We start from the raw sequence: 136,195 nt of genomic DNA, 5'->3' as shown, positions 1-136,195 counted from the left end.
CGGGCTCTCTGCTCAGCAGGGAGCCTGCTCCCCCCCCCCCCTCTCTGTCTGCCTCTCTGCCTGCTTGTGATCTCTGTCTCTCAAATAAATAAATAAAATCTTTAAAAAAATAAATAAAAAGAATGGAACTGATAGAACACGTTGGAAAATGCAGGATTCAGGCTTTCCCTTATCTTTGAGCTTCACAAGGATACGCGCTGTAGGGAGGCTCCAGCACCCTGGGACACGGGGCTCTCGGTGGTCTTCCCACCCGAGAGCGAGCCCAGGCCAAGTGGCCTCGGGGTGTTCTACTGAGAGCCTTGGCTGTGTTGCAGACTGTCACACGTTGATGCTTCCTGGAGGGGATCCTGCAGATGATCACTTACTTACCAGCAAAGACCCAGGACTCCAGTGAGGCAGATGCGGTGCTGGGTGCTGGCTGGAGCCGGAGCCGCAGTGCCAGGGTTCTGGAACTTCTAGAACTGGAGCTCGAGCAAGGAGAGAAGGAAGGCTTACAAGACAGATGCGGGAACGTGTTGATGGCCTGGCCCTGAAGAGTCAGGACAGGCTTACACGTTGGGTGTTGATGTAGGAAAATACAGCTGTGGCTTCTGCAGCCCCCAGCAGTGGTTCCCAGAGTGTGGTCACAAAACAGCAGCATCGGGGTTGCAGTCACCTGGGTCGCAGTCACCTGGGAAGCTTGTTAGAAATGTATGGTTTGGGTCCTGTCTCATGCTTGACCAGCTCAGGGTCCAGCAGTCGGTGTTTTAATTGGGCGACTCGATGCTGGGTGAAATCCTCCGAGAGCTCGTCAGAACACAGTGTGTTGGGGTGGTGCCCAGGAATCTGCATTTCTGATGAGCTCTAGGTATGTGCAGTTTGTGAGCCGCTGCTCAAGACTGGTGATCAGCCAGCTTTGAAGTTCCATTTTGTGGAAGCACTCCATCAAGTCATCGTGTATACCCTTACACCTTTCCTGAAGGTGATGCTTAAAATGTTTTATTTTAAATTTAAAAAGGTACAAAAGATACAAATTCTGTATTATTGTCAACATTAAGAATTTAAATTAAGACGCCTGGCTGGCTCAGTTGGTTAAGCGGCTGCCTTCGGCTCAGGTCATGATCCCAGCGTCCTGGGATCGAGTCCCACATCAGGCTCTTTGCTCAGCAGGGAGCCTGCTTCTCCCTCTGCCTCTGCCTGCCACTCTATCTGCCTGTGCTCACTCTTGCTCTCTCTCTGACAAATAAATAAATAAAATTAAAAAAAAAAGAATTTAAATTAAAACCTCATGCTCTTAAACATATCCAGCAGAATCAATCAGTGATTTAATATCTTTCACCATTCATTTTAAGAAAAATACTTGAATAAGATCTTCAGCAGAAATTTTACATTTTTTCCCCCTCCTTGTGTTGGGTTTTCAGTTCTACAGCTCCCTCAGAATTTTATTCTAAAAAGTTTTTTTTTCCCGTGTTTTAGGAACACAGACTTGAGTGTTGTGCATCAGAATTTGACTTTGTTAGAATAGAGATTGTGCGGCTCACCCTAGAGCCTGACTCATCGGGTCTGCGGGGTCCTAGAACTGACACTTCTAGTGAGTTAGCAGGTGGTACTGATGCTCTTGGTTCAGGGACCACACTTGGGGAGTCATGGGTGGTACTTGATGCTCGAAAGCCCTTTTCAAAGAAAATTTCATCGGACTTGTCTGCGACAGAAATTGCTTACATATTTCTAATGCACTGACTTACCGTTACAGTTATTAATACGTGCACAGTTGAACACACTACATACATTCTATACATTTAAAATATAATAAAGTGTGAAACTTGTTGGAAATGCAGGTACATTACATATTGGAAATGCAGATACAATTGGATTTCCCTCCCAATTAAGTCGTAACCTCTGTGTGAGTAATATTTACTTGTAGAAAAAGGTAAGTTTTGGGTTTTTTAAAAAAAAATTATTTATTTGAGAGAGAGAGCACAAGTGGGAGTAGAGGGGGTCAGAGGGAGAGGGAGAGAGAGACCCAAGCAGACTCCCTGCTGAGTGCAGAGCCCAACACAGGGCTCGATCCCAGGACCCTGGGATCATGATCTCAGCCAAAGGCAGATGCCTAACAGACTGAGCCCCCCAGGTGCCTCCAGTTTTTTTTTTTTTTTTTTTTAAATAAAGATGAGTGCTGAGAACCCTTAGTCTTATAAATAAGTATATGGAAATAGAAGGTTTATTTTATTTTATTTAAGATTTTATTTATTTATTTGAGAGAGAATGAGCATGAACAGGGCAAGGGCAGAGGGGAAGGGAGAAGCAGGCTCCCCGCTGAGCAGGGAGCCTGATATGGGGCTCCATCCCAGGACCCTGAGATCATGACCTGAGCCGAAGGCAGACAGTTCTTCACTGGCTGAGCCCCCCAAGCACCCTAGAAGGTTTATTTTATGTGATGATTTTTCCATTCTCTTACGGTCTCTCTGAATTACATGTTAAGTCACATAGTCCTCAGCTTCGAAAGTACTTCTCGTCTGTCGGCCAGCAGCCCGCTCAGGCTTCCTCCGGTGTTATTGGAAGTGGACTTCGCAGTCGCCTGACCTGATGCAGGCCTGTTACCCAGTCGTTAGCTGTGCGCTTTTCCATCGCTAGTCCTGATGCTTCACATTGTCCCTCTGGTTGGACACGGGAGAGGAGGTTATTCATGGGGCGGTGACCCACAGTGCGGGGCGGGCAGAAGGCCGTGTCTCGTTACATGGGAGAGCGCTGTTGAGGGAAGGGAGGTGGGCAGGGGACTCTGCCCTCATACTCCGCAGGGGTCTGTGTGCTCCACTGAGGACCCTGCCCTGCGAGCTCCCTGCAGGCTATAGGTGGCCGCGCTTGGAGGGGTCAGGAAAGATTGTAAGTGGTCGTGCGCAGCAGGTGTCGAGAGCACAGTGGGACGCAGTGGCGCAGGACACCTGGTAAGGCTCAGCTGAGCAGAGTCACAGGGACGGACCGGTTTGCGTCAGTGACACAGCCATGTGTGTGCGTGGAGGTGAGATAGAAAATGCATCTTTTGCTGTGAACTGTGTTCAGACAAGCTTGAGAGCTGTGTAGGCCTCACGGAGTGCATCCAGCACAGCACAGGCTTGCTGCCTGTTGTGGGGTGCGGCTGCCTCCCCTCTCGATCTAGTTCCTTCGAGGCCCACAGGGAGGGAACGCTGGCGCTCCTGTCTTAGCACGGCACACGGTGCAAGTCACTGCGGAGGCTGGGGTGATTGAGTTACGGTTTTATCTCCAAACAAGTATGGTCTTCAGGAGCAGATCGTGTGTTTGCAGAGTCATCGTTTGAACGTATGTTGAACGTCATGAGAAGTTCTGTCTGGTTCTTCCATGTGTCTCTGTGACTTCGTTAACGCTCCCTGAGAAAGCTTGTTCCAGCCTCGAACTGAGGAGGCACCACTTTGAACGGTGCAGTGGTGTGTCCTTGTTGGGGGACCTGTGGTACCTTTCATGTCCGTGCGCGGTGGCACACGGCTCGCCTCTGGTGACCGGTGAACGCGCCGCCGCCTTAGCTGGGGCGTCCCGTCCCTCCTCCGCGGTCTCCAGCAGCCCTTCCTGCGCTCGCTCTTTCAGTCTGGCTTACTCCGTAAACTCAAGTTAGTCTTGCCCCAAGTTTGTTCATTTTGTTTTCTCGTTTCCTCTGTCCCCAAATAAAGCTGTTAGGGTTTCCTTTGTTTTCTTATTTTTTGTTTTTAAATTATAAGATGGACTTTCCTGTAAGGTTCTTCAGAACGGAAAATAATCAAGTACCTCTCATTTCTGAAATACGTGATCCTTTGCGGTTTTCAGTCTCTGACCCAGACAGCTTGAACTGTGGGTTCGTTCAGAAAACAGTGTGGGTATGTCAAGTTACTGTGAGGACACCGAGACCTAGTAAGCGATCTGTGAGCGCGTTCGTGTCTGCATTGTCTGGAGTTCCTGGCGAACTTCAGCCGGCTGTGGAGGGGACGTCACTTTTCACAAAAGTTCGGAAGAAATAATGTGACCCCTTTTAAGAGTTTTTGGTGTCATTTCTAAAGAAAATGCATAGTCTGTAAAAGGTAAATGTTGATTCAGTTTCAGTCCTGGCCGTTTCCCTATGTCATAATGAAAATAAAGACGTACGGCTGTCCCCTAAAGCGGCAGCTTCTGGTACAGCGTCTGCTGCAAATGTGAACCTGGTCTTCGTGGTCACAGATGGCGGCAGCGTAAGTCATGGGTTTGACGTATTCAGCATGTCTTCAGCATCCAGCAGACCAGGTCAAGGTGACTCTGGAAGTCCAGACATCTGTATTTGTCCCAATAGCTGCAGCGTTTGCTTTGGTGTGGTAATAGCTGCGCTCTCGTGTTTGGAGAAGGGCCAGCGGAGAAGTACGGACAGTATGAGGAAGGCTGCGGAAAGAGGTTAGGACTTCGGACTCCTCTCAGCTGCCCCTTCCGACCTTGGTACCTGCTCTTTTCTCAGCTGCCTTCAACTGGGTATGTTCGTGTTTCTGAAAGCTCTGTTGCTTTTCCACTGAACTTGAAGAAAACGCATTCAGCTTTGAAAAGAAGTGTGTGGTTTGGCTTTCTGGATTCGCCAACCTCAGTATACAGCTTGGCACTATGCCAGGGTTTGGTTTTGGAAATCCTCAGTCTTGGGCAGTAGGAGAAGCTCTGTTATGTGAAGCAGCAAACAGAAGGCGAGAGAGTTTGGAGTTTGAAGGAAAATAGTAGAGCTATAACACGCATTCATCACCAGAAGACAGATTTTCTAGGGCTGTTGGGAAGGACTTTATCTGTGGGCCTAGTTTCTGTAAAGCCCAGGCACTGACCAATCAGAGTTTCAGTAGTTCTGTGCCAGGTTAAGGAAGATGTTTGTGGTTCAGGCGCTGTGACCTTACACTGAGATATGGAAATAAATCTAGGTATATTAAATAAAATTGAAAGCCATTAGAAATCTTAGAAACAACAAATAAATGGAAATAAGGTAAATAGATGGTTTAAACTGTAGATAAGGCACAGAGATTTCAGTGAATAAGAAAATGGTATTTGGGAGCTCCCCTTCTCAGTGAGACAGAGCGAGAAGGATCAAAGGGCAGCAGACATAGAGGCTCCAATGAGTCTCGAACATGTTTCTGAAAAGAGTTGTGGGGCGCCTGGGGGCTCAGTCATTAAGGGTCTGCCTTCTGCTGTGGTCATGATCCCAGGGTCCTGGGATGGAGCCCCACATCAGACTCCCTGCTCGGTGGGAAGCCTGCTTCTCCCTCTCCCACTCTCCCTGCCTGTGCTCCTTCTCTGTGTCTCTCTCTGTCAAATGAATAAAATCTGAAAAAATAGTAATAATAAAATAAAAAGAGTTGCAGGAGGGGCACCTGGGTGGCTCAGTGGGTTAAGCCTCCACCTTCGGCCCAGGTCATGATCTTGGGGTCCTGGGATCGAGCCCCGCATCGGGCTCTCTGCTCAGCCAGCGGTGAGCCTGCTTCCTCCTCTCTCTGCCTGCCTCTCTGCCTACTTGTGATCTCTCTCTCTGTCAAATAAATAAATAAAATCTTAAAAAAAAAAAAAGTTGCAGGAGAAGACAGAGGAGGGTTAAAATATTTGAGGAGATGCTAACTGAGGTTTTTCAGGGATTAAGAAAAAAAGTGAGTCCTTAACATAAATACTGAGTACCAAGTAGATATGTAATAGTAAATTCTTATTTTGATGTATCATAAACTGTAGAACAGTAAAGCTGTAGAATAGTAAATTCTACTATAAGTAGATAAGTAAAGTAAATAAGTAAATAAAGTAGATAAGTAAATAAGCTGTAGAATAGTAAATTCTTATTTTGACGTATCATAAGCTGTAGAACACCAAGAATGAAAAGAAAATATGGAAGGCTAACAGAAGAAACAGGTTATTGGGAGATGCCACATAAACAAAATCTATTACAGGAGACAAATACCTTCAAGGTGCAGAGAAAAGTAAGTCTCAACCTCAAATTTTATATGTAGCTGAGTTATTCAAGAATGAGAGCACCGGGGCGCCTGGGGGGCTCAGTGGGTTAAGCCTCTGCCTTCGGCTCAGGTCATGATCTCAGCGTCCTGGGATGGAGTCCCGCGTCCAGATCTCTGCTTGGCAGGGAGCCTGCTTCCCCCCTTCTCTGCCTGCTTTTGATTCTCTGTCAAATAAATAAATAAAATCTTAAAAAAAAAAAAAAAGAACGAGAGCACAATAGGTATTTTAGGTATATGGAATCTAAGAGCACTTAGCCACACGAATCACCGGAAGAACCAGTAGAGACGGCATTTGCAAGAAGAGTAAATGGAGGGAGAATATAGGGTAGAAGAAACAATATCAGCCTAGAAACAGTAAGTCTGACTGTAAAAACCAGAACCAAAAAACTTCATAACTCATGTTAGGTTTTAAAAGAAGAAAGTGAAACAAATGAAACAGTAAGAACAAGATTGGGGCCTACTCAACACACGTTGAAGGAATGTAGAAGGCTATCTCATAATGAGACAATCTACCGAGAAGATACAGCCATCACTGGGGCGCCTGGGGGGCTCAGTCGGTTAAGCGTCTGCCTTCAGCTCAGGTCACAATCCCGGGGTCTGGGGATCCTGGGATTGAGCTGTGCATTGGGCTCCTTGCTCCACAGGAAGTCTGCTTCTTCCTCTGTTTTTCCCCCTGGCTTGTGCTCTCTCTCTCTCTCGTTCATTCTCTCTCTCTCAAATAAATTAAAGTCCTAAAAAAAAAAAAAAAATACAATCATGAACTTGTATGTACTCAACGAAATCCCCATGACATGCCATGTAAAACAGAAGGTTGATAGAATTAAAGGAAGACATCAACAGACGCACAGGAAGGAGTTATTTAATACTGTATTGATTGCTAGATCAAGTAATAGGTAAGATGTAATAGCTTTGAGCAACAGAATTTTAAAAAGCTTGATCTAGGAATTCTGTACCCAAGGAATCAAAAAATGTTCATTCCTTTTATATTCATGTTATTCTATTTTATATTTTATTTTATTTATTTATTTATTTATTATTATTATTTTTAAAGATTTTATTTATTTATTTGACAGAGAGAGATCACAAGTAGACAGAGAGGCAGGCAGAGAGAGAGAGAGAGAGGGAAGCAGGCTCCCCGCTGAGCAGAGAGCCTGATGCGGGACTCGATCCCAGGACCCTGAGATCATGACCTGAGCCGAAGGCAGCAGCTTAACCCACTGAGCCACCCAGGTGCCCTCTATTTTATATTTTATATATAAAATATATTTATATATTTTTATAATATATAAAATATATATTTATATATATTATATATATATTTTATATATATTTATAAATTATATATACTATAAAATAACATAATATATAAATATGTATTTATAAATATATAAATATATATTTATAAATATATATAACATATATTTAATATATAAACATAATATATATTTTATATATATTATAAAAATATATAATATATAAATATATATATTTATATATTATATATTTTTATAATATACATAAAATATAATATATATTTTTTATATATTATAAAAATATATATATTTATATATTATATATTTTTATAATATATATAAAATATATATTATATTTTATATTCCTTTTATATTCATAAGGAACACAAAAAAATGGCCTGTGTACATATATCTCAAGAACTCAACGTAGTAAAAAAAATAAGACTACTTATGTTTTCTTACCTAATTCTGTTAAAGATTTTAAACAGTAACGTAAGTGTTTTGTAAAAGTTTGGGAACTAAGAATGCATTCCTGTTGGTCTTAAGTTAAAGAGGAAATCACAATGGAGGTCACAATATCTGAGAATATGGTGAAGATACTTGTGGAAAGCAGCTAAAACAATACTTAGAGAATAAGCTTTTAAGTTTAAAAGCATTTATTAAAATTAAATAATTAAAAGACAGTGAGAGATTGAAAGATAAATGATCTGGGGCCCCTGGGTGGCTCAGTCGGTTAAGCATCTGCCTCTAGCTCAGGTCATGATCCCAGGGTGCTGGGATCGAGCCTTACGTTGGTCTCCTTGCTCAGTGGGGAGCCTGCTTCTCCCTCTCCCTCTGCTGCTCCCCCTGCTTGTGCTTGCTCTCTCTGTCAAATAAATAAAATCTTTAAAAAGAAAAAGAAATGATTTAAGTGTTTAGCTCTGGAAGCTAGAAAAAGAGTGAACATAAAGAAAGAAGAAAAAAAATTAGAAAATGATGAAATGGAAAGCAAAGTTAATAGTTAAGAAGCTCAATAAAATCGAAAGCTCATCTTTTGGAAAAAACAAGACAATTACTGATGGAGTAGAACTGTAAAAGCATAAGAACACTGTGTATGTCTGTGCCAAAAGTCTTGGCTATTGAGTTGAATAGTATCCCAGGATATATGAATTACCAAAATCACCTCAAATAGAAAACTTGAATAAAGCATAACCGTAAGAAAAACTGAGTCAATAAACAATTCTTATTTATAAAAGATGCCACAGGCACAGGGAAGTTTTGTTAAATACACAAGGAAAATTTGTTTCTTTTATATGCTATGTCAAAAACAAAAAGAGAGCCATCCATTTCATCTCGTGGAATTAGGCTAATCCCAATACCTAACCAAGAAGCACAGATACTAGCATACAAATAAACCAATCTCATTTATGACTACAGAGTTTAAAACCCTAAATAAAATTGACTTCGGGGAAGAAGGAGCTGGAGGGGAACCTATGGATTGAGAGAGAGAGCACATGTTGAAGCATTTATGTACCTTATTGGAATTTGACTCAAAGCGCTGAACTGTTAAGAATTCAGACAACAGAACTTCGCGGCACTGACAGCGTGTTTGATGGCATTCAGACGTCACGTTTTTCAGCCGTGAAGATGATCCTTCCAAAGTGAAACTAGCCAGAAAGAGACAAGTAATGTATGATTCCACTTACGTGAGGAGGACGGACGGGAATCCACTGGAAGCCTGTTTGAGCAGTAATGGGAGTTCAGCAGGGTTGCAGGGTACGCGATAAGTACACAGAATGCAGTTGTATTTCTTCTTCTGCAGTTTTGAGTTCAGTTCCAGTTAGCGAACGTGCAGTGTAATGCTAGTTGTGCGTGTGCAGTGTGGTGACTCAGCACTGTGCTACGCTGCCAGGCGCCCATCGCAAGTGTACGCCCGAATCCCCACCACCTGCTTCACCCGTCCCCCAGCAGCCTCCCCCCGTAACCTGCTCTCTAGTTAAGAGTCTGTTCCGTGGTTTGCCTCTCTTTTTTTCCTTTTTTTTTTTTTTTTTAAAGTGGAGCCCAACATGGACTTGAACTTACCACCCCAAGGTCAAGACCTTAGTCGAGACTGAGTCACACGCTTAACCAGCTGAGCCACCCCGACGCCTCATTTGTTTTGTTTCTTAAATTCTACATACGAATGAAGTTGGATGGTATTTGTCTTTCTCTGACGGACTTGCTTTGCCTTATAGTCTGTAACTGAGCCATGTCTTTGCAAATGGCAAGATTTCTTTCCTTTTTATGGCCAAGTAATATTCCATCTCTCTCTCTCTCTCTCTCTCTCTCACACTCCCCCCCCCCCCCCCACACACACACCCCGCATCTTCTTTACCCATTCATCATCTGATGGACACGTGGGCTGTTTCCATAATTTGGCTGTTGTAGAGAATGCTAATGTACACATGGGGTGCATGTATCCCTCGGAATCAGTATTTTGCATCTTTGGGTAAACCCCTAGTAGTGCAGTTGCTGGGTCGTCGGGTTGCTCTGCTTTTAACTTGCCCAGAGCGGCTGCACCAGTTTGCTTTCCCAGCAGCAGTGCAGGAGGGTCCCCCTCTTCTCCCCATCCTCGCCGGCATCCATGGTTTCTTGTGGTGTTGATCTTTGACGTTCTGATGGGAGGGAGGTGGTACCTCCTTGTAGTTTTGTTTGCGTGTCCCTGCTGACCAGTGATGTTGAGCATCTTTTCGCGTGTGTGATGGCCATCTGGACGTGTTCCTCGGAGAAATCACTATTCATGTCTTCTGCCTATGTATTAACTGGATTATTCATGTTTTGGGTGTTGAGTTATACAAATTCTATACAGATTTGGGCCACTGACCCTTTATTAGATACATCATTTGCAAACATATTCTCCCATTCTGTAGGTTGCCTTTTAAGTTTTATTGATTGTTTCCTTTGCTGTGCAGAAGCTTCCTATTTTGCTACAGCCCCAATAGTTTATTTTTGCTTTTGTTCTCCCTTGCATCAGGAGACTTATCTAGAAAGAATCTGCTACAGCAACGTCAAAGAAGTTACTGCCTATGTCCTTCTCTATGATTTTTATGGTTTCAGGTCTCACATTTAGGTCTTTGGTCTATTTTTTAATTTATTTTTGTGTATGGTGTAAGGAAGTGGTCCAGTTTCATTCTTCTGCACGTGCCTGTCCAATTTTTCCAACACTCTTGGTTGAAGAGATCTTCTTTTCCCCATTAGACGTTCTTTCCTGCTTTGTCAAAGATTAATACACCTGTGGGTTCAAATTGATTATATTTCTATACACTTGCAATGAGTAATCTGAAAATGGAACTAAGGAAATAATTCTGTTTATAGTAGCATCAAAATTTGTGATATATTTAGGAAGAAATATAACAAAATAATTGTAAAACTTGTACTTTGAAAACTTTCAAAATGGTGTTGAAAAAACTGAAAGCGATCTAAATAACTGGAAAAACTTTCTATGTTCATATATCAGAAGACTTAGTATTGATGGGACCCCCCGATGGGTGTACAGATTTAATGCAGTGTCTTCCATCATCTCAGTTCTTTTTGATAGATGTGGACAAGCTGATCCTCCAAATGATTCAACCGTGTTAGGGATCCAGAATAGCCAAAACGTTCTTGGAAAACAAGAACAAAGTTGGAGGACTCACTTAGCCCGGTTTCAGAACTGGCTACGAAGCGGTAGTGGTCAAGACAGTGTGGTGCTGGCACAGGTGTAAGTAGTAGCTCCGCGAGGTAGAGCTGGGATCCAGACACTGACCTCCTCCCGCGCGTGGTCAGCCCGCTGTGTGCAAGACGACCGAACGGCCCAAGTGAGGAAGGACCATCTTTCCAACAGACCGTACCGAGACATCTCGGTATCCCCGTGTATACAGATCCACTTGGAGTGTGTCAAGGACCAGGGTTTAAAAGACAGACTGTAAAACTCTTACAGGAAAACCTAGGGATCAATCCGTGCAACCTTGGAATTGAGCAGCGCCGTCTCCTGTAGGACGCTGCGAGCCCAGGCAACCAGTCAGGAAGCAGACAGAGCGCGCTTCATCAGAGTTAAATGCTTTTATGTTTTCAAGGACACTGTCAGGGAAGTGAAAAGACAGCCCACTGGATGGGAGACATTTTTGCAAATACCGTATCGGATGAGGGACTTTTATCTCTATATATCAGGAGCCCTTACAGCTAAGTAATACAAAGACAGCCCAGCGGAAAATGGTCAACAGACACTGGTCTGTTGACAGACATTGACATTTGACAGACAGTGGTCGGTAGACCTTTCTCCAGAGAGGTCGCCCAGGTGGCCGACACACACACATGATTAAGATACTCAGTGTCCTTAGGATCGGAGAAGCGCACGTCAGAGTGACGGTGAGATGCCGCTTCACGCCCCAGGATGCCCGTGTCAAGAAGTCCGGTAATAATAGGTGCGGACGAGGATGCGGAGAACCGAGTGTCCTCACACACTACCAACAGGATTGTTAAATGGCCCAGAGGTACGGGAGATAGTCTTCCAGTTCTTAACGTGGTGACATAGTTACCACGTGACCCAGAATTTCACCCCTAGCTTTATACACAGGAGAGGAAACGCGCAGCAGCATTATTCAGAAGAGCCAAATGGGGGGAACAGCCCAGATGGCACCTGATGAACAGACATATTATTTTTATTATTCCTGCATAAAAAGGAATGAAGTCCTGACGCTACCGCAGGGTTGAGCTTTGAAAGCGTCATGCCGAGTGACGAGCGAGTCACAGGATCATGTATGATGACATTTCTGTGAAATGGCCAGGGTGTGTAGATGGTTGACAGGGGTGGAAAGTCCATTAGTGGTTCCTTGATACTGGGGGGTAGAGAGTTGGGAGGTCATAAAGAGCCCTGAGTTTCCCTCTGGGAGGATTGAAATGTTCCCAGATAGGTTGTGGTGATGGTTTCTGAGTTGGAATGTAGTAAGGCAATGAGGTACCACCACACACGTGTTGTGATGGCCCGAGAAACACTGGCCCTCCAGCAATGCTGCTGCTGAGGAGCAGCCGTTGGAACGTCCTTCCGTTGCTGGTGGGAGTACACAGTGGTATGGTCGCTTTGGGAGGTAGCTGGGCAGTTTCTTACAAAAACTAAACCTACTCTTACCTGATATGATTCAACAGTTTTCCTCCTCAGTATATGCCTGAGGGAATTGAAAACTGTCCATGCAGTTATGGACTAATAATTACCCAGACTTGAAAGCAATCAAGATGCCCTCTAGTAGGTGAACGGATAAGCTGGTACATCCAGACAGTGGAATATTTAGCCTCAAAAAGGATGCTGTTGGATTGTAACTGTGGGACACCCCAGAAAAGGCAAGACTGTGGAGATAGTGAAATGATGAGTGATTGCCAGGGCCTGGGAGGGAAGGAGGAATGAATGGGGCAGAGAGGACTTGTAGGGCGGGGAACTCTTGTGTGTGATCCACGGGGGCGGAGACATGTCATTGTGAGTTAGTCTCATGTAGACCGTGGGGTGTGTCATGTAATATGTGTTTGTAGGGTGTGCACAGGAGGGGAGCTTGTGCGGGGTGGGGCAGGGAGGGTATGGGAGCTCTGTACTTTCTGCTCCATCTTGCCGTGAGCAGAAATGGCTCTAAAAAATAAAGTTCATCAGTTTAAAATGCCCGAGGCTAGTCTCATAGTAGCGTGTTGCGGAGGGCACGTGGGTGCGAGGGGCAAGACGGCCCGCCGGTCTGTGCTTGCGGGAGCTGCGTAGCGGGTGCACAAGGTTTGTAACGGTCACTTCCGAATCTGGTAGGGGAGGACTCCCCACGTCATCAGAACGATGTGTCTCTATGAAACTGCACAAAAGTAGACAGAATAGGACAAGAACTGCTGTGTCAGGCCGCGCTGTGCAGCTCTGGTGGGAGAGAGCCCCCCTGCAGGCGAGAACGTCCGTAACCAGGCCCTCGCGTGAGCACAAGGTTTTACTACAGCTTGGACGCTGGTACATCCGGTGTGTTACTCGTGACAGCAGCACTGTGTGTGTGCAAGGACATAGTCACATTTTAGAGATGCATGTTGTGGTATGTTAGGTGATGTTCTGTTGTTTCTGGGGCTTATTTTCAAGATACATGGTAGAAAAGCGATGGCTGAAATCAGTGTGTTTGGATCTTGGTGCATCTTGGTGATGGGTACGTGACAGATTGTTGTACTAGATTCTGAGTTTCGGAGTACGTTTGAAAATCTTTATCACTACATATACAAAACCAAAATGGATAAATTACTGTTCTTTAGTTGGTTTTTTTTTTTTTTTAAAGCAAGGGGTTGCAATTTTTTTTTTTTTTTTAAGATTTTATCTATTTATTTGACGGAGAGAGACACAGTGAGAGAGGGAACACGAGCAGGGGGAGTGGGAGAGGGAGAAGCAGGCTTCCCGCTGAGCAGGGACCTGGATGGGGGACTCAATCCCAGCACCCTGGGATCATGACCTGAGCCAAAGGCAGGAGCTTAACCGACTGAGCCACCAGGCGCCCCAGATAACTGTTCTTTAATAATAACTTGTACCATTGCAAACATTTGAAATGTTTGGTACAGAAAATGTAGGTTTTTCTAAGTTTTAACTTCTTTTTGTTTCTTCATTAAATATATATATTTAAGGAATATGTAGCATATAATATAGATCTTATCTCAATATACATAAGTCAGGAACTAAATTTGACCTAGTCTTCCTCTAGGCCCTCTGTGCTGCTTTTACCCTGTGGAAACATGCCACAAATTAGCATTTAAGTTTGGTATTTGTTGTTTTTCTGTTCATAGTGACCACATGTTAGTCTGGGTAATTTCCAGTAAATAAAAAGGAGCAGGGGTAATCAGCATGAGCAGGTGTGAGTGTATAGACTTGAGCCTTAACAAAATTGTAGCTCTCAGAAAAGACCAACGTATTCCAAAGATAATGCTTTTTCTTTTATTTCACATTTCACTCAGAACACGGAGGTTATGCACACAGCTTTCCTTCTGTGGCTTCACGTGTGTGGTCCTGGGGTCCTTCCCACGCACCCATCGCTGTTTCCTACATACCCGTCTTTCCTCCCAGACAGGTCATTACTTTCTGCAGTTAACGTTCTTATCACTTTCTCTGGCTAGTGTTTCAAAATGGTTTTTTTAAGATTTCTTTATTTATTGGAGGGTGTGTGAGGCCGTCGGGCAGACTCCCCACTGAGCATGGAGCCTGTGGGGCTCTATTCCTCCGCCCTGAGATCATGACCTGAACCAAAACCAAGACTCAGATGCTTTGCCAGCTGAGCCACCCAGGCACCCCCAGGATGTTTTGATACTGACGTCGACGCAGGTGTTGTGGAAGTAAAGTCTCTGCGCGACTTACGATGAGCGTGACTAGTGCTTCCCCCGTTGCCCGGCCGGCCTGTGCGGGGTGGTGATTGATGTCCTCATAACGTTGAAAAGTCCTTTACTGTTATCGAGTTGATTTTTTTTAAAGATTTTATTTATATGTCAGAGAGAGAGAGAGGTTGAGCACAAACAACAGGAGCAGCAGAGAGAGAGAAGCAGGCTTCCCGCTGAGCCGGGAGCCAGTGCGGGGCTTGACTCCAGGACCCCAGCATTGTGATCTGAGGGAAGGCAGACAGTTAATGAGCGAGCCACCCAGGGGTCCCTCGATTAGCTTTTTCTAGTACTTAGAAATTCATGCCAAGAAGCGTTGCCGCCACCTCGGCTTGAGCGTGGTGTGATTCCTTCATGTTGTGCGGCAGCCGGTGACAGAGTTAGGTCCTCAGACTGCTGTCCTGGCCCGTCCGCTTCATTACTGCGGTCTGTAAAGGAAATCGGCGACTTCGCGTAGAGACGCACGGTTCTCCTGCATGAGTGTCTCATACCTTTGATGGTGGAAGCCATGGAAAAGTCAAGAGACAAGCAGCTGGGAGAGTGTTCTCAGAAAGCAGGGTCAGTCAGTACCGGGATGTGTCAAATACTCTTCTCCATCAGAGGAAAGGTGGTTCGTTAGAGACCCAGGCAGGGGCCGTTACTGAAGAAGAAACGCAGGCATTAACTGTCTAAAAGATACTCAGCCTCACTGCCGATGGGGGCTAGAGATTACAGCTCTCGCCGGCTTCTCCCCGAGACGTGGGCAAGGAGTGTAAGCAGTGGCGAGTAGTGACCGTTGGTAAGTGTACGGGGAGCAGGTGCGCCCCCACGTACTGTTGGCAGGTGCGCCCTGTGCAGAGTCAGTTGGCCAAACACACGCCCTAGCTGGGCTTGCACGTCAGATAACTTAACACTTAAGAGGCAGTCAAGAGATGTGGGAAAATTCATCCTGACTTTAAGAAATCCTTGATCTTGTATGGCTACCGTATACTCTGGCTATTTTCCTCCTCTGTTAACTGTTTCTGGAATGTTTACTTTGTGCAAGTGTTGGACTACTAGGTATTTTCAGTAGATTGTCTTATCATTAAAGCAGCCTTCTGAGATGGGTGTTTCTAATCCCGGTTTTGTAGATGTGGAAACTGAGGCCAGAGAGGTTAAATCCGTTCATTAGCCAGTGGTGAAAGAGGTTCAGCTTAGCGTTAGAACTACGGCCTTAATCACTGTCTGGTCGGATAATTAAGTAAGTAATGGCTTTATGATACCCTGTATACCTTAACTTTTATGTTTATTAAAATAATTCCATTTTGGGGACCCCTGGGAGGCTCAGTCAGTTGAGCGTCTGGCTCTTGGTTTCGGCTCAGGTCATGATCCCAGGGTCCTGGGATGGAGCCTGGCATCAGGCTCCCTGCTCAGCCGGGGTCTACTTCTCCCTCTGCCCCTGCCCCAACCCCTACTCGTGCGCCTGCTCTCTCTCGCTCTCTCTCAAATAAGTTTTTAAAGAAATGTTCATTTTTTCTAAGTTAACATTTTAAAATTCAGGGCTTCATTTCCTCACTAGAATGTTAACATCGTAAGTGTAATGCTTTATTGCTTCCTTGGGATGCCAGTCTGACCCACACAGACGCTAACGGGAAGGCTTTCCTCCCTCCCTCTCTCCCCAGAGGACCTGAAGAGGCAGAATGCGGTGTTGCAGGCGGCGCAGGACGACCTGGGGCAGCTGCGGACGCAGCTGTGGGAAGCCCAGGCAGAGGTGGAGAATATCAAGGCCATCGCCACGGTCTCTGAGAACACCAAGCAGGAAGCCATCGATGAAGTGAAGAGACAGTGGAGAGAAGAGGTTGCCTCGCTTCAGGCTGTGATGAAAGGTAAAGACCGAGAACGTTCCGGGAGTGCCGTGGTTTCCTGAGCTCACCGCTGCTGACGGCGGACGGCTGGGCGGCGATCCCGCAGGGTCCTGAGCTCACTTGTGGCTTCCTGCATTGCTGTCGTCAGGGGCGCCATCCTCCCTGGAACGAGGGGAGGCCCGTGGTGCTGTCCTCGGCCTGCCATCCGCCTCTGTCCTGGGTTTGGGACTGGGGGCTTATGGGGGCATCTGTGGGGCTGCGTTTCCCCGGGGTTGGCAGTGGGGCCGGGCCGGGTGTGTGGGAGGAGCTGGCTGCGTGGACGCGGGGCATGTGCGGGGCGTGTGTGGGGCGTGTGTGGGGCGGAGACCTCCCCGGGGTGCAGGTCGCTGCTGACACTTCCCTGCTGTGCGTGCAGTCCAGTGCGGCATGGAGTTTGCGTTTTCAGGGGAAGCTGGGATTTGATGGGCCCCTTCACCGTGGTCTCTGAGGCCGGAAGGCACGGGCGGGAGTCGGTGGGCTGGCCGGGCCGCCAGACTTTGAGTCTGGGGTGAGGGAGCAGCCGCGGCTTGGTCTGAATGCTGTTGGCGCTGGTGCTCCGTGGCTCCTGCCTCTCTGGCCACACGAGGGTGAAGTGGAGGAAGTTGCCCCTGAAGCTTTGGGTTCCTGAAATTTGTTTCATTCATATTGTGCGTGTGAAATAGTGGTGACTTTCTCTGCCATGTTGGCCTGCGTGTCTTTTTTGCCCTGCTGCTCCGGAGGCAGCTGGGGAACACGAGCCCTGTCTCCAGGTTGGTGGCTGTCCCCTCGGGATGGGTGTAAGCCTCACGGCGGCTGGCGACAGTGGCTCACCCTTGCAGGAGTCCCGTTCCTCCCTCAGAAGCAGCAGCCTGGAGGCGGGGACTCTGGGCCAGTTAGAGCCTCTGCGATGGCACGCGTGTCCCTGGGCCTTCGGTCCTCGTGGTTCTCCATTCCTTAGCACAGGGCTTTCAACACCATCCTCCTCACGGCTGAAAAGTGGCCGCTGCGCCTTCGGTCCACCTCAGAGAAGCAAACGTTTTCTCGAAGCCTCCAGCATGTACCTGTCCCGTTTACTGAGGGGCGTGGTTGTCCGTAACTACAAAGGCAGCTGGATAATCTGGTTTCTAAACTGGGCCACTGAGTTCTTAACAGAATTGGGGTTTTGTGGGGCAGGAGTAAGGGATGGAAGTTAGTGGCCACCAGCAGTGTGTCTCCCGGAATGCTGTACGATTATACCGACAGTGAAGCCGTTTGATGAGGACCATGTAGACTCCTCTCGGTGTAGAGTCCCGAGACCCAGGGCACTGTCGCAGATGCGTATCCCTATCCCCCACGTCTGGGGCTGTGGGTGGGGTGACGGTCCTGTTGGGGTCGCAGCCGGAGCCTGTGTGTGCCGGCAGAGGTGTGGCGGAGGCTGGCCCGCTCAGCCGTGCTCTGCTGCGGGGCCCGGCACCGGCGGGGCTGGACCTTCCCCGGGCTTTCCCCTTCCGGGAGGGAACATTCGGCTCCTGCCGGTCGTGAGGAATAGATGAGCTTCAGAGCCATCAGCGGAGAGAGAACCAGAAATCTCACCGTGGGTTTCGTTGTTTTGTGTGACCCGGACCGGGCTCCTCCCGTGGTGCTTCCCATGGTGGGCGCACCCCGACCGCGCTGTGCGGTGCCTCCCGCAGAGACCGTGCGCGACATCGAGCACCAGTTCCACGTGCGGCTGGAGCAGGAGCGTGGCCAGTGGGCGCAGTACCGCGAGTCCGCCGAGCGCGAGATTGCTGAGCTGCGGCGGCGGCTGTCCGAGGGCCAGGAGGAGGAGAACCTGGAAAACGAAATGAAAAAGGTACGAGGGAGTGTCCTCGTGTGCGGGGGGCGTCCGATCTGCGTGCGCACGCGGGGGCTCTGGTCTGCGACGGGGGCTGCATGTATGCAGAGTGCAGGGCTTTCCCGCCTGATGTGCGGGACAGCCATGCGGCCACCGGCCTCCTGCCTCTGACACGTGTCCCCGCCGCAGCTCTGCTGGTCACCTGGCCCCACGCGCGTGTCTCCCTGTCTGTCGCACACACAGTTCCCCTGTGTGTCGTGTGTGCTGTTGGTGCCTCTCTGTCCCCGCTGGCCGGGGAGCTCCGCGGGGGCGGGAGTCTTGTTTGCTGGTGGAGCCTGCGGACTCGTGCTTGTGTCTGGCACGCCGGCGCCGCATGACTGTGAGTAGGTCTGACCCGGACCTGGACACCAGATGGTGGTGATCCGTCTTTCCCAGCACACGGTGGTTCCCGCGCGAGGACTGCGCCGCCTGCCATGCTGAACACGGTGCGGCGGGTGCCTGAGCTGGGCGGGAGGGCCAGGGTTCCCTCTCAAGAGGAAAGCCGGAAAGCTTTTTGGCCTGTGTAGTTAGATGAACTTTCCCTTTACTAATGGAGGCACAGTCATGTATTGTAAGGCACATATTATGTAAAATAATGGCTGGAATTGGATTTTTTGATGTCATTCGGATTAGTCATTCTCTCTGGTCCCTCAGTCCATACAAGGACACTTTTGTGTTTTTAGAAGGTTGTTTGGTTTTCTAATAACATAAAAGTCATCTGAGAACCCAATACCCTGAGTAGAAGCTTCAAACATGAAGAATGGTTTTTTCCGTTCCATCTTGTTCCAGGACAAGCCTGTAACTCAGCGTTTTCATGAGGACCCGAGTGTATCTCAGTGGCCGCTAGAGTCACTTAGTCCTGTGACAGTGTGCTCCACGGCAGGCCCCGTGTCTGGTGCTGTCACTGGGAGTTCTAGCCCACGTCCTAACAGGAGATCGTTGTGGTTTTCATTCTTCTGATACGTTCACATCCTTGATTTTCACAACCTGCCACTTCTTGTCATTCTTAAAATTTGTTTTATTTGTAAGATAAACTTTATTTTTTAGAATGGTTTTTGAGTCCAGAAACACTGTGAAGATAGTAGAGAGTCCCATATGCCCCACTCCTGGCTTCCCCCGTTACTAGGATCTGCTGTCAGTGTAGTTTGTTTGTCACAACTGATAAACCAGCGTCGATTCGTTCTTACTAACCCGAGTCCATGCTCATCAGTTTTTACCTCACCTCCTTTTTTATGTTCTAAGATCTCTTGCACGAAAGCACATTGCGTGATGCCATGTGGCTCCTCTCGACTGTGACAGTTTTTGCAATTATCCTTGTTGTTGTTGTTGTTCAAAAGCAAATCTAAAAATCTGTTTAATAAAATGGAACACCTGGGGCGCCTGGGTGGCTCAGTGGGTTAAGCCTCTGCCTTCGGCTCAAGTCATGATCTCAGGGTCCTGGGATCGAGCCCCGCATCGGGCTCTCTGCTCAGTGGGGAGCCTGCTTCCCCCTCTCTCTCTGCCTGCCTCTCTGCCTACTTGTGATCTCTGTCTGTCAAATAAATAAATAAAATCTTTAAAAAAAATGTAACACCCAGACATAAAAACAATTCTAAGAAAATTCATAAAGGAAGGCCATGTCCTTATTTCATTGTTTATAAAAAATGAGCCTATGAGAAGTGTAATTGGTATGAAATTCTTACAAGCTGTTTGCCCGGAAGAGAAGCGCGAAAGGGAAGCCTGTTCCGTCTTCCGCTCAGTGCTGCCCTAGAGGTGCAGCCTGGCAGTAAAGCAGAGGAATAGAAAGAAAAAGTCATATGGGTCGACTTCATCCATGAAATCATTGCATCTGGATGACACTTTCTTTTTTGTTATTGTATTTTTTCCCCTAAATTAAAAAAAAATTTAATTCCAGTGTGGTTCACACACAGTGTTACCCTAGTTCAGGTGAACAATGCTTCTGTGTCTCGCCCATGCTCATCACTGCCACAAGTGCCCTCCTTAATGAGTTTTTCCTTTTTTTTTTTTTTTAAGATTTTATTTATTTATTTGACAGAGCATGAAAGAAGGAACACAAGCAGGGGGAGGGGGAGAGAGAGAAGCAGGCTCCCCGCTGAGCAGGGAGTCCGACTCGGGGCTCCATCCCAGGACTCTGGGATCATGACCTGAGCCGAAGGCAGATGCTTAGGGGACTGAGCCACCAGGAGGCCCTGAGTTTTCCTTGTTTTTAATGACCTTTCTGCCATTAAAAAAAAAATCATCTTTACAAGTTTTGTTTATAATGATATGCAACACATGTGGGGTCATCGTTACATCGGCACATAGCTCAGTCTGTGTTAAAGTCTTTGCTTCTTCCCTCCTCTATCAGCAGGCCTCTGTAGGTATCCCAGATTAGCCTCGACTGAAGATATTTTAAGCTCCTATGTCTTTTCCAAACAGGACTTAGTTAAAAATAAAATAAATGATGAAATGACTCTTTAAGGACTGGAAAACCAAGCGAGTCCCTCTTTTCCGAGAGAGATGTTTTTTAGGGAAAATTTCCATGCATATTTGGGCATATATGATATTTTCCCTATCATGAACGTTTAAGGGTAAACTGGTGCTCTTTTAAATTTAACAAATAAGGTTAATTTTCATTTTCACTAGAAGGGAAAAAGCTAACTTTCTGAGTCTACTTTTGTTTCTGTGTGTATATATACACGTACATATATGTACACATTATATACGCATACGCCCATATATATACACACACCCATTGTACACACTTATACGTTTATATACATTATATACACGTATCACACGCATGTATACTTATGTAATGCGTATTATGTATACAATGTATATATATTATGAAAATCAAGTTTCTTACCAGTTTACTAATTTATGGATATTATTTCCTTTTTTAATCTATGTTTTTGAGAATGAAAGATAGAAAACAATATGATAGTTTTAGGAGTCATTCTTTGGGTTTGTCTCATTTAGATATCAAAAGTAAAGTATTACATAAATTACCCCTTAAAATAACAAAGATGGAAGGTTTTTTTTATAGCAACATAATTTTCCAAAATTTTAGAAAATACATTGTTGTATTTATGTTTAAAAATGAATCAATCCTTTCATCCAGCCATTTCGTGAGAAATATGGTCTCAGGAATTTAGTAACTAAAATTATGAAAATGAAAGTATTATGTGTGTTTCCTTTTATATATCGGGTCTTTTCCAGTTAATTGATTTAAAGAATCAGATCTGTTCTAGTGAATCCATTTTCCTACTTCCCAGTTTCCCCATCACATTGGGGAAAATCGTGATGATGACTTGAGATGCAGAGTCGTGTGACGTTGGAAAGTCAGACGTGGTTCCGTTTAGCTGGCGCTCACACGGCACCCGGTAGGCCACTCGCTGTACTGAGTTTCACAGTGGAGGAGTCAGCGTTTCTTGGAAAAGCAGTGAACCAGTAAGTCAGGGTATTTCATTCTTTTTAACCGTAGGCTCAAGAGGATGCCGAAAAGCTTCGGTCTGTGGTGATGCCCATGGAGAAGGAGATAGCGGCTCTGAAGGACAAACTGACAGAGGCGGAAGACAAGGTTAAAGAGCTGGAGGCCTCCAAGGTCGTGAGATGCTGTAGCTCGTTCCCTGAACCCGGGGCCCTGACCTAATGCCATGAGCAAAGTTAGAGTCACTTTTGGGGGGTAAAAACTGGAATTCAGACTGTGTGTCTTAAAATCTTGCTTTCTTTAAAATGCAAAGGAGAAAAACACTTGGGGAGGATTTTGTCCTGATGGGTGTTTCAGACGATGACCGGAGCAGTGCTCCTGCTGCTCTGTGAACCGTGGTCTTGTTCATGTTCATGTCAGAGCGAGGCCCGGCCTGATTCGCTTTCTTATCGAGGAAAATGAGCTCTTGGAAGTTGATTTCTTTTCCTGACGCGAGCCCCAGAATTGATGGCGTAGAGATGACGTAGTTACAGTGCAGCTGGATTTGTTGGCCATAAAGGTACAACCGAGGAAATACAGAGGGAATGTTGAAAACGGTGATAATTAAAAGAGAGTAGGAAAGAAAGAAAAAAAGATAGTAAACAACAACAAAAAAAGGTAGTAAACAAAAGCACAGCATAGGAATGTAGGAAGGGGGACTAAACGTCATCGCCTACTAAAGTAGATGGGATTAAAAAAAAAAATCTAAATTTGTATTGCTTATAATAGACCGAAAATAAAACTGCAAGATAAGACTGAGGATAGAGGGATATCTAAAGACACGCCACCCAAATTCTAACCGAAAGAAAGCTGATGTAGTAACTGTGATATGAAGTGTCCAGGATGTAGGGGAAGGAGTGTGGAGATGGAGGGACCCCACCTCAGAATTCATCCGTGAGCCCTGACGGTCACTCTCGAGGTCACCAGACACACCTGGAAATTCGTGAACTAAGAGGGACAGTTACAAGGGGGAAATTAACGTGCACAGTTCTGGTAGGAGAGTGAGGCTGATCGTAGCCAGTGGTCATGTGAGAAGAGGAAAATGTGAGCAGGAATGTAGGGGTTTGAGCAGTCTGATTAATAACTTAGGAGTAGCAGATTGGTAAGAGAGAGACTGTGTCTTCTGCAGTAGCGGAGGCTCAGCTGGGGACCTTGAGCAACTGACCTCATCTTACTGCGCTTTGCTTTTCTCAGCTGTAAAATGGGGGCAGTGGTACCCCCCATAAGGCCACTGATAGGATTATGTGAGTCTGCAGGTGTGAAGCCTGGAAGGTGGTGCCCGGATAAAGCAACTGTTAGGTTCAGGTGCATGAAGCTTTTCACAGCGTCACAGAGGAAGTGCCGAGAAACTTTGTTATGTAAACTCAAGTCTGTTGTTATGCCAAAAATACTGTTGTGTGAACTCAGCTGTCTGACCACAGGCCATTAAATTATCTCCAGTAAAATGGTCGCTAAAATAAAATGGAGATCAGAAAAAAAAAAAAAAAAAACCTCATGGAAAAAGGCATGGTAAAATAGTTAAAGTGATTTGAATGTTTCACTCCAGATTCCAGACAGGCGGACAGTAGCACAGACAGCAGGAATATAGGGAAGTAATGTACTGCAGAGCAGAAACGGTGAAATAGAAAAGCAAAAGAAAAACTGAGAATGTCAGTGTAATGGGAAAAATGGGCAAACTGGTAAGAAAGACAAACTTCCATTAAGACTGATCAGGGGGGCCCTGGGTGGCTCAGTCAGTTAGGCATCCCCCTCTTGATTTCGACCCAGCAAGACCCGATACAGAGACGGCATCAGTCCTGAATGGGGGCAGTGAGGCTGACGGTTGTTCGTGTAGAAAAGCAAGAGGATGTGCCGGTAGATGTTAGACTCAGCAGCAGTTCAAGAAAGTTGTGCCAACAAGATCAACGTAAAAAATCATATTCTCCAGTAATCCATCCAAGTAAAGAATGTAATGGGGGAATAAAGTCCCATTTGTAGTAATAAAAACAAAAACAAACGGCTCCTCCCCCCGTCCCCGCCGAAAAACCCAAAATCAACTCTGCGTTGTCGAGTTGTAGGTACCTGAGAAAGTAAACATAAGTGGTTACGATCGTTGTGGAAAGAGCTATGATGAAGGCCCGAGCACATGTGTGTCCCTCAGGGACAAGACAGGGGGCGTCTTATGTCGTACAGCGCAGGCAGTGTATCCCCAAATTCATCTGAGTTCAAAAATCCCACTCTGAATACAGTGGGGTTTAATAAGGAGCTTGGAAGGAGGCAGGTTGCCCCGCCTACCAGACGTTAAGACTTACAGTGAAGCCACTGTCATTCAAATGGCTTGTTCCTGGTTTGGGGACAGACGGGACCAGTGGAGCAGAATCGAGAGCTCAGCAGAGCCTTGTGTGTGTGAGAGTTTGGTATGGGACGGCTCGCCTTGCGCAGCTGCGGGAAGGAAGGGATTGTTAAAGCATAGCCTTTTTAGGGGCGCCCGGGTGGCTCAGTCACTTGACTGTCCGACTCTTGATCTCAGCTCAGGTCTTGATCTCAGGGTCATGAGTTCAAGCCCCGCGTCAGGCTCCATGCTGGCTCTGGAGCCTACTTAAAAAAAAAAGTAAAATAGCCTTTTTAAATTGTTTTACCCCCCCCCCTTTTTTAAAGAGAGAGAGCATGAGTTTGGGGGGAGCGGCAGGAGAGAGAGGGAGTCTCAAGCCGACTCCACACTGAGCAGGGAGCCTGACGTGGGGCTTGATCCCATGATCTGAAATCATGACCTGAGCCAAAATCAAGAGTTAGGCGCTCCTACGTAGTTTTGAATACGGAATAAAGTGAAATTAGCTTTCTACCTCATACTTTCCAAAAATTAATTTCAATGAATTAAAGACCAAAGATTGAAAAAATCTTTAAAACTTTTAGATCCTAAGAAAAGATGTTATTTGGGATAGAAAAACATTTAAAATTTTTTTTAAATTTAGGGAGCATGAACAAACGTGAACACGAGTCGGGGAGAGACGGGAGAGGAAGAGGGACGGGCGGACTCCACGCTGAGCTCGTGGGGCTCGATCTCCCAACTCTGAGATCATGACCTGAGCTGAAAGCAAGTCGGATGCTTAAGGGACACCACCACCCAGGTGCCCCCAAAATGCTTCTTAAATCAGAGACAGAAATACTGGGAAAGAGAAGTTGGACAGATTTGGCTACACTAGAATATAAATCTTCCTTATTAAAAGATGCTGCAGAGGTTGCACAGAGAGGGTGTGGGCTGCTCAGCGAATGTGCCTGACAGTTAGTACCCAGAGTTGGTCAGGGCTGCGCAGTCCGAGGGCCAGCCGTGCACAGACTGGTAAAGCACACGAGCGAGCGGTTCAGCTGGCAGGGAAGAGAGGCATCCCAGAATGTGGGAAGACCTCGGCCTCACTGCGAGTCGGGGAAGCGTGAGTGAGGGGGACGCGTTCGCAGCCTCTCCAGAGTGTAAGTGTCACTGGGCAGACGGATCGCATTTTTCCGCCGTGGGAGTGTGCAGACTCTTGCGCTTTCAGCTGCTGCTGTCAGGTTGGAGACTCACGTGAGGTGCCCACCCCCTGCGGTCGCGGGGACATGCTCACAGCGGCCCGCACCCGTCTGCGGTGCTCACAGCCCCCAGCGCGTCCCGTGCCGGCTACTGCGGCCCACTCAGCCTGTGCCCACTGCTGACCTCTTGTGTTAATGGTCTAGGAGTACCGATGCCTGAAAACAGGTCAGCCGGCATGTTCACGCTGGGGGAAATAGGAAGTTAAAAGGCATGAAAATAACCTTGAAAGTGAAATTAGACATAGCCATTTGAAAACGTGGACATACATAAATGGCCAAAATTTCGGATGGATAGTATATAAGACAGGGTAAAACAAGTGATTCACACTCTGGGGCAAGACTGTTTTATTTTGGTTATAACTGTTTCAGATGTTAGACTATCTTGTTAACATTTGAATATTACAGTTAAACAGAAACAAGGCATTTTTTAAAAGAAGTGATTTTATTTATTTATTTATTTAAAGATTTTATTTATTTATTTGACAGAGATCACAAGTAGGCAGAGAGGCAGGCAGAGAGAGAGGGGAAGCAGGCTCCCTGCTGAGCAGAGAGCCCGATGTGGGACTCAATCCCAGGACCCTGAGATCATGACCCGAGCTGAAGGTAGACGCTTAACCCATGGAGCCACCCAGGCGCGCCTAAAAGACGTTGATTTTAAAACACATTCACACTGGCCTTCAAGTTAGTGTTTATCACAGTACGAGAGTAGTTATTTTTCCTGTCATGACTTCCTCTTTTTTCCGTCCGGTACATGTGTCCATGAAGATGGGCCCTTTTCATAAATTCAAGGCACTTGGAACTACTACACCAGAAGTCAAAGAAAAGCACATTTATAAGAGTGTGGCACTACTTGTTACCTTTAGGAATTAACTACTGTTTAAAGACCCCTGCACGACACAGTGTTACTGAGAATGTGACGAAATTATTCCAGGCACATGCCGCTCTGGGAATGCAGATTAGAGCTGGCTGTTTGGGACGCGAGGCACAAAGCTGCCGCACGTCTTCTCTGTTGTGTACTCACTCGGCGATACGATTACGGAGAACACCGACTATTAATCATGTTGCTTTCCTACTTTTCTATAGCAACTATGTGTTTGTAGTATAACTAAAAATTTCAACTTAACTTTTAAAATTGCACATAAAACGTAAATAGACGTGTCAATTACTTTCCAGCGCATCCAGAACTTACCAGCATACCCGCAGCAGAAGTGCCGCGGGTTTTCGTTTCCTAGAACTGCGTTTTGTTTCAGGTTAAGGAGCTGAATCATTATCTGGAAGCTGAGAAATCTTGCAGGACTGACCTGGAGATGTACGTGGCTGTTCTGAACACCCAGAAATCCGTCCTGCAGGAGGACGCGGAGAAGCTGCGGAAGGAATTGCATGAGGGTGAGCATGGGTTCTGTGTCTTTCTAGTCTCGTCTCTAGGGAAAGTCGGTACCGATTACAACCAGTAACAAATCCCAGACTCCAGCATAACAGTTGATGCACTTGAAGCTTCGCGTGTGGTTCGAATGTTCTCCTGAGGGGCTGGAGCCGTGAGGGCCCCTCGAGATACGTGGGTCATCAGCATCCCCTCTGTCCTTGAGGACTCCGGGCATGAGCTCTGGACAGAAAGACAAGAGGGCTGGAAGCTCTGCTTAAACGGCTTTTGCCCCCAGACTCACTTGATGGAGGTGGGTCAGCAAGAGTGAGCGTGGACAGAGGCGGGTGGTGTGTTCCGGCGGCCTCACGTAGCGTCCCTGCTTGTAAGGGACAGTTTTGACCTCTGGCCTTGTGGCGGAATTCCACAGAAATGGACTCTGTTTCCTCTGGCCTAGGGAATAAGGCTTATCTTTTCCCCATTAAAATAAAGATAGTTTTTTCTTTCTTTCTTTCTTTTTTTTTTTTTTTTTTTTAAGATTTTAGTTATTTGTCAGAGAGAGACTACAAGCTGGTGGAGGGGCAGAGGGAGAGGGAGACCCCCGCTGAGCAGGGAGCTGGACCTGGGACTCGATCCCAGGACCCTGAGATCATGACCTGACCCGAAGGCAGACACTTCACCAGCTGAGCCCCCCAGGCGCCCCTTCCCTGGGGTTCTTAACCTTCTTGTATCACGGACTCCTTTGGCAGTCTTGTGAAACCCTCTTAGGATCCTGTTTTTAATCCCTGAAATAGAAAATACAAAAGAAAACTCATGCATTATGAAACAGTAATGAAAACGTAAGTGACCGATCTTGAGTGTGCCGTTCTGTTGATGCGCTCATGGCCCAGGTTTGGTGGCAGGGCTGGTCACGGCTGCAGTGTGGAAGCAGTGCCAAGCGTCGGGGCCGTGGGGGTACCTGCGGCCATCGTGTGGAGACGCGGCCGTGGCTCCGGCTTCCGTTGGCTGCCGGGTCGCAGGTGCTGTCCTCCTTCCTGGGCTGGGCTGCCCATGCTGCGCGTCTTTACAGGAAGCAGTACATTTCAGGGAGAGGTTAGTGGTCACACATGTCTACCATTTTCCTCCTCTAGATGCATGGACTCCTGAGGCCTTGTGCGCATTGTGTGTTGTACTGGGAGCCCTTTCACAGGCGAGTGTGGGACTGGGTGAGAGTCTTGCGGTGAATACTGTCGGTCTGTCAGGTGCCGAGGGACACGGAGCCGTTCCGTCGGTAATTGAGGCTTGCGTGTTCAGCGTTTTCCCCCCAAATAGTGGAAAGGTGAAATTCTGTAAGCCCACAGTATTATTTCTTAAAATGTTAGGAGAATAACCCAAAGTTTGAGCAGGTCTTTGGTTTTCAGGAAGCACTTTTCGGATGTGGTGCTGCGTCAAAAAGACACGCAGACTCTGAGAGCGTCCAAAGAAATAGGACTTTCTGTTTAAATGACATGCCCCAAGCCTTCCTAACTATCTGGAAAGTATCTGAGAAGTTTCATTAATGAGCAGGGGCATAATTTCCATCTGGAAACACACACCAAAACTAGTACTTAACGGAGGAGAAAGTACAACGTGAGCAGCCGTGTGACTTACAGCCCGAATTGGGAGAATTAGCCAAGTTAGTGCTGTGGCCTCCCCGGGACCGACTCGCGGGTGCACTGGGAGGGGACCGTGCACAGGTGGGCTTCTTGAAAGAAGGTGTGAAGGGGGGCTGTGACCCACAGGTGGGTGTTTGTCCGGTGGCCAGAGACAAGCCTGATGTTCAAGGCCATTTGCACGTGCTACAGCAAGGTCACGGAGTGGGAGAAATTCGTTCAGCAAAGTTAGGATACCAGGGCAGGGGAGAAGTGGGAGCCAGATTGTGGCCGCCTTAGGCTGATGGCTTGGGATTTACCAGATGGGCGGGAAGGAGCTCATGAAGGGCTTTGAAAATGTTTTTCTTTTGGGCTTCCTGCCCAGTGGGGAGCCTGCTTCTCCCTCTGTGTCTGTCTCCCTCCCTCGCTCTCTCTCTGTCTCTCATCAATCAATAAATAAATCTTTAAAAAAAAATAAAACGTTTTTCTTAAATAACAGCTTTATGGAGATATAATTCACATGCCATGAAGCTCACTCTTTTAAAGGCTCCTGTACTCACAGAGCTGGGCACTGCCGTCACTGTCTGATTCCACGGTTTCCCAGCAGGACGTTCTGCCCTCATTGCTCGTCACTTCCTTTTCTCTCGCTCTCCCAGCCCCTGGCAGCCCTGGTCTGCCGTCTGTACAGATTGACCTCTTCTGGGCTTCTGTGTAAATGGCATTATACAGCATGTGGCCTTGTGTTTGGCTTTCCTGAAGGACTTGAAACTTGAGAGTGATCATACAGATTTTGTACTTAAGACGTCCGTTTGACAGCGGTGTGGAGGGTAGGCCGGGGTGCAAAGACGAATGGCAGGACACGTACCAGTTGTTTGAGTCGTGAGAGCTGGTCTGAGGCTGGTGGCGAACGAGGGCTGTGTCCCCCACACCAGAGGGAACTCGTAGCTCCTGTCACGGGGGCGGTGGGTGGGGTGAGGCACGGCAGCCGCAGGGGTTGTCTCTGGTTTCTGGCTTGAGTGTGACTGGGTGATGGCAGTACAGGCTGACCAAGCAGGGGCGTGTGGGCCGCACCCACTGATGCAGAGGACCTTCGCCTTGTCCTGAGCCATCAGAGCTGTGTGGGCTCAGGAGGGACATCTGGGTAACAGACTTGTCAGAATGTCTCTAAAGACACTGAGTCACGGTTATCATACTTGTGGCTTTCAGAGCAGTGTCTCCCAAAGGGTGTTCCCCAGAACTGCCCTTGTCACATGAGTGGCACTGTGGGGAGGACTTGGTGGTCAAAGGAGTTGGGGAACTGCTGTGTTCTGTATCCTCCTCCAGGAGAACACAGGCATGAGCACAGGTGCTGGGCTCAAAGTCCTGCAGTGAAGGACCCTGTAAAAATTCATCTAAGCAGGGTTTCTAATGCTCCTTGGGCACAGAAATCCTTTTCTCACGTGTCGCTGTTCCAGGGAGCATGCTTTATGAGCCTGTGCGAGTGGACGGCTGCCCTGTGTCCGGTCGCCAGTGGCCCCTCGGTGCTTGTGCACCACAGAGTCCCAGCTGGGGCGGATCGCTGGCCGGACCTGGTCGAGGGGCCCCGGTTCCAGCCGTCGCCTGCCGTTAAAACCCGGTGTTTCTGATTGGGGGTTCCCAAACAGTGTGTCATCTCTTGGAGCAAGAGCGACAGCAGCACAACCAGCTGAAACACACATGGCAGAAGGCCAACGACCAGTTTCTGGAGTCGCAGCGTCTGCTCATGCGGGACATGCAGCGCATGGAGGCCGTGCTCACGGCGGAGCAGCTGCGGCAGGTGGAGGAGCTGAAGAAGCGAGACCAGGTGAGCCGCCCTGCAGACGCCCCCCCCCCCCGCCCCCCGCCGCTGCCCCCTCGCAGGCTTGTCCCGAGCCCGCAGGCCTCCACGCCCTTTCCAAATATGCACTAGCTGCGTTGGAGGGATTTTGCTTTTCAGCTTCAGAGAGGGCCTTGTCTGCAGGAAAAGAACCACTTTAGCCTTGGTCCCCTTTGGAAGCTGCGGGATGCGGCGGTTCACGGTTCTGAGAAGCTCTTTCTCCGTGGCGCTGTCCGGTTCCCCCGGGCCGTGGGATCGTGTGGATCCAGGTCCCGTCTGTGGTGACGTGGCTCTGAAAGCCTCGTTGGATGGTGAGGGGGCGGGACGGCAGCTGCCGCAGACAGGAGTCCTGAGGGTGCCCGGAGAGCCTGCATTCTCCTTACCTTTTGAAACCCTGTCTGAGCCACACGAGCAACCCCCAGACACATCTGAGGTTGCAGATGCTTTGTTGTACACACGAGGGGACGAAGGAGACTGTCCCAGCCCCTCCCTTGGAGGAGCACGTGCGTCTGTCGTCCGGTCTTCGTGTAGAGGACGGTCCTCCTGGGCATGTGTCTGCGATTGGAAGCGGGTGTCCGGTTGGTTCGTAGTTGGCATAGGCTACGTGGAACTTGCTGTCCTCGGCCCCGCACTGGAGAGCTGTCACTCGCTCACTGCCGGGATGGTCACAGTGTGACGGCCTCGATCCCTGGCCCCGTCCCGCGCCCAGACGGCCTCGCAATCTGTGTTCTTTGTCTCTGACAGTGATGTGTCCTCGCTGCCCCATGGGGCACGGGAGCAGAGATCTCCCGTGGAGAGCCATGTGGGAGCTTTTCTCGGTGCCGTAGACGTTGTACAGACTGCCTTGTAGGACTTAGGTTGGATTTGGGTTCAGAGGTTTCATGCTTTTAAAAATTCCGGTCTTCTAGTTGTGACTCCTCCTCTTCCGTGTGTGCGGACACAGCAAGCTCAGGCTCCGGACTGCTGTCCGTGACCACGGTCGAAACGCTGCCGCCGCTCGCTGAAGGCCACTGTTGACGCCCGCCGAGGTGTTCCCACATGTCCGAGCTTGCTAAGGCTTTGCCTCTTAAAGCTTCTGTCTTGAGCTCTCAGAGCAGACGCACTGACGCGCCCCAGCTGCGGCACGGACTACCGGCAGATCCGAGGTTCAAAGCCCGCGTCCCCCTCTTCCCATGCCTGCCTTCTCAGCCACGGCAGGGCACTGGGGGTCCCCTGTGCCCCCCGCCAACCCTGGAGCTCCGCCCCACCCCGCCCCTGGTTGGCAGACTTCCCGCGCCGACTGTTCCAGAGCCAGCAGGGGTGCTTCTCGGCCTGTTCCCGCTGCCCCTGCAGAGCATGTGGCGCTGCTCCCGCAGAAGCTCGTGCCCCCCCACCCCCGCCCTGTGAGGTGTCGCGGCCGTGTCCCCACGCGCCAGGCCGGGGCGGGGGGCACTGAGGGGTCTGCTCGTCTGCTCGTGTGGCAGTACATGAACTTCAGCCATTGCTTTTGCATCTCACCTGAACTCATCTGGTTTCCAGGGGCCGCGCCCGCCCGTGTGCTGCCGGCGTCGGCGGGAGCGTCTGCGCACAGCTCCGGGGCCCTGTGAAGGACGGGCTGTTTCGTGGAGCTTTCTCTTCGCACACACTTCTTGGGAGCGGTTTCCTGGTTTCGCCTCCAGGCGGGGCTCCATGCTCTGGGCCTGTGGTGGGAAAGCCGTTAGGACCGACGTGCTAACGCGGGGGCACAGCGAAGAGCCGCCAGCATCCGGTTTTCCCACAATTCTCTGCGCTCTCTATGTGCTTGGAGCGGCCGCGGAATGAGTGAACCGTGAGGTGCAGGTCACCTGGGTGACGTCCGTGTCTGTTTTCCTTAACTTTTAGGAGGAGGATGAGCAGCAGAGATTTCACAAGCGGAAGGACCCTGGCCGAGCGGACGCGGAGGAGGAGGGGAGAGCCCCGGCGGCGTGCGCTTTCCCGCACGAGGAGCCTGCGGCCCAGCTGTCAAACGAGGAGGTAGGGGGACGCCATTGTCAGGGTCGCTGTGGCCACGATGTGGCCGTGTGCGTGCGGGCACGCAGGGCCGAGCGTCCGAGGAGATGCAGTGGACGTGTCGTGTGTCCCCACGTCTGCGAGCTGGCAGGGAGTGCTCCGGAGACACTGGTCCTCTCCCGGCGCTCAGCGGTTTAGACGCTTGCAGCGGTTCCCGGATCAGAGCAGGAGAAGGGGACTGCAGGGCCGCCTGCAGGATCTTTTCGGGGATGACAGTAACTGGTGCTGGTGCTCTGGGTTTTTCCTCTAGAAGACGATCTCACATCCCCACAGCACATGCTTGCGCGTCAGCCGGTCTGAGGCCGTGCGCTGTGAGGACAGCGGGTGGAAGAGGCGGGTGGGGCAGGGAGCCCCGGGCATGGAGAGTGGTGCTCCCGTGGCCTCGGGGCCTCTCACGCCCTCCTGGCAGGCGGGGGCCTTCTCGTCAGATTTCCTGTCTGCAGCCTGTCGGACCACGGCGCCCCCAGCATTACCGTCCCCTTCCCTTGTGGTCAGTGCAGCTGCATCCAGGCCTCCCTCCTCAGAGCACACGGACTCCCGTGACTGGGAGTCACCTCCCACTGCTCGCCGTTCCAGCCACAGTCACCGTCCTGTTGTGTCAGCGCGCCGGGGGCTGCCCCACCGGGCCACCTGCCCTGCTCGCTGACTGCTGACGTCCTCCCGCTCATCTTCAGGGCGCGGGCTGACTGTTCCCGCCTGCGGGATAAGAGCAAAGGCCCCCAGCCTCTGGGCCCCCAGCGTGGCACAGAAGGGCCTTCACCTCTGGGTGACACTCAGTGCCTCTTGTGCTCCCCGCATCCTCACGGCCAGCCCTGTCCCCCTGCCCTGAGCTCACATGCCTCGCACCCACTGCCCCCAGCCCTGCCCTGCCTCCCCGCCGGATCAGATCAGGGTCTGTTCCCGCTTTGAGGGGTTCCGTGTGTCTGTGTGGTTGGCACATGGATGCTCAGCCCCGTGTGATCTGCTTCCTGGTCACTTAGGCTTCCATGTTTATGGATGGCTGGATGTCAGCGTTTTAAAAATATCCCAGTGCACGCTGACAAGGATGATGTAATTGTTTTTCTGCATTCTTTGTTTTGGGTTGTACACTGAGAACCACTTGGCCTGATTCTGCTGTGCATTTTTTAAGCGGTCAGACTCCCAGGAGAGTGTCTCAGTTTTTGGGTACTGCCAAGCATTATGTGTTTTTTGTGTGCAGGAATGTTTGAAAACGTTTCAGACTTTTCAGAAAATATTTTAGCACGAAAACAGGAAAGGGAGATTTGTTATAACATACAGTGAAGCGTTTTAAAAATATTTTGTTTCTGTCTTTGTTGGTCTGTAGTATATATTGTACATAACATTATTTTCTGACATTTGAAGTATATTTTGGATTTTTAGATCTGATCTTTTACGCTTTGTGGAGAACACTTGTATTGAGGTTCATGACGATTTACTTTTGCCTGTTGATGTGAAGTTCGTAGTGGCCGCTTCAGAGACTTAGTTTTATGGCTAAAGATGATAAAAATTTATAGGACCTGATACCTTCTTTTGCCTGATGCGTAGAGGATCCTTTTCTCACTATAAAAGCAAAGTACGTTTGCTGTGGGAAATGTGGAAAGTACAGAAAAGTCTTGCGAAATAAGGATAGCTTCTGGGGTGGTCCCCCTGCCCAGAGGTGACACCGTGTAGCTCTGCTTCCGTTTTCTTTTCTGTTCCCAGAGTTAACGTGTGTGTGTTTCTGTTTTCACTTTTTAACCGTGACCCATATTGTAACTCTCCATAATGTTTTATGTAAATTTTTTCCACTTTAATCTGTCTGGAGGTTTTGGCACATCAGTAAATGTTTTCCCACAAGCGGTATTGAGTCGCTGGCATGCAGAGGCCCCATAATCCCATCCCGGTTGATTTGTGCCCAGGCCCGTGGGTCCGCGTCATTGGAAGGAAAGCGTGATGTTGCTCACGGTGTCCCTAGCAGCGAGTCAACGCACACCATGCAGAGCCATGTGCAGACGCAGCAATGCTGGGTCACGAGGCAGGAGCGGGAACAGGGACAACATGGGCCCCGGGCGCTGGGGACTCGGAGGGCAGGGGCAGGGCTGCTCAGGGCAGGCTGGTTGGGGGAATCCCGGTAGACTTCGGTGCAGGGTCTTCTCCGTTTCCCCACGCCTGGTGCCTGGTCGATTTAGGGTGGGGGCGCACTGGTGTGGGGCAGTGAGGGCAGGTGAAGGAGGCGGCTGGGCTGGATGCGGGATGGGTCGGGTGTATGTGCAAGGCGTATTCTTAGGCAACTTGTGTATTAATCGTAGGACTCAGGTGGCTTGGAGGGCCAGTCTCTCTCTGGCGGGCAAGGTCCTCAGAATGGGAAAAACATTGTAAAACAGAAAACAAAGAAACAGGGTTAACAGACTTCACGTGCTCATGTCTCCTGCCAGCGTCCGACGTCATTCTCACTGCAGCCCTCTCAGGCTACTCCTTCCTCTGTCCAGCCTCAGTGCGGACGGAATCAGTGTTTCTTGGGGCTCTGGCCTCAGCAGCCCCTCTGGTCCGTAGACCCATCGTAGGGTTGTGAGCTGCTGCTGTGACTTTAGTTCTCATTGTGGCGGTCACTCTCCAGCCTCTGTCTAAAGCCTTCTGTTCTCTGTGTTTGGTGGGCATCTCCCTGTGGGCGTCCCCAGCACGGAGCTCCGGGAGTCCTCCCCCGACTCCTGTCTGGCCTCAAGCCCGCACTTCGAGCCCCCGGAGCACTCAGCCCAGAGCGCGAGCCTCCCGTGTCACGCCGTGCGGTGTTCTGCTCGCCGGCGCGCTGTTTCTCGTGAGCTGCACATGTGCGGAGGTCGGGGTTTGCTTCAGCTGTGTCCTGAGCACCTGGCTTGGGCCCAGCACAGCGGACACTCGGTGAATGTCCCGGGACTGTGGAGGGAGCACGCGGCGGAGTGGCGTGTGTCGCGTGTGGCAGGCGCATCTGCGACACACTCACTCCCGTCTCTGCAGTGGAGCGTGTCGTCTGACTCGGCCGTGTGTGTTGTCACGTTTCAGGAGCAGCTGGACAGCACCCATGGCTCTGCACACTCGCTGGACGCGGACTTGCTGTTGCCGTCTGCAGACCCGTTCGGCAAGTCGGACGCGGACGTGTTTAAGGACGGACTCAGGAGGGCGCAGTCTACGGACAGCCTGGGGACCTCCGGCTCGCTGCAGTGCAGAGCACTAGGCTACAACTGCAAAGCAAAATCTGCTGGTAACCTGGATGAGTCGGACTTCGGGCCGCTGGTGGGAGCGGACTTGGCGCCTGAGAACTTCGACACGGCGTCCCTTGGGTCGCTGCAGATGCCGAGCGGGTTCATGTTGACCAAAGATCAGGAGAGAGCCATCAAGGCCATGACGCCTGAGCAGGAGGAGACCGCGTCTCTCCTCTCCAGTGTCACCCAGGGTGTGGAAAGTGCTTACGTGTCCCCCAGTGGTTACCGCCTGGTCAGCGAGACCGAATGGAATCTCCTGCAGAAAGAGGTGAGCCGTCCTCCTGCCTTTCTCCCGCTCGCTCCAGCTGTGGGACACCGGGTGGCCGTGGGATTGTCCATTCACGAGATAGCCCTGGGGTCCCTGCATGCACATGTTGCCGCAAGCGGCCGTCTGCCCGAGTCCCGGGACCAACTGGCTGCTCGCTGCAGCTGTGCGGCACCCCCACCGCCCCCGAGTGCCCCCCCGGAGCGGCGTGCAGGCAGCTTTATGCTGGAGGAACATGCTTGCTCTGCCCTTGTCGCCAGTCTCAGTGTTCTCCGAGACCCCTTCTGTCGTCGCTCCTTGCGATCTTGTCAGCAGTCCATGCACGAGTGCGCGTCAGGAGGGGGCGGACACCACGGGAGGGAGAAGAAGGCGACGTTTCAGGAGGTTCATTTTCCTCCCGGGCGTGTCTGCAAACTCAGATGGACGAGTAGGAGCAAACTTGACGCCTTGCGCAGTGGCTCGCGGGTTCACAGGGCCTGTGTTCCAGGGACGTGGTCCCTGCTCATAGGTGAGGGCTTTGTCTCAGGCCACGGAGTCGTGCAGGTTTTCCCGGTGACCGTGTGCAGGGAGATGGGGGGGCCAGGTTCTCGGACTTGCAGCGCTTTCTCTCTCAGAGCCCCGTCTCCGGAAGGGGCGGTTGAGCTCTGAGTGGATCCGCCCCCCTCGGTCGCACGCAGGACGTGTAGCTCACCGGTTAGCAGCTTGTACTTGGAGCCGGGGGAGCAGCCTGTGGGCGCTGGTTCCCCATCCGCAGCCCCTCGTGGACGGCGTGTGGCTCTTGGACTGGCACTGTGGCCTCGTGCTCTCCTGCAGCGTGGTGTCTCGGGGCCCTGGGCGTCCTCTCGTGCTCGTGTTGGCGTCCACCATGTCAGAACCCTACCCTGTGTTGCCATAAATCTGTGACGACATCGTTTACCCTGCCCGGGCTGTCTGGGTAGCGTGGGTGGAACGACCTGGGCGGCCTGAGTAGGGTTGTTTTGGTGCCCTCAGGTTCATAACGCGGGGAACAAACTCGGCCGACGCTGCGACATGTGCTCCAACTACGAGAAGCAGCTGCAGGGTGTTCAGGTTCAGGAGGCAGAGACCAGAGACCAGGTGAGCTGCTCGCGAGACCGGAGGGCGGTGGTGTCCTTCCCCTGGATGCGCGGAAATAAGGGCTCCCTTCTCCCTTTGCTTGGGAACATACATCCGTGTGACCTCCGGGACGCCCGCTGCATTCCATGGGGGGCACACCAGGACTTTCTGTCCGCGCTCCCTTGGCTCACCCGCTCCCGCGCCGGCCGGCCGGGCTCTTGGAGGGGCAGCGGCACCCGGGGTCCTGGCGCCTGCCCCTCTGCCCACGGCGGCCGGCTGCTCAGGAGCGCCCCCGCAGAGTGCGTTCCCGCAGCCGGGACCTGCGGGGCGGGGGTGGGGGGGGTCGTGCGCTGGTGCTCTGCCGGCCGGAAGCTCCCAGGCGCGTCCTCTTAAGCCTGCGTGGACTCTTCACTGCTGTTGCCCACTTCTTGTCACAGACTTGCTGAGCGGATGAGGGCGAGTTCTCGGGGGCAAAGAAGTTGAGACCTGACGGATTGTGTGTGGGGATGGGCAGGTCCCTCTCCAAGCACCGTGTCTGACGGCGAATTCTTGAGGACACTTAGGGAAGGGGAGTCTCCAGAGAGTGGGCTTGTGAGAGGACGTAGGAGGAACAGACGATTTTTTCCTTCTGTTTCCAAATTATTTGATTATTGTAAAGATTGTCTCCTTAGTTGTCTTAAAATTAGATATGCAGGTTAGGAGGACGGCTTGATATGTCCTGATGCCACTGCCATTCATTTCCTCCGGGTTCGCTGGTTCCCATAGACGTTGGAAACACTTTCTAGAGATGCGGGAGGGCCTCACCGTGAGTTCAGGGAAGGTGACGCTCGAGCTAGGTGTGTTCTAGAGCCGGAGTGAAAATCGGGAGAAGAAACGGGAGAGGGTGTTCAGGGACAGGAGAGGTGCACAAAGAAACACTTAGGAAGGGGAGCGCTGTGTTCCGGAAGCACGGCCGGCTCGGGGCTGTGTAGGGGAGCAGGAGGGGAGACGACGCTGTAGAGGGAAGGCAGAGTAAGGTCACGGGGGAGCGCTGCTGGTGGATGGCACCTGACTTCTACCCTGCGGGCCTTGGGATGCGTTTAGGAATTACAAGTAGGGAAATAATAAGATTTGTCTTTGCTCTCAGAGGAGGTGCGTAGTGTTAGCGTGGGTGCAGATGGGAGGCAGCAGACAGAGTGGAGTAAGGGCCGGGATGGGGAGCGACCTTCCCGCACGAGAGCACGCGTGCGAGGCCGGCTGCTCAGCCCGAGCCCGGCACTGCCCTCGAATGCCGCCGGCCGTTCTGAATCAACCAGCGCTTGCTGTTTCTGGGGAGGAAAACAGATGAGCTCTTTAAAATTTCTGGAGGTCGGGCCTTAGTTCTAGCGCACGGAGGCTTCCGCGGGAGCTGCATGTGCACTGGCGTTTGCCGTCCGCAGGTGAAGAAGCTGCAGGCCATGCTGAGGCAGGCGCACGAGCAGCTGGAGACGACGGCGCGGGAGCGGCAGGAGCTGGAGGCTGCCCTGAGCCGCAGCGCCCACGACGCTGGCCACCAGGTACGCGGGCTGATGGCGCCGTGCGGCCGCGGGCGGTGGCTCCGGGACCTCAGCCCTGGTCTCTCCGCTGAGACCCCAGGTCTGTCTGCGCTCTGGGAGTCAAGCTCCCTTCCCGAGCTTTCTGCGGCCCGCCCTCCGGAGCTGGGAGGCGTGGCTGTGTGCTCCATGGCTGTCTGTGGGCTCGCGTTTTCTACCTTCAGCAGGTTTTCCTGCTGCACACACAGAGCTTTCTGACCGGAGTGATGCTTTTTATTTTATTATTTTTTAAAAAGATTTTATTTATTTATTTGTTAGAGAGAGAGTGCATGTGCATGAGCGTGAGCACAGGCAGACAGAGAGGCAGGAAGAGGGAGAAGCAGGCTCCCTGCTGAGCAGGGAGCCCCATGTGGGACTTGATCCCAGGACCCTGGGATCATGACCTGAGCCGAAAGCAGACGCTTAACCCACTGAGCCACCCAGGCGTCTCAGGAGTGATGCTTTTTAAATTCTTACCGACTTCTTAAATGTGTAACACATAAAAGAAACTCAAAGCTTCCCGGACAGACCTGGCACGCCCGTGCGCCTCTCCGCGGAGCCCTGTCAGGACAGAAGAGCCGCGTGCGAACCTGCCCGCCAGGCCTGCCCTCGCCTAACTTCGGACGCTGTCCAATGCGTGTATCGTCTTGTCGTCCTCCATGTGGCATCGCGACGCTCTTCCCTGACGCGGGAGCGGTGGCTGCTTCCTTGTGGTCATCGCACGCTCATCCCGTACGGGTCCGTCCGTCTTTCTGTCAGGATGTGCGTTTGGGTGGCTTCCCCTTCTGCAGTGTTAGAAGTGATTCTGCTCTGAAATTTCCATGTGGGGCTGGTGGCACGTGCTTCTTCTGCTGGTTTCCACCCATAAGGGCCATGCCTGGCTTGGAGCGTTTGGAATGCGCGCGGCGGATGACGGCGGGTGACAAGGCCAGACCATCGTCCACAGTGGCCGTCTGCATTTACGCTCTCGCCAGCAATGCACAGGGGGTCCCTGTGGGCCTGTGTTTGTGGCAGGTGATGCTGGGGTCTCACGGGGGCTGCATGTGCCTTTCTCCGAAGACCACCCAGGTTGTGTGGCACTTGTCCTGTTTCTTGGCCTCTGGGTTATCAGTGTGTGTGTGTGTGCGCACGCGTGCACGTGTGTGAGTCCTCTCCAGTCTTATGCTGATTGTCTGTTGGATTGTCTAGTTTGTTTATCTGTTTTTGGTTATTTTTCTGACTTGTTAGAAGCTCCTTACATAATTGTACTAGAGTCTTTGGTGACTTGTGTGGCACGTGTCTCTCATGTTTTATGTTTCCGTTACTTATTGGTGCCTTTTGATGAACCGAAGTTCTTGATTTTCAGGTAGCCAGGTTTATTAACGTTTACGATTGGTGATTTTTGTTCCCGTTTTTTAAAACAGTATTGTCTTGGGGCACCTGGATGACTCACTCAGTTGAACATCCAACTCTTGATCTTGGGCTCAGATTGTGATCTCAGGGTGCTGGGACTGAACCCTGTGTGGGCTGTGTGCTCCCTGCAGAGTCTGCTCGGCATTCTTCCCCTCCCTCCTCCACCCCCTCTGTTCCTCTCCCTGCTCATGGGCTCTTCTCTAAAATAAACAATAAAAATATTTTTTTAAAAATGAGTATTTTGTTATCCTCGCGTTATAAAGATGTTTTTACATTATTTTTCCAGAAGCTTCATTGTTTATAGTCACGTTTATATCTAAAAACCTATCTAGAGCTGACTTTGATGTAGTTGCATAGATAAAGGTGAAATTTTATCTTTTCCATATGCTTAGCCGGTTCCTGTACCATTTAGTGAAAAGACCCCCTTTGTCTGCCCGGCAGGGTTGTCTGGTCGCTCGCCCGGTGGGTGTGCGCCTGTGGCTCAGGCTCAGTCTCTGTTCTCTCCGATTGGTTTGGCTGCTTCTGTGCCAGATTCTCTGCCGTGATTCACAGTAACCTTTCCACCTGCTGCTCTCTTTTAAGGGTTTTTGTTTTGCTGCTGCGAGCTGTGTTTTCATTCGTGTCACGGGCGCTCACCTTTGTCTCGTGCGGCATGGTTCGCGTACCTGCCTCAGAGCTGTCGGGTCATCGTGGGGCTGGCGTGTGGGAGTTCCTTTCCTTTGAGAATTGCTCACATTTTCCTGATTCTCTCTGTGTCAGGTGCTTTTAGATTGTGTCCCGGAATTAGGGATATTTTATCGGGAGACTCAGCGTTCTGTTAACGTGATCAGGTTCCGTTAGCAAGTTATGTCTCATTGGGTGACGGGTCCGTTTCTCGAAGCCTCTGCGGAGCTGTTGGATGTGTTCACTTGCGGATTGCTCAGGGGTGGGTGTGGGGCTTGCGCCGGTGGATGCCCTTTCTCTAGCGCTCATCCCCAGGAACGGCCCTGTGCCCCCGCAGCCAGGCGGCCCTCCCGTGGGGCGGTCGGAAGTGGGAGAGCCGCGTGGGGACCGTGGGTTCACCCCTGAGGGGTTGCTTCTTCCTCTGCTGACTTCCTTCCCTCGACTGCTTTTGCTTATTTTTCAGTCCTTGGGTAGCTTTCATATTTATCCAGAGTTTCTCGTTGTGATCAGCGTGGAGAAAGGCCGCCGCGGGCCTCGTGCATCTTGTAAGTCTGTACTCGTCCCTATTCTCATCTGTCAGATCGACCGTCTTACTCCCACCTTCATCCAAGAAGGGTGCTTAGCGGGCTGCAGGCCTGAGCACGGGGCCGCTTGCCTCTGGAGCTCTCATCGCTCTGGCGTCCGAGTTTCTCGTAAGAAGTCTGTGGGCGTCTCACTGTTGCTCCTTTAGGTAAAATGTTGTTTTCTCCCCTGGCTGTGTTAAGGATGCTCTTTGTGGCTTTCGTTTTCAACAGTTTCACTGTGCTGTACCTCGGTGTATCTTTTTCCTTCTTCTGCTGTTTGGGGTTTTCACAGGGTTTCTTGAATTTCTGAATTGATGTCTTACACCGCAGTTGGAATATTCTCAGCCATCACGTGTCCTTTAAAAACTTGCTTTTACTGAGACATTACCTACAGCAAGCAGAAATCTCACGTGTAAACTTGGATGGATTTTAACGTGTGAAAGATGTTCCAGGGCGGTCCTCACCTGGATCGGGACATGGAACTCGTGTCGCCGTGTGCCCTGACGCGCGGCCGTACCAAGAGGCAGGCGGGCTTCTGGCATCCCGCACTGTGGGCCGCGCGGCGCGGCCTCGACTACGCGTAGAGGGAAGCCTGTCGTCCGGTGGCTCTGTTGGGTCCCTCCGTCTGGGAGGCCCCTGCGCACCACGGGGCACGCCTGTGGGGAGATGTTCCTGCGTGTCCTTCTGTGCCGGGGAGGTGGCCCCGTCGTGTGATCCGCGGTGGAGGGCGCAGCGTTGTTTCTGGCTTCTGCAAGCACTCGCACTCCGGTACCCCCGTGTGTCTGCGGCAGACGCGCGGCCCCGCTTCTCAGGAGCGGCCTCGAGCAGGTGCTGGGTCGCTGCGAGGGCGTTGCCTTCGCCCTCCTGGCTCTCCGCCTCCACAGCCGCGCCTCTGCAGATGCTCATGTTAGACCCACACGCGGTCTCTCTGTGGCTTTTTAAGGCTTTTCTGTATTTTCTAACATTTTTGTCTTCGTTCTTTTTCTTCAGCTCTTACAGCTGACTCATTTTCTCTTCAAATGGGTCTGATCTATTAAAACGCATCCACTGAAATTTTTAACTAAGACAGTTGATTTTTTTTTTTCTGTTTATCGTATCCTTTTGGTTACTTTTCCATTTTTCCTAGATCTCCAGTAGGTCTAAATTTTGCCTTTTAAATCTCTGGACAGGTCAGATACAGTCTGTCTCTAATAATCTAAATCTGGATTCATTTTAGATGTGTTTGCATTTTTACTTGAGTGCTAGACATTATATGTGAAAATGTTGAAAAAATATAAAACCTGGGTGGCTTACTGAGTTAAACATCTGCCTTCGGCTCAGGTCATGATCTCAGGGTCCTGGGATCGAGCCCCGCATTGGGCTCCCTGCTCAGCGGGGAGTCTGCTTCCACCTCTCCCTCTTCCCCTGCTTTTGTTCCCTCTCTGTCAAATAGATGAATAAAATCTTAAAAAAGGTGGGAGGGGGGCGCCTGGGTGGCTCGGTGGGTGAAAGCCTCTGTCTTCATCTCAGGTTATGATCTCAGGGTCCTGGGATCGAGTCCCCCATCGGGCTCCCTGCTCAGCGGGGAGCCTGCTTCCCCCTTTGCTGCTCCCCACCGCTCCTTTTTTCCCTCTCAAATAAACAAAACTCTTGAAAAAAAAAAAACAAACAAAGCCATTTTCCTGATGAGAGGCAACTAGTGGTCCTCACAATCCTGGACCACCGTCATCCAGTCACAGGAATGGAGAGTACATAAAGGTGTGAAGGTTGGGTTAAAGTCTTCCCTTTTCCTTGGTGTCACCCTCTGGGGACCCAGTCCTTGGCTCCCTTTGCATCGTGGGTTCTGGACTCTCATCTCTGCCCCCCTACCCCGGGGCACTGAGCTTTGTGGTGTCATGTGTGTTTCTTTCAGAACCAGCACGTGCTGCTAGGGAAGAGCTGTTCCAAATGCCGCTTGACTCTCCACGCGTCCTCTGTCTGGTCTGGGGCTCTGTGTCTTTTTTGCCGTCTCCTCCAGGGGCTTCAAGTAGATACTGTTCATATTTTTATCTGGTTTTCCTAATTCCAAATAGGAAGGTTGGGTCCCATAGCCTGATCTGCCAGTACTGGGAGCAGATAGTCATGTTTCAGTGTCTAAACACATGTGTGTTGCTGTATTTTATCATCGTTACGTACGAGCCCCCAACTCTCCCCGAGTCTCACAGGACCCGTCTCAGGAACATTAAGTCGAAGTGAGTTGAGAGTTCAGTGATGTTAATCATGTGTTTATTGCTTTGAAGTAAGTCATCTTGGAGCCTGAAGCTAGTTCAGAGAAAATCCATTTGTTCTTTACACTGTGTGTGTGGTTTTTTTTTTTTTTTTTTTTTAGTTGACAGAGTTTCAGAATTTTTTATTTTTTTCCTAAAAGCTCCTTACAGGGTACTATGAGTAGGCCACATGGGTTGTCCTCTAAGTCCGGAGAGCCCAGTAGCGCTGTCTGTGCACGGTGGTGCACGAGCCCGGGCACTGCTGCTGCCGCCCGGTGCGGCGGGAGGGTTGAGGCCCCGCAGAGGCACGCACATCTGCGCCGTGAGTGGTGGTGACTTGTGACAAATGAAGCCAACATCAGCTCTGAGTGTGAGATAAGCCGGGGCTGCAAGGGTTCCTGTCAGAATCGCCAGCTCCCTAACGATATTGTCCATGTGCGCTTTTGTCTTTTAAGATCTCCGCACTTGTCCTGAGAGCCCAGGCGTCCGAGAGCTTACTTGAAGAGTTACAGCAGGGCTTTTCCCAGGCGAAAAGGGATGTTCAGGAGCAGATGGTAAGTTGACATTTAAGTTAGCATGAACCGTGTTGAAGAGATTCCTTTCTTATTCTGTTGTGAGACCCTCTTTGCTGCGACTGTCTCCCTGGCCCAGTGGCCCCGCTGTTCGGCTCTCCGGGGCTGAAGCAGTGTCGGTCATGGACGAGGTTATGTGAGGACCCCACTCCTTTTCTAAACCTGCCTCCCAGCCAAAACCACTCGGACCTTTAACTTACTGTCCTCTTCTGACTTGGTCAGTGTCAGTAGGGTGAGCTCTGGGCCGCCGGTGGGCTCAGATACAAGGTGGACATTGGAAACCCCCACAGCCCCGGCAGCTGGAGCCTTCGAACCATCCCGTACCTGCCCCGAGCAGCTCCCTGACTGAAAGCGGGCTTCCGGGGCTCCTGGGCACCAACACGGGCACCCTCACTGCGGTGCTGCAGGGGGCCGTCTGTCCATCTTGAGGGCTGGGGTGGACAGCTCCTGGAGGAAGAGCTGCTGGGAACCCCGCAGGGTAGCTCCCGGGACTGGGCCTCCTTCCCCACTGGGCCACTCCATCCGCCTGTGCTTCCATTTCCTTGAAGCTGGAATCCAACGCCGATGGCCCTTGTAGATGATGGCCGAGCTGGCGGAGCCGGGCTGATCCCAGAGCTGCCTCGCGTCCTGCTCGGCCAGCAGTGACGGGGGAAGGCCTCCGGTTGTCTGGGCACGGCAGTGCTTTGTTCTTGGCTGGCATCGGGTCAGTGTCTGAGTGCTTCTGGAGCTGGTACCCGACATACTAGCCCTGGGCTCTGGAGCGTCTCATTCTGACCCTTGACCAGGGACTTTCATACCTTCTCGTTGATCAGAGGGTACGACACGGTGACTGTCAGCGCAAAAGCCGCTGCTAAATGCTGACAGCGTTCCAGCGCTTAGCTCCTCTCTCCTCTGTCCTCCTCATCGCTGCCTGCTTGTCTTCTGCACACGTCGGCCTGCGCACACGTCCCGAGTGGACGCCGCTTAGAACGCACACGTTACAGGTGACCAGAGACGTGTGCGAAGGCAGGCTGGGGTCCCGCGCTCTGTCCGCGGCCCAACCCCTTTCTTGACGTGACCTGCACAGGTTCTTGGAGTGAGGGAGAGAGACCCCGTGTCTTTGCCCCTTCTCGCAGGAGCCACTATGGCCATGCCTGGGATCTTCACGTTCCCCCAGCAGCGTCTGGGAGAGCGTCTGTCTCCAGCGGCTCATGGAATGGACGCTCCTAGCGTCTCCAGTTAGCGTTCCCAGTTGTCAGTGTTGGGCTGCACCTGCACTGCTGAGGCTTCTCTGTCTCTCCCGTGTGTGTGTGTGTGTGTGTGTGTGTGTGTGTGTTTTCTGAGCCACCTGGAAATCATTCGCAGACACTGTGCTGCTCCGAAATATTTGAGCACACCTCTCCCGAGAGCTGAGGAGGGGTGCTTCTCCTCCACCATGGCGCTGTTCTCGTATCCTTAAAATGGGACCAGGGTCCCCAGAGTGCGTGGTTCTTCATAGGGGCGGTTTCAGTTTTTTATTCTGATTTTTTGGTGGAAGAACCAGTCAGGAATAACACATTGTCTTTTGCCCTCTTGTCACTTTACTCTCTTTTAGTCTCTGATAATCTAGAACAGTCATCTACCATTTTGGTGTTTTTTTTTTTTTTTTTAAAGATTTTATTTATTTATTTATTTGACAGAGAAAGAGATCACAAGTAGGCAGAGAGACAGAGAGGGGAGGGGAAGCAGGCTCCCTGCTGAGCAGAGAGCCCGATGTGGGACTCGATCCCAGGACTCTGGGATCATGACCTGAGCTGAAGGCAGAGGCTTAACCCGCTGAGCCACCCAGGCGCCCTGGTGGTGGTTTTTTTGTTTTTGTTTTTTTTGGTCGTTTGTGACATTAGCATTTTTGCAGAGCCCAGAGCAGCTGCCCCCTAGAATCACATGTTGGATAATTCCCGCGCGATTCGTTTCAGGTTAGACATCTGGGCACGAGCAGCACAGAGATGCAGTGAGTTTGTGGGGCGCTCTGCGGAGCAGGGGGCTTGCTGTGCGGCGCCCGTCACCTGGTTAGGGCGGGGGCACCACAGTTTCTGAGTGACCGCCTAGAGCCACCAACAACAGCAAGAGCATTGAATGAGTTTCTGTGATCCTTTGTAGCCCTTCTTGCTCTTAGAATGTGTCCCAGCTGAGGATTCGCAGTGCACCCTGTGTTTCCAAAGCTGCTGGAGTTAACTACTTCCTTTGTGGTTATGGTACCGCTTCCATGCAGGGTGAGCTCTGTGTGTGTCTGCCCGTGTGATGCTTTTGGGTTTCCCTTTTTTTCTTTTTTGATTTACTTTTTTTGGGGGGGGTGCATGCAACATGGTTCATAAAACTATAAAAATGGATAGATGTTCATACTTCTTCCATTCCCTATTCCTTTCATTCCATCCTGCCCCCTCCTGTTTAGGCTCATTTTAATTTATTTTTGGTGTATCCTCGTGCTTTTCTCTTTATAAAAGTAGCAGCTATACCCATGTTATTCTTTCCCCCTTTCCATGTCCCAGAGAGAGTGGGATGCTCATATTTTGGGAAAGGGCTGAAGGGGAGTGTAAGCCCAGTGGCTTCAGGCCTGCAGATAAGAGCCGCAGAATGAACTGAGATTGATGCGTGACCACGCAGGCCTGCCAGCAGCCTTCGTCCTTCCGGATGCAGCAGTCCCCTTCTGTGGGAAATGACCTTGAGCCTCTCACCTTGGAACTGCTCTGTCCTGTTATCCCTGCTGCTCCCGTCCCCTATCCTAGTGCTCGCACTTCCCAGGGGTTGTCGCTTTGCCAAGCTCTCCTCCTGTGAGCTTGTCCGGGCCGGGCTCCGGCTTTTGTCTTTGTGCCCCCCAGTGCGGCACATGCCTCGTGTAGAGCCGCAGCTGCTAACGGAGTGTTGGAGCGCACGGTCTGTGTTTACACACGCGCGCCGGTGAAATGACCTGGTAAAGTTAGCAGAAGTCAGATACTTGTGTAGAATTTCATCATATGCTCAAAGTAGCTGGGATAATTTTTATAACGATTCAAATCCTCATCAAATACCTACAGTCGTATTGTGCGTCAGCATGCAAACACACGTGGGCGCCGGTCCCCTTTTAGGAATGAGCTGCTCAGGTGTCCTGTAGTTCCAAGCAGGGGTCCTCCTGCCGGCTGCAGCGCGCATGGCTGCTGGGCTCTGAACTCTGTGCAAGGGAGCCGGTGCTGCTCGGCCGTCCCGGCGGGTGGGGAGACAGGGTCATGCAGTGTGTGCTCCCACACATGCTCCGTTTGAGTGAAGCCGTGGCTGCAGGGGAGCGGGGGAGGGGTCATGATGTCTCTGCTGCCCGTGCTTCTTCCTGTCTGCGTCCTCGAGAGGGAGGAGCCCCTGCGGGTGGCGCGGCGGTCCTGCCGAGGGTCCCCGCGTGCCCAGCCCCAGGCTGCGGCGGCGTCAACGACTCTGGCGTGTGTTGCAGGCGGTGCTGCTGCGGTCGCGGGAGCAGGTGGCGGACGAGCTGGCCAGGCTGCAGAAGGACAACGACAGTCTGCAGGGGAAGCACAGCCTGCATGCGTCGCTGCAGCAGGCGGAAGACTCCGTGCTCCCGGACACTCTGGAGGTATTGCGTTTGCCCCGGCTCAGAGCGCAGACGCGCTGCTTCTGAAACGGCCGCTGGCCCGTTCTCGCCCGCGATGGGTTGCGCAGGTGGCGCCGGTGGCTCTCGGATGCGGCCCCATCATTTCAGAACGTGCTCATCACCTCCGGAAGACGCCCCGGCCCTTCTCCCCCCACCGCCCTGCCCGGAGCACCTGCCGAGCTCCTCTCTTCCCGGCGTTGCTGTGCCGTGCCCTGCGCGGCTGGGACCCTGCGGTGTGGGCGGTGTATGGTCCTTCGCCGCCGCAGACCGTTGTCCGTGGTCACCGTGCCGCACAGCCGCGTCCGAGCGCCCGCCCTTGTCTTGGCCGCGTGGACGTTCTGTTTACCCGCTGGTCTCTGGGTGGGCATCCGGGGGATCTCCTTGTGTACACGGCTGCAGATGATGTTGCTGTGGACATTACTGCTCGTGTGGGTTTCTCTGGGGGACATACCTTGAGGTACAGTCACAGGGCCTGTGAGAGCTGCGCAGTGATCCCATGAGGCTCTCTCCTGTCCCCGCTGGTCCCGTCCCCGCTGGTGCCCGTCCCCATTGGTCCGCATCCTTGCTGGTACCTTCCACTCTGCTCCCATCCCCGCTCGTCCCGTCCTGGCTATTGCCCATCCTCGCTGGTCCCATCTCCACAGGTCCCATCCCGGCTGGTCCCCATCCCCACTGGTGCCTGTCCCGACTGGTCCCGTCCCCGCTGGTACCCGTCCTTGCTGGTCCCATCCTGGCTGGTCCCTTGTCCCCACTGGTCCCGTCCCCGCTGGTCCTGTCCTGGCTGCTGCCCGTCCCCGCTGGTCCCGTCCTCGCTGGTCCCGTCCTCGCTGGTCCCATCCCGGCTGGTCCCGGTCCCCGCTGGTCCCGGTTCCCGCTGGTCCCGTCCCCCCTGGACCCCATCCCCGCTGGTCCCGTCCTCACTGGTCCGTCCTGGCTGGTCCCTGTCCCCGCTGGTCTCTTCCTCGCTGGTCCTGTCCACTCTGGTGCCTGTCCCTGCTGGTCCCGCCCCCGTTGCCTGTCCCCGCTGGTCCTGTCCCCACTGTCCCGTCCTGGCTGCTGCCCATCCCCTCTGGTGCCCGTCCTCAGTGGTGCCCGTCTCACTGTTTTACTCCAGCCGGCGCGGCAGGTGTGGAGCAGCGTCTTGTGGTTCTTGTGTGTTCCGTGCCCATGCAGTGGTAGTGAGTGTCTTCCTGTGGGTTTATCGGCCATTTGTCTGTGTTCCTTGGAGAAACGTCTGTTCAGATCTTGGGCTCATTTCTAAGTTGGGTTGTATCTTTTTTACTGTGGAGTTACGCATGCTTGGTCTAGACCTAAGCCCCTCACCAGAGCAGCGATTTGCAGAGCCCCGGGGAGCACTGTGGAAATGGGAGTGCATGGAGGGCTCGCCGGGCTTGGTTTTCTGTACCAGCCTGGAGAGGGTGAACGGCACCTGCCACCCTCCTGCCCTCTCTTAACTTCACTGACACGTGGGTTCACTCTGTTCCTGTGAGGTTGGGTGGATGTGGGCTGTGAAACTGCCCGCTTCCCAGAGACACTCGTGACCATCTCCCGTCTGGGTCCCAGGCGGGCCTGAGATCAGGCGGGCCGGGTGCGCTCGCAGCCCCGCACACGCCCCACACGCTCCCCACCCTCGTGCTGCACCACTGGCAGGTCCTTCAGCGTCAGCAGCCGCATCTAAGGCCAAGCCCAGGAGATGCAGACCATATTACGCTAGGAGCAGTCGTTACTTGTGAGATCTTTTGTTTCCATTTTTTAAAAAAAAGAACTTACAATAGTTAACTAAGTATCAACACTACAGAAATTTATAATTTTGTAAGTTTTCTCTGATCCTACCCTGCAGATCCAATCTCTACAACTTGGGCCTCTCCTTCCCCCCCCCCCCCCCCCCCCCCCCGTGTACATATGAACACGACCACTGGGTTTTATTTACTCATGGGGCCACCTCGCTGACCTGCCACCAGCGCTGTGTCTGGCCCCTGCCCTCCCGACCTCATTTCTCCGTGCAGGCCGCTGGCGCTGCCCTTTGGGAACTGGTGGCTGATCTCGGCAGAGTTTGGGGACCCGTCTGCTCGCGCTCTCCCCACCGTCCCCCCGCGCTCTCCCCACCTTCCCCCCGATGAGCGGTTCTGTGCCCGGGCAGGCTCCTCTTTTCCGGGCTCTCTAGACTTGAACTCCTGGACTGAGCACACTTCCTGGAAGGCCTGAAGGCTGTGTGACCAGTGCGGGCGGGGGCCCGAGGCTTAGACCTGCTCCAGGAGGAGATCTCGGGGTTTTCCTCCAGTGGTCTCTGGGTGCTCTTTGCTCTGCCCGAGCTGACTTAAGGTGCTGCTGGCGGCGACCTGAGGAGTCCGCGTTTACCTCACAGTTGCCTTAGGGTGTGATTGGACTTTTTTAAAAAGAAGACAGCTACGATTTAGGGAAGTAAGATTTAAACTGAATTTATTATAGAAAAACAGGCGGTCCCCTTGGAAAGTGGCTCTTCGGCCCGCGGTGTCTGGCCCAGTGTTGTCCGTGGCCTGTGGCCGGCGCTGGGCAGAGCGTGTCAGTGCACGTGTGAGGTCACTCTGCGCCGAAGCCACGCTTGCTTGGGGGCGTGACCTGCTGGGGCCTCACCCCGACTCCCCCAGGTTTGACCAGCTGACCTGGGGGCCGCGGAGGCCTGCACAGCCCGCCCACACTGCGCGTCCTATGTGTTCTTGCTTTTCTGCTGAGGAGGCGGTCTTGGGGGAGACCGCATCCCGCCGTGCCTGTTTCCGGCCGGAGCGTCGGGTTCTGCCGCGGAGCGCCGTGGCGGGGAGCCCCGAGGGCGAGCTTCACGGCGCCCGCGGATTCGGGGGCTGGAGCCGTCGGGGGCTTCTCGTGTCGCACAGCCGGCGAGCCTGGTTTCTCGGCTGCAGGCACTGCGGGAGCTGGTCCTCAAATACCGGGAGAGCATCGTGCACGTGCGGACGGCGGCGGAGCACACAGAGGAGAAGCTGAAGGCCGAGATCCTGTTCCTCAAAGAGCAGATTCAGGCGGAGCAGTGCTTGAAGGAGAACCTCGAGGAGACCCTGCAGCTGGAGATCGAAAACTGCAAGGAGGAGCTGGGTGGGGCCCGGGCCGTGGGCGGGGCCTGGGAGAAGTGGGTGGGGGACCCGGGGCGCCAGCGGGCTGACTTTGGGATTATATACACGTGGAAGGCAGCAAACGGGCAGGGGAGGTGTAGGAAAAAACGAAGGGGTTTTCAGATGTTCTGATATATCCGGAGTAAATTCAGATTTAATTGGGACTTGAAAATCCCGTATTCGGGGAGTGGAGCTGGCCGCTCCTGGCAGAGCCCTGGGGTGTCACCAGAGCCCTGCTGGGCTGCACCGGCCCCGGAGTTCGACCTGGCGCAGGACGCACTTTCCATGTGGCCTGCACTAGAGCTTCGTGCCGCTGCGGGGGCTGGGGCACTTGAGAGAGGGGCACTGGTCTGCTCTTGGGGTCCAACTGCTTTCCTTGTTTGAGATCGAGCTTATGGGAGAAGGGGGCATGAATGAAGAAGACCTCAGCAAGGCTGACGCTTCCCCACCCTTCCCTTCCAGCTTCCGTGTCTAGCCTAAAAGCTGAACTAGAAAGAATAAAAGTGGAAAAGGCACAGGTGAGTCTCCTGAGGTCCACGGGGGCTGCACTGCAGCTGGGAGTCGTGTGTGGGAGACGGGCCTCGTCCCGCCCGCAGGGAGTGTCTGCCCGGTGTCCGCTGGGGCTCAGGGACAGGCGGGTGGGGTCAGGGCGTGTCGGTGTGGAACAGGGTCTCCTACAAGTGGGAGGGAGTTTTATAGCGGGCTCGCAGTCCTGACATCAACACTGCTGCCTGCCGGCCCCGTGCCCTGCGCCCCCACCGGGCACGCCCTTCATCCCGCAAGCCCGGCCGCTGAGTCCTCGTCTACTCCCCTCCGTCTCGCTGTCCGCGGCTTCCCTGTGGCTCTGCCGTCTCTCCTTCCCGGCTGCTTGCCTCTTCACGCGGTCTCTGGCGATACCCAGGGGCCTGGCTTCCGTCCGTCTCTGGCCCAGGCTGCCACCGGCCCTGGCTGAGCAGCCCCGTGTGTCCCTGCCCGTCCGCTGTCCCCTCCCCGCCCCCTCAGGCCCCTCACCCTCAGCTGTGACGGTCCTGTCCGCCGTCCACATGACCTCGCCGCCTGTGGCCCTCCCGGCCGTTCGGGTTCCTTCCGGGAAGGTGCGGCTTCTGCTGGGTGTTGCGCCGCCCATCCCACCGTCTGGGCCCCGCGTACTTGGTATTTCCCTCCCTGGAAACCGTCACCTCTTGACAGTTTTCCACCACATGCTGCGGCCCCTGGTAGGAGTGCGCGCCCTCTGGTTTGTCCCCGGTGCCACGATTCCGGCTCCTGCACTGCGGGGGGCAGACGGGCAGACTGTACCCGCTTCGGTGCGTATCCGTCTTGTCCGCACGCATCGCCTGTTTGGCTCAGACTTAAGTGCTCGGCCTGCGCACTCTACCAGCCTGATGCCTCCGCCTGCCTCCAGCACGGACCCCTCCCGGGTCCTCTTCGTAGTAAAGCCCCCGGGGGTCTTTCAGAACTACTAGGACGCAAACACGACTGTGTCGCTGTCAACCCCCCTGTGGCCCCTGCCGTCGCCAGGATGGAGCCTGTGTCCCCAGCCCAGCTCAGGGCCTCTCCCACGTCCGCCCGCAGGGCCCGCTGCAGCAGGGACTCACCCCGGTTCCGGGCATTCTTGCACGTTCTTACACGTCTACCCGCCTTCACCCCTTCCCACTCTCCTTCCCTGGAAAATGTTTCTGTTATGGGTCAGTGTCACGTCAGCTTTTCTGGCAGGATGACATGCTGCTTCTCCGCGGTCACGTGCCATGAGTCACATGCACGTCTGTCTCCCGATCTCTGTCCCCGGGCCTTAGGACCTAGTAGGGACCTGATGGATGTCCGATGAGGCAGGAGGTCTTGGGGGGCAGCAGTGAGCGGGTGGGGATGGCGCAGGCGGCTGGTGGCCATGGCCGGGTGTGCCTGAGGGCGGGGCTGCTTCTCCAGCTCGGCTTTCCCCTTTCCCAGCTGGAGGCCACCCTGAGGGACAAGTCGCAGCAGCTCGAGGGCTTCCAGGAGCTGAAGGTGACTTTGGAAGAGCAGTTAAAGAAGGAGACGGCGGCTAAGGTGATGCGGCGCCGGGAACACGGGGTCGCACGGTGCCTGTGTGGGAGGACGTGGCAGCTTGGGGCCGTGTCCCCCAAGGCCATCCGTGGGCGGAGGGGAAAGGACCCTGTCGGGTCGCCGTGGCAAGCGGTGCTCTGGGCCGTCTCTGGGGCCTGTCCCCCATGTACACGCATCCTGCGGCCAGCCCGGCGAGGACAGCCTCCGTGAGGCCGACTGTGGCCACGGTACTGGAGGGTCCTGTGTCCCCAGAAAGGCTCCCGTGACGGCTCCCCAGCCGAGCAGACGGGCTCATGGGAGCCACCGTGGCAGGTGCCAGGTCGTCCCCGCTGCTGTGGTAGCTCCTCTCAGCCGCTGCTTTCTGCTGACCAACGGCGGTCCCGGGGCGGTGGCTCTGTCCTTGCGTCGCAGGGGTAGCCGTGCGGGGCCGGTGTGGGGCTGCGTGGCCGTGGCTTCCCGGGCCTCACGGCGGACTGCGCTCACAGACAGCCGCGGAGCAGCTTGTGTTTGAGGAAAAGAACAAGGCGCAGCGGCTGCAGACAGAGCTGGACGTCAGCGAGCAGGTGCAGAGGGACTTCGTGAAGCTCTCGCAGACCCTGCAGGTGAGGTCCGCGGGGACCTGGGGCCCCGCTCCCTGGCGGCTCCGCGAGAAAGTGGTCAAGGGCACAGATGTGAGACCCTTTCCCACCGCGCCGCTGCCTGCACTCGGTTCCTCTCCTGACCCCCAGCACTGCCTTCCTGCTGTGGGCGCCCCGTGCCCGTCACCCTTCCTTTGAGGCCCAGCTCGGCGTGGTCCTCCCCCGTGGCGTCCTGTCTACCGCCACGGCTGGCTGCGGGGCGCCTGTGGCCTTGGGCCCGGCGGATGCCTACAGGGATATTCGGGAGGTTGGAAACAACCCTCGAAGCTCGCGGTTTGTTCGTGTGCCCCGAACTCAGCCCGTGGTGTCCGTGAGGCCAGGGGTCGGGGGTCATCCGTGTTGCGGTCCCAGCAGTCAGTCTGGGCCTGTTGCACGGCAGCCCCCAGAGAGCAAATTGCTCTGAGAGGCCCTGTCGCCTCAAAACCGGGTCCGCTTGGGAGAGTCTGGCCTGAGGCGCATGCACATGTCCCTGTCACTTCCCAGGTGCAGCTGGAGCGGATCCGGCAGGCGGGTTCCCTGGAGCGGATCCGGGCCATCCTCAACGACACCAAGCTCACCGACATCAACCAGCTCCCCGAGACATGACGCGCGCAGCAGACGCCGGCCCGCCACCCTGGGATTTTACCTCCTCTTTAGAGCAACGTTAATTATTATTTAACTCTTAACTGAAGAAGTCACGAGGAAGGAGCCTGCAGCCACGCTTGCTTCTGGTGGGAGATGATGCTGCGGCACGGGAGCAGCGACCGGCCGGGGGACGTGCACGGAAGGACTTCCTGTGGGGACGGACGGACACGCTGGACTCCGGGGGGCTGGGGTCCGCTCGGTGGCGGAGGAAGTGCCGCTTTCTCCAACGTTCTCCTGCCTTCAAAGTAACATCCCGATCGTGTTTGGAATTACGTGTTCTGTCCTAGACCCGGGAGGAGCGCACCGGTCACCGTGTTCAGCTCTGGAGGGGTGTCGTGTGCCGGACAAGTATTTTATATTAAAATATGCAGCTGGAGAGCAGGCCGGCGCTGGGGACTGCACTGCTCAGCTCAGCGCGTTTCTCTCTTTTTACTGTCCTGTCTTGTGTCGGAGGACCTTCAGCGCGACAGAGACCTGCCTGAGAACCACGGGACGGTGGCGACACCACCGACGCAGGCGCCGACTTGACTGTGAGACCCGAGGGCGTGCGGGGACGCCCGCACAGGAAGCCGAGGTTCACGGAGAAGCACAAGAGGCCGCGGAAGCACTTCCTGCCCCTGGACGCGCTCTGCGGGCCCACAGGTACCAGGGTTAAGCCGAGCGGGCACGTCTGCTCTTCCGAAAACTGTTTTAGTTTAGTTATTGGATCAGTGGAAAAATAATATTAATAAAACGAGCTCTGTCTGACATCTAGTATGAACTTCGGCATCCGCTTATTTCCACCTCGAGTCCGCGAGCCCGTGTACCTTGTTTCCGAGCGTCCCAGACGGATGCCTGGTTTGTGTCCCTCTTCGGATGTCGCTGGGGTGTGGGCACTGCCCGTGGGAGCCCGGCCGGTCGCATCTGTGCCTCGGGCCCCGCCCCACCGCAGGGAGCTTGGAGAGCAGGTTCTGGGCTCCTGCTCACCTGCGGGGGGAATGCTGGGGCCCGGCGCGCACACGCGTCCTCGGGGACCCTCGTGCTTGTGCTGCATGGCGGGGCGCGAGAGGGAGTCCGGCGGGTGGGAGTGGCTGCGACAGACTGGCTCGGCCGGCGTCAACTCACAGGTCCGAGTGGGTGGTCTCGCAGGCTGGGCCGCCCCGAACCCCTGCGCCCCCAGGACGAGAGGAGGACCACCGCGCTCACTCCTACGGTCCCGCTGCCATTCTTAGCTGTGAATCCAACGGTAACTGCTGACCGGGGAAATGGTGCTCTAGGCCTGTCACGCACAAAACATCAAAATCCGTTTTTAAAAATCTGTCAAGTCTCTGTAGAAGGTGCTACTTTGTTTAAGGAAAGGAACCTACACCCTCACTCGGTCACGACGACCCGCGGGCGGACTTCCGAGGCGCGCAGCTGGGCCGCCACCTTCTGGAGCGCGTCCACCCGCTCCCGGGGATGCCGGCCCCAAGCAGACGGATTCCTCCTTCGGGCACCGACGGCAGGCGGGGGGAGCCCCGCTGAGAACTTCCTAGACGAGCCCCCATGGAGCCCCGGGGTTCTGCTCTGAGACTGCAGCAATGCTACCTGGGGAGGAAGCACTTCCCGCAAGCGGGGCCACGGGACCCGGCCAAGGACGTGGGGTTCAATCCCCGAAGACAAAGGACAGGTCAGCTGAGCTCCCCGGGCGTCCCTGTGCTCGCGCTCCAACTGGACATTTGTGTCCGCGCACAGCTGACTCGTCCTTCCCTCTTGGCTTTCCACGGTGGTCACTCAGCCCCGCCCACCTTCCAGAACTCCCGCGGGCAGGTGCTAGAGGCGGACAGACCCATGTCCGGCGAGGCTCCTCTCCCGCGGAGGTCTGACCCACCTGGTGCCCATCGGGGACCACGCACAGCCCAGTGCCGCGCATCGGTGGCCCCTGCAACAGCTCTGAGCGGGCTTCGGGGGTGACCGTCTGACCGCGCTTGACATAGTGTTGGCACGAAACAGCAGCCGCCTCTGTTCCGTCCCGGGGTTCTGTCCGCCACGCTTGGACACCGCGGCCGCTGTCTGGCTGGAGCGTGGAGATGCGGGCCGGCGCGGGGAGGCGGGCGGTGCACGGCCGCGGTCCCAGAAATCCCTAGGTCCATGCTGCACGCAACCCTACACCTCAGCTTAAACGCAAAATCCATTCCAACTCCTGTGTAAAAGCATTTATTCGGTAATCATACACGCGGGTGGGGACATGCACCAGCAGGGCCGAGTGCGCCAAGGCCTCTTCGTGAGTGGGGCGTGAGCCCCCGTGGGAGCTATGGCCGCGTCTGCCTGTGGGGACCCGCCGCGGCTCAGAAGTTCACGTGGCTGCGGATGGCGTTGATCTGCTTCACCATCTCCCGGATGTGCTCGCCCCTGCGGGACGAGTCACACGGTCACTCGGGTCCGCAAGCGCGAGCGCGCCGGTGACACCCGCGCGCAAGGGCTTCAGCGGAGGCGCTCGGGCGTGTGGAGGATCCCGTGCGATGCCCCGGACCGCTGGGCTCCCGCCACCCCCGCCCACCGCCCTGGACTCACTCCTCCTTCAGCACCGACTGGATGCAGCTGCGCTGGTAGGCGCTGAGGGCCATGGCGGGCTTCTGCGGGCTCAGAGCGCGCGCCATCTTGCGCTGCTGGTAGTCCTTCTTCACGGTCACCTGCGGGGCGGGACGGCCCGGGCCCCATGTGCTGCGCCACCGCCGCCGGCAGACCCCCCGCCCCGCGCCTGCCCCGCTCCCGCCCTGCGCACCTGCTTGATGGCGCGGCCCAGGTGGCGCAGCTGCTCGGGGATGCGCTGCAGCTCCCGCCGCATGTCGCGCTCGCGGTCGGACAGCACCGGCAGCTGCGCGTGGACGCGGTGCAGCACCGTCTTCATCCTGCGGTGAGGCAGGTGGGCGGCTCAGCCCGCAGCGGGCCTGCGACTCCGGCCCGGCATCCGCGCCCCGGCGCACCCTGCCGCCACTGACCTGTTCATGAGGTCCTCCTGCTTCTCCTTGGCCTCCTCGTACTTGTCGGCCAGGTGTTCCGCCATCTCCCGCAGGTTCTTCCTGGCGGCACATACCGAGACGCTGCGGGCTGCACCCAGCGGCGGAGACACGGAGATGCAGCCGCCCGCCCGCCCGCCCGGTGCTTACCTCTCCTCGCGGCAGTGGCTGAGGTCCTCCAGCTGCTTCTGCTTCTGGTCGCACAGCAGCCGGACCCTGTGGGGCCGCACGCTCGTCAGGGGGGCCGCACGCTCGTCAGGGGGGCCGTGCGGGGGGGCAGGGGGCGCATGGGCCGGTACCTGCGCTGGATCTCCTCCTTGGCCAGGTCCTGCTTCAGCACGTATTGCTCCCGGAACACCTGCGTGGCGCGGCTCAGCAGCTGCAGGCACTCCTCGGGGGGCGGCGCCGCGGCCTTGTCCGACCACCTGCCGGTGGCCGCAGTCACCTCTCCGGCTCGCGCCGGGGTGGGGCCCTCATGCCGTGTGTCCTTCCCGGCCGCCCCGCAGCCCCTCTCCCTGCATCTGCGTCCCCTGCCGGTGTCTCGCTGACGGACCACGCCCGGTTCCCCTCACACCCGGCTGTTAGCATGCAGGGGACCGGAGGAGGGGGGACACGGAGGACGGACGGGCAGGAGGAACACGGGACGGGAACCTGGTAGAGCCCTGACGCCCTGAACCGCGTACTTCAAAAAGGCGGGATTCGCAACGCTCCGTTGCAAAATGCTTCTGATGTGCTTCTCAAAGGAGTCCGGGCTCTCGGCCAGGATGCGGAGAGGAGACTCGGCCGCGGCCTCATCTTCTCGGGTGCAGAGCAGGGGCGGAGATGCCGGGTGGACGGTGCTTCTGCAAGACACACGGGACTCCGCACTGTCCTCCGCGCGAGCCTCCGGGGCATCGACGCAGAGCTGGGAGAACACGACCAGCCAGAAAGCGAGTCTCCAGGGACAGGAGGAGAACACAGCGCTCTGCCCTGCAGGCCACCCTGGGGAAGCCGCCCCCCCCGCCCCACTCTCCCCACACCGCCGCGGCATGCGTGCAGGACAGGAGTCTGAACTGACCGGGCCGGGCACCGCACAACCGTCTGTCACGCAAACGGACTGTGCGTCTCCAGCAGGGGTCCCGGATCCGCCCCAGCCTCGCCGAGGGCTCCCCCAGCAGGACGGCGGAGTGTGTGGGGACGCGAGGGGACTTACAGCAAGGGCCGGATGAGGCACTCGTAGCTGCTGGTGACGCAGACCATCGTGGGCCCCAGGATGTCGGGCACGATCCAGAACCCTTGGATGGGCGCCGGCTGCCTGGAAAGACAAGGCTACAGGGCTGTCGCGCACCCGGGATGCGCCGCCCCTGCAGGAGCATCGAGCTGGGGACCAGAAGGCCGTCCTGCTGAGTCCCAGTCACCTCCCGTCCCCATCCTGCACCCTCTCCCGCGCTCCTTCCCTACGGGCCCAGCTCCTGCACCCACAAGCCCCGTCCACGCGCACGCGGCTTCCGCAACCAACCCTTCCTCCTGGGGCCCACGAGCATGATGGCAGGACAGTGATGCAGTGACCCCGGGACTGAGCTGGGGTCATTCTCTACCCCTTCACTCCCCGAACATCCACAGACCAAGTGTCCCTCAGCCACAAACTGAGCACAGCGCAGCGTGCGGCAGACAGATGCGGTCTGTGCCCTCACAGACTCACCTTCAGTAGCGCGCCCCGGAGCGCACTAGGAGGGCCTCCGGCAGACGGGCCCACGGTAGCCCGCGCTGAAGCCCTGACATGAGCTCGGGGCCACGCGTGAGGATGGGGACACACGGCAGGTGGCCATCAGGCAGGTGGCTTGACCCATAGCCCCTCAGGTCAGCAGTCGTGTCCGCGGGTGGCCCACGTGCACCCAGCAACGTGAGTTCAGCGGCCCGTGGGGAGGGGACACGCGTGCACCCAGCGATGTGAGTTCAGCGGCCCATGGGGAGGGGACACGCGTGCACCCGGCGATGTGAGTTCAGCAGCCCGTGGGGAGGGGACACGCGTGCACCCGGCGACGTGAGTTCAGCGGCCTGCGGGGAGGGGACACGGCCTTACCTGCAGGGCAGCGGCTTGGTGCAGAGGATGTGCTCCACGAAGCACTTCTGCTCGGCGGCCAGCTCCTGCAAGCTGTCCTTGTCCTCCTCGTCTGCGGGGGAGGGGCCCAGGGACCTGGGTCAGCAACCTGCGCACACAGCGCAGGCGCCCGCCGGACGTGGCCAAGTGCCCGTGCCAGAGCCTGGCCTCGTGTGGGCCATGCTGGCAGAGCGGCTGTGTCCGGGCAGCGGCCTAGACACAGGCCGGCTCCGCATCGGCTCCCCAAAACACGACCCCAGCAGCGCGCGAGCCACCGTGGCATATCATGCTCTGGGGCGGGGGGAACGAGAGCCTTACACCCACCGCCAGAGATTTCAGTCTCTTCGCGAGGGCGCCTGGGGGGCTGAGTCGGTGCAGCGGCTGCTTCGGCTCAGGTCACGCTCCCGGGGTCCTGGGGTCCTGCTCCCTGGGTACTGGGGTCACGCCCCGCGTGGGGCTCCCTGCTCAGTGGGCATCTGCCTCCCCTCCCCATCTGCTGCCCCCCGCTTGTGCGCTCTCATGCTTCCGCGAATAAGAAATCTCAAGTCTGTTCAGTTCCCGAAAGGAAACCCCATGCACGTGAGCAACCACACGAGTCCGGCCAATTGGCCCCCCGCCCTGCCCCCATGCGGTGGACCATCCGTGTCGTGCACCAGCCTGCTCTGTGCGGTCTCCATGCGCAGAGCCATGCAACAGGGAGCCGCAGCTGCGTCAGACCTCACCCCTCCCCAGTGCCGGCAGACACCCCGTTGCACGGCTGGATGGCTGCCCACTTGGCGGCGATGGACGCCCAGCTGTTGGGCGACTGCGCCAACGCCGCCGCCAAGAGCTGCATACTGCTGGACGTGTGCACCGAGGAGCGAATCGCCGGGTCACACCACGCTGGGTAACAGTGTGGGTCACCCGGAGAGGGACCAGACTGTTGACCCGTGTGGCACCACGTCATGGTCCGCACGGCCCGTGCTGGCGGCGCTCGTTACGGCCGGTTGGGACCGGCCGCTGTGACAGCCCTGATGTCCAGGGCTCGTGTGGTGTCTCCTTTCTGGGACTGACGCTGCCGAACGCGTCTCCCCACGCTTACTGGCCGTGCGCGCCTCATCGGCCGAACAGTATCACTCAAACCCCTTGTCCTTCCCTGAACTGGACTCTTGTCGTCTGCGAGGCTCCACAAGCCCCTCGCGTGCTCCAGCTACCAAGTCCGTGAGCAGATCTGGGCCGGGCGCTTCCTCCCACCCTGTGGACAGTCCTTTCGCTCTGTCACAGGGTTTTCTTCCACGAGTTCTACAGTTTCACTTCTGTCATCCCGTCTGAGTCACTCTTGTGTCACGGTGTGAGGAAGGGGTCCAATTCCGTCCTGTCGCGGCTACATGTACACGTGTCCCAGCACCGCGGGTCAGGAAGACCGCTCGCCCCGGGCCAACCCATGCTGGGCCCTGTGGAAGCCAACAGGGCTGTCCCCCCGTTCCACTGACCTACGCGGGTCTCCTACGTCCGCATGGCGCTGGGATCGCCGCACCTTCTGGGAGAGGCTCTGAAGTTGGCAAGTGTGGGTCCTTCAACTGGATTCTTGTTTTTCAAGACCGTTTTGGCTATTGCAGGGCCCTGGGATTCCAAACGAGTTTTCGGACCAGCTTCTCAATTTCTGCCAATTCAGACCCGGATGGCACGGGGTCTGCACACCAACTCAGGAGTGTTGCCATTTAAAAGTGCTAAGTTTTCTGATCCATGAACATGGGATATTTTTTTTTTAAGCTTATTTCTTTCAGCAACATTCTGTCGTTCTACGCTTATACTTTCACTTTTGTTAAATTCATTCCCAAGGGTTCTCTTCTGAAGCTAGTACAAATGGGACTGTGTTACTCTCCTTTGGATCATTCACTACTAGTGCACGGAAACACGACAGGTGTCTGCAGCCACAAGCCCCTGGAAACCATCAGCACAAATGCCCTGCAACAGGTCCCCTACATTAACCGCACAGAAGACCACGGTGTCAGAAGGGAGAATTGTGGCTCTGCCTTCCTAACCTTGAAGGCTTTATTTCCTTGGCTCCTTTCCTTGCCTGCCCGCTCAACGACGACGCTGAACACAGGGGCCAGAGCTGCAGCTCTTACGGGAAAGCGTGGGAGGCAGAACCCGTCACCCACCAGCCCGGATGTCTAGCGGAGGACTCCTGAGCTGGAACCAAGTGCCGGATGCTCAGCGCACTGAGCCGCCCAGGCGCCCCGACTCCAAACTACTTTCGGATAGAATCCAGGAAACACACTGTAAAGTACAGAAAACTCACCTGACCCAAGAAATTTGTGAAGTTTATGAATCCAAGTGAGCCCAACACTGTGCACGCCGGCCTCATGAGTGCAGTGGTATCTTGAGGGACACTTGGGATCTGCAAATGGAAGCACGAATGATACGATGGCAGCCGTCAGAGTACGGACAGTCGCCCCAGCAGCCGACAAGCACAGCGGGGGACAGAAGTGACCCTTGGTCTGCAGGACCGTCACACTACTGTGTCAGTGGTTTTGAAACTTGAAGATCTGAGTTCCATTTTCAAATATATTTTAGGTATTTTTAAAATAAACACAAGTCGTATTTTTCAACCAAAGAGTTCACCAACACGTATACACGTGCTGCCTTTCTGTCCCCGCTGTGCATTTATTTACCGCTCTTCAAAATAAAATGGAGTGGCCCTGCAGGAACGCCTGTGCCCACACATGTCCCTCCACTAAGCTACTCTAGCCAGGGCACTGGGCACAGCGCGCGGGGACGACCGCGGAGCCAGCAGCCCCATCACCACGTGTCCAGGCAGGTGTCAGCTCGCGGGTGGTTTTACGTTTAGTTTAAGCTTGAATTCTTTTTTCTTCCTTGAGTAAGTTTACTCCCAACAGGGGGCTTGAACTCATGACCCTGAGATCCAGAGTCACTCGCTCTTCCAGCTGAGCCAGCCGGATGCCCCAAGTGTATGCTGTTTTGGGTTTTCTTGGGTTTTATTTATTTATTTATTTTTTAATACAATTCTTGTCTGACAATCTTATATTTGCTTTTTTTTTTAAGAAAAAATTTGTTTTAGGGAGCATGTGTGCACGCCTGCGAGAGAGAGTTGGGGGTGGGGAGGCTCTCAAGCAGACCCCCCCCCCCGAGCATAGAGCCCAACGTGGGGCTCGAGGTCACGACCCCATGATCCCCACCTCAACCGACATCAAGAGTCGGACGTGACTGAGACACCCAGAGAATGCTTCACATTTACACAAGGAAGTACGAGGATCCGCTCGCAGTTTCGATGAAATCTCCTATACTTCTGAGCCCTAGTACCAGGGAGACCAGCTGACGCTAAAACACGAGTTCCTGAATACTTACAAATAATTATCCCTGCGACTTGGTACTTTCAAAAGGTTAAACAACTAAAACAAGATACAGAATAATTTACACGCTAAAGCTGATTTAAGATGCAAGTGTCGAGGGACACTGGTTGGCTCAGGGGAGCATGCAACTTGATCTCGGGGTTGTGAGTTCAAGCCCCATGTTGGGTGTAAAGATTACTTAAAAAAAAAGTTTGGGGGGCACCTGGGTGGCTCTGCCTTTGGCTCAGGTCATGATCCCAGGATCCTGGGATCGAGCCCTGCATTGGGCTCTGCTCAGCGGGGAGCCTGCTTCCCTCCCTCTTGCCTCTCTGCCTACTATCTGTCAAATAAATAAATAAAATCTTAAAAAAAAAAAAAAGTGGGGGGCACTGGCTGGCTCAGTTGATAGAGCATGTGACCCTCGCATCAGGGGCAGGAGTTCAAGCCCCACATCGGGCATGTAGCCTGCTTGATGAAGAAAAAAGAGGCAGCTGTCCTCCATAAGCCCCGAATGAAAACCTCCTTCTGTCTCACAACCCTTCTCACCGTTGACTTCACGGTAAGTAAGTGCTGCAAAGCGAATGTTAATGTTTTTGTCCTATTTTATATGTTGGGCTTCTGCACAACTCCCTCTCCAAACAGCATTAGACTGTTAACATAGTTTTAACAGCCCTGCTCTGTAGCAGTCCCCGGTCTGAACAATAAAATACTAAAAAGCTTCTCTTCAACTGCCCAAACTTGAGACTTTATCTTAGGCTCAAATCATCTCATTAGGTCTATGGTTTCCAACGGCTTTTCAAAACGTGTCCACGCTGAAGTCAACAGCAAAACCTCAGTGCTGGGAAGGAACCAGAATCTGTCACGGAAGAGGCAACATCCGTCACTGAGCGGGAATCTGCCAACACCCCACCATTCGGCAGCCACTCACTCAGTCATTAAAAATCTGGGTACATTTCGGTGACCGTGACATGCTGAGTATGAACACGAATGAGTCAAAAACTTCCAAGTCATACAACACATGGCATATCAGCTCTCAGAAAAACCAAGACAAAATTGCCTCTGTCTAAGGTCTCCCAGACACCTGTTCTCTTCGTAAGGAACCAAGAAGCGTGTGTCCCTTACCTCACCGGCTCCCCGTGTCCTCGTCTCTAAATTCTGACCCCTGCTGCTCGGACCGTCTAGTCAGACGTGCTCAGTGGGCTCCCCAGGCTGCTCTACTGCACGGGAGCCCCGAGCCCTGAAGGTTTGCTGTCCGCTCTGTGGAGCTGGACCCGAGCCGGCAGCTCCAGGGCCAGCGAACAGCAGTTCCTGTCCCCGCCCAGGCCCAGGAAGCCTGGAGGAGATTCCGGGAAGCAGTGGAGGGACAGCGGGATTGTAGGGACCGGTGTCCGCGGTCCTCCCAGGTCATCCAGGGTCACCCCGACCGTTTCAGATGAGAAGATGGAGCTGGAGGGGCTGACGGGAGGCCAGCTCGTGTCAGAGCTATCCCCAAACCCAGCAGGAGCCCGGCTCCTACCGCTCAGCCCTTGGCACCCCAACGGCCCTGGCTTCCAGGGGTTCAGCAGTCTCGGCAGAAGCTCCCCAGACTGGCACAGAGAAGCTGGAAAGCTCTGGTACCGGCCCAGGTCAGTTCACAGAGAAAAAGGTAAAAAGACTGCGTTCACCCGGTCTGGGAGCAACGACATACTACGATGTGTCTAGAAACGAAACAGGTTTTAAAGCCGTAGCGTCTCAGCGGCCTGTCGTGACCTGATTTTTAACATTTACTAAGGTCTGCGTAGATTTCAGATTTGAATCATGACATAAGCTTTCAACTAGACCAGGAAAATTCCCCGCTGGGTCTGGACGGCTCCAGACGGCAGACCGGCTGAGAACCTGGGAAGCCCGCCCGGCCTCTCTTGGCCCTGGAGGGTGCTCGGGGCTCGTTGGGCCTCCACACGCCCGGGAGCGGCCTGGCCCCGGCCCCGTACATGCAGGACCCCATTACCTCTGTGCAGTCTGATGGGACAAGAAAAGTCAGAATCGAAGGGGTCATCGTCCCCGGCGGCGAGCGTCAGGGCGAGCTCCAGCTCCACGCACTCGAACACATACAGAGACGGGACGAGGTCGGCCCTGGAGTCCCAGGACTTCTCTGACTGCGGAAGCAGCAGCGCCATCTAAGACGATCGAGTCTGTCCTGCCCGACAGCACCCCCGCCCTCACCTCCCGACCAGAGGAGACCAGAGGATAGAACGGCCTCTCATTTCCCGGAGATGTAAATCAGGTTCCAAAGAGCCCACTTGGGGGCTGCCCGGCTCCCTGCGTCTGTCACTGGAGGCCACACCACGGGACGGGCTGGCCAGGGAAGCCACGTCCCCATGCAGAGATGCAGAGCCCGCCTGCTCCCGGACTTCACCCCGCCCAGGACGCCTCCCACTGCACCCCCCCCCCCCCCCCCACCCCCCGTGACCGACTCACTGTCTGGTCGTCCTCCTCCTCCCCCTCCAGCACAACGCAGTGGTACAGCACTCCAGACTCAGTGGCGATCACCAGGATGTTGGGGACGCAGGGCAGGCAGAGGATGGCGCACGCGTCGTAGCCGTAGTTGTCTTCCGCTGCGGGGTGCATGGGCAGCGGGCCCAGCAGCTTCCCCACACCCCCGGCGCTGTGGAAACAAGGACACACGCTGGTGGGCGTCTGCAGAGGGAACCATGCCACTCCCAGCCCGGCTTGGACCAAGGTCCTGCGGCCGGCGCACCCCACCCCGCCTGTCCCCGAGCTTGGCACCTGGCTCTCCTGGCTCGGTTCTCCCCCCGGTGTTTCTCAACCAGAGACGTCTGCACCCGAGGGACAGGAACAGGAGGGACAGGAACAATGTCTGAAGACATTCTTGGTTGTCACGGGGTGGGGGGTGCTTACTGGTGCATGGGGGGACAGAGGGTGCTGGTCAGCTCAAACGTCCCTACTGTGGAGGCTGAGAAACCAGGCCCTAATCTAGGCCCCTTTCCCTTATCACGCCACCGATGGTCTACTAACCGACTGCTGCCGTCGGCCCCAGGGAGACCCTCGCTGCCACACCCTCAGCCGCGTCCTGCGGCCACTCAGCCCCCCGCACCTCAACACCTGTGCTTGGTCCCCTCCCCCCCTCCGGACTTCTCCAACACAGTCCCCTGAGGGCCGGCGCTCCCCGGATTCTGTCGCAAGCCCCGCCCCCTCCCGCTGCACAATGCACAAGGCACTCTGGGCTACACCCGCTTCTAACTATGGCCTGGATTCTGCACTTTCCCGGGGAACACAGCGGCTCTCCAGGGCTTCAGACAGTGTTCCCGTGGAGACGCCATCACTGAGTGCTGGGGGACACTCCGAGGGACAGATGTTCAGCTGGGGAAGCAGATGTGTAGCAAGAACTACCACATGTGGGCGGAGTGTGACAACACGGGGACTCACAGCACGAAAGGAACTCGGGGATGGACGGTGAAGGAAGGCAGTGCCTGCGTGGCTAGGGGGGCTGAGCGTCCGACTCTGCATTTGGCGCAGGTCGTGATCTCAGGCTTGTGAGATCGAGCCCCGCACGGGCTCCGCGCTCAGTGCCTGGTCTGCTCAGTCTCCCCTTCCCACTGCCCCTGCCGCGTGTGCTCTCTCCCTCTCTACGATAAACATTTTCCCCTAAGACTTTATCCATGTATTTGAGAGCAGGGGGAGCAGCAGCAGAGGCAGAAGGAGAGGCAGGCTTCCCACTGAGCAGGGAGCCCGATGCGGGACTTGATCCCAGGAACCCAAGATCACAAACTGAGCCGAAGGCAGACGCATAACTCAGCCATCCAGGCGTCCCCAAGTAAATCTTAAAAACAGAAAACCTCCCCCAGTGAGATGAGAAAGGGGTCAGGAATGAATGAGATCAACGGCGAAGCGGGTATTCCGGGCGGAGGCTGTGAGCGCCGCAAGCAGCAGCTCTGGAAAGTTCTGAAAGCACGGATGTCAAGTGCCCACAGGAAGGAGACTCTGCGTAGCGGGGACAGGAGCGGTCTGTGCCGTCCGAGCCCGAGGAGGGCGGCCCAGGACCAGCGGACACGAGCGGTCTCCGGGGCGATGCTCAAGGCTCAGAGCCACGCATCTGCAGGAGGAATGTGACAGTCGCGAGGGCAGGACACGGAGGGAGAACCGGGACTCGGGGCCGCTGGTGGAAGGGGAGAGGCTCTGCGCAGAAGACGTGGAGGGTCCAGAGCCAGAACAAGGGAATAGAGAGAAGGGGGTTTGCACTCCAGCAATTTTCAGGGTAAAATCAAGAGAATTTGGGACTGGCCTAGACTAGATGTAAGAGCACACAGTAGGCGTCCCTGTGGGTGGCAACAGGCTAATGGCGTCGGCACAGAAGCCCCCAGACGGGGTCCTGTGTGGAAGCTGGAGCACATTTGGGTCATGGAGAACCCGAGGGGAGCGAGTCCTCACAGACCTGTGCCTGGCGAGCTCTCGGCCTTTGTCATCCTAGTGGCTCTGCTCCCCCTCCTTGCGCTCCGGGGTCACTTCTGCGGCGTCTGCCCGCGGATGCCCCCAGTCCAAACTCCCGTGTCAGTAGCGACCTGGTGTCACAGGCCGCCCAGGCCCCCGCCCCCTCGCAGCGGCACCCACGACGCCCCACCCGGGTCTGCCGCGGTTACTACCTGTTGAGCCCACTCAGGACTGAAGTGCAACGTTCGGCCTCTCACCAGAGGCCTTTCTGGTTACAAACCAGCCCCCAAGTATCTTCCCTTGACTCGCCCATCCTGACATGGGAGACTCTGGTCTTAAGCTCCAGAGTCTGCCTCTTCTCCCAGGCCTGCGTTTCTAGCTGTCCAAGGAGCTCTCCCACGTTCCCGTCCCACATGCGGCCCGATGAGCCCTCGGTACCAGCGCCGCCCACCGCCCCATAAACTGCCCCTGCAGACCACGGCACTCGCGTGAGCGGGTCGCCCCTCGCCCGGCCAACAGCCAGGTCTCCCGGACCCTCCCTCTGTGCCGTCTACCGTGGGCACCTCTCCCCGCTTCCAAACAGCACAGTCCGGGTCCTGCAGGTGGTCGGCACCGTGTGCAACTGCACCTTCGAACGTCTCTCTGCCCCCGCGTGTCCCTTACCAACCACCTTACCCTTCTGTTAAGAAGCCATCACTGGCTTCCCACAGCCCTACTCCTATACAGGAAAAACCCATGTTCCTTTCCTTAAGATTTTTTTTTTTAAAGATTTTATTTATCTGACAGACAAAGATCACAAGTAGGCAGAGAAGCAGGCAGAGAGAAGGAGGAAGCAGGCTCCCCGCTGAGCAGAGAGCCCGATGCGGGGCTCGATCCTAGGACCCTGGACTCATGACCCGAGCCGAAGGCAGATGCTTAATTTAAGACTGAGCGGCCCAGGCGCCCCGACCCCACGTTCCTTAACCGGGTGTCTAATTTCACCAGATTCTCCATGGCCAGATACTTCCAGCTCTGTGACCTGATGCTGCGTCCCTGGAACCCCTGCTCCTGCCACAAATGTCCCATCGCTGGGCTGTGACTGACACGTGCACGTACTTTCATACTCCCTGGGGCGCCCCTCCCCAGCCCTCGGGGAATCCTGCACTAGACACGCGGCCTCTCCAGGAAAACGTCCCTCCCTCCTCTGGTGCGACCCCTCTCTCCCTCCCGAGTCTTGCTGTCTCTGTGCCACTAACGCTGTCTGGGTACAACCGGAATGTTCAACACCAGACTGCCGTGTCTGCCCTTCCCTTCGGCGCCCTGCTCGCCTGCGTCACCTCGTTCACAGTACGTCTGTGGCTGACGGCGAGGCAGTCAGAGGCCAAACGCTCGGAACCAGTCTTTCACAGAAACCAGGCCCTACAGGGCTGCCATGCTCCCGCAGCCTGAAAACCGTGGCGCCCAGATCCCGCAGTGGCAGATGTGCTCCGGGCAGCAGCGCCCCCACTCACCTGTGCGCCAGGCTGACGTACGTGAGGAAGGTCTCCCCATTCTCACACAGGATGTACAGCGGGTGCGCCACGACCTCGCCCTTGCCCTTCTGCGCAAACACGCTCCTCGGGACGGTGCACAGCGGCCCGAAGTCAAACGCGACAGCGGTCTCCCCCAGGGACGCTGAATACGCCCTCCTGCAGGATAGGTAAAGACCGGCCTGTTAGGAACGAAACAGCAGCAGCAGGAAGCGGGGATGGAATTTGCGTTCAGCGAAGAAGGGAAAAAACAAAACCCCCCACCCAAATGACAAAAGCGGCGGCCTACAGCGAGGCTCCAGCAGCGTACACCCGCAGACGTGCACGAGCCAGAGACAAAGAAAGCCGGAAAAGCCGCTGAGAACGGCACAGGTTCCTGCCACACATCTGGGAATCTGACAGCCCCGCCCGCTCGTGACAGCGACGGCCGAGACCCAAGAAAGGAGCACACGCCGCAGTGTCAGTGAAGGGTGTCAGGAAGGAAGTGAAGGGGGGGGACCCCGACAGGCTGCGATCTGAGCGCAGAGCCAGAGGACGGGCGGGAGCACGGGCAAGGGCGGGGCTGCGGAGAACGAGGGGTGAGGTGGCCGAGGTGGCTGGGCCCGGAGCCGGGGCACAGGGCGGGAGAGGGGCGGGGGGGGGGGGCAGGCAGGGGACGCCCGCCGGAAATCAGCGGGGTGGGGCAGCAGGGACACACAGCCCCCTGCTTTATACAAGTGTCCCCCCAGCTGCTGTGTGAGGAGATACAATGGGAGACCATGAGACATTTCATTTTCTCTTTAATATTTTCCCGTAGGCGTTCTTGATTTCCTACAGAAAACACATACGACCTTTGTAATTACGGCAGACAAGCGATAAACATGCTGTCTCTGGGGGCGCCTGGGGGGCTCAGTCATTAAGCGTCTGCCTGTGGCTCGGGTCATGACCCCGGGCTCCTGCTCAGTGGGGAGTCTGCTTCTCCCTCTCCCTCTGCTGCTTCCCCCGCCTGTGCTCTGTTTCAAATAAATAAAATCTTAAAAAAAAAAAAAAAAAGAGAGAGACACCCCGTCTCTGTCTTTTGAAGGCTGCTGTAACTGCTCATCCAGGAAGACCGCAGCCCCACACAAGGCTCCGAACACGGGTGTTTTCTCACCGCTGAGAGCGTGCTGGTCAGCGATGGAGAACCTTGAGTGTCTGTTAAAAGCAAATCTGTGATCCCAATAAACTGAAAAACCGTTTCCGGACATGAAGAACAACTTACCCTTTATTGAGTATCAGGCTTTCCTCCTCCGCCTCTGAAAGCACGATGACCCTGGCGGGGGTCTGAGGCTCGCGCAGAGAGTAGACCCTAGGACGGGGGGAGAGAGCCGCACTCAGAGCTCTGCCATCCCAAGTCCGCCCTTGGCCCGGCAGGTCGCTGCTTCGGGGCCATCCTGCCGGGGTCACGACCGTGTGTCCGCCAGAGCGGCGCGCTGCACCTGTTCTCCGACGACGGCACCTCCAGAAACTCTCCCTGTCATCATGAAGTCCCTCCCGGCATCCTGCAGGCCGTCCCGCCCCCGCTCTCCTATCCTGAGGCCCTGGGCGCACGCCCCCATCCAGGCACCGCCCGACCATCCTGAGTGGCCCAGCTCCCCAGCGCCGCCCGCCCCTGCCCGGCGCACACGAGCCTTGTCGGAGGAGCCGCATGTGCGGCAGCCCTGGGCCGTGGGGAGGGATGCTGCACCCCAGTCTACGCGCACTGCCCTTACACAAAGACGCAACATCACGTCACCCCTACTTTCCCAAAGGGAAGTATAAAACGGGAAAAATTCTTTCTTGCCAACATCATTTGAATTCAAAATAATGTAAACTTTCATAGCACGTGGCTACAGTGCAGAGAACTATCAAAAGGCCAGTATCGTGGTTAGCGACCCAATTCACCTACATACCCTCACCGAGTTAATCACTCACCTTGACAACCCTGAGAAAATCTGAACTTCGTTTGTTCCACTACCAGTAAAATGCCTTAACAGAAGTTTCTTTCTTTTTTTTTTTTTTTTAAAGATTTTATTTATTTGACAGAGAGAGAGATCACAAGTAGGCAGAGAGGCAGGCAGAGAGAGGAGGAAGCAGGCTCAGTGCTGAGCAGAGAGCCCGATGCGGGGCTCGATCCCAGGACCCTGAGATCATGACCCGAGCCGAAGGCAGAGGCTTTAACCCACTGAGCCACCCAGGTGCCCCTTAACAGGGGTTTCTGATGAAAACGTGACCCAACAGCACACACACACTGCAGTCTCCCTGCGCGTAAGCAGCACTGACTTCAAATCAAATGTGCCTACCGGATGGGATGCACGGGGGGGTGGAGGCCCAGGGTGGGTGGGGAGATCTTGGTGCCCCGAAACTGTCAACAGGGTCCAAAGCTTAGAATACACAGTAACTACCTGTATGTGTTTTTTTGTTTGTTTCTTTCAAGAGTAGGAGGAAGGGACAGAGAGACAGAGAGAACCTCAAGCCGACTCTGCACTGACCACAGAGCCTGACGCGGGGCTCAATCTCAGGACCCTGAGATCATGACCTGAGCTGAAATCAGGAGTCAGACGCTCAACCAACAGAGCCCCCCCAGACTCCCCATGTTTAAAAAAGAACCTTCAACAGCTGAGACCAGATATACCTCCTCTCAAGCTTAACTCCAGGAAGGTCTGGGCCAGTGCCCTCTTCCACCGCCCGGTTTCCCAGGGGAGGGGCGCCTGGGGGCTCAGTCGTTGCAGTGTCTGCCCTCGGCTCAGGTCATGATCCCGGGATCCTAGGATCGAGTCCTGCATCGGGCTCCCTGCTCAGTGGGGAGTCAGCTTCTCCCTCTCCCTCTGCCCCTCCCCGGGCTTGTGCTCTCCCTCACTGACAAATAAATAAAATCTTTAAAAAAAGACAGACATGCAGAAAGACCAACAGAGGAGCATCAGGAGTCCTTCCTCGGACACTACAACCTCTGTGGAAGAAGGGTGTCCAGCTCCAAAGCCAGATGGGAGGGGAGACACTCCACCAGATTCAGGGGGGCCTGTAATGTGGGGAGACAGGCTCTTATGTCCTCGCGGAATCCAGATGTGCTACAGGAAGCTGCAGGCCCCCAGGTAAAGAATCCCCGAGTGAACTGGATAGGTCACAGCCTGGGGTTGGGGGCTTGTGAATGCTACACAATATCCACCACTCACACATCACACATCAGGGGGTGGGCTGGAGCAGTGTGAGAAAGGACTGTGGGACCGATGCCCAGGTCCCTGGGGCCGTTGGAGGGCAGAGCAGTCACCCTCCAGGACAGCAGGGTGGTCACCACGATGCCACAGGAAAGACCGCAACGGCGGCACGAGTGCGAGGACCCTCGCTCCCCAGAGAGGCCCCGGGCCCGACCGTGGACAGAGCCAGTGGGAGACAGTGCTCCTCAGTGACGAGCAGCCCCTGAAGTGATACATAACGTTTGTACAGAGGAGCCGCGTCAGTGGAGGCCACCAGTAGCAGATGGGACCAGACGACCCGGAAATCAGGGTCAGGCCCACCAACTGCCAGCCAGCCAGCCTCAGCTCCCTTCACTCCTGAGGAAGCAGGAGGCAGCCCCCTCCCCGCACATCACCCCGCCTCCAAGTGTGGGGACAGAAACAAGAGCCAGGCCAGGTCACGCCCTCTGCACAAGTGTCCCCTCCCCTGGGGTCTGGCCTGTGCGACGGGCCAGGACCCAGAGCTGGTATGGACTGGACATCAGAGCTCCGAACTGCACACACCGAGTTGAGCAGCTGAAAGTAACCAGACAGCGATGAGATCTGTGTAAGAGGCCTGTAAGGGGTCAACAGCCAGCGGGAAAGGAAGAGCTCGCAGGGCATGGTTAAAAGTGGTGAGGAGAGAAGACGAAACGGTCCGCAGCTCAGCGGAGTCCCGACACAGCTTTTACATAAGGCAGATCCAGAAAGCTAACTGCGTAAATACCACAGAAGTCTCTGTAGGATTAGGGCCTTTAATCACGGAGTTCAAAACCTGTCAGATCAAACCAGCTCGTTTTACAGAGCTGGAAACTGAAGCTCCTCTTAAGTTTAAGATCTCCAAGACAAAGTGGCGTGTTAGGACGAGAATTCAGATCTCTCAATTCCCAGTTATACTCTCTTCTCCCCATGGGGCATTGCCTCCAGCAGAGCGCCTGGAGAGGGGTTAGGGTTAGGCTCCTGGGCAGGTTAGTGAAGGAGCGACAAGGCAGGAGGCCCGGCTAGGCAGACGAGCAGTAAGTAAGGCCTCGAAGTTAGCGCAGTCGGACAGCCCGCTGGCCTGAGTGCTGAGAGCAGCCTGAGACAGGTGCTGCGACACCCGGTGACCCGCCTGGGGGCCCACTGGCCGTCCCTGCGCGAAGCTACAGAGACAGAAAGACACCGCACCTTATCACGTTGTCTGACGTCAAGAGCACGACGTGGGGGTCCAGCAGCTCACTGGGGTACCAGGCGGCGTGCTTCAGCGTCAGAGACGGAGAGCTGGTGAGAAACCTCTCAGCAACGGGCGTGGTACTGAAACGAAGACGGTAGTTTGTCCAAAACTTCCTGCAGAATGTGGACCAAAGACCTTCTACAGGAAAACCTATCTTAACGCTCTGCTCTCATTCCCTTCCCCATCTTTCCTCCTCCCACATCTTGCCGAGAAGAGCACTCGAAGCCCCCATTCAGTCAGCATGCGTGAGGACCCACACGGAACCACCTTTTGAATCAGAGCTTCACACTGGCCCTCACGAGGGCCTCCACATACACTAACTGCTACGGTCACCTTACTGGCCTGGGAAGAGAACCAAACACGATGCTCCAACTGCAGAAACGGGGCAACGGATTTTTTCTTTTTTTTTTCGGAAACAGATTTTAGAAATGGAATGTTGCAAAACTAAAGGCGGTTTCTATCTTACGCTTGTCAACACATCTTTCAGCTCTGGCTTTTCCAGATTGTTGAAAAGATACAAAAATTAAACTTAGTTAAATTAAATGGACTTATATGCAGTAACTGCTTTTCAAAAGTTACCTTATTTCTACGCACACGAAGGAGCTGAACTCCGGTGAGCCGGCTGTGAGCCGTCAGGCAGAACGGCAGGCTCGTGGGCAGGCGAGGATCACATCAGCAGGAAGCCCGGGTGCGGCCCAGGTGGCGGCCTGTGCCGCTGGATCCACAGCACAGACAATGTAGCTTGCGAACCAAGGGGCCTGAGCCACTGCCCCGTGTGTTCCAAACCGACAAACGATAAACGGAAATACAACTTACCTGCAGTTCACTGTTGATTTTCCGCCTTCAAACTCAGAGTTCTTCCCCCATCTCTTAGGCAGCTCTAACACCGTAAGTCCTTTGGTTCCCACAAGCGCTATGTGATGCTGCGTTGGACTTAACAGGACTTGGTAGACTTCAAAGAGGGGTGGATTTATGCAGAGCAATCTCTGGAAAACAAAGCAAACTGGTCACAGTTCACGTCGCAGTAAGTACGCGGTAAGTCCTAGAAAGCACGACTGTCCCGGTGTAGTTTGGTCGGGCACCCGAGGCAGGCGCTGCTTTCCTCACTGCAGGGCAGTGACGCCTTCTGGGTAAGCGTTCACACCTGGGCTAGGAACTCACTGGAGATTTTTAACCGCTGAGATCAGGACGTAACATAAACCGCACCAGACTTCCCTCCCTTGAAAAACAAACACTACACATCAATTGCCTTTTTATGGCCGAACTCCAGCCTGCCCCGGACAGTCTCTATGCCCGCTCAGGTCAGCCTGTGTCCGCGAAGCCACCAGGCTCTGTCAGCCTCTGCGTCTCTCGACAGCTCTTCCTTTTCCTTCTGCGGCGGCTGTCATGGTCCGGGAGACCTCCTGACACATTACCCCGATCTTCTGGCCGGGGGTACACGCGTCTCCTCTGCACTCTGGATGACTCTGTCGCGGTCTTTGTCAGGCTGCACTGCGGTCATCCCGACCGTCCTGCACAGGTAACCGAATTCCTGACACTGTGTCCTTCCTTGCGTACCCTCGACACAATGTATGGCATAAAGTCGGCTCCAGGTATTTCAGTGCAGCAAGAAATGAACTCAGAGCATTCATAATTGGCGGCTGCTGTTCCGTATCAGGAACGGGACGGGGACAGAACAGCTTTCAGAGCTCGCGCAGCCGGACCCACACGGCGGAATCACAGAGCCACGCATTTTCGGGGGTTCTCAGAGCTGCTTGTCCCAGTGTGACCAGCCCTCACAACGCACTTCCTCAGAGCGGCATGTCCTGCTGCTTCTCTCCTGGCCACCCACACTCCCATCTTCTGTCCTTTCTACTTCCACTCATAAACCGGGAGACGCCAACGTATCACTCACCCTCCCGTAAGGAGACACCCTCAGCCAGGATCTTTCCACACACGACGGCTCTGCACACAGCACACAACGGGCGCTCTACCCCGTCTCCCTGCTGCGGCTGAGCGGCCCTTCGCCGAGTCCAGCCAAGGACGTGTGTCTCCCGCCGGTGGTCCTCGCTGACCCCACCGTCTTCTCGTCTGATCGGGTCCATCTCAAACTGAACAGAGGCCGCTGATCTTGGGCTATGTTTACCCTCTGAACACCTGAGATCACGCGTGACGATCACAAACTTAGGGGGTTTTGTTTTACTTTGTTTCTGAAGTCACTATTCTCCCTTCGTCAACATTTACATCTGCAACTCACGGTGAGCCGCTTTCCTGCCGGTGAGATTCTGGAAAGCTGAGAGCCACTCAGCCCTCAGTTTCCTGAGCGCCCCCCGCTCCAGGCAGCCTGCGAAGGACGGGGATGCAAAAGCAAGACCGACAGGCACGACCCCGCCTGGGTGGCTGCGGAGCAGAAAAGAGGGACAGCGAGCACCATGGACTTAATCAGGGCCGCTCTACACTCTGGCGAACAGAAATTTTACAGGAACAGACGGTCAACTTGGGACCGGTCTTCAGAACCGCAGAAACACCCCGGCACCTTGATAAAACCCGCGCATTTCTCCCCCGCAGGCACCGGGCAGGGGCCCACGACAGAAGGCACGAGTTAAGACAGGCGACACGTCTGCTATGTTTCCCAGTCTTTAAAAGACCCGCACCCGTGTACTGACCACCGTTCCCTCAGGCCAGCGCCGGGCCGCAGGAAGCCCTGCGCGCCGCTGCCCGCGTGCACGTGCCCGCGCTCACCCAGACCCCGCGCAGCTCCCGCCCGACCCTGCGCCGGCTCATCCTCTAGCGGGGGGATGAAGCAGGACCGGGGACCCCCTCCTCCACGTCGGCACGAAACCGCGAGCGGCCGCTTCCAGACCGACCCCGACTCGGCGCTCACAGCGACCGCGGCAGGAGGTCGGGTCTGTCTCCGCGACCTGGCGGGTGTCGCCCCACGAAAGCGGAGCCTCAAACCCAGCCCGCCACGCTCGCCTGCTGGGTTTCCCCTCGGAGCACCCGCACGCGGCTCCCCGGCCGCTGCCCCTGGCCCGGGCCCCCGAGAGCACGCGGGCGTCCGCAAGCCTCCGCCGGGGAACGGAGCCCGCCCACGACAGGCTACGAAGCTGCCGCGCCGAAGCGGAAGGGGGGGCGCGAGGAGAGACGGCGGCGCCGCGCCCCCGCCCAGCACGCGCGGCCCGGCCCACCTGGTACTGGGACAGGGACGGCTCCTCGCCCGCGCCGCCGCCCCGCAGGCGCACCACCAGGAACGAGCCGCCGTCGCCGTCCCACATGAAGAGCTCTCCGCCCAGTCCCACGACCAGGCTCCTCGTCAGCGGCGGCGCGGACGGCGACGGGCACGCCGGCTTCTCAGCCTCGCCGGGGCTCTGGCTCTTCAGCCCCTCGCGGAGCCGCAGGAACACGACGTGGTTGGGCAGCCAGGACTGCCACGGCTCCGCGTCGCCCGCGGGACCCTCCGCCGCTGCCATCTTAACCCGACTGCGCCCGTCGCCCCCGTGATGCCGCGCGCCGCTGAGCGCAGCCAATCCGCGGCCCGCCGGCGCGCTCCGGCCAATCAGCGAGCGGGCAGCCGGGGCACGCGGGCCTCGGGGGCGGGGCGAAGGGGAGGGCCGGCCGGCAGCTCTCCGGCCAATCACCGAGCTGGCAGCCCGGGCAAGCGGGCCCCGGGGGCGGGACGAAGGGGGGGCCGGCCGTCCGGCGGGGCCATCGCTGAGGGAAGGCCAGCCCCCGGGGACAGCCTGAGAGCGGCGTCTGACCGCTGCGTGGACGTCTCCGCCTGGCTAAGCCTGGACGTCCGAAGCCTTCCTCAAGATCCACTTCCCTCACTCCAGGTGGGGTTGACCTCACAGATGCCGCTGCGGCCCCGCCTCCTCGGGGTCGCCGGACGGGTCGGCACCTCCCAGAAGGCCCCGCGGGCGGGCGCGCGGAGCGCCCGGAAACTACAGCTCCCAGGATTCTGCGCGCCGGTGGGGGCGGGGCTTCCCGGCTGCGGCGCCCGCGGACGGGAGATGGCGGAAGCCCCGGGCTCGGGGCGCCGCTCGCGGTACAAAGCGGTGGGCTCGCCGCCGTGGAAGGAGGCTTTCCGGCAGGTGCGCGCGGGGCTTGGGAGGCCTCGGCGGGGCCGCCGTCCCTCCCCTCGTCGCCCCCCGTGCGAGGCAGGTGCGGGGCGCCGGGCGGCGGCGTCCCCGGGGCGGCACTGGACGGAGCGGGCCGGGCGCTGCGGGAGTTCCCGGGCCTGCGCGCGGGGCGGGGGGGGAAGCCGGCCCGGCCGCCGCGCGCCGCGAGGCCCCCGCGCGCCCCACCCTGCTGGCGTCGGGGGCTGGGGAGACCCGCTGTTCTCCCGCGGGCGCGGCCGTCTGCTGCGGACACGCCGGCCCGGCCGGTGCTGCGGAGTCTTGGCAGCCCCGCGCCGCCCCCGCGCCGCCCCGCACCGTTCCGGCGGCAGCGCGTTCCCGCGAGCCCGCCTCCCGGGAGCCGCCGCCGAAGCCGGGGCCCTGTGTCGAGGAGCGTGTAGCGGGTCCCGGGGCTCTGCCGCGCGGCTGGAGGGTCTCGGGCGCTGCCACTTGCCCGCGAGGGATGGTCGCCCCCGGCTGACCTCGTGCAGGAAGGTCCCGCTGGAGCGCAGCGGAGGCCGAGCCGTTACTACCCGACCACGAAGGACCCTGCCGCGAGGGTCCCACCCGGGGGGTCGCGGGGAGCCGACTCCGACTCCTCTTGGTTAGGCTTAGGTCACGATCTCGGGGTGCTGGGATCCGGTCCGCATCCGGCTCATGCTCGGCTCGGCCTCTGCTTGAGGGTCTTCCTCAGCCTCTCCCTCTCCTCATCGCCCAGCTCACACTCTCTTTCACGCGCTCGCTCTGAAATAAAGTAAAATCCGAGTGTGCTGAACTGAGTACATAAACCATGATGACTTCCCTTGTCTGCGAATAAGGATTGCGCAAAAATAATGCAAAAATAGTAATTAGGATTATGGTTGGAATTTTGTGTTTATAAGTTTCGGTTGATGTAACAGTTTAAGAAAAAAAAAACTTTTTTAGAGTTTCAGAGAGAGTGCATGTGTCTGGAGGGGAGGAAGGACAGAAGGAGAGGGAGAGGCAGATGCCCCACTGAGCAGGGAGCCCAGTGTAGGACTCGATCCCAGAACCCCAGGATCATGACCTGAACCAAAGGCAGACTTTTAACTGACTGAACCACCCAGACATCCCTAAGTTTGTTTGTTTTGTTTTGTTTTGTTTTTACCGGCTCCGCTCCCTGTTTCTCCTTCCAAGGGATGCCTGGAGAGAATGAGAAACAGCCGGGACAGGCTCCTGAACAGATACCGCCAGGCTGGAGGCAACATGCCAAGCAGAGCTCAGAACCCTCTTCTGGTGCAGGAGGTGATGGAAGAAGAGTGGAGTGCTCTGCGGGCCGGGGACAGCTGTCCAGAGGCCTTGACCCAGGTCAGAATGGGACATGTGCTTCCAGGGAGGGTGCTACAGCACCGAGAGGGCCTGCCCCGTGTCCCCAGGTCCTCTGGTCCCAGTCACCCTCCACCCTCCAGCCCCCAGTCAGGATTCCAGCTGCTTGGAACCTAGGCTCTTCTGTCTTTTAGGTTAGACTTTTCTAGATCCGTGGTTCCTAAACACCAACATTCTACGAACATTCTGTGTCATTGCATCTTACAAAACTAAAAACAAAGACGTCTGGGCTCCCCCGCTGGAAATTCTGACTTAGCAGACCTGCGCTAGCAATCTCCGTGCAAGAGGGCGTCCAGGAGCTTTCTGACTCTCGCCTCGGCCAGGGTCGCGGGCTGGGCGTGGATCGGAAACTGTTTACTGTGTGCAAGGAGGAGCCCTGGCTTGGACGTCCCTGGGTCTGGAATTCCAACCCTGGTTTGGCGCTGGGTCCTTACCTGTCCTGTGCCTCTGAGCTCTGCTTTCGCGGAGTCTCAGCCTGACCCGATGCAGAAGAGAGTGCGGTCCACACCGTGAGGTCGATGTGAGAAAACCTCGGCCAGCTGTTCCAGGAGCATCAGGGCCATCTGTAGTCACGATGCGTTATCGGGAGCCTACTGTGTGTCCTGGCACAGGCCAGACTTCTGGCTACACAGTCCTGCTTTGTGCTCACAAGAGCCCTTCAGGTCTGTGCCTGCTTCACAGAGGCCCGAAGTGAGGCGGGCGGGCTTAGGAAGGCCCCAGCTGCTCTGGAGCTTTGGCAGAACAAGTACTTAGCTGCTGCTCTCTAGCATCTCCCCCAAATGTGGGGCCCTTATCTTGTCACTGGGTGGTTTAATCATTTGTTGATGGCTTTCTAGCGGGATGCCATGGCCACATGAGCGGCACCTGCTACGGAAGGACTGGGTGGGGCTTCTCTGTGGCACCAGAGCTCTTCACACCAGCCTCCCGACCCGCGTCACCGGGACTTGCTGGCTGAGGGGACTCCGCTTTCTCTTGCAGTTGGAGGAGCTGCTGGATCTGGCTGTGCTCGAGGAGATCCAGCAGGAGCTAGCTGACCAAGGTGACCTCGGGCAGGGTCCCTCCACCTGCCTCTAGCGAGCCTGGCACTTAGCACTTTTCAAAGCAGAATGCCTTCCTGACTGTCCCCCTCCTCTATGCCCAGCTCTAGGCGGGTGTCAGAAATCCCTGCTTTGACCCTGAGGTCTTGGCTCTTCCCCAGAGTGAGTCTTTTGTGCCTGGGCCTGGTGCTCAGGCTCCGTGTCCCTTGTGATCGCCTTCTGCTGTGGTGTGAAAATGGACACAGGCCTCACGGGCACGGCTGGGTTCCAGCAGGATGTGATTTTTTTTTTTTTTTTAAAGATTTTATTTATTTATTTGACAGGCAGAAATCACAAGTAGGCAGAGAGGCAGGCAGAGAGAGAGGGGGAGAGCAGGCTCCCTGCTGAGCAGAGAGCCCGATGTGGGGCTCGATCCCAGGACCCTGAGATCATGACCAGAGCCAAAGGCAGAGGCTTAACCCACTGAGCCACCCAGGCGCCCCGCAGGATGTGATTTAGAAGACCGATGGCTGGTGCGCCCTGCGGGCTGGGGTTGGCTGGTGCAGCCGTGTGGATACCGCGTAGACCTGCAGCGCAGGGGCCCGTCTCTGGCACAGCTGCCCCTCCTTCCTCCTGCATCCTTGGCGTGGTTGTGTGCTCACCAGGCGAGCGAACACGGGTTGTGAACAGCACAGACTGGGCGTACGGTCGTCGGGGAACAGATCGCTTTAAACTCCGCTCTTAGTGCCCAGGCAGGGTCCGAGCTCTCCAGCGACCCCCCGAGCCCGATGCCTCTGGGGCCGCGTGTCTCGTGCTCATGCACACGCGGGACAGGCGAGAGGGGCGGGAGCCAGCAAGACGAAGCCGGGCAGAGCAGTGAACGTTTGTGCCGGGTGGCGGGGTCCTGCTGGGCTCCCTGTCTGGTGTGGGTGAGGCTGGGCTGCGGGACAGGCCTGGGGTGGGAGGCGGGAAGGGCGCTGCAGCTGGCCTTTGCCCCGCAGAACGGCGCCTCCTCAGCGAGTACGAGAAGAGCCTGCAGTTCGACGAGCACTGTCTCAGCGTCATGCTGGCCGAGTGGGAGGCGAACCCCCTCATCTGTCCCGTGTGCATGAGGTAAGAGATTCCAAACCCCTTTTAGCATTACGGGTGGACGATGTGTCCCCTGCAGGCTGGCTGTCTGCAAGGGTCTGGGGTTCTTGTGGTGCCGGCCCCGGCGCGCTGTGATGCCAGCTCTGCTTCCAGGTCCAACCTGAGAGTGTCAGGCGGTGTGGTCACGTGTCCGTGTGGCCTCTCCCTCTCCTCGCACGTGAGTGTTCGACACGCGCATCCCGTGTCCCTCCTTCCCACATGTGTCTGCTTGCTGGAGGCCCTTTGCTGGTGCCGGAGCCGATGGGGTGCGTTTGCTCCTGGCACCCTAGCCAGCTCATGCAGGTGTCTGGGAAGCGGCCACAGAGCCCACAGGGCCCACAGGGCCCACGGAGCTGGCCCGGGGATGGGCACACACTGTGGCTGTCCCAGCCGTTTGGTCCCTGCTGGTGAGCGCCCTGTGCTCAAGACCTTTACAGGGAGAACTGGAAACACTTGTATCTGCCTTCGTGTGAAGTTCCCACGTAGGAAGACTCAACTGGACTCGAACATAGGCCTCGGTGGTCCCGAAACACAAAGGCACCCTCTTACTGGGCGTGATGGGGCTGAAAGTTTGCAGCGGGGAATGGGGACAACGAGCATCTCGCGGTCCGCTTCAGACACACCCGTACTGGCCAGGCCCCAGGCAGGGCTCTGCCAATGGGAGCAGAGTTGTGCCCATCTGGTCCCGAGGGGGCAGGTCTGCCCTCCCAGTTCTGCTTCTGTAAAGTGCGCCGCGGAGCGGTGTGGACTTGAGTTTGTCCTCTCCATCGTTGACGTGACTCAGCAGCTTTTTCTGTTTTTTAAACAAGCCCTCTTTTTGAGCGTTTGCTAAACATTCCATTCCTTACCTTTGAAAAAAAAGAAAAGAAAGCGTTGTTTTCATTCTCGTGGCTGGGTTCCAACGCATATGATGGCGTGATTAACACAGCGTGACGGGCTTGGGCCCCGTGGTGCTGGCTCCTGGGAAGGACATGGCAGCCGTGGCGGGGCAAGGGACCGGGGAGGTGGCAGCCCCATGCCCTCTTGGTGCTGCTCACGCAGGAGTGGGGGACGGTAGTCACCCAGAGGGGTGCTGCGGTCACGGAGTTTAGCGCAGCCAGGAGTGTCGGCGTTGGAAGGCTGTGCAGAGCCATCCCAGTGGGCGGCTGGAGGAGTCGGGATTTCCAGGCTGTCGGCTCAGAGGCGAGTGGGGTCAGGTTGCAGCTTAACTGGCTTATTTGCTAGTCTCCAGGGTTGACGGAGCAAAAGCTTCGAGCCTGCTTAGAGGACTGCGTGAATGAGCACGGTGCACGCTGTCCGCACACACCTGAGTTCTCGGTCACGGATGGGACGGAAGAAAAGCCCAGTCTTCTCATGAGCTGTGTGGTAAGCCTCCCATGGGACCCCGTGGCAGAACCGGCCATGGTTGGCGTTGTTCCCACCCCAGCAGATATCATACAAGCGGGTAGATGTTTCTTCTTCTTCTTTTTTCGTTATGGCATTCTTTTGAGGCGGGGAGACGTTTACGAGAGCAGTTTAGTCTCTGAGGAATTTACTGGCATGGGAGAGTGGAGGCAACGTGTCACTTACACTAGGAGGTCCATGGTCACCCCAAGGGCAGGGACAGAAGGGGAGGCCCGGCTGACGGGCAGTGGCGCACTCAGGCCTGGCCGATGGTTCCGTGCTCAGGACACCCAGAGAGGCCGTGCCGTGCGGGCTTGCTGGAAGAAAACAGGATGGCGTCAGGTCGCCGAGGGAGGGAGGGCCTACAGCTACCAGACGGCTGGACGGTGGGGCAGGAAGCAGTGGGATTGCCTGCGTGCTGTGGGCCCCGTGATGTCATCATGAGGTGGGTGTGGGCCTAGCTACTGGGGACAGCAGGCAGACTCTGACCGGAGTGGGTGTTGGGACCCCTGCCGTTCCCTGCTCAGTGGGGGCCTCGGTGGGGCCCTGCCGGCCTCTGGGTGGGGGGCAGGGAGCACAGCGGGTGGAGTTTAGGAACAGGTGGCCACTCCCTTTACTCCAGACGCACCCCCGGAGCCTCGAATACGCAGGGTCTCCGGCCCACACGCTCTAGGTCCCGCGGCTCTGGGTCTGAAAGACCTTTGGCTCCGGGATGATTTGCAGACGTGTTTAGTGAGCCCGGCTGGGCACCACATCCTGGAGGCCTGACTCCTGCTCTCCCTGGGCTTGAGGCTGTGTCCCCGCAACACTATCACAGGGACCCGCCTGTGCACTTGTCCTATGTGGCAAGATCACACACAGGTGTGTCCTCCCAGCCCCCGGCCCAGAGGCAAGCCCCTCGTGTGCGTGCAGATGGGGGTTCAGGTGGGGAGTGGGGACAGCGGAAAGCACAGGTCTGGGGGCAAAGGATCCTTACGGACCCCAGCCCAATCCCAGGGTCCCCTCCCTGGATGGCCTGGGCCCCGCAGCTCTGAGCAGTGGGATTAGTAGCGCCGGGAGGGACGACAGGGAGTCACAGCAAAGATGAGACAGGAGTGAGGGAGGGGCAGAGGCATCCATCAGTGTCTGAGGTCACTAGGCCTCTGGTTTCACTTCCGGGGACTCGGGTTCAGAGTGGATGTGGAGGAGCGGGTGCAGGTTACCGTGAGGACGTGGCCAGGTGAGGTGTGGTCACAGGACGGAGTGCGCCAGAGCTGGGATGTCAGCCGTGCGGGCGGGCGGCCTCCTCTGTGTGGTGGTGGGGATCGAGGGAGACCACTTTGTGCTCCGACGAGCCCCGACTGTGGGGGAGACCCCGGAAGGCGTGCTGGCACGTGCGGGCGGTAGGCTCAGGTTCTGCCTGCAGCAGGCATGCCCATCCATCCCAGGTTCAGGCGACAGAGCCTCACCTCCCTGCGAGGCCGTGAGAAGCCACTGGTGACCTGCGGGGGAGGCTGTTCGGAGTCCGTGTCTGGGACCTGCTTCGAGCTTCCGGCACACGTACCACTGTCCTGGGACTAGAGGGTCGGGTCCCACGTGCAGACACCCCACCAAGGCCACCTTGTGATGGCATCTGAATGCCACCCCGTCGTCCCTGCTGATGAGACCTGGACAGCATGGAGATGGTGTGTGTGACCGGGACTCTCTTCTGTCCAAATCCAGGCTTGCGACACATGGGCCGTGATTCTCTAGCGCCGACCTCCACTCCCCGCTCTTCTGGGGCACACGACTCGCTCCGCCTGGGACAGGGCCTTGTAAATACCAGTGTTTAACTTCTACCGGATTTTGTACTAAAACTCTGAAACCTCTGTGCTGTCGGTGTGTTGGGACACAGGCTAGAGGGGAAGAACAGCAAAGACAACGGAGGAAACCGATTTTATTGTCCGTCACATTAGACAATCTCGGAGCAGGAGGGTTGTAGAGACGCAATAAACGAGGGCAAATGAGACTGCAACGGAAGTCATTTAAATTTGAATCACGCTCCATGATAGCAAGAAGGAAACCATCTCCGAGCCCCCGTCCGTCTGGCTCCCCCAGGCTTGCGCCCCGGCAAAGCCCGGCGCCTGCTCTACTGGGTCTTGACAAAGCCCTGGAGGTCCTCGAGGAAGGTGATGTACTCCCGGTGCTCCAGGGCCGTGCTGAGCTCCACCAGCTCGTCCGCAAACGTGTTGTCCACCCCTCGGTCGGCCAGGAAATCCATCAGGTGGTCGTACAAGGCCTGTGAGGACAGACGGACCTTCTTGGTCCCAGGCCGCTCCCCTGCCAGGCGCCGGGCCTCCCCACCGTGCCACACCCCTGCCCGCACTCACCCAGTCTAAGGAGTCGGTGTTGAGTGTGTAATTTGTGTCCTTCCACTCTGACTCACCGACGGCCTGAAAGCTCACCTCCCTGATGGAAAAGATGTCACTCTCCTCCTCCTCCTCTTGCCCAACCTGGGAAGAGATGGGGTTGGGGAAAGTGAAGGCTTTCCCAGGACAAACCGACCACTTACCGCTGCCAACTCCCCCGGTTTCACCCCTGCCCGCCCCCCCCAGCTTTCCTGGTCTTTGCCGGACAAGCCGGCGCCCTTCCTCCCCCACCCTGCGCCCCATCCCACACACCTCATCTTCCGGATAATGACAGTCCAGCACCAGAGCCTTCTTGCCGCCGTCCTTGATGACTTCCACCACGAAATTGGGTGTGGATGTCAGCTCAGGCTGGGGAGACGAGAGCGCATCAGTCCGTTGCCTGAACCGGGGGGCTCATGGTTCCGGGGATCTGACGACCACCGTTAGGACAGTCCTTAGCCGCTTCTAAACCCCTCCATGATCCTGCCCCTTGACAAGGAGCCTAGAACCTTCCACAGCACTCAAGCCATGTACCGGCCTGTTCCGGAGACTGGGCTACACTTTCTCATGGTCCCTCCCCGAGTTCTGAACCCGGTTTTAGAGAGCGGAGGCTCACACGTCTACAGGGTCTCACAGCCGTTAGCCCCCTGATTGCTTACAGAACGTCCCCAGTTTAAAGTGCAGAAATTGGAGCCGGGGTCCAGCTCCGTGAATTGGTCTGCTCTTCCCCAGGCCTGTTAGTCCACCCGTGCACCGCGAAGCTGGCCTCGACCTCCCAGATGTCACTCCCGCTGCCCATTTCGGGCTCTTCCTCTGTCCCAGGGCAGGCCCCAGGCCAGCACATTGGGCTAAGTGGCCGTCCTAAAGCTGAGCAATCCCAGCGGCCCTCCCAGTGGTGGTGAGCCATCCCGTGTCAGGGAGGTCACGGTCGGGGTGGCGGAGCCAGGAGTGCCGAGGGGTATCCTCTCTCTGCTCGGCCCAGAGATGGTCCCGGTACCTGCTTAGTCAGGAGGTCCAGAGACCCTGCGGCCCCCACGCTGGCTGGTCCCTAGACCAGGCCCACAGCCCCCCACAACGTGTGCAGACCGGGCTCCCTCTGGGTCCATGCAGGAGGGCCTGTGGCCAGAGCAAACACCTTGTCCGCCTTTCGGATGTCAGTCTGATGCCCCAGCTCCCAAAGTGGTGTTACAGCCAGCCTGACACGCTAGAACATTCCTCCCTGGCAAACAGCCAGCCTGACACACTAGAACATTCCTCCCTGGCAAACACTCAGGATGAGCCTCCCGATCGTGGGAAGGCACAAGTGGGTTCAACTCCTCCCCACCGAGCGAACACAGGCGCTAGCACAGAGCCCACACCTGCAGGGCCCACGGTTCTGGTGCCGGAGCCCGAAACCGCGGCTCAGGGAGTCAAGGCCCAAGGGCAGCCATGGCCCTGCCTGTCCCCAGCGGCAAGAGGAGCGAGGGAGACCAAGGCCCTCCCCGGGTGCAGTCTGCTCACCTCCTGTTCTTCCGCCTTCTGCCCCTGGGACGGCTCCTCCTCACCGTCAAACGTGGGTGGGATGCTGTTGTTGGTGTTGAAGGTGACGGTGACCCTGCAAAAGCAGAGAATGGCCCAGCGGGGCCCTGCAGCTGAGCAAACTAGCAGTGAGCGTGGCTACAGTTACAAGGGCGACCAAAACTATGTGTCTGAACCACAACAATGTGTCCGAACCGTGAGCGGCAAATCCTGCAGCCACAGCATGCTCCGCGTCAGCTGCTGGAAGTCAACAGGCCCCACTTCATCTTTCCAAATGCAGTCCTGGTGGGGGAGGGTGGGCTCCCGTGGCTGTAGCCAGCGCCCACCCTATCTTGGGGGTAGGGGCCCTCCGCGGGCGTTGAGCGGCCCAGAAAGCGGTGGGACCCAACAGAAGCTTCCTTTAACACCTTTCCTCCCTGCGAAAATCTGCCCATGGCGGGAGGGGGAGAGAGGCACCCAAGGGCTGCCCTCAGCAGAGGACCCAGAGGGGCCGCAGGGAGGAGGGGGGCTCCCCGACACTATGCTGCCCTACAGAGCCGCTCTTCTTTTTTTTTTTTTTTTTTAATTAAAAAGCTTATCCATTTGCGAGAGAGAGAGCACAAACAGGGGAAGTGGCAGGCAGGCAGAGGGGAAGCAGGCTCCCCGCTGAGCAGAGAGCCCGATGCGGGGCTCCATCCCAGGACCCCGAGATCATGACCTGAGCCAAAGGCAGACGCTGCACCTACTGAGCCCCCAAATTCATTCTTCAAAAACAGAGGTGGGAAGTTTTATAACCACGAAGCAGGGCGGAAACAGTCAACTCCTGACAGTTCAGCTCCAAGAATCCTCTGCCGCCCAACCCTGCTCCGGAGCCGGGAGGGCAGCAGCAGGGAGGGGACGTGCTGCACCAGCTCGCTCGGGGTCCCCACGCACTGCCTTACCAGGAAGGTGCTGTCCCGCCCCGCGATGCTAGAAGTCACGGTCACACTGTCTCCTCTGCCCTTGTGCTGACCAAGCCAAAATCCTGGGCGCACAGGTGCAGTTCTAGTCACGGGAACACGATCCACGGTGACCCCAAACTGGCTGTGACTCACCCCAGGACGAGGGCTCAGGATGTTACAGGATGTGTGTGTGGGTGGGGACTGACACACACCAAGGGCAGAGAAAAGCAGAACCCTCCTTTACAGCAGGTACAGTTTACTCAAAGAGCGGACAATGAGCAGTGGAACGAGGTGGGAAGTTCCCCACCTTTCTTCCGGGTACACTCACGGCCCTGTGTCCTCATCTGCTCACACGGGAGGCCCATGGCTTGTGTGTTCCCTGCTATAAACATGGTTTCCCACCCCAGTGCGAGAGTCTGCACCGCAAACCTGAGGCCAATCTGCTTCGGTCAGTACTGTACAAATTTCTGAATCTGGGGCAATCAGGTGGCTCCGTCGACTAAGCGTCTGCCTTCGGCTCAGGTCATGATCTCAGGATCCTGAGATCAAGCCAGGCATGGGGTGGGGGGGTGGTCTCTGTTCAGTGGGGAGTCTGCCCCTCCCTCTGCTGGCTGCCCCCGGCCCAGCCCCGCTTGTGCTCTAATACGTCTTTAGAAGAGTAAGAAGAGTCTGAGTCTGTGTGTCTGCGTTCAAGCACAGCCTGACCAGGGCGACAGCCTCTACAGTCCAAGAGACCTCCAGCGACATCCTTTCCTGCCTTACCGAGTAAGCCAGCTCCTGGCACATCTGTGTGCAGCGAATGACCAACCTGGACATTGAGCGTCCAAGGACCTGCTCTACTAAAGGCAGTCCTGGGAGAAGGCAGGGCAGTCCCCGCAAGTTCAGGGAGTCGGTCCCCGCGGCCTGCAGGCTCCCCGCACTTACTTTTCCCCGGCAACTCTCCGCACGAGCTTGGCTTCCGTCCCGTTCACTTCCAGCTCCCAGCCTCCCGACATCTTTGGGAGGGACTTGTGCTTCTGGATCTTCCTTTCCTCCTTAATCTCATCACTCAGGAACTCCACAAAAGCCTTATCTCCTACAGTGAAAGTCCGAAAGGAACAGAGAGAAGAACCTGTTCAAATCCTAAAAAGGAAGGGGGGGGGGCGGTGACTGCAGCCAGAAATCTGGCCTCGGGGCTGTTCCTGGTAACTCCCGCTGGTGAGGGGACTCCGGCACTCGGGAACGGGCCGAGTCCCACCCGCTAGGCCTCAGGACGCGGACCGGTGGCCGTGCTAGGTGCCCGCGGCACCAGGCCGAGCCCAGTTCTGGAAAAAGAACTCCGACAGGGAAGTTCCACCGCCACGCTCCACCGCGAAGCCAGAAGCTCCCAGTTACACACAGACATGACCTCCGGCCCTCGACCCCGACCGCCGGCCCCCCCCGGAATCCCCTTCGCAGGCGGGGGGCGAAGCCGGCCGCCAGGGCGTGGAAGCGGCACTGCCCGAAGCGCCGACCTGCAGGGGGAAGGCGGGAAATGTCACCCGCGCGGCCGCGGCCCGGCGTGGTCCACGGCGGGGCAGGCTCCCGACCCCGCCCCGGCCCCGGCTCCGCCCCGGCCCCCGAACCCCGACCCCGGTCCGAGCCTCACCCTGCGTGTGCAGCGCGCCGCAGCCGCAGCCGCAGGGCCCGCGGGAGCGTAGGAGGCCGGCGCGCACTCGGAGCGACCCGAAGGGCCGCACGCACGGCTGGGGCGCGGGCTGCAGCAGCGGCCGAGGCGGCGGGGCGGGCGCGGCGCGGAGGACGGCGGCCGCGGAGCAGAGCGCGCGGGGCACTCGGCGCAGCAGAGGGAGCATCGCGGCGGCGGACACGTGCGGGTGCAAAGGACGAACCCAGGGCCTAGATCCGGGCCCGCGCGCCGCCGGAAGTCCCGCCCCTGCCGGGAGCGCTTCCGCGCCGGCGCAGTGCGCGCGCGAGCCTCCGGGTTAGGCGCGCCCCCTGCTGGACGCCTCCGAGGTCAGCGCCACCGAGCCCTGCGGGCCGCTCTGCTAGGGGCGGACCCTCTGAATCCCTGCGACCCCGGCCCTGTGTGCACCCGCCTCTGCGTGCACCCCCGCGGCGTTATGCACAACCCTCCCCCAGCGTGCACCCCGCCGCGACGTGCGCAACCCTCCCCCAGCGTGAGCAAAACCCCACTGCTTGCACTCCATCCGTAAGTGTACCTCCGTCCCCCTCCACCCTATGCACAACACGCTTCCCAGCATGCACCCAGTTCCAAAGCCCTGGCTGGCATTGCTCTGGGGCCAGGAGGCTGGGAGCAGCAGTGAAGGGCCCAGAAAAATAGAGCTTTCAAGACACCAGCAAGGTCACTTCAGGCCTCCAAGCTATGCTCAATGACCTACACCTTACTCCCCGCAGCAGCTTCTGGCAGGACTAGGCTGCGTCAGAATAGCAGAGTTGTAAAAGCCTCAGTAGTTAAGGACTCAGGGTAACAAAGGGGAAGCAGAAACTAAGCCACATCAGAAATAAGAAAGGGAGGACTGGGGGGCTCAGTAGGTTAAGCGTCTGCCTTTGGCTTGGGTCATGATCACGGGGTCCTGGGATCGAGCCCCATGTTGGGCTCTGAGCAGGGAGCCCACTTCTCCCATTCCCTCTGCCTGCTACTCGGCCAGCTTGTGCTTTCTGTCAAATAACTAAAGTTTTAAAAAAAATTAAAAAAAAAATCGTAGTAAAACTCTCGGGCTGTTTCAAAAGCAATCAATGAGCCCCAGAGCCCAGCCCATTTACACTGGCTCTGCAGTGGGCCACTGGCACCTCGCTTCAAGACTACAAGTCTTTGCCCTGGGAGTTGCACAAGATTCATTAACATAACACAGGATGCTAGGAAAAGCCGGTTTTTTTGATCTCCCGCCTGCACTGCACAACCTCACATCCACCTCTACCTGCCCAGACAAAACACCCCTTTATGAGTAAGACTGCAACAAACCAGTCTGCGCCAAGGTGGGTGCCACGGTGCACCCCAGCGTGGGCCTTTCAATGACCTTCTCACATTATACCACTGAAAATCCCTTGGGGTGGACATTTAACATGCTAATTAGACACACAGGAAGAAGGGTGACCTTTCAATAATTTTTTTTTTTTTTAAGATTTTATTTATTTGACAGAGAGAGATCACAAGTAGAGAGGCAGGCAGAAAGAGGGAGGGAAGCAGGCTCCCCGCCGAGCAGAGAGCCCGACGCGGGACTCGATCCCAGGACCCTGAGACCATGACCCGAGCCGAAGGCAGCGGCTTAACCCACTGAGCCACCCAGGCGCCCGAAGGGTGACCTTTCAGTGCACGGGCACTGGTACATCCCTGCCTCTCTGTTTGGAGAGCACCCTTTTCCCACTCTGATCTCTCCCCCAGGGAGTCAGCCTGAGAACTCCCCCGTTCCCAGCCCTCCTGCCCACCTGGTCAGGTTCTAGTGTTCAGAGAGCCCGCGATCCTATGAAGAAAGTCAGTCCTCCCAAATGGTGGCCAAGATCAGACGAATACTGAAATACATTCTATGCACCTGGGAAAAGAGAGCCACACACGCGGCGTGAGACTGATCTTTAATGGAGCCCGCGGTCTGGCTGGAGTGTGACACTACACACAGGGCCAGCGGTCTCCCCGCAGCCGGCCCTGCCAGCAAGAACAGGCCTTCAGAATACAAGGAAACCTAAACAAAGGTGGGGTTTTCTCCTACAAGCTCGAACGTTCCCATCAGACTATAAAACCCTTGCTTCCCGTCAGAGCAGTGCGTCCCATGCTCACAGACTAACGTCTCTAGGAGGAGAATCGGGCTGCATCCTGCCCGCCCCGGCCGCCTGCGGAGATGCCCCCCGAAGACAGGCCCTTATCGGGGACCGGATGCTGGTGGCTTGTCCCTCGAGGTGGCTCTGTGCTGCCCTGCTGGCTGGCCTCCGGGGAGGACATCTCCCTCCACAAAGCTGCTCGTGGGACGTGGTGATTCACCCCGAGTGGGCCCAGGCTGGAGAAGAGGCAGCTGGCCCTGGAGGTCTCTCACGGACCGCGAAGCAACGTCACCACGAAACGTGGAACTTTTAAGAAAGTTTCTTAAGAGAAAGTGCGGCATCCGCCGCAGGTCGACACAAGCAGCACTATATTTCCTTGTGGCGATCCGTGGTCAGAACAGGGTTTCCAACCTGCTTCGCTCCCTGAGCAGCTAGGTTAAAAATGAACTTTTTCAAAAGTCCAGTAAAAAAACTATTGTATCAAAACTCTGCCAGGATGTTGCAGCAACTAACTTCTTTCTGTAGAGAAACACGAAAGCTGCTGGCGGCTCTGTGCCCCAGGCTCCCACTCTGAGCAGGACACGCGCTGCCCTCGCCCAAGGAAGCCCAGAGAATGTGCCGGCACATCATCACCCACTCCCCACTCTTAACAGCACGATTCCCATTTTATTAAAAATACAACGTATTCTTTTCCCCAGTCAGCTTGAACGTCCTAGGCCTCTATTAAGAAATGAGAAAAATACACTTAAAAATTTTTCTGAAAAACTCGTCAGAAAGTCAGCAACTGTAAACAACGAGGTGGTCTGCAGAAGAGCCAGCTGAAAGTCTAAGAATGCGGGAAGACCGGTATCTGGGACCCCGCGGCCCTGGCCAGTCGCTGGGGTGCTCCGGCCACATGTGGCGCAGCAGCGGGGATAGACCGCAGGGACGTTGGGGAGGCCGAGCCCGCACCCTGGAGCGGAGACCGCCTGCGGTCCCTACGTGTCAGGCAGTGCGGCCCCCTGCCTCGGAACCCCATGGTCCACTTGGTAAGGAATGACGGAAACACTGTACACCAGGGTTCTGACCACAAAGCCCAAAACAAATGCTAAGTCAGCTTCTCTTACGGCAAACACTCTGGAAAAGCTGACTTGCATTTGGTGATCAAACAGTGAATAAGAACCTTTGGTGTCTCTTCCCTTCCCAGAACAGGAGGCTGGGAAGAGACGGGAGACTCCGGGACTCCCACAGACGTGCAAACTGCGGCCCAATGGCGGGGGCTGGCTCACGCAGGAAGCCAGGCTGTGTCCCCTCGTCCCCACGAAGGAAGCACAGAGACGACGAATGAGATGGGACAGCACAAGCCCAGGGGCAGCAGACGGGACCCCAGGTGCGGCCGGGTCCTCACAGGCCCGCCCCCTCCAGCCGCCCCGACAGCTCTCTGCCTAGGCCCCACCAGGACACACTTGGCCAGTCCTCATGCCTGTGGGGTCACACGTGCCCAGCTGGGGGGAACAGCGGCCAGCGGCCATGCTCGACAGTCCCCTCGTGCTTGGAGGCGGCGACGAGGAGGCTGGCACCCTGGGAGGGAAGAGACGACAGTACGTCCCTCCTCAAACTTCTATAGACCTTAGGACACATCCAGGGACGGCTGAGCTCTGCAACCCCGGAGTCCCCTCCCGGGAAACCTGGCCCCATCACAAGGACTTGGGGAGTCTCACGTTAGAGAGCAGCTCACGGGGTGGGACAGCCTGCGTGTCCCAGTCACGCACCCACTGAAGCCACCTGAGCCAGACCCTGCAAGGGCCATCCCTGTGCCCCCACGCAGCAGGCGGGGAACCCCGCTGGGACCGGGCTCTGCGCTCCGGGCTGGGGGTCGGACGCTCCGCAGTCAGGGGCAGTGGGCTCCGTCGCGGGCGGCCCGCAGCTTCCTCCGGAAGTAGTCAGGGGCAGCCTCGTGCAGCCAGTCGGCGTCCACGACACACACGTCACGCATGTAGCAGCGGCTAGTGTGCAGCAGCTCCGTGTACACGACGCAGGCCGGCCGGCAGTGGAAAAGCACGGACGAGGGGTGGATGGCCACCGGCTGCCGGCTGTCCGTGGTGACGTACGTGCCGTCGGGCTGCAGCTCGGCGGTGCTCATGAACAGGCTGTGTGCCAGGCACCGGCGGACGCTCTCCCCGTCCCCGCGGGAGGACACCATCGGCATGGACATCTGCGGCGGGAGAAGTGGGTGCCAGACACCAGCCCTGGTCAGGCTCAGACGCAGCCCCAGCGCCAGCCCGGCCTAGCGGGTGCTGCGGCTGCACGAGGCCGTTGGTGGGGCCGCAGGGGTGCAGATGCACTCGGGCCGGGGAGGGGGATGGATGGCCAGCTGCGGCCCTCAGGGAAGGGCCTTTCCCGCACTCCCACTGCGGCCAAATTACCCTTCCTGCTCTGGAGCGCCCCTCCAGCAAGCACCTCCCCGAGCCTCCCCTGTCCGCCTCCTGCGGTCGTCCCCCCAGCACCAGTTCCAGAAGATCCCGCCCCTCAGCTGCACTCCCAGGGGCACCAGCCAAGCAGGCCGCTGGTGGACACCGCCTGACCCCACCACCTGACCACAGTCTGCGGCTCCCCTGAGGGGAGAGGCCTGGGACAGCAATCACTGTGGAGGCAGAAGGTGGGAAGCGGGAGGGGCTCTCACAGAGCAGCCAGAGAGGACCTGCCCCCGTCTCTGACCTGTCCCTGTGGGGTTCAACCATTTCCTGTCCACAGCCTCCCAGAGAAACCTCTCTTCCCACTTCTCCCTTTAAGACGCCTCCAGGGGTTTTGGTTTCTGCAATCTGCTGATCCCCGCCTGAGGGGGACCCTCTTCATCTCAGCTGTCACCTCCTCTGGGGAGCCCCCCAGTCCTGCCACTAACTGCTGGTCTCTCCTTCCACTGGCTGCGGTTTGGAACAAACTACATAGGTATGTAGGCTCTAGTCTCAGCGACTGTCAGGTGAGCCTGGAACCCGACAGCGGAGAGGCAAGGACTTTGGATGAGGGGCATGGGGGCGCTCCCCGACGCGCAGGACAGGTACCTTCAAGCAGATGTCCCTCAGCTGTGCTCGGACCTCAGCCACCAGCGCCATGTTCTTGCTGTTGACGAAGTTCTCTCTGCACCAGTCCTGAGCGGGAAAGAAAGGGTCAGCACACCCGTCACTTGCACAGAGGAAAGAAGTAAGAGAACTTTGAGAACTGAATTCGGAAATAAGACGTCAGTCGCCAAAAATAAATACAGGAAAACAGCTTTCTGTTAGAAAGCATGAACTGTAAGGGGACACAGACGAAAATTCCCTCATGTCCTGGATTCATGACCCCAGAATGCATTTAAAAAACTCCTACATGGCGACGAGACAATGACTAGCAAGTCAGCAGGACAAAGGACAAGGATGTGAACAGCCGCCCCGCAGACACGGGCTTTGAGCGTCCGGTACAGGTCGGGGGAGCCCGGCCTCAGGAGTGCTCCCAGACGGCGGCTTAAACTAGCTGAGAGGTGCACGGGCTCGGCGAGAATGCAGCATCTGAGCGTCGGACGGTGGGGGTGGGAACCTGCCCCAGCCGGGGCGGCCGGGAAGCCACTGCGCACCGGGCCAGAGTCCGGCATGTGGTGGCCCACACGAGACGGGCCGCCCACACGAGATGGGCCGCCCACCCGCAGGCCGCGCTTTCGCCGGACGCACAGCGTCCTATTTCCTCAAACAAGCCGAGGCGGATGAAGCAGGACGCTGGCCACCACCACACCCGGGTGGCAGCTTGTTTCCTTCTGAAACCCAACTGCACGACGCAGAATTGAGGCGCACACGCCAGGCGGGTTTCACGGACACGAGACCCCGCGGGGTATTCGTGATGCCCGCATCACGCCATCTCACTTGCCGCAAGCACCTATTTTAGTACTTGTTTCCGCTGACCTCACGATGCACAACAGGATTTTTGCTTTTACGGAAAAGCGGGGTAAGCAAGAGCAGCACTCGGCGTGTGTTCTGTTCTGCACGGAGCCCCACAGAGGGGCCCACTCGGCCCCCGGCCAGGAGCGGCGCGGACGCCCAAGATGCGCCGATCCCCGGGAGGTGCACAGACCCCCTGGAGCCGTGCTGAACCGGGAGCCACACCGGGCGCCCCGGCCTCGAGCCACCACAGGAGCTGCCCGGGTTCGGCTGCATTTATCTCGTGCACCTGTTCGCAGCAGGGACCACAGTACCAGGGAAGCCTAAGGCAGGCTGCTTTCCGGATCTGGGAGCCCGGAAAGACATCTCCTCGCGAATTAATGACCACAGCTGCTTCCCCGTCTGCCGCTCTGGCTTGCGGGAGGGCTCACAGACGGCTCTGCCTTCAGACAGCAGGGTTCTAGAATGCTGTTCCCATTCGGGTCTGAGGAACCGCAATACCCTCCAGGTGAACACTACCGTGTAGACAGGCCGGTGGCGGTGGGGAGCTCATTTGTAGCAGAGAAGCCGGGCCACCCAGTGCACAGGGCCCCTGCCCGGTGAGGATGAGTGGGACACGGGCGGGGCGGAGGCCGGCGCTGCGGGTCTCCCTGGTGAGGCCTGTGCACACTGACTGGGGGCTCGGGACATTCTGCCGGCTGGGCAGGCGAGCGCCAAGCTCATGCATGTGGGAGGAGGTGCTGCAGGAGAGAAGACCCCGGCCAAGACCCACCTTACTTCCGCCCAGGTTCTTGAAGGCCCGGTAGATGTTGAGCAGCGTGATATGGTCGCCCTCGCTGGACATGAACTTCCTACGGACGGCCTGCACCTCGTCCCGCCGGGAGGGAGGGTCATACAGAACGCTGTCCACCGACAGGAGGGAGACGACAGTCAGGATCTCCTCGGTGCAGTGGAACTTGGGGGACAGGAGGAGGGTCTGCAAACAGGAATTACAACGGTGCGCCCTGAGACTTCTCCCCGCTGAGCACAGTCCATCCACGCTGCCCATGCGGCCGCCCCACTGCGACCTTGGAGGCCAGGTGCCTCCCCAGCCACCACCGCCTGCTCTCTGGAACTCGATGACCCGCCCGCAGGCTCCCACAGTACTCGAGGAGGGCTCCCGACTACGTGGCTCTGACTCCCACACCCGACACCAGTACACGTCAGACACAAAGCAGAGCCACAGCTGCTCCGAGGCAACAGCGAAGGGGGAAGGGGCACCAGGGGCGCAGGTGACCGCCGCATAAGCCGTGTCAGAGAGAAGGGGCACTGAGTGGAAGGAGTGACTTACTTTGGCAAATTTGGGGTCTAAAGGGAAAGCGGCCATCTTTCTCCCCACCGGAGTCAGGGTGAGCTGGCCGTCCTTCTGTTCGAGAGCACCTAACAGGTCCAGCTGGGCAACCGCGGCCTGAACGTGATCTGCAGGAAAACCGGGAGAGGAGGACACAGCTGCAGCCACTCTCTGCTTCGGGAGCTGAGGGCCCGGCATCTAACCCCGGTCCTCGGGGTGCAGCGGCCAGGGACACTCCCGTTTTCAGCTCCATCCACGTCCTGTGATATCCGGCAACGTCCTGTGACCCCGCTGTGTCACACACACGAAACCCGCGCACACCCACACTCGTGGCGCCACCGGGACCCACGTCGCCAGAAACAGAGACGCACGGCAGTGGAACAGAGGCCGTGCAAAGCCCAGTTGAGAAACATTTCTACTGTCTCCTTCATACGCCCTGCATTTCCAACCCTGGCCACACGTCACCTGCTGAAGGATAAAGCAGCGTTTCTCATGACTTAACACAGAGGAAATGACCCCCGAGGCCTGACAGGAAGTGACAGCTCTGGCGCAGGAGGCGCTATGGGCACAGAACCCTGCCCCGGAGGTCCTCCGGCCCCCCAACAGCCACGCTTATGCATCAAATGAAACGAAAGAGGAGGCAGCCCCCAGACGTGCTTCAGAGAGCCCAGCCGTTCGCGGGTCCCATCCTCCCGCGGCCCTGGCCCTGCACGAAGACCCCACCTACCCGGAGAGGGCTTGGACATGAAGTCGAAGGTGAGCACATCGGGGACCTTCATGGCGAGGAGCTGCAGCAGCACGCTGGCTAGGTTGCACCTGCGAGGAGCAGACGCGCAGCTGCCGCACCGGCTCCGGGTCCCCTGGCTGGGTCCGCAGGGCGGCAGGGGCGGCGGGGGTGCGGGGGGTGTGGGGGAGCCCACCTCTGGATCTCCGGCACGGTCATCTTCTCAAACTTCTCAAACTCGTCCTCCGTGTAGAGCCGGTAGCAGATGCCACTGCCCTCCCTGCCGGCCCGGCCTGTGCGCTGCCACGCCTGGGCCTTGGACACACGCTGCACGGCGAGCACCTCCAGGCCACTGTCTGCAGGGAGAACGGCCCGCATGAGGCCTCGCCCCGCAAAGGATCACATGGGCTCACCGGCGCGGGCACAAAGCAGCGCTCCTCAGAGCCCCAGTGAGTCTTCCCGCAGCGCGTGAGTCCGGGAACCCCGAGGCCGCGTGGGAAAGCACAGAGCAGTGCACCCCACTGAAACCGCGGGGTATGAATCTTCGGAACTTCAGAAAGCCCGCATGCCTGGGGCCTCAGGTCCCCGCCAAGACCACAGAGCCAGAGCTGTGCCGGTTTGCTGGGGACTGAGAGTGTCCCAGGCTTTTCAGGCCACCAGGCTTTTTAGTGCCCAAACCCCATCTTCAGGAAACTAAGGTAGCTGGCCAGCGGTCACTGCCTCGGAAAGGAGATGTCAGGAGCCCGGCCTGCACGGCCCTCCCGGCTCCACTGTCAGAGGATCTTGAGGTGGTGTGATGGAGTCACGTCCAGGAGTCGCGTGGGTCCTGGATAAAGGTGTCCTCTGCGCCAGGCCCGAGGGGACAAGTCCTTCCACACGCTACCTCCAAGTCCACACCCTCGGATGCTTGGTGTTGCGCTGTCCTCTGACATCCGCGCTGTCCTCAGACATCCCCGCTGCCTCTGATCCTCCGTAGCACCAAGCCGGGCAGAAAGCAGACGGGAGGACCGGCGCATCCAGCAAGCTCCCAGCGCACACCCTCAGGGACAGCGGGTGCTCACCCCAGCCTGGGCGGTCTCCTTCCTGGGATGCCTGGAGCTCGAACGTCCATTCCAACAAAGCTCCTGCCCTGTGTCGGGGGTCCCTGGCCGCACAGCCCCCTCACCCAACTGCTCAGGAGTCTCAGGCCAGGCCCGGCCCATCCTCAAGCTGGCGAAGCCTGGGCCCCGGCCTGCCCCACCTGGCCCCTGGCTCCCACTGCCAGCCCCCTTCCTGGACCTGCCTGCTTTCGGCCCACGTCACCTGCGGGGCTGGTGCCACCCTGGTCACAGCGAGTCTGAGCAGGAAGCGCTTGCTGGGAGAGGCTGTGGGGAAAAGAGGGGTTTGTGGGCGCCATCCTCACCAGGATTATACGTCTTTGCCTTCACCATGCCTGTGTCGACCACATGCTTTATCCCCGTGATGGTTATGGACGTCTCAGCAATGTTGGTTGAAAGGATCACTTTGCGACAGCCCTGCAGGGAGGAAGAAACCGGAAAGTGACACACACGACTCTGAGGCTTCACAGCACAGTGCCCACCAGTAGCTCCCACAGCCCACGTGCACGCCAGAAACGAGGATCGCGTCACTGATGGGAATTCCTCACACTGAGCGGGGAGGTTCCCGTCCTTAAGGCTTATTTGAGCGGATGAGATGCAGGGGAACCGGCAGGCGTGGCTAGATGACCGGTCCCACCGGCCGCTGCCTGAGCACCGTCTCTCCGCTTCTCGGGGCCTCCGTGTCGACACAACTGGACTGCCCCACACTGCCAACTCAGCAGAGGGCGGCCAGTGCTTGCGATACGCGGTGCGGCCGGCGCAGGCAGCTGGTCTATGTCGGACTGGGGAGAGCCCCTCGTGCGCCAGTCACCTACTGCCTATGCCCACCCCACCCGCCGTGGTCTCCCCACTCTCCCCATTCTCACCAGGCCCAGGAGGCCTGTCTGGCCTGGGTCTTCCAGTCCCGCGGCTTGGCGGCTCGCACATCTGGTACCCGAGCACTCCACCCCACAGGTGCCCAGGGACAGGGCCACATAGGCCGGGTGCGCTCTCACCTTCGGGGCCGCCTGGAAGACGCGGAGCTGCTGGGCGTAGGGCAGGGAGGCGTACAGAGGAAGGACCAGCACAGGGGGGCAGCCGTCCGGGAGGTGCTTCGCGATGTCTCGGCAGGTCTTGCTCATGGCTTCAATCTCCTCCTGCCCCGTGAGGAACACCAGGATGTCCTGGGAAGGAGGCGCCTCCTGCAGGAGGGGAAGCGCGGCCTCAGGAGGTGCCTGCCAGAGCGCGGGCTGTGGCAACAGAGAGCGGTCACCAGCAAGCTTCCCGGACGGGTTTTCTTCGCTGTGGAGAGGTGCGTGGGCCACACTCGGTGTGTCCTCGGGGAGCACGCCCCCGCCGAAGGCACCTGGAGTGGTCACCCGAGTGAGCTACGGTTAAATCCAGGCCCGCTTCTAGTGTATCTGCGGCCCACGCGGGCCTGTCCCTCCCTCTACGCGCAGGGAGGTGGTGCGCCCAGAGCAAGACGCCGCGGCAGAGAAAAAGCTTGGACCCGTGATGAGAGACGAGAGACGGGGGACGGAAGGACTGGGCCGAGGGTGCTCCAGCCTGGGCAAGGTCTGAAGGGTCTCTGGGGACAAGACCCGGCCCCGCTCCCTGGAGAAGACAGGAAGGCCTGGGACTCGGCCATGAGGCAGGGGTGGGTCACGGGAGGGGGAACCCTACAGCCTGCCCTCCTCTAACCGGCCAGAATGGATTTCAACGTGGAGGTACAGGACCCGTCCACACAGTGGCGCCAAGGCTCGGGAGCTGCCCACTCTGTGGAAAGGCAGCACAAGGCGCTCCGGGGGAAGCGGACGGCATGCCAACGCAGGAAATATACTGACGACAGGCAGACAGACCGTAGATGCTGGGACACCTGGGAGGAAATGAGCCACGGGAATGCAGAAAACTCGTACAACTATGTCACATAAGGAAGGAGGCATCAAGACAGGCCCTGCTGGCAACGGGTCATGATGCTGTAATGCCCCCCACTGGCCTGAAAACCATGAGACGCGTCTAGGCTGAGAGGTGGGGGGAGCAGGAGGCCAGGGAGGCTAAGGGTGTAGCGTATCTGCCTGGGAGGAACCAGCAGCGCCGAGACCTGCAGTGTAGGCCGGTACTGCTGGAAACACCGAATCCAGAGGAAACAGCTAAGAGAGCCACCAGGTCCCCCGAAACAATGGGATCTGAACCGGGGAAGTAAAAGCAGCTGCTGGGTGGCTTGTTTTTTTAAGACTGACTGATTTGAGAGGGACAGAGAGAAGGTGCGTGCACAGCACCATGCAGGAGAGGGGTAGGCAGAGAGAGAGACTCTCAAGCAGACTCCCAGCTGACAGGAACCCGCCACCTCCAGGGGGCGGAGCTCCTGACCGCAAGATCACGACCTGAGCGGACATCAAGATCCGGAGGTCTCAGGGGACCAGCCACCCACGACCCCAGCTGCTGGTTCTTATGACCCTCTTAGAACTACTGCCCTTTTTGACTTTACACACTCACCACTCAGATTAAAATAAAAATCGTTTTTAAAAGATTTGCCTCTGGATTCTTTCAGAAAGTTAATGGGAAGGTACGAATAGTCAATTTTATGAGGGGAACCAAAACGACGGAATTTAATCATTCAAACTTAAGTAAATGTTTAACAAAAGGAGAAGATTTTGAAATGCTTCTGTAATTCAGTTTTTCTGAAGAAGCGAAAAGCTCTAAAGGACCACCCTTACTGGGAGGACAGCAGCTTCTCCCACAGCGAGGCCGTAGCAGCCCACACACCTTCCTTGGGGGGCAGTGCCACGGGTACCCCACCCACAGTCCACTCTGACCGAGCCGTCTCCCGGCTCAGCCGGGGCGCGAGGCCGATCAGAGCCGAGTGGATTTCCCCTTTAGAGCGGATGTGAGATGCCGCAAGAAAGCGGCAGCAGGACACGGCGACCCTTGGCAAGGGCCCAGCTCCCAGGGCACCCGGGACGGCAGCATTTCCTCTCGCGGGGAGTGCACCCCCGATGGTGAGCTGAGCCCCACCTGCGCGGGCGCACGGCTGTACCTGGTGGATCTGGAAGACGGAGACGAGCGCGGCGTGCAGGTAATCCTGCTGCGGCTGCTTGGCGTAGAGCACCTGGATGGGATGCTGCCGACCCTCCAGGTAGAGCACCGGCGCCCCGTCAAAGTACTGCGAGAACAGGTCCACGTCCATGGTGGCGGACATGACGACCACCTGCGCACGGGAGGGAAGAGCGCGAGTGCCAAGCCACGCCCGCCCGTCCCACACCTGCCCCTTCCCGCCCCTTGTACCCCTGATGACCGACCCCTGTTCCAAGCAGGGCGGGCAGCTGCCGGGAACACAGGCCTCTCCCTCTCCCAGACACGAGCCACACCTACTTTGAGAGGTGGCTTCTCCAACTCCTTCCTCCTCTTCTGGGCGGTCTTCACCACCCCGAAGAGCACATCGGTGTGGACCGTCCGCTCGTGGGCCTCGTCCAAGACCACACAGCTGTACTGGCGCAGCAGAGAGTCGGAGATTGCTTCCCGCAGAAGCATGCCGTCTGTCAGGAACTTGATCCGGGTGTCTTCTGAGCTGACATCGTCGAAGCGCACGGTGTAGCCCACCTGCGCGAGGAACCACGGGCTCAGTGGGCCCGGGCTGAGCAGCCGCTAGGTGCCCAGCACCCCCAGACACGTGTACCCTCCTGGGGAACGGCCCCGCGCCCTCAGGCACAGACAGGCAGTGGACGGGTCCCTTTAACTGCAATCATGAACACCACTAAAACTCGGGGTGCTGGGGGCTCAGCCGTTAGCCCTCCATCTTCTGCTCAGGTCATGACCCCACATTCCGAGATGGAGCCCCTTGTCCCACTCCCTGCCTAGCGGGGAGCCTGCTTCTCCCTCTCCCACTCCCCCTGCTGTGTTCCCTCTTTTGCTGTCTCTGTCAAATAAATAAAATCTTTAAAAAAAAAATGATCTGAAACTAGACTCTCACCCCAGCTGCTAAGAAACTTCAAGTGAAGCTCTGGACAGACAAGAAAAGGTAACATGTTTTAAAGCGAAGTGCGCAAACATGCGCGAAGCTGCCGTACCCACAGGTCTGGGGCTGGATCTCCGCACGCACTGTAAGCTAAAGAAATGCTTACGATCTCTCAGACACACAGAGGTTTCACAGAGGTTACTGAAGCCTCAAGAACACTTGCGGAAAGCAACTAATTCATCCGACTTGCCGACAGACTCTGAACACAAAGCAAACGCACAGACAGGTGACTTCGGAGGAACGAATGACAGACTTAGGCCTGAGCGAGCCGGGGAAGAGAGAGTCTCCCGGCATCCCGGAGCCTGGCTCAGAGAAGCGCCATGCGGGCGGGCTGTCAGCAGAGAAGGAGGTGAGGTACCAGCTTCCCAAGCTCAGTTCTCTTCTCGTCGGAGACTCTAGTGGCCAGAGAGATGGCAGCCACTCTGCGCGGCTGGGTCACAGCGATGACACCCTGGCGGCCAAACCCCCCTTCATAGAGGTACTGTGGGAGCTGCGTCGTCTTCCCGGAGCCGGTTTCCCCTGAGACAGAAGACGAATCTCACTTACATGCAAATTTAACACAAAGTTCACCAAACTCCAAGTTCATGAAGCCCCAGGAAAATAGGCACTCGCGTGTGCCACTGGACCAGTGTTCTCAGAATTGGTCTAGGAAGGCCACATTGTATCAGAAACACCTTTAAAATGTTTATAGCCTCCTGGCACACGTCCCCTTGCAGGAATTGGTTCTGAGGAAATAAAGAGGCACAGAAAAATGTAGCTTCTTACTGGGACTAGTGCTATTCAACTTTGTTCCAGGCAGCAAAAAGCTGGAAACAATGTAAATGTTTCAGTAACAGGTAACCTGCACAGAAAACTTAAGGAGGAAATGCAACTGTTACAGAAAATGGTTACTTCTCAGAAAAATAAATGAGCTGTAGTGGGGCACACCCAGAGCCATGCCCACTCCACGCCCTCCACCCCCCACCTTTCCATTCCAGATTCTGTCCTTTCCTTTTGGCCCCGCCCCAGCCCACACCTGCCTGCCTTCACGAGGTCTGGCACCAGGTCTGCCCGCACACTTTACAGGATGAGTCAGAGCTCACACTCTCTCCCTGGGGCTGTACTGGTGGCCTCCTCCTACTCGATCTCTGGTACCTTGTGCGCCTCTCCTGCAGCACTAGCACCTCACACTGTGCGCCAACACCGCAAGCCCTGGAGGGCAGGGAGGGTCTACCTGCCTCTTCCCTGAACTTGAGCATCCAGCATACACCACCCTCAGGGGGTTCCTCTAACTGTCCCCAAGTGGAACAAAGAACTCGGTAAACCTGGGCATCGTTCTCCTCCGGCGACCACTAAGCATCTCTGACCTTACAGCCCTACATGCCATGGTGCTTGCACTTCCCGCTCTGCTCATCCTCCTAACCCAGCCAAGAATCAATACAAGACTGACTATTCTGCTGCATTCCTGCTGAATCTACCAGGCAAAACCCCAACTCAGATCGATGTCTCCCTGCCCAGCTTTTGTGCTCTTCCACCACACCCCTGGGCATGGCTAAGCAAAACAGCCCCTCCGTGCATATGAAGACAGGAGTCTGTAGTGGGGCCAATGCACCCCCCCCCGGACGCCAGAACTACCCCGGATCCCGCTCTCGCTTCTGCAGCCTGGCAGGGTCCCCCTCTTCCCCAAGGGGCTACCTGAGGCGCCATGACTGCCATTCCCAGCAGAGCTCCCGCACCTATTCCACAGAATTCAGGTCCTCTCGTGGGCCCTCCCTCTCCCTCCCCTCCAGCCTCCTCCCAGCCACACCCATGCTCCCCTCCTTTCGCCAGCCCTGGGCCTCCAGGACGTCCTTCCCCCTGTTCCTGGCCCGCTCCGCATCTGGTCTCTGTTTCCAGGCACCCCCCGCCCTTCCACGCCCCCCGCCCCCCGTCTCCGCTCTCTCTCTCTGCCGGCTCTCCGTCCTCGCTTCCTTCGCCTCGGCCTCCACCGAGCTCTTCCCCTCCGCTCCCTTCCCTCCCTCCTGCGGAAGCCCGCTCTCACCGCCTTCCTCCCCTGCCCGCCTACTCGGTCCGCAACCCGGTGACGACGCGCGCGGACTCCGCCCAGCCGGAGGAGCGCGTAGCGGGAGGCACACTCGGCACCCCCCACCCCGAGTCCAGGGGCACGTTTTCGGCTCCCGCAGGGGCCCCGCGGCTGCATCTGTCCCCCTTCTTCCTGCGACTCCAGCCCGCTGACCCTCGCCCTCCCGGTCTCCCTCCTCCTGCGGGCTCATCCGCTCGGTCCTCCGGATGCTCGCCCCGACTTGGACGCTGGAGACCCCCGCCCCGAATCCCCAGGCCGCCCCAGAGGCTGCGACCTCGCGTCAGGCCGGCCCACTCCCCCGCCGCAGGCTCGCCCCCGCGCGCACCGCCCTCCCCCGCCGGCCGCCCCCCGAGCCCCGGAATCCCCGGCGGGGAAGGTGGGGGACGGCATGCGGGCGGGGGCGCCTCGGGGGCGCGGCGGGGCTCCTCCCCCGAGCCCCTCGAGTCACTCACCGATGAGGACGGCGCTGTCCAGGGCCCGGAGCTGGGCCAGCAGCTGCCCCCGCGCCGCGAAGATGGGCAGGCTCCGGCGCTGCCGCTCCACCGCCTCGGGGTAGACGCCGGCCGCGGGCTGTGCCAGGGCCGGCTGCGGCCTCCGGCGCCCGCCGCCGCCGCCCGCGGTCAGCAGCATCAGCACGCGCCCCCTGGGGGGCCCGCAGCCCGGCCTGAACCTCTTGGCCGGCGGGAAGCCCGCCTCCTCCGGCATGTCGAGCGAGCGCCGCGACTGGAGGCCGACCCCGGCGGCGCGCAGCAGGCGCGAGCGCCCCTTCCGGCCCGGCGCCGCGGCGCGCACCGATGACCTCACGGCCGCCGCCGCCGCCGCCGGCCTCCGCGAAAGACTACGACCCCCGGCATGCACTGGGGGCCTGCGGCGGCGAGCGCGAGGCGGGGCCGGAAGAGGCTCGGCCCCAGGTGCGTCTGGGGGAGGCCCGGAGCAAGCGCAGCGCAGGCGGGAGCGGGCGCCGGGGGGCTGCCCTGGGGTCTACCCTAACCCGCGATGTGCGGGGCGGCCGGGGTCGGATCCGTCTGCGCGGGGTTCGGAAGCCGGTTCCGGCCGAGCGGCTGCTGCTGCTGCTGGGACAGTTACCGGCCGGTGAGCCCAGTCGGGACGCCCCGCGGCCGGTGTGGCCGTAGGCCTGGGGCCGGTTGCCCGCGTGTGTCTCGGGGGTTTAGGGATAAAGGAAGTTCCCAAAAGAGTTTTTACACGTTCAAGTGCTTCAGGTTCCGGGGCTGGGCTGGGGTTGCCCCGTGTCCTTAGCAAGGTGTCAGCCCCTGAGCACCTGAGGGACGGTCACTCTGCTCCGAGGACTCCTGCCGGTGCTGAAGAAGTCCGGCGATTCTCTTCTGCCTTTGCTTCCCGCGTCACCTGACCCTCCGTGCCCGCGTGTGCTGCATCCCGACCCCAGCTCCGAGGACCAGCCTCCGACGCCCGGAAAGTCACGAGCCGGCTCTACGTGGCAGCGCCCGCCAAGGGTGCTGGCGATCCCCTGCTGTCAGGGCAGGGGACGGTCTTGTAGCATGTGCTGCTGACAACCCAGTGTTCCCAGGACGGGGGTCTGCGTGACAGCAGGGACAGGGGTGCAGTGGCTGGCGGTGACTGGTTCTTGCTCTCCCCGCCCCCAGCTCCTTCCCTGCTCCCTCCCAGCTCCCTCCTTCCCCAACTCCCTTCCTTCCCAGCACCTTCCTTCTCCCCCAGGCAGAACTCTTCAGTGAGGATGCCTGGCCCATGGCACACCCCCTATCAATGAAAAGATTCAAAACTTCAGCAGGGAAGACAGGATGAAACCAGCAGATCCTCTCCTTCCAAAGCTCTCAGCAGCTGGTTCATGGCAGAAACAGTGGCAGGAAATACTTCCAGAGAATTCTTGGCGAGCTTCGATCCCAGGATGCTTCAGCCTCCTGAAGAACTTTAGGCATCCTCTGGAGTCCAGCTCGGGGAAACGCATCCTGTATGTAAACCTGTTAAAAATCCTTCTCCTTTCCTCCAGGAAGGAGATGATTTTCTTCTAGTTGCTGACAGCGTCATGATCAAGGATGGTTGAGAATGTGCGTGCTGAGTTCACAGCACACGCGTGTTCGGAATAAACTGAGAAAATGCCACTTCCTACCCAGAAATATTAACTTAGAAAGGCAGCTCACCCACAAAACAAAACAAAACAAAACAAACAAAAAAGAAAAAAAGAGGCAGCCCCAGACTGCCAAAACTGAAAGGGAAGGAACTGGTCTGTTCAGGTGGCGGTAACAAAACCACCGCAGGCTGAGGGGCAGCCGCTGCTCACAACCCGGGAGGCCGGGAAGCACCAGCGCGGCTGCCCTGTGGCTTGTGTGGCTCATGGCCACTGCCCGCTGCCCTGTCCTCACCGCAAGACGGGGACCAGGGGATTTCTCTGCAGCGGTTTGATAAGGCGTCCATCTGGGCGTGAGGGCCGCTCCTGAAGGACTTCAGCCCCTCCCCAAGGCCCCAACTCCAAATACCATCACATCAACGTAGGAGTTTTCACATCACGGCAATATGTAAATGTTTACTCTCCGATTACGGACCTTGTGTCTAACAGACCCACATCCATGCTTTTTCCCGGGCGCTTTCCAGACTAATCCCCCGGAGGGAGACACATGTATGTGCCCACCGATGGCGAGAGTCTGGGAGGGAATGTGAACGAGGAAAGTAGCTTCTGAAGGAGCCCATGGCCCATCTCTAGAAGCAGCCGTGAGCCTGTTATATTTAAGCAGTAGCCGCCACGCAGGTCCGGCCTTGCCAGATCTTCCCAGTTTTTCAAGAAAAGCCCCAAATGAAGATTTTTTTTTAAAGATTTTATTTATTTATTTGACAGAGATCACAAGTAGGCAGAGAAGCAGGCAGAGAGAGAGGAGGAAGCAGGCTCCCTGCCGGGCAGAGAGCCTGATGTGGGGCTCGATCCCAGGGCCCTGGGATCATGACCTGAGCCGAAGGCAGAGGCTTAACCCACGGAGCCACCCAGGCGTCCCCCAAATGAAGATTTTCATGTGAAATCTGTCCATTGTAAATGTTGGTCCCAATTTTAACAATGGTGCAGGCAAAGTGAACTGCTGTGCTGGGGCCTTGCGGCCCGTGGAGGGGAGCACTGAAGCCTAAACTCCTGGGCAGGCACCAGCCAGTCTTGTGCACGTGGCCCACCCCCACGGAAGGTCCCCAGGAGGTCTCCAGCAGGGAAGCAGCTTCCGCACACGCAGCCCATCCTAAGATAACTATTCAAGAACATTAGGGCCCTTCTTCCAAGAGGGGACTCGTCAGACGCGGCTCATCTCTAGCTGCCCTGGGACGCTCGCTGCGCCACGTGCTCTTCCCAGGAGCCCGTGGCCGTGGGAGCGCGCACACGCACTTGGGCCCCATCCCGCTTTTAGACGCCGCCAAGCCTCAAGCGCGACGCACGTTAGCCCCCGTAGAATTAGGAACACCAGGTAATAGTCTGCTGGCAGGTAAATGAAGTGTCTGTTCAGCACCTGTGTGCGTGGGGGGTGCTGTGGACCTGCCCTCCTGGGGCGCACATTCTATCGAGGGAAACGAGACTCATCCGTGGCCCAGCCAGGACCGGAGCAAGACCATTAGTCATTCGGTGTGAGGGTGCGCCGCAGACTTGGAAGCTCAATAGGGATCCAAAGAAAGACGGGGAAGGAGGCCTAAGAGTCGGGAGTTCCTCAGGGCCAGGAACGGGCCAGGCTAGGAAGAGAGCTCGGTCCCTGCCAGGGACAAGCGGGGCACGTTGGATTTGGAGGCTAAGATGTCACCGCAGACTTCGCAGCAGAGAAGGGGCTTGTTTTCGTCAAGTTCAACGATGTTAATGCACTCAGGAAATGACACGAGCAGTTTTGGGGACGGTCCCACAGCATGGAGAACCCTGCCATGTCACCACCAGAGCACTCACCTGCCCAAGCCTGGCTGTCGGGGAGACGGGACAGGTCCGGGGGCCCCTCACCCAACGGCTCGGTGTCCCCTGGTTTCCACGGGCCCCAGATGGAGCGGGGGCTCTGCCGCCACGACCCAGGGCTTGGTGCTCTGCTCTGTACATGGAGAGACCACACACGAGGTGGGAGAGCCAGCGGGACCCACAGGAGGGACAGAAGAAAGGACAGATGGAAGAGAGACGCGAATGGAAATACCTAATTTAGAAAACACACCAAAAACGTGTGGAAATCCTGTCTCCTAGGGAAATGCGAGGTGCATGCCCATTGCTTCCTCAGGAACGTCTGCAGGATTTCTCCAACCACAAACCCTGCCTCCGTGAGGTGTGCTGTCGGTATTACCGGTAGAACCCAGCTCTGTGTGGGGGAGACTGGGCACAAAATCCCGTCTACCAATTTTCACCGCAGGAGGAAACAGCCCAGTTCTATAAGAGTCGGGGTGGAGAGGTGGGGTGGGGAAGGGGCCTCTTCATTGTGGCAGGGGGCCCGCCCCACGGGTGGGGAGATCGGCAGTCGGTGCCCACACTGCCCAGGACACGGAAGGGGATCCTTGGAATTCTCATTCTGTAACACCACCGAGCACTCTTAGGCCACAAATGCTGAATCGGTTTCCTGTTTTACCGTCATCCATATGGACGGACGTCCCCTACTTAAAACCAGAGAAACCTATTTCTAGACTCTAAATAATTTAAAAAACCCTTCTAATTATTACATCAAAAATTAAGGATGTACTGTATGTTGCCTAATTGAACTTAATAAAAATTTTAAAAAATAAAACAACAAACCCTTCTAATTAAATTCGAGCTTCCTTGAACAGAGACAAGATATGACAAAATTATAGAATTCTGTAAGGATTGTACATTCTCAGGTTGCATTTCAAGCTTTTTTTTTGCCATTGCTTAGAAAAAAAGCCATCCCATCAACAACCCCGTTGCATAAAGTTACAACACCCGTGTTCCAAGTTTCTGACCGGCGGCAGGTCCAACATCGGTCTGTTTCTGTCAGTCACGCACAAGTGGCGGGAAGATGTACGTTCATGTTAGTTTCCCCTTCACCGCACCCCCTGAAGGTCCCCACTTACTCTGAACCGTGTTCAGCTCTCGGAGGGGGATCTCACTCTGGAAAGGAGCTCCCACTTGCCCACGGTGCGACTGCTGGGGAAGCGGTCCACAGCTCTGCCCCGTTCGCGAGAACCACCTGCGGCCATCCCTCCCCTACAGGGGTCCACTTCGGGCTGTGGGTCCCCTCAGTGACTAGACCCCGTGAGCGCAAACCTGCCGGGGACCCAGGGGAATCAGTATTCCGGACAGGTCTTTATGGAGTCACAGACATCAGCTGTCCTTTCCTCGGGACCCTAACGTCTACCTGATGGGAAGGTAAACCGGGTGCTTGGCTCAGAAATGCTTGTGGGCTCTTCCTTAAGCAACATGACCCACGTGCAACCAGCCCAGGACCCACGCACTCCTACCTAACAGGGGCCTGCTCATCTGGCCCCCAATTGAACACCCCTAAAATCGATCTCTTTGTGGTCTTCCAAAAGGGTGGCCATGACGTGGCTTCTCTTGCAGAGCTCTTAATGCAGAAGCAGAGCGGAGTTGCTAGGATGTCACGGGCGCCCTGAGCCGGCCCTCCTCAGTGGAGTTCCTGCCGATGCGAGAACCACCCTACCCACCGTTTTCCCTCATCCGACAACCTGCGGTTTTGCAAAACCCAGACGGAAAGCAAGCTATGCAGACACCACCGGCCCGTCTTCCTCCCGCTGGAGCTGGCCTGCTACGTGAGTCTCAGCCAGGGCGCGCCGGCCACATCCTTCCATCCTGGAACGCCATCCTGCCTAAAGCTGCGCAGGCCAGGGACGGACGGGCCCGGAGCTGCTGCGAGACCAGGCCAGCGCAGCAGGGCCAGAACCCGCGTCGTCCCTTAAAAAAGATCACACACCAAAGCTTGTGTTCAGTGAGAGAGATGCAACTCAGTTTTATTGTGTCCTCTCTGAAACTTCCCTTTTACCCCACGGCCTCGTCTAGCAAAGAAGAGGAGGAGGAGGAGCTCTGCCTGACACCCCAGGACTTGAGCGCTCAGGGGCATGGGGCCAGAGGTTGTGGGGTATTTGTTTCTCCGGCGAACTGGCCCCGAGAGATCACTCTTCCAGGGCCGGAGCGGTGAGGGGCCGCCGGCCGGCCGTGCCGAGCACATTCTGGATCCATTAGTGTACCATTCCGTAAAGTGCTTCTGGAGTCAGAACCTGCCAGGCCGTCCAAAGTGTCCACACTTTCGCAACACGAAGGAGAGAAGAATCCCAACGGGCGGGTCATTGAGTCCTTGCCAGCTGGGGCTGGTGGCTGGCACCTGCCGCTTTAACCGCCGAGGCGCTGGCCCTCGCCCCAGGCGAAGCCTCCCGGCCGCTCCTCGGGCAATGGGTTGTAATCTGGGTCGTCCTCTGGCGTATCGAAAACGGCCTTCCTGAAAGACAGTGACAGAGACGCTCGGCGCCGAGTCACCTTGGGAAGGACCCCAGGGCTTCACCTCAAGGACACACGCTACACCCACCCCCCGGAACCAGTCACCGCGCTGGAAAGTGTTCACAGTCATGTTCATGTTAACTCTTTACCTCCAGGACGTTACTTTCCTCTTTTTATTTTTCTTGCAACAAAAAGCAATACATGTTCGTTGTAGAGAAAACAGAAAATACATAGAAATATTCTAAATCTCCAAAGAGAATCATGGTGGGTGTTGGCATCATTCTTCCAGAACTTTCCTCTGTGTGATTCTATGGGAGTTAGATCACACTATTTGTTTTATAACCTCATTTTCACTAAATTTACCATGAATGTCTCCCCACAACCAGGATATCACCCCGTACCCACCGGGAGACGGATGGATCGAGAAAAGGGTCCGTCTACGCAACAGGATAGTATCCAGCCTTGGAAAGGAAGGAGGCTCTGACACCTACCACACCGTGGATGAACCCTGAGGACACGTGGCCAGACCTGGACCCATACTGCGTGATCCCATGTGTGTGAAGAACCGAGAGCGGCGCCGTCCCGGCCGAGGCTGGGGGCGGGGAACAGAGCGAGGTCCTGGGGACAGAGTTCCACTTCTGCAGGATCGAGAGTGTAAGGATGGACGGTGGGCACAGAAACATGCCAGGACACTAAGGCTGCGACACTGCATGTCTGAGATGTGTAACATGACACAGTCCATGTTATGTAGATCTTATCACAACTGAAGTTTAAACTCACAGATCATTCCAAGACAAATTAATGCAGATCACAGGAAAGGACGGTCAGTGCCCAGAAGACTTTTACAATCTCGCTAGGACAGTCACTCAAGTTGTCCTTAAAGAACCATTAAGACAGTATCTGCTCTTGGCATTTTTTTTTTTTTTAAGATTTGATTTATTTATTTGACACAGAGAGATCACAAGTAGGCAGAGAGGCAGGCAGAGAGAGAGGGGGAGGCAGGATCCTTGCTGAGCAGAAAGCCTGACGCGGGGCTCGATCCCAGGACCCTGAGATTATGACCTGAGCTGAAGGCAGAGGCTTAACCCACTGAGCCACCCAGGCGCCCTGATGTTTTGTTTCTGATTCTTGTTTCTAACAACACTGGACACTGCCCGCAGCCGGTCCACACAGAATGTATCTGAAAGCTTCCATGTCACAGTGGGGTCAGAGAACGCATCCGTACCTCAGCATGAGCTCCCTGAAGTCTTACAAACTAACAACGCAAGCAAACACGCAAAAGCAGAAACACACAGGGTGTAAAAGGCAGCTCAGAAAGGAAATCCAACGGCCAATAAACACGAACGTGTCCGCTTTTGTGATGATGAAAAGAAAGCATGTGCAACAGCAAGGCCGCCTCTACTTCCCTAACACGCACGGGAAAGAACGTGGGTGCACGAGTGAGAAAGTGGGGATGTGGTGGCCCTGAGCAGGCTGGGGGCTGGGGGGACATCCCGGGGCTGCAGGGTGGCACACGTGCACGGGCCCGGTGCAGGGTGGCGAAGCCGGAGGAGGCTCGAAGAGGGCAGCCCGCCACGGTGCGTGCAGGCAGCGCAGGAGGAGAATGCGTCTAAGCGGGGGGCCGGCACGACCGGGACGAGAAGCTGGTTCCACATGCGGGGCACTAAGTAGGTAGAGAGAGTAATGACCACAGGGTCAGGTCCCTCGGTGTCAGTGAGAACAAGGAGGTGCTATGTCCATCCGCTGGACACCACCCCAGACCGGGCAACAGATCCCTGCCACGTGCAACCCCAGAGGCGGATGGCAGACAGCTGCCCTGGCTGGAAGCGGCCGCACAGCAAGGAGCACCTCTGCGCATCCTGGAGGACTCCGCTCCTGACGCCGGGAGGGGCAGGCACGGCTCATCTCACAGCCACACAACCAGTCCGGCCATTGCTCCCTGGGGGACAGCGCAGGACAGACAGGGAGCCGCAGGTTGGGACCTTCTGGGGTCCTGTCCCGAGAGGAGTCTGGGGCCCACGGGTTGGTGCACGTACAGAAACCATCAGCTGACACCCCTGTGGTGCGTGTTCTGCTCTAGAGAAATCGAAGACCCCAGTCAGCGTCACACGCACTACAGTTACTCAGAGCGTGAAGGATACCGGCACGGACAGACGTACAAAAGGCAAGAGTAGTAAAATGTTAACCACAGAACCTGTGTCGTGGGTAAATGGCATCGCCATATAACTTTTCCCACTCTTCTGTGAGTTTGGACATTTTTATGATAAAATATTAGAAAAAAAAATAGAGAAAAAAAACCCTACCTAGAATGTATCATATGAAGTTGTCCTAGAGCTGAGCCTGTCAGTAACCCCATGTTTTTAAAAAACACACAGGTCTGCAGTGCATGGCAGGCCACCCTTGCTCCGGTCCCAGTCGGGCTGTGAGCTCGTCCAGCACCCATGCTGCGGCTTCCGCCCCCTAGGTCCCCAGAAGAAAGGAACCAGGGCTCTTGCAGAAACAGCCGATTCTAAGACTGAGTCAGGGAGAGCAGAGGATGAACCTGGGAGATCTTGTCTGGCCAGAAAATAATAAATCACTTGACAATAAAGAGAAAAAAAGTGATGGGCCATGTTGACAGTAATCAGAAGCCGGTGTGAAGGGGTTCCCATTGTCCAGATCTGGGGCCACACGAACACCAAAGCAACAACGATAACGAGGGCTGCAACTCACTCATGATCTAGGATCAGGAGAGGGTGGCTGGCTGAGTCCGGGCGCCTTCCCCAAAACAATCACCAGGGGAACAAAGGCAGCTTCAGGACCGACCTTCATCGAGTCATCGGAGTGGCTGCCGCCACTGTGACCGATCAGTGCACGGAAATCCTCCGCAGTGTGGGGAGGACGACACGGGTCACTTCTCTGACACTCCTGCCAAAGACGCGTGACCTGAAGCTAGACGTGAGGGACCTGAGACAAGCCCCGGAGGTGGGACGTCCTACAGAACAGGCCGGGAAGCCACAGAAGCGTCAGTGGGGTGACATCAAGGAAAGACTCTGGAGCTCTTCCAACCCGGCAGGGACCCAAGAGGAGTGACACGTCAGCACGACACTGGGCCTGAGCCAGGCTCTCCTGGAACAATGGCCAGGAGTGGCTTGGGCCTGTGGACTCAGGTTTCTCCTGATTGTGACTACGGAGGGGAATGTCCTTCTTCATAGAAAATCCATATTCATTGGGGTGGGGGGGAGGGGGGAAGGCATCACAGGGGATCTGACGGACAGCTTACTTTGACACACCTAAGGAAGGAAAAGTCCTTTGCAGGATTTGTAGTTTTTTCTTTGAGTCTGAAACGGTTTCCAAAATAAAATAAAATCGTAAAAAACAGGCCCATAGAAACGAGACAGCATCTTCCAGCTATCACCCCGGGAAAAAATAAACCATCCTCCACTGTCAGACAAGGCCACAGGGTACAGGAGCTCCACGCGGCCGGGAGAAGCATCAGCCTGAGCACCCAGTCCCCACAGTGACTTGTCGACGAACAGCACGGCGATCCCGATTCTGGGAGCACGGCCTGCGTGGTCACGGACGCGCGCCACCCGGGGACGCCAGCGCCGGCACTGTCGGTAAGGGAGGGGCCCACGGTGCTAGTGTCCTGCCAAGCGGGACCATGTAGCTGCTACACCTCCACAGGACATTCGTCATGGAAAAAGGGTTACGACATGCTACACCGAAAAGGAGATTACGATAGAGCATTTTTAAAAATTTAGCCCCCATGCAGGAAGAGAGGGGAGAGCATGTGTGAAAAGGGCAATGGTGACCGCCAGCGTCTGGCTAAGTGGGGGGGCTCTGGAGGACCAGGCTCTCTGCTTTGCTTAACTATGATGTGACAGCCCACATTTTATGCAAAAACTCACATTTTACTCTAAATGCAGCAGGTCTCAAGGATACGACCTTCTAGAGAAAGAGGTCCCACAGACCAAAGCTCCCCTCTCAGGAAAGGGAGGGGCGAGACAGAGATGGACTTTCATGTCACACGGCCGGTCAGCAGGCCGGCCGACAGACCGTGGTTTCCCAGGCTGCCTCACGGCTTAGCTCTCCTTCCCCTGTTCCCTGGAAGGCCAGGAGTCCCACCACCAGAAACTTTCTTGGGGTCGGTGTGGCCCGTTCTGCCACCGGCCCCTGGGAGCTCCGACAGTGGCTCTCCGGGAACACAGCAGGCTCTGCCCCGGGACATCACCCTTGGGACGCCCCAGGCTCGTGGAGCTCACTTCTCCATGAGTCTGGCACCGTCTGCTCCGACCCAACCCAAATCCACCACCGCAGCCCGGGGCCCCGATCTGCAAATGCTGACCCGAGCGCCAGAGTGCCGGGAGCCCCGCGAGAACACAGACCACGGAGCCTGCCCCGCATCACCTGCCAAGAACACGCAACCCGGCATCGGATACTCACAAAATAGACGGTGTTTTCAGAATTCTGATTCCACCAGGCTGATTGGGAAATACGTCTTCCAAGAAAAAATATATGTGTCCGACCGCAATGCCTAGAGTCGCCCAGAAACAAAGAACGAGGAGAGGATGAAAATCTGATGGCAGGTGCACCTGCCAACACAAAGTCCGCACGTTTAGAAAGAAATGTCAATATGACGACTCAAAATTAAAGAATGCTGTAGTCTTTGACCCTACAACCACTACATGACCCTGAGACAGCCGTGTGGAGTGCCGGATGTGGAAACCAGGAGCAAAGTACGCTTACACGGAAAGTGGTACAGGAAGTTGCAAGACTCTTACCCAAGAGGTCCACAATGATCGAGTTCCCCAGCAGCAAGGAAAAGCCCATGAGCACCCAGGGCAGAAAGGGGGCCTGGAAGTTGAGAAGGCCGAAGAAGTTCATGCGGACGTACGGGTTCCTCCGGCTCCACACGTAGACGAGCATGATCGTGAAGGCCTGGCCCAGGAAAACCAAGCTCACGAACAGACCGAACAGCTAGCAGGCGGCGTTAAGGAAGAGCTCCGCATCGCAGGTGTACAGTGAGGGAAGGCAACGAGGGGCTGTGATCTAGCAGAGGCCTGAGGTGGGGAAGTCTCACAGTCGTTCGTCTTTAGAGGGAAAAAAACCTTGAAAATGATTACCCAGAGCAACCAGGCAAAAATCAGCAGAGGCCAAAACACCTGGACAGTAGCTGCTTCCCATGAAGATTGTTTCCAGGAAGTTGACTATTTGGAAAATATATTAATTCCTTGGTCAATCATTACATGAAATTTCACTCACCATTAGCACCTTTAAGAGGTGAGTAAAACCAGCTAGATCCAAAGCATTTTGTCAGACTGGACTCCGTTCAAATCTAAATTATAATAACTTATCAGTTTTGATAGTGACCAAATAAATGTCTTACCAACTTAGTTCAAAAGTACACACATTAGGGGGTGCCTGGGTGGCTCAATCCGTTAAGCGTCAGACTCGGTTCTGGCTCTGGTCATGATCTCGGGGTTGTGGGATCAAGCCCGGTGCTGGGGTGCACGCTGGGCGTGGAGCCTGCTTGGGATTCTCTCTCCCTCCCTCCACCCACAACAAGCACTCTTAAAAAAAAGAAAAGTACACGCACGGACAATCCCGTACCTGAAGCAGTTAACAGTCACCCACCCGGGCTAAACGCCCCTCTGGCTGGCCCACCCCGCGGCTCAGACGTGCTCACAGAGAGGACGCCGTGCAATCCGCCGTGCCCGCAGCTACGGTCTGGAGGGCTGCTCCGTGGGCGTGCTGAGCGTGTCCAGCGGACCGTGGAGGGCAGGCGGAGGCTTCAGCAAGACAGAAGGCGTTCCTGAGCGTTTTCCCGTGTTTGCTCTACTTGTTGAAGGATACAGTCATTAAGAATCCACCAAAAAGGAACATAAATACAAAGTCTGCCGTCCGACCTCGGAATGAGCCTTCTTCTAGCATTCGACAGTAGCGGTATCTTAAGTTTCAAGTTAAGAAAACGGTAAGCACACAAGTGGGAAAAAGGTCAAGTTTAACATACGGCTGCAGTGCGCTTGGCCGCCGCGTCAGCCATACGCAGCCAAACCTTCTCTTCTGCGAGCGCGTCCACGAGGGGTAGCGTGGGGACGTCCCTGTTGCCTGGCATTTCAGGCGCCGGGAAGACCATCTCCGCCTGTGGCACACACCGCTCCCGGCTGGGGAGCGAAGCCTGAGGCCACACACGCGTGCTTGCGGGGACTTACAGAACCTTTTCAAAGCTCGGTCGTCTGCCCCGAGCTCAGCCCCGCCACGATCTGAGCCACTTTGCTGTTTCACAAGCTAACTCGGAAGATGTGCCGGCGAGAGGCCTTGCCTGGATCTGTTTCGGCCGGCCAGGCAGACTTGGCCTTTCTACACCTCAGTTAATAAAGACGTATCATGAGGAAAAGATCTCATTATTAGAAACTTACCAGGATGGCGTATCACACAGGAATCCGTCAGGCAGGGGTCCCATCACCCTGACAAGGCCCGGTCTCCTGCACGCTGGGCTGTAACTCCCTCTCAATCCAGGCGGTCGGGTACAGGAGGGATCCCTGTTCAGGGGCCCAATTAGCACCTGTCCAGAGCACCTCCTTCCCCTCTTTCAACAAGCAGCACATGGCCGGCCGGGCAGACACACCGCACTGTCCTTCTAGCCGGTAGAACCCGCAACCAAGATCCAGGGAGATCTCACGTCCTCCAGTCCCCAAGAAGCCGCTGCGGGGCTCCCAGACCTGTACTGACACTCTGGGACTTACCACTGTCCCTGGGTCCCTGCTGATACTATGCTCCAAACAGGCCTCAACGAATCCACTTCTCTCCCTTGACGGGATTTATATGGGATTTTCGGGCAGAAGTGTAATCTCTCTTTGGGTGAACGCTTCCCATTAGAACAAACGGGAACCAACGAACACCCTCAAAATAGTACTTTCCGACCGGCCAGTCTGTACCACGAAGGCAGCACCCGGAAGTCACCGTTATGAGAGGAACAAGCAGCCTCAGTAGCTTTAACTTACACTGTATTCCCTACACAGACCGCTGGGTTTTACGCTGACCCCACTTAATAAAGGATACAGAAAAATCATGTTAAATAAAAAATTGAATCCCACTGGACCGAAAAATAAGAAATTGGTGATTAACCTCCATATCTGTTAAAAGAAAAAAAATCGAGGTAAGACAGATGAAGTAAAACGTGCCGGGCAACATTTCCACATTAAGACAGAAGACATTTCCTGGGGTTGCGATGGTTGAAAGGCCACAAGTAAGTGACACTGTGATCTGAACCAGAAAGTGGGGCAACACGACCTGACACTGGATTTCTGTGCTGTTTCCAGCTGAAGTCTGAAAGACATCACTCAGCCCCTGAGATCTGCTGAGAATGCGTAAAACTGTCGTCGTCTTTAAAACAAAACGAAACAAAACCTATACCACATGGTCAGGAAAATTAAAGAGAAAGTTGGATGGAGAGACGACGTTCATTTGCAAACCAGAAGCGATGCTTTCGTGTGTACAGTGTTATAATCTAGTGAGCAGTCTTGGGAACCAGAGAGAAACTCCAGAAACCTCACATAAACTGCCAGGAAATGCTTCTGTGTTAGTCCGTAAGAAAAAGCCAGAGAAGAGAGTGATTCTAGAACAAACACTCAGGTTCTAGTCTGAGTAGAACAGCCAAGTCCCTGTAAGATCTAAGGCTCTAATAATTAGTCTAATTGGCAGATACACTGACACTCATTTTCTTGTTGGAAACCGTGATATGCTTTCCCCCACCCAACCCATCCACACCCACAATAAAAACAACTACTCACAACGGGAGAGAGCTTCACATTGTAAAATGTTTCAGCATGATCTACAATCTCGTGGGAGCTCAGTAACCCTGTGAGACATGGGGTTGGTGGTCCCAACCCCATGTCACACAGGAGCAAACGGGCATAACTGGAGAGCATGGATATGGCCTGCCCAGGGGAACCTGTACAGGGAGACTGAATCCAAGCCTGGGACACCCGGCTCCAAACGCGGGTATCTGGTGTCATCAAGAGTATAACCTGGCAAAATCGAGCCCAGCATGTTAACAGGAAGCAAAGCTCGGATGCAGCTTCAGCGCTCAGCAGAGGCCGGGGAGTGGCAAAGGACAGAGGCAGTGACAAGAGTCCCCGGGACTGCCTAGTGCAGCATTCGATCCTTCGGCATTGGCAACGGAGGGGACGTAGTTCAGTTCTACATTCGAACTGTCTCCAGGATTTGAAAGTCCCCAACTTAAGGAGAGAAGCAGCTCAGTAAGTACAAGAAGGAAGGGAGAGGCTCTGAAGGAAGTATTCCCAGAAACCCTGGGGACACAGAGCAGGGTCAGTCTGGGAAGCCACACGAGAGCTGGGGTTCGGCGGGTGTAGAGTGAAGGACACACATTCGAGACAGAGGGAACAGCAAGTGTAGAGGAAAATTACTGACTCTTGGTCCTTCCCCCATTCCAACCGCAGGCTATCTGATCATCCCGGAGGAGGAAAACACATCTTTCTTTGAGCATTCTAACTACCGGGAAGGACTAGCTCCTACTCGGATCCAGTAAACTCTCATGCAGTTTCAGGAGCCCGTCTTTGGGGCTTTTGTTAATATCGGCCGATCCCTGGAAGACAGAGCAGTCTGAAAGCACTGAGAGAGCTGGGTTTCTGAACCCGACTCTGGTGATAGCACCGAGCTGGTGAGCGGACGGCGTGGGCATCCTTTGAGGCTCTCCCTGGGCTGGTCAGTCTCCTCTCAAACTACGGTATTAACCCCGAACCACTAATTTCCACATACGGGAACCGGATACATCAAATCAAAACCACGCAGGGAATCTTACAAACAAAATACAGTCTTAATTCCTGCCGTGGGTGACTCTCTGCGACATTTCTTTGGTGATTCTGAGGCCCAATCAGGACGCAGGATCCCATCTTTACCGCCCCCCCCCCCCCACAATAAGACGTTCCCGCTAAACCTGCTGATACCACATGGAAGGATTGGCCAGCAGAAAGCAGGAGGAAAAGCTTAACGACCGGAACACAGAGTGCGCAGGTGACGGCCCCGTACCTGAAAGTGTTTGAAGATCAACTCGGGGTTGAAGTACAGCTGAAACGGTGTGATCAGCTCCAGCTGCTGGAAAGGAAGAAAGGCTCCTTCAGGCAAAGCCGTCCTCAGCAGAAGGCGGGGCCCGGCAGGTTCCAGCCCAGCCACTCCGCCCGGACCCCCGCGGGCAAGCCGGGAAAGGACTGTGCGTAGGTGCTGCCATTTCCGCACCCCGTCCGCCGGACACGAGACTCAGCTCTGCGCCTTGCTGCGGGGGTCGAGGCGGACCCTGGCCCCGGGGCAGCAGGAGCGGCCGCCACGCACGTGCCCCCGCCCGGCCCCCACTCGAAGCCCCGCAGAACCGAGCCCGCGGACCCCGCGCCGTCAGGCCTGCGCTCCTCTCCGGGGCTCTTCCCTCCCGGCAGCCCGAGCCCTCCGCCTCCCGCGCCAGGTCCTCGCCGAGCGGACTGCCCGCTGGTCAGCGCGGCCCCTGCCCGCCCCGCCTTCCAGACCCGCTTCCCGGGTGGGCTGCTCCCACGGCCGCGGCCGCGCTGGTCCGGCCCTCCGCTGTCGGAAGCCGCCCGCAGCCCCGGCCCCGCACCCCTGCCGGGCGGCACCACCTCCTGGCTTCCCGGGACCCCGGCGGGCGCCCCGCACGCCTCCACCCGCCTCGGAGACCTCCCCTCGGGGCTCCCCCGCGGCCCGAACCGCAGCCTCCGAGGCCCCGGCCGGCGCGGCGCGGGCGAGAGGGCGGCGCGTGGCTCACCACGGCGGCGGTGGTGAGCACGCAGGCGGTGGTGTAGGCGCGGCTGACCGGCGGGATCTGCAGGTACTCCAGCCGCAGGCTCTGGTACGCCATCTTCCCCACCGCCGCCGCCCCCCCACTTCCCTTTCCGCCGCGCCGCCCCGGTAGCGGGCGGGGCCAGAGCGCGCTGCCGCCCAATCAGCGCCGCGCACCGGCCGGCCGCCAACCGCCGCAGCCCGGGGGACGGCGCGCCGGCCAATCGCGAGCGGCGCCTCCGCGGGGCCCTGCCCCGCCGCCCCGCCCACCAGCCCGGCGACGTCGGGGAGAGGCGTGGGAGTCCCGGGTCCGTGCGCCAATCCGCGCCGGCCACAGCTGGCCTTCCCGCCCGGCCCCTTCGCGTCTGAGCGAGGCGGCCCCCGCCGCCGGCCAATCAGGAGCACGACGGCGTCCCGCCCGGGCCCCCGTTCGCCGAGGCCGGAATCGGGCGGCATCCGGGCAGCCGGCGGGGCCGCATCTCCGCAGCGGCCGGCGGTGGCTTAAAGGCGGCGGCGGGAAGGCGGTGCGTGGTCGGTTTCGTCGCCCTCGCCCCCGCTCGGGTAAGGGCCGCGGGGCCGCATCGCCTCCTCCAAGCAGCGGGGAGGGCAGGGCTGCGCTCGGCAGCATCTCGGGGCGCCCGCCGGCCGGGCCGCGCGCCGCCTTCCCCGAGGTCCCGGCATGCCGCGGGGCCGCGGGGGCCGACGCAGCGCGCGGCGCGCCGGAAGTGGTCCCCGCCCGGCGTAGCTGCGGCGAGCTTCCCGGCGGAGAGCGGGCTCGGCGTCCGGGGCTGGGGAGGCGCTGGTGGGGATACCCTGGGGTGGGGAAGGCCCTGGAGGGGGAGACGCTGGAGGTGGGGAGCTGGGGGGAGGTGCCCTGGGGAGGGGAAGTCGCTGGGGGGAGGGAGCTGGGGAGGGAAAGACGCTGGGGGGAGGTACCCTGGGGAGGGGGAGGTTTTGCGGGAGCTCAGAGCGGCTGGGTCGCCCGGGGCCCTCGGAGGATGCTGGGCCCCAGCATCTTTCCTTGAAGGAGCGAGAACATGGAGGGCCGGGGGGGTTGGGGGAAGGTAGCTCGGTCCGGCGGGCAGTGTCAGACTTGACTGGCGCGGTTCCAAGGAAGCATTTAGAGTTTTGGAGCAGGGAGCGACCATCAGGGGGCGGATAAGGGAGCACCCGAGTAAAGGCCGGGAGAGCGGGCTTTGGCTGGGGTGCCGGTGGGCGCCTCACGGAGGGAGAAGCCCGAGGAGCTCGTGTGCAGGAGGTGGTGCGCAGCCTCACCGGCGACCAGAGACCCACGTTAAAACACCTTTACTTGGTGTCGCCTGCCACTTTTCCTGTGGGGTCATGAGTGACAGCCCCGGGCTGGGTGTGGAGAGGAGTTAGTAAAGTGTAAAAGGTTTTGCCTGCCCTCCAGCTATCCTGCCCACAGCCCACGAGTGAGCCCCGCTGGGCGAATTGCTTGCCTCCGTGAGGGAGCACACCTCCAGGCAGCTTTGGCCGTCTGTCGGGGATGGAGGGCAAGATGGGACCTCTGAGGATCCAAGTGTGGATTGAGCAGAATCTTTCTATTTGTGGGGCTTGATTGGGGTTGGGTGGGGGTCCTCCACTCACTGTCCGGGGTTGGGAGAAACAGGTGAGGCAGGGGTTTCAGAATCTTACAGTCCGTGTTATGGACGCTTCCCATTGAAGAGTCGATCCCTTTGAATGGTGAAAACTCGGGTTTCCCAGAAAAGGGAAGTCATGCTGATGTAGGCAGCAGGTTAGGTGGGATGGGGAGAGTGTACGTTCAGCCCTCCGTGTCCATCCTGTGTGTGGGGTACATGAATGGTTTTGGGGTTTTTTCTTTTTCTTTTTTATAAATGATATCTCATGATTTGGTATTTTTTTAAGAGAGAGTGCCTGAGCGCACGCGGGGTTGGGAGGGAGGGGGCAGAGGAAGGGAGAGCATCTTCAGCAGGCTCCACACCCAGCGTGGAGCCCAGCATGGGGCTCGATCTCAGGACCCCGAGATCACGACCTGAGCCGAAGCAAAGAGTTGGGCACTCAACCGACAGAGCCACCCAGGAGCCCCGGTTCTGGTTTTCAAAAAGCAACTCTGTAGAACAACTTCCCTCCTACCAGACTGGCAAGAATTAGAAAGCGGAACGATATCCGGTGTTGACAAAGACATGAGAAGTTTTCGTGAACTGCACGGGGGAGTGTCAGTCAGCCTGCCCTGCTTCTCCCCAGATGTTCTGGAGAACTCCGCACAGTATTTAGTGAGGAGTCGTGTCTGAGTAAGCTCCGTGGCCCAGCAGTTACTTGCCGACGTGAATTACCCGCAGGTCCCCGAGGAGGTGTTGCGGGAGGGCTTTCGGTACAGCATGGTGTCTGGTAGCAGGGTGCTAACAGCAAACCAGGTGTCGGTCACGGGGATGGGCACGCCTTCAGCTCAGTCGTGATCCCAGGGTCCTGGGACCGAGCCCCGCTTCGGGCTCTCCCTTTCTCTGTCTGCTTGTGTGCACGTGTGGTCTTTCTTTCTCTCTCTCTGTCACATAAATAAAATCTTTAAAAAAAAAAAAAAAGCTACCTAAAACCTATCCAAGATGAATTAAAGGTGGATTGAAAAGGCTCCCATTGAAACACTAGAGTGGGTTCCTATGGGCGATGAAAGATGGGAGAGGAAGATAGGATGAATGAACTCTGCGCTGTATGTCCTTGGTCCTTGAGGAGGGAGACAGAGCGGCTGGTAACGGAGGCCCGTGGAAGCCGTGTTCAAGGAGTTTGAACTCGATCCTGAAGGAAGGCACAGGGGAGTGGGAGGAAGTGAAACAGGCGAGCACGTGGAGAGGGGCTGGTGGAATAGCATATAAGGCTGTAATCAGGGGCACGTGGGGAGAGGGGCCGGGTGGCTGGAGGAGTGGAGACGAGGGCCACTGCGTCTCGGGCATTGCCTAGGCCGTCCGTCTGAGTGTGAAAGTGGTCCAGGACGATAGCAGAGTTCAGGAGATGGAGCCCTGGGCCAGAACCGGTGTTAATGAGAAGTGAAGGAAAGAATCTCAGAGAGCAAGGCTTGTATCGTGTTGTGGACAGGGAGGGCGGCGGGCAGTGGCGGGCTTCTGGACGCGCTCGCTCCTTGGGTTGTGTTGCTGGCTTCCTGGCTCTCCCCGACGGGCTTTGTTGCTCTCATCAAATGATGTCATCCAAAAGGGTTTTTTTCCTTTTTGCGTTGGCAGATTGTTCATAGTCAGAAACAGGCCCGCGGAGGGAGCAAAGATGTCCGTGGACCCGATGGCCTACGAGGCCCAGTTCTTCGGCTTCACGCCGCAGACCTGCATGCTCAGAATCTACATCGCGTTTCAGGACTACCTGTTCGAGGTGATGCAGGCCGTCGAGCAGGTTATCCTGAAGAAGCTGGCCGACATGCCAGGCTGTGAGATCAGCCCCATCCAGATTCGCAAATGCACCGAGAAGTTTCTTGGCTTCATGAAAGGCCGTTTCGATAACCTTTTTGGCAGAATGGAGCAGCTGTGTCTGCAGCTGGTCCTGCGCATTCCCCCGCACGTCCTGCTTCCGGAAGATAAGCCTCAGGAGACGCATCCTTGTACCGAGGAAGAATTCCAGCTTCTCCAGGAAGAAATCGAACAGCTGCAAGAGAGGTATAAGACTGAAGTCGGCGCTAAGCAGGCCCTCCTCGAAGAATTAGAGGAACAAAAAATCGTTGAGGCCAAACTTAAACAGACATTGGCTTTCTTTGATGAGCTGGACAACTGTGGCAGAGATCAGGGGACTAGTGACTTTAGGGAGAGCTTGGCGTTCCTGGTCCAGAACTCCAGAAAACTCCAGACCATCAGGGACACAGTGGAGAGGGAAAGCAAAAGAATGAAAATATCTTAATTTCTCAGGAGGCACAGGAGCTCATCGGAAAGCAGAACAGCAGGGATTTCTGTCTTGATACTCTTGTGCGCTGTCCGCGCTACGGGACTTCCTTTGTTTGCTCTTCGTCCCGCCCTGCACCTCCCTCTGTCTTGGTCCGCTCTGCTGAGGTTGCTCTCACCGTCGGGGACTAATCTCTGGAGCATCTGTTTCCTGGAGACCTCTCGCCGGCGGGACAGAAGCCCTGGTCCAGTAGCAACTCAATGGGCGCCTTGACTGGAGAGGCAGGGCTCTCCCTGGCTGGTCGGAGACGCGTGTGAAGCTGTTTCTCGGTCACGGGTCCTTTGTGACCTTGGTCCTTTCAACTTACTCTCTGCATACGATCACATGAAAAAAAGGTAAGGTGGGGGGCTTTGTTACAGACCAGCCACTGCCCCACGACACATCACAGCCTGCCTGCCCTTGGCCGCGAGCAGGGCTTCCGCGGGGATGTCCGCTGAGGGAGAGAAGGAAGTTGAACGGCAGCCGTGATCTTCGGTAAAAAGCACAGAACTTCAGTTCGTTCCTGAGCTGGAGCCTCTCTGTGATGGTGGCACAATGTGGCATCTGGGAGCCCAGCGGGGGACGATCATGGACGGAGAAGAGGCAGATCTCACCGGTGTGGAAGGGGAAGCCTGGAACAGAGCCAAGGGCAAAGCCGATGTGAGCTGACCGCTGGGCATTTATTCATTTTGTTCATACTTAAGTGAGTTTTGGAATCTGCCCCTGTACCTAGTGTTTTTAACTTATTTATTCATACTCCTAAGCATCAAGTATTTAGTCCCCAAGTATTTAGGGAGGTTTTAGCTGTCTTGCACTTAAATTTGGTGGAGTCTCATGTTTTCTTCTGAAGTGACTCCGTGTGACACTGCATGAGATCAGTCCGTACGTCCCGCAGAGAAAGCGTGAATAGCAGTGCCCGCTCTTAGACTTTGCCCTCCGTGTCTTCCTAAAGAACGGGATTCAGACTTCTCCTTTATGCCGGAGAGTAACTCGGGACATTAATGTTTGTGATCAGATATTCATAGATTTAAGGTGCCTGTGTTTACCTGGAATATGTTTATTATGAAAGACTTTTTTTCCCAATCCTGTACATGAAATACATATATTTTAAAGGCTTTGGTTTTCGATTTTCTATTATTTTAAGTAATCTCAGGGCCCAAGGTGGGGTTTGAACTCACGACCCCAAGACCAAGAGTCGCATGTTCCACCGACTGAGCCAGCCAGGCTGCCCATGTTTGTGGCTTATTTAAAATCTCCTCCTGTAGAGGGGTGCCTGGGTGGCTCAGTCGGTGGAGTGTGCAGCTCCGTTTTGACTCACATGATCTCCCAGTCATGGGATCGAGCCCTGCGCTGGGCTCAGTGCTCGGTGTGGAGTTTGCCTGAAGATTCTCTCCCGTCCCGCTCCTGTGTGTGCCCATGCGCTCTCTCTCTCTATCTCAAGTAAGTAAATTAATTTAAAAAATCAAGCATAGAGGATTAAGTGGAGATTCCCCCAAAGGTATGTCCAGGTCCTGATTCCTAGAACCTGTCATTGTGCCTCACTTGGAAAAAAACGGTCTTTCGCAGGAATAATTAAGGATCTAGAGATGGGGGAGCGTCCTGAATTACCTGGATGGGCCCGAAATCCAGGGGCCAGTGTCTTCGCTAGAGAAAGGCAGAGGGAGATTGGAGACAGAAGAGGAGGGGGCAGGGTGACCCCAGAGGCAGGTGGGAGCACCTCCCCGGGGACTGACGGCTCTGTTTGGGACCTCTGGCCTCCGGGGCAGGGAGGAATGCATTTCCGTTCTCTCAACTCACAAGGTTTGTTACACGTTAACTCAGAACTGATTAAGGGGCGCCTGGGGGGCTCAGTGGGTTAAGCCTCTGCCTTCGGCTTGGGTCATGATCTCAGGGTCCTGGGATCGAGCCCTGCATCAGGCTCTCTGCTCAGTGGGGAGCCTGCTTCCTCCTCTCTCTCTCTGCCTGCCTCTCTGCCTGCTTGTGATCTCTGTCAAATAAATAAATAAACTTAAAAAAAAATAGACCTGATTAAGCTAAGATGTTCGCATACTCAACTCAGAAGGAGGTTGGTCCTTACTAAGGAAGCAACAGCTGACGCACATTTGGCCTCATAGCTACAATAATATGGTTCACCCGAATGCACTTAGAATATGGACGCAATCTGGACAGAAGGGTGAAGTACACAGTGTTTAAAACTCAGGAGTTCAGGGGCGCCTGGGTGGCTCAGTCGCTTAAGTGTGCAACTCCAGATTTCAGCTCATGTCTCCATCTCAGGGTCCTGAGTTCGAGCCCTGCATCAGGCTCCAAACCCGGCTTAAGAAAAATCCCAAAAATCTCAGGAGTTCGTTTCACGCCGAGCCGGCACTTAGTAACTGGGGACATTGGTACTGTTTGTTGCAGTAGTGTCGTCCGCAGGAGCAAATCAATCTACTTGGCCCCATTGTCCTCTGATAATTAAACTCTTCCCTCAGGAATTCAGAAAAAAGGATAATAAGCCCCAAGTTATCCTCTGGGCTTCATGGACCTGTTCCCATCCAGCCTCCCTCTCACTGAGTTTCCTACTCTCTCCTGCGTTAGAGCCTCTGACTTCGCAAAACCAACCTTCAGGTTCCCCAGATGCCTGGTCCCACTCTTCCCCTGGTATTTATTCTCTCTCACTGTCGCATCTGTCCCACAATCTGTTCCCCGTCCTGCCGCAGGGCCAGGCGCCCGGTGGGTCGAGAGTGGGGCACGGCGCCAACGCAAAGCAAAGAGCCAATATGACTGTGGTTAGAAGGTGGGGAAGGGGCAGTTGGGTGTCCCCCAAATCGACAGTTCAGGTGACCCCATACGTTAACACAGTTTTATTCAGGGGAACTCGCTGCTGGAGGAGGGGCAGTCGACCCTCCAGCGACTCAGTTACTCTCCACCAAGTCCGGCCTGCCCGTCTGCAGGTTTTTGTGGAGCGAGGGGACCCGCAGAAGGGCACTGTAGTGAGTTCACAGGGTCCACAGGCACCTCAAAGAACTTGCAGCCAACTCCTCGTTGACCTCCCGCTAACCTTGAATGAGCTCTTGTGGCTCCATCCATGTGGACAGGGAAGGACTCCGTTATCCTTAACAGAGTCCAGGGAGGCCAGAGCGAGCCTCCCCTCATCCTGTGTGTGTGTTTCCAAGGTCTGTGGGTTATTCTCCGAGGGACCCGGAACATGTGGCCCAAAGAGAGGTCATCGCTCGAACTGAACAAGAGGGAGAGGCAGCGATGGGGTCAGTATTGTCGCCACTCCTACAACTACCGACCTTCTAGAAATAGGACTATAGGGGACCGCTGTGGAGGAGGATCTGCACTCAGTCCTCATGTGTGTGAGGACCTCATCTGAAGTTCGACTCAATCCTGACCCTGCCTACTTGGCCATAACAGATTCACCAGGTCCAGGGCTCAGTCCAGCACGGCTGCCTTGCTCCTCAGATGCTGGCCGCAAGTCCTGGTCGCTAACCTGGGCTTCCGTCCACCTGGCTGTCCATCCCAGGTTCCCGTGGCCCCGTCCTTGGGCTCCGTTATTTGCTGGAGAGACTCACAGAACTCGGGAGACCTGTGTGCCAGTTAGACCACCGGTTTACTTCAAAGGATATGCGACTCAACAGCCAGGTGAAGAGACACATGGGGAGGCCCCGAACGAAGGAGTTTTTGCCCCCATGGGTTTGGGCCCGGCATGGCGGTATGAGGAGGCTTTCCAAGGCCCCTCCTCTTCAGGCTTCATTACATACCCTGTCGGCCGTTGGTGTTTGAAGTTAGGTCCCTACCTCACACCACGTACAAAAACACACCCCGAACGGATCAAAGATCTGAATGGAAGTGCTAACATTATAGAACTGGGAGAAAACCCAGGCTTAACTCTTCCTGACCTTGAATTAGGCAATAGCTTCTTAGATGCCCCAAACACAAACAACAAAGGGAAAAAAATAGATAAACGACATTATCAAGATTTAAAACACCCCTGGCATGTCGAAGACACCGTCCCAAAAGTTAAAAGGCAGACCGCAGAATGGGAGAACCATTTTGCAAATAATTCCTCATGATGGGCTTTATTCAGAATACCTAAAGAACTCATAGAATTCAAGTCAAATGGCCCAGTTTTATGTTTTTGATTTTTTTGGGGGGGGGGCATGGTTTATTTAAGTAATCTCTACACCAACATGGGGCTTGAACTCATGACCCGGAGATCAAGAGTCTGATGCAGGCAGGTGACCCCCAACTTTTTTTTCTTTTGCATTTTTTCAAATGTCATGATTTAAAAAATGAGTAGAAGACCTGACTAGATGCTTCTTTGAAGGTAGACAGCTGCAAGCACAGGAAAAGATGCTGTATGTCATTGCTGTCAGGAAAATGCAAATCAAAGCTCAAAGGGACTCCACTTCACACACACTGAGGTTATGACTTAAAAAAGGAAAAGATACGTTTTGTCAACACGGTGGAGAACGTGGAACCCTGCTGTGATTCTGGTGAGAATGTAAAACGGCACAGTCACTTTGGGAAACAGTCTTGTGGTTTCCTGAACGGCTAAACGTCCAGTTGCCCTGTGAATCAGTAATGCCACTCCTAGAGGAATGAAAACCCGTGTCCGCACACACAACATTGAACGTGAACGTTCACAGCAGCGTTAATCACAGTAACCGAAAAGGGAAACAACCCAACTGAACACAAGGTATCCATCTGGAGAGTAAAATGCAGTCTACCTGGTCTACCTGGTCTATCCATACAGGGAATATCACTTAGCAATAGAAATGAGGCATCGCCACACGTTGCTAAGACATCGTGCTACGTGAAAGGAGCCAGTCATAAAGGACCACATGCCGCAGGACCCCATTTACAGGGGATGTGCAGACCAGGCAAAGCCATAAAGACAGGAAGTCGTTAGGGTTTGCCTAGGCATGGGGGCGGGTGGTGGTGGTCGGAGGGAGATGGGTAAGGGGTGAAGGGAGGGTTTCCTTTCAGGGTAACGACATATCCTAATCTTGATACTAAATGCATTAGGTCTGTGGCATGTGAATTCTATGTCACTTAGAGCTATGATGCTCTAAGAACAATGAGACTACACACTCCAGAAACAATGCCTGGGGTCATCTAGTCCTTCACAGGTCTTGCGACCTTGGCCAGATCACTTCCCCTATGTCTGTTTCCTCATCTACAAAATGGGGAAAATAAAAGAAACTCCTCACGGGACTGAGAGCCTTCAGGCCAGGTAAGACATCCGCGCTGTCACACCGTAAATTCCGTTATTAACACAGCGGGCTCCATGGAGGTCAGGGTTCTAGCTGTCTTACTAATAATGACTATCTCCAGTGCTAGATACCCAAGAAAAAATGAAACACTTAAAAAAACGGATCCTGGGGCGCCTGGGTGGCTCAGTGGGTTAAGCCGCTGCCTTCGGCTCAGGTCGTGATCTCAGGGTCCTGGGATCGAGTCCCACATCGGGCTCTCTGCTCACCGGGAAGCCTGCTTCCCTCTCTCTCTCTCTCTCTCTCTGCCTGCCTCTCCGTCTACTTGTGTCTCTCTCTCTGTCAAATAAATAAATAAAATCTTTAAAAAAAAAAAAAAACGGATCCATTTCTTCTCCCGATTATGGCTCATTTCCCACTGTGTCCCCCAACATAAACTTCCTACTGTCCCATGGTATCCAGAAACCACTGTTCGGTCACTGCCTCCACATGCCTACCCACCCCCAGCAGCTCAGTGTGTCATAGGACAAGTTGCCTTGTAGTCTCTCCCACTGTCAGTTGTGATCTGCTGAGAGTTGCGTTACCGGTTGTCTCGTGATTTTTGCCGGCCCACCCTCCATGGTCGTGATGACTTCAGTTTCCATTGGGAAACCTTCTTTCCTATCGCATCCTATCTTCACGGGGCTGCGTGTCAAGTTTGCTCTTCCGCCTTCCGGCCAAAGGTAGGTGCGTGACTCTAGCTCGGTCAGGAGGACGCTCTCCAGATTTGATTCTTCAGTAACGTGGCCAAAGCATCCCCCAAATGGACCCATTTGTTTTTGATGGTTGAACCCTGAAAAGACAGCCTATTCGTACTTGAGTGGAGAGGCTGGATATTCGAGACAAAGGAACCTTCCATCGGAAGCCCAGAAGTTGGAGGACAGTTGAGAGCTCCATGTAGAGAAGCAGCAACCGTGAAAGTAGGTGGGCAGTGCAGGGGATATGGGATATTTGAACTGTGTAAGAGGAAACTGGCCAGGTCAGGCATAAAGGGACGTGGAAAGTACACACGGATGGTGGGAGGATAGAAATTTAATATTGGTTAAAAAACGTGGGCCAGGCTCCCACCGGAGCCCAGTGGAATCAGGAATTTCAAGGAGATACAGGAAATTTCAGGAGCTTTAGGAATATCAGGGTATGGAGAAAGGGAGGACTTATAGGGGAAGATTATGGGTGTATGGGAAGAATGCAATTCAGTCCGGGGGTGGGGGCAGCCTAGTACTAAGGACAACAGTGATGCGGAGAATGTTAGGGAAGTCTGGAGCACTGTATCAGAGAGGCAGTGGTAGTCCTAGTGTTGGGGGAGCCACACAGTGAATCCTGAAATAAGGGAGCCAAATGGGACTGGACATTGGGGAGAATACTGGAGCCTACATTCAGGCTGTAGAGGCAACAAGAGCTGGAGAGTGGAGTTTGGGGTAGGACGTGGAGGTGTATATTGAGGAACAGGGGACTCTGGTTCTGGGAATGGCGGGAGATCCTACTCTCCGGGCATGAGAGGGGAGAGTACTGGGGGATCATATCCTGAGTCGTCCCAGAAGGACTGTCGAATGAGGGTCTACAAGATGTGTGGATGGGAACAGTGGGAGTGTCTGGAGAACACGGAGCTCCCTACTGGGACTCAGGGGTTAGTCAATATTAAAGTCAGTAGGACATCCAATATCCAAGACCGAAGGCAGGAAAACCAGTGAGAGGTACCTACTGCGGGTGCCTTAGAGACTTAATTATGGGGAACAGAGCCACCATTGTAGTAAACCGGGGGTGTAAAGCACAGGCTGATTGCGGGGAACAGTGGGCATCCTATTTGCAGCACTGAAGCGAAATGCAGAGAGGTGACACTGAGCCCTGCAGTGGTGTGGGTCACCGGAGCACAGGACTGGTAAGTGACAAGGCTCTGGTACTGGATTACGCTGAGCTTATAAAGACACAAGCTTGGTGAAAGGGAGGGGGAGATTCTAGATCTTAGTTGGGGGACCATACTGGGGCAGAAGCGTCTTGATAATGGAAGCAGGCGGGGACTCAATCTGAGGGCGGCTGGTGAAGCCACAGGGGATAGTCACAGACCCACAGGGAGGGAGCAGACCTGGACGCTGGCATTTCCCGGGAGCCCGATAGGGAGAATAGCCCATGTGACTGTTTAGTGGAGGAAAAGGTGACACCTGGGAAGGCTGATGATGGGACAGTCCTGTTTGGGAGGGACAGGAGGGATGCTCTCAGGATTATGGGGTGAAACACAGCAGACTGGGAAGCTTGGCGGGCCCACAGTTTGGCCCCAAATTAAGTGAGAACTCAGTGTCCAGGAGACTGAAAAAGGGATTTATTTCCTCAGAGGTAAGACAGACATTTCCAGGTAACACAGGAGAGAGCTGAGTTGAGGACTTTGACATTCATGAGCAAAATAGGGATGGCAGGTAGGTGAGGAACTCCCCAGGTGGGCTTCCGTGTTAGGCCTTTTCTGTCTGAGATGACAACCCCCATCGTTTTCCGCAGGAATTCTGGCTAATGACAGATACCCCACAACCTGGTCTTGGGTCGCAGTGCTGCGGCAGCGCTCAGGGCCCGCTTGAAGGCGCCAGAGACGCAGAGAGAGCCCTCCCGCGCACCCCAGCCGGGCCCCACTCCGTCTCATCCTGCGCCGCCGGCGAGCGAGGGGCCCGCGTCCCCGGAGGTCTGCAGCCGCCGGTCCCACGCCATCCAGGACGCGACCACAGCGTGGCCTCCTGCCAGGACAAGCCCTCCGGCTGTGGGTCTTGGCCAAGCCCGGGAGCGCGGCAGCAAAGCCTAAGGCAGGAAAAACGCAAGGTGCGGGTCAGCTCACGCCCCCGGGGACGCGGCAACGCGCCCCCCGGACGATCTCCACTCACCACGTCCTGCGCTCCGGCGGCGTCCGCGGGGCGCTCAGGTCCTCCAGCTCGGGGGCGTCTGGCTGTGCTCCGGGGGGGGTGGGGGTGGGGGCGATGCAGCATCACAGGGCTCCGGCCCGGCCCGAGCCAGGGCGCGACCCTCCCTCCCCGCGGGGCCCTCTCCCGGAGCTCGTCCCTTAAGGAACCGAAGGTTGGACTCGCTGCGCCTGCTCGCACCTCAGGAAGTGTGGGGTCCAGGGACATGATCGTAACCGTGAGCAGCACCCCGCTCCTCCAAGCGCCGGGGGATGACCGCCCGCTCCCCTGATCTCGGGGGCGGACGGATCCTCCTTTCACTACGGGCCGCTACTTCGGACGTGCCCCCAGAAGAGCAGGACACAAAGGCAGTGACAACACAGGACAAAAGCAGCAAGCATCAGAAGCCAGACGAAGGGCGCGGCGCATCTCCCGCACAGCCGCGCCGAGCCCTGGTTTCCCGTCCCGCCCCCCGCGCCCCCGGCCCCCGCCCCGGCCGCTCAGGCCAGCTGCAGGTGGATGTAGGTGAAGATGCAGGAGGTGATGGAGAAGGCGATGGCCGCGTAGATGAAGACAGAGAGGTGCGGGAAATGGTCGAGGTAGCAGCCCTCGTCCCGCGCGGGCGCCTCCTCCTCGGGCTGAGGGCGCGCCGCGGCCTTGAAGGGCTGCCCCGAGCGGGCCCCCTGCACCCTGCCGCCAGCGCGCCGACCGGCCCTCCTGCCCGCCGCCGCCACCGCCCGGGGCGCGCGGGCCGCGGGGGGCTCTTCCGGGGGCGGCTCGTCGAACAGGCCGCCAGCGTCGTCGGCGGGGTCCGAGAGGGTGGGCGCGGGGGCCCAGGGCTTGCGCGGGAAGAGCGGGGCCGCCATGGGCGAGGAGCTCGGGGGTCGCCGGACAGAGCGCGGTGGGCGGCTGCCGGGATGCGCAGAGGCTCTGCCAGCGGAGGGGCGGGGACCGCTCGGCCTTGCACCTCCCCCGGCTCCTCCCCGCGCCACGGCGCCGGCCTGTTCCCATGGCAACGCGGCGCGGGGCGCGGGGCGCGGAGCAGGGATACGAGCCGCGGGCGGGGACCCCGGGGCGCGAGGCTGGGCCCGGCCAGGACCCCAGCTGCGCGCGGAGCTTCCCTGGGGTTGTATTCGTCTTTTAAAAATGTATTTATTTATTTATTTATTAAAAATTAAAAAAAAAATTTTTATATTTGTCTTTTTTAATTTCCATAGTTACCATTTTTAAATAGTAATTATTTTTATTTGTATTTGTCTTTATTTATTTATTTATTTGTCAGAGAGAGAGGGAGAGAGAGCGAGCACAGGCAGACAGAATGGCAGGCAGAGGCAGAGGGAGAAGCAGGCTCCCCGCCAAGCAAGGAGCCCGATGTGGGACTCGATCCCAGGACGCTGGGATCATGACCTGAGCCGAAGGCAGCTGCTTAACCAACTGAGCCACCCAGGCATCCCTGTATTTGTCTTTTTAAAAGAAATTTTTTTTACGGGTCTGTTTCTGTTTTTTTTTTTTTTTAATCTAAAGTGCAATACATGAAAAAAACAAATACATAATCCTTGTCGCAAACCTGAAAGTTAGAAAGGCCCATAGGCAAAAATGGGAACAAAACAAAGGCTCTCTCTGCTATCCCAGGGCCCAGAGATGGATGGAGCCTTTCCTTCCTTCTTCCTCCTTCCCAGCCCCTCCCTGCGGGTGCATCTGTCCCTGCTGTGATCCTGGAGGCCGCGCCCCAAATCCAGTCCTGCGGGCGGCTCCGGTTTGAGTACATGCGGGTACTTTCTACTCAGGCCCCTCCGGGCATCCCCCAGGCCCTTCCCTGCCTTCCACTGGCGCTGCCACAGGCTTCAGACGCGGGGGTTCCAAGGCCAGCAGGGTACCCCTGTGGAATGCGGGGGGAACAGCCACGAGGGCTTTTGGGGTCCGGGGGGAATGGGGGCGTATGCTGTCAGGCTCAGACTGTCATCACGGAGCTCATGGCCTCCTGTAAGGGAAAGGCCGAGGGGAAAGCAGGCCCGGAGCGCAGGGGACATGTCCCAGGGACCTCTCCGTCTCTCCACCCTGCGGTGTTGCCACGGATCCCTGGCTGGGCCAGAGCCCACCACGGAGCCGCAGGGCCCAGACAGTATTTGTGGAATGAGTAAGGACGGGGAAGGATGAATGGCGGTTGGCAGCTGCAGACTCACATCTCAACCCCCTCCCCGCCCCCGTCAGCTGCCGGAGCTTCTAGAAGGCAGGCAGGTGGAGAGGATACGACCCTCCCACGCTCCTGCGGGAATGTGAGAAAGGTGGGGTGGCTTTGGAAAAGCAGTTCGGCGGTTTCATAAAAATCTAAACACACACGTGCCAGTGTCAGGAATTCCACTGCCAGCGACTGCCCACGTGACAGGAAGACGGGTGTTCACGACTGCCCACGTGACAGGAAGACGGGTGTTCACGCGAAAGCAGGGACTGTCCGGGAAGGTCCACAGCGGCGCTGCCGGTAACAGCGGCGACCCGGGAGCAATGTGGATGCTCTTCAGGTGATAAGCGGGTGATCCGAGGTGGCTTAGCTGTGCCACGGGGGGACACTTCACAATAGAGCTGCTTCCTGGAGGAAATTCAGAAACATTTCAGTAAGTGCAGAAAAGCCAGGTGCGCAAGACCCAGACTGTATGGTCCCGCTTGCAGGAAATACCCAGGACAGACACACTCATTTACAGAGACGGAAAGCAGATGGGAGATCGCCCGGGCGGGAGAGCGGGGCAGGAGGCGAGGAACCTCGGAGGGGCTCGGGCCAGCTTTCTGGAGGGACAGGCACGTCCTCAACCCCAGCGCTGGTGGTGGTTGCACAGCTCTTGAATTTTTCTACAATTCATCGCTGTGTCCATGTAACGTGGGTGACTCTCGTGACAGGAGAGTCATCCTTCAGTAAGGCCATGGTCTAAAAAAACCAACCTCGCTGAGTTTTTGCTTCTTAGATACCAGCTGGAAAAACAAGACAAAACAAAATGAAAAGCATGGGTTTTGTTTGCAGTTCTGAGGGTCAGGTTCTCCCGGGTGGAGCTGATTCGACTGATCTCTACTGGATCTGGTCATTCGTCTGGCAGATCCGGTGACTGAGTTCTCCAGCAGTCTTCCTTGAGCTCCTGCGCGTGGTGGTCTCACGGTTCTGAGCAAAGACCCGGGGAACCCTGCAGAGCACAAGGACCATTCTGGTCTCTGCTTGTGCTGTGTTTGCTGTATGTGGCCTGGGGCTCGGGGGGACAGGGGAGCAGATGGCCAAGAACCTGTCTGGGGGAATCCAGGACCCCGTGTGAGCACTGAGGGTATCGCCTCAGAGGGGAGCCACTGAGCAGGACCTAGAACATCACATGGACACTCACGTCCTTTCACAGCAGCCCCTCACCTCTTACTACTGATGTAGAGCCAAGGATCCAAGATTAAAGAAAAGCTCCTTGTAGAAGGATGTCTCTTGCCAGATTGATGGCCAAACATTGGTGGAAGCCAACTCAGGGTTAGATCGGGAGGATGGGGGGTTCAGTGAACGTACCCACCAGATGGAACCCTGCGCTGTCTTCACACGGAAGGACTGAGACTCTTGGAGGGTCCTCGTGATGATCCCAGTCAACGTGGGACAGGCAGGACTTAAAACCACACGTGCTAGGACGTCAACGCCACGAAAACGTATTCCTGTAGAGAGATGCCACAACTGGGAAGGTAAAGAGGGTCCTTTTCGCCCTGTCTGGATGGCGAGATCATGGGGTGATCGCTTTCTCCTTTTTCCAGGCTCCGTGTACCATTGTTATGTTATTTTTTTGAGCAGCCGAAGCAATTAATAGGTGAGAACCAGAGGCCACTCTCAGGGTCCACAGTGGCCTGTGGCCCATGTTCTCATCAGTGCCCACGCCCACGGAGGACCTCCCCCAGCTGTCTGGATGGCCCCACGTTGCCTAGCAACCACAGGCTCAGCAGCAGTTGCTAGGAAACCAGGGACAGCGAGGACTCATGACTCAAGGACCCTTGAGTCATGCTCCCATCCGGCTTTCCTCCCCCTCCCCTGCTCTCTCTCCCAGTTCCCCACCATGCTGGGGCCCACCCACCCCTGACAATCAGACAGCCCACCACAGCGCCGGGATCATGGGCTTGGGGGGACTCCCTTACTCCACCTGTTCCAAGATTAGGGCCTGGATTACAGGAAGGGCATGGCTTCAAGCTCGTGTGTATTGCTCTCATCGTCCGGGCGGGTACTGCCTGCCTTCTAGAAGGGCCCTGAGGCAATGATTCAGAAAAGCCACTGAGCTCAGCCCAGGCCTTACTACCCCAGCAGCACCTTGGCCAATGGGAGCCTTAAATCCCAGACCCACGAATGAATTCTTTGACGCGGTTCACACGGGCCTCTCTAAGCAGCTTACTTTTTTTTTTTTTTTAAAGATTTTATTTTTTTATTTTTCAGAGAGAGAGAGGGAGAGAGAGCGAGCACAGGCAGACAGAGTGGCAGGCAGAGGCAGAGGGAGAAGCAGGCTCCCTGCCGAGCAAGGAGCCCGATGTGGGACTCGATCCCAGGACTCTGGGATCATGACCTGAGCCCAAGGCAGCTGCTTAACCAACTGAGCCACCCAGGTGTCCCTAAGCAGCTTACTTTAAGGAGAGACAAAAGTCATCTTGGATGGATTTACCGGAACACAGCGATGCTGGAGACCCCCAGTTTTCCACCATTGCTGAGGACGACTCTTGGCACCCCAACCTTCTCACTCCCGGCACCTTCAACTTACCCTCCCCTCACGTCTCTCCTAAGGAAGAGGCTACCTTCCTCCTCCACCTGATCCCCCATGGGTGCCCCATTCGAAAGCGAGCCAGAAAGGCTGGACCAGGGTGGGTGGACGGCAGACTTGAAACGCGGGCAGCCTCCTAGACGGCTCCGCCCCTGGGACCAGGGATGGCTTCTTGTAAGTGGGAGTGTTGATGTGAGCAGGTGAACCTGCTTGTGCTCGGCGGGGACCTGGTTCCCTGGTTCCCAGACACCCCCCTGG

At 56.4% G+C, this 136,195-nt stretch overlaps 8 protein-coding genes across 15 annotated transcripts in view; 3 read left to right on the top strand and 5 right to left on the bottom strand.

Annotated features, from left to right (window-relative positions):
- LOC111161108 (rabaptin, RAB GTPase binding effector protein 1) overlaps positions 1–54,376 on the top strand; it is an 88,822-nt gene extending 34,446 nt beyond the window's left edge. Inside the window, exons 3-18 of one of the 2 annotated variants that reach the window (XM_022524592.1) lie at positions 16,219–16,422; positions 18,090–18,250; positions 21,738–21,857; positions 26,519–26,654; positions 29,882–30,060; positions 31,933–32,064; positions 35,119–35,586; positions 36,574–36,678; positions 38,076–38,192; positions 43,506–43,604; positions 47,059–47,199; positions 50,115–50,304; positions 50,784–50,839; positions 52,266–52,364; positions 52,847–52,963; positions 53,483–54,376. In XM_022524592.1, the coding sequence (XP_022380300.1) occupies positions 16,219–16,422; positions 18,090–18,250; positions 21,738–21,857; positions 26,519–26,654; positions 29,882–30,060; positions 31,933–32,064; positions 35,119–35,586; positions 36,574–36,678; positions 38,076–38,192; positions 43,506–43,604; positions 47,059–47,199; positions 50,115–50,304; positions 50,784–50,839; positions 52,266–52,364; positions 52,847–52,963; positions 53,483–53,584 (2,426 nt within the window). In that variant the 3' untranslated portion in view covers positions 53,585–54,376. The remainder of the gene's footprint in view (positions 1–16,218; positions 16,423–18,089; positions 18,251–21,737; positions 21,858–26,518; positions 26,655–29,881; positions 30,061–31,932; positions 32,065–35,118; positions 35,587–36,573; positions 36,679–38,075; positions 38,193–43,505; positions 43,605–47,058; positions 47,200–50,114; positions 50,305–50,783; positions 50,840–52,265; positions 52,365–52,846; positions 52,964–53,482) is intronic. The other variant, XM_022524594.1, reaches the window with a different exon arrangement.
- A 1,406-nt stretch (positions 54,377–55,782) lies between these two features.
- Positions 55,783–75,836, bottom strand: LOC111161109 (nucleoporin 88). Its single transcript, XM_022524595.1, has 17 exons — positions 75,542–75,836; positions 73,191–73,360; positions 72,329–72,454; positions 69,193–69,279; positions 67,935–68,111; positions 64,474–64,660; positions 64,004–64,151; positions 60,966–61,064; positions 58,664–58,754; positions 57,794–57,895; positions 57,285–57,443; positions 56,901–57,026; positions 56,752–56,817; positions 56,584–56,664; positions 56,367–56,493; positions 56,156–56,274; positions 55,783–55,993 (listed from the first exon to the last, which is right to left on the bottom strand). The coding sequence occupies exons 1-17, from the start codon at positions 75,821–75,823 to the stop codon at positions 55,930–55,932; spliced, it is 2,211 nt and encodes a 736-aa protein (XP_022380303.1). The 5' UTR covers positions 75,824–75,836; the 3' UTR covers positions 55,783–55,929.
- Positions 75,837–76,331: 495 nt separating this feature from the next.
- Positions 76,332–83,326, top strand: LOC111161146 (RPA interacting protein). Of its 4 annotated transcripts, none has more exons than XM_022524668.1 (7): positions 76,332–76,444; positions 77,624–77,794; positions 78,791–78,851; positions 79,830–79,941; positions 80,071–80,134; positions 81,181–81,321; positions 81,625–83,029. In XM_022524668.1, the coding sequence occupies exons 1-7, from the start codon at positions 76,364–76,366 to the stop codon at positions 81,781–81,783; spliced, it is 789 nt and encodes a 262-aa protein (XP_022380376.1). In that variant the 5' UTR covers positions 76,332–76,363; the 3' UTR covers positions 81,784–83,029. The 4 variants fall into 4 exon arrangements, with proteins under 4 accessions (XP_022380376.1, XP_022380377.1, XP_022380378.1 ...); XM_022524669.1 differs by lacking the exon at positions 81,625–83,029 and adding an exon at positions 83,041–83,326 and having other exon boundaries at positions 76,334–76,444; XM_022524670.1 differs by lacking the exons at positions 81,181–81,321; positions 81,625–83,029 and adding an exon at positions 83,041–83,326 and having other exon boundaries at positions 76,350–76,444.
- LOC111161147 (complement C1q binding protein) lies at positions 83,239–88,034 on the bottom strand. Its single transcript, XM_022524671.1, has 6 exons — positions 87,771–88,034; positions 87,068–87,218; positions 85,206–85,299; positions 83,979–84,074; positions 83,688–83,810; positions 83,239–83,596 (listed from the first exon to the last, which is right to left on the bottom strand). Exons 1-6 carry the CDS (start codon positions 87,973–87,975, stop codon positions 83,447–83,449), a joined length of 819 nt encoding a protein of 272 aa, XP_022380379.1. The 5' UTR covers positions 87,976–88,034; the 3' UTR covers positions 83,239–83,446.
- Positions 88,035–89,696: 1,662 nt separating this feature from the next.
- On the bottom strand, positions 89,697–103,695 carry LOC111161149 (DEAH-box helicase 33). Of its 3 annotated transcripts, none has more exons than XM_022524673.1 (12): positions 103,443–103,695; positions 101,287–101,447; positions 100,286–100,513; positions 99,951–100,121; positions 97,930–98,115; positions 97,240–97,351; positions 96,034–96,193; positions 95,841–95,929; positions 95,114–95,241; positions 94,556–94,759; positions 92,938–93,024; positions 89,697–92,090 (listed from the first exon to the last, which is right to left on the bottom strand). In XM_022524673.1, exons 1-12 carry the CDS (start codon positions 103,693–103,695, stop codon positions 91,767–91,769), a joined length of 2,103 nt encoding a protein of 700 aa, XP_022380381.1. In that variant the 3' UTR covers positions 89,697–91,766. The 3 variants fall into 3 exon arrangements, with proteins under 3 accessions (XP_022380381.1, XP_022380383.1, XP_022380382.1); XM_022524675.1 differs by lacking the exon at positions 103,443–103,695 and adding an exon at positions 101,694–101,718; XM_022524674.1 differs by lacking the exon at positions 103,443–103,695 and having other exon boundaries at positions 101,182–101,345.
- Positions 103,696–108,979: 5,284 nt separating this feature from the next.
- Positions 108,980–119,334, bottom strand: LOC111161113 (derlin 2). 2 transcript variants are annotated; one of them, XM_022524599.1, is made up of 7 exons: positions 119,163–119,334; positions 118,421–118,486; positions 116,432–116,505; positions 115,223–115,316; positions 114,151–114,346; positions 113,813–113,903; positions 108,980–109,388 (listed from the first exon to the last, which is right to left on the bottom strand). In XM_022524599.1, exons 1-7 carry the CDS (start codon positions 119,253–119,255, stop codon positions 109,283–109,285), a joined length of 720 nt encoding a protein of 239 aa, XP_022380307.1. In that variant the 5' UTR covers positions 119,256–119,334; the 3' UTR covers positions 108,980–109,282. The 2 variants fall into 2 exon arrangements, with proteins under 2 accessions (XP_022380307.1, XP_022380308.1); XM_022524600.1 differs by having other exon boundaries at positions 118,421–118,483.
- Positions 119,335–119,855: 521 nt separating this feature from the next.
- LOC111161112 (MIS12, kinetochore complex component) lies at positions 119,856–124,185 on the top strand. The gene is given in 4 exon segments (XM_022524598.1): positions 119,856–119,880; positions 119,883–120,003; positions 122,125–122,196; positions 122,389–124,185. Coding segments are annotated over 4 exon segments (879 nt in total). The 3' UTR covers positions 123,050–124,185.
- A 7,501-nt stretch (positions 124,186–131,686) lies between these two features.
- LOC111161082 lies at positions 131,687–132,052 on the bottom strand. Its single transcript, XM_022524565.1, has one exon. The coding sequence runs from the start codon at positions 132,050–132,052 to the stop codon at positions 131,687–131,689; it is 366 nt and encodes a 121-aa protein (XP_022380273.1).
- Positions 132,053–136,195: the final 4,143 nt, after the last annotated feature.

The sequence above is a fragment of the Enhydra lutris genome, unplaced genomic scaffold (assembly GCF_002288905.1).
Source record: "Enhydra lutris kenyoni isolate GAN:26980312 unplaced genomic scaffold, ASM228890v2 scaffoldscaffold82, whole genome shotgun sequence".
NCBI classification, from domain to species: Eukaryota; Metazoa; Chordata; class Mammalia; order Carnivora; family Mustelidae; genus Enhydra; species Enhydra lutris.
Note: the sequence above shows the minus strand (reverse complement) of the source record. Positions and strands in the feature narration are given on the sequence as shown.

What these genes read in the sequence shown, in the direction of transcription:
- LOC111161146 (XM_022524667.1), top strand. Translation starts at nt 76,364, where the DNA reads ATGGCGGAAGCCCCGGGCTCGGGGCGCCGCTCGCGGTACAAAGCGGTG. An exon ending in GTCCAGAGGCCTTGACCCAG is followed by an intron (nt 77,795 to 78,790) that starts GTCAGAATGGGA and finishes TTTCTCTTGCAG; the next exon opens with TTGGAGGAGCTGCTGGATCT. An exon ending in ATCTGTCCCGTGTGCATGAG is followed by an intron (nt 79,942 to 80,070) that starts GTAAGAGATTCC and finishes CTCTGCTTCCAG; the next exon opens with GTCCAACCTGAGAGTGTCAG.
- LOC111161113 (XM_022524599.1), bottom strand. Translation starts at nt 119,255, where the DNA reads ATGGCGTACCAGAGCCTGCGGCTGGAGTACCTGCAGATCCCGCCGGTC. An exon ending in TGCTCACCACCGCCGCCGTG is followed by an intron (nt 118,487 to 119,162) that starts GTGAGCCACGCG and finishes CTTCCTTTCCAG; the next exon opens with CAGCTGGAGCTGATCACACC. An exon ending in CTGAAAACACCGTCTATTTT is followed by an intron (nt 109,389 to 113,812) that starts GTGAGTATCCGA and finishes ACTGTCTTTCAG; the next exon opens with GAAGGCCGTTTTCGATACGC.
- LOC111161082 (XM_022524565.1), bottom strand. Translation starts at nt 132,052, where the DNA reads ATGGCGGCCCCGCTCTTCCCGCGCAAGCCCTGGGCCCCCGCGCCCACC.
- LOC111161147 (XM_022524671.1), bottom strand. Translation starts at nt 87,975, where the DNA reads ATGCTCCCTCTGCTGCGCCGAGTGCCCCGCGCGCTCTGCTCCGCGGCC. An exon ending in CGGAGAGTTGCCGGGGAAAA is followed by an intron (nt 85,300 to 87,067) that starts GTAAGTGCGGGG and finishes CTGCTTTTGCAG; the next exon opens with GGTCACCGTCACCTTCAACA. An exon ending in ACACCGACTCCTTAGACTGG is followed by an intron (nt 83,597 to 83,687) that starts GTGAGTGCGGGC and finishes CTGTCCTCACAG; the next exon opens with GCCTTGTACGACCACCTGAT.
- LOC111161109 (XM_022524595.1), bottom strand. Translation starts at nt 75,823, where the DNA reads ATGGCAGCGGCGGAGGGTCCCGCGGGCGACGCGGAGCCGTGGCAGTCC. An exon ending in AGCCTGATACTCAATAAAGG is followed by an intron (nt 68,112 to 69,192) that starts GTAAGTTGTTCT and finishes CCTATCCTGCAG; the next exon opens with GAGGGCGTATTCAGCGTCCC. An exon ending in TCCCATCAGACTGCACAGAG is followed by an intron (nt 61,065 to 64,003) that starts GTAATGGGGTCC and finishes TTCCATTTGCAG; the next exon opens with ATCCCAAGTGTCCCTCAAGA.
- LOC111161149 (XM_022524673.1), bottom strand. Translation starts at nt 103,695, where the DNA reads ATGCCGGAGGAGGCGGGCTTCCCGCCGGCCAAGAGGTTCAGGCCGGGC. An exon ending in GGACAGCGCCGTCCTCATCG is followed by an intron (nt 101,448 to 103,442) that starts GTGAGTGACTCG and finishes CTTCTGTCTCAG; the next exon opens with GGGAAACCGGCTCCGGGAAG. An exon ending in TCTTCCAGGCGGCCCCGAAG is followed by an intron (nt 97,352 to 97,929) that starts GTGAGAGCGCAC and finishes TCCTCCCTGCAG; the next exon opens with GGCTGTCGCAAAGTGATCCT.